The sequence below is a fragment of the Stegodyphus dumicola genome, chromosome 11 (assembly GCF_044657685.1).
Source record: "Stegodyphus dumicola isolate Sdum_Otavi_A_Nest chromosome 11, ASM4465768v1".
Taxonomy (NCBI): Eukaryota; Metazoa; Arthropoda; class Arachnida; order Araneae; family Eresidae; genus Stegodyphus; species Stegodyphus dumicola.
The window spans coordinates 120,047,619-120,191,797 of record NC_140778.1 but is presented as its reverse complement, the minus strand read 5'-3'; the positions used below and the strand labels follow the sequence as shown (position 1 = coordinate 120,191,797).

The window sequence follows — 144,179 nt, the reverse complement described above, 5'->3', positions numbered from 1 at the left end:
TCTAGCGTGCCCAAAGGGGAATCACTGAATCACCAGGACCAGACAACTGTAACTTTGTTTCAATGCAATATATCCTTCGGTTAGCTCATTCAAAATAGAAAGGTTGGTGCACATCTGTGTTTCATTTCCTTTTTTTCTTTGGCGTCTTTTTTTTTCGGGGGGGGGAGAAGAGGTATAGTTATCAACTAAGATATTGTTGAAGTGCTTTTCTGTAGGTCAGGGAAAATTTTATCAGTTATCTCTTTGATTTTTCTCTAGGTGACGCTAAATCTGCTACGTTAATAAGAATCTAGTCTTTTTTTTAATTCGCAGGTAAAATTTTTACTCCATTACGCTTTTCCCACCAATGCTCGCTTCAGCGCTCTTTTCGAAGATCTATTCATTGAGTTCGCTGCGGGCACACCCACAGAATGAAAACGTTAAATGCTATCTTTATAAAATTTTACCTGTGTATTCGTGGCCTGATCAAACGTCTAGGCCGTTCCTTTTCGAAATTCCGACTTTAAGAGGTAGCCCGCCAGAAAGGTTTAAGGGGTGTTGGAACCCCAAAATCCTTACAAAATTGTCATTTCGGATTTTTCCATTTTCAAATTCTTTACACTTTTATCTTTTTAAAAATACCATTCTTTAATCTCTATGAGAATCAGAACTTTAAAAAATCTAGTTTTAATTTGTCATCGACTGCTTTGATCAGTGAGGATTTTTACATAAAAACGGGTTTTTCTCCAAACGTAATTTTTTTATACTCGATGTACCTTTTCTCAGGAACTACTGCTCGCAGGTATCAAAAATTTTAATGGTTTATTTATTAGGTTTCCTAATATTTACTGAAATGAGCTTTTTGTGATAAACTTAAAAAAAAAAAAGAAAAAATTTGTGTGCGAAAAGTGCTAAATTTTACTATGCCTAACAAAATATTCTGTAAATTACTCTAAAATTCAAACTGTTGCAAAAGCTCATTTCAGTATAATCAGATAAATATACTTCAATTACACAAAAAATCTCAAGCGTTTATCTACAGCAGATTTTGAGAAAAGGTACATCAAAAATGGCCAATTTAACATTGTAGGTACAGGGGTTGCTGATACCCCTTAAACATTTAGTGTGTATTTTAGTACAATGAAAACTTTTTCTGATCTTATAATATTAATTAATTTCCTAGACATAATGCTACCTTTCATGCGAAAGCTGTTCCCAAATAGAGATTACGATCATTGCTCATGGCTACAGCTTCCGTCGAGCTTTCTTAAAGTACCTCGCAGTTTTAGTTTGTATGCTCGCTATAAATTTTGAATTATAGTAACTTTTACAATACTGAATGACAAGGAGTTCCTGCTACGGGTTACCATTAGCTTACATATGGCATGATGGGCTATGAAAGCGTTATAGAAAGTTAATAGCAAATCCCTAGATCAATCTGCATAAAATCAAGATCTCATAAGAGTTGAGATGAGAAGAATTTAGCATGGAATACCAAACAAAAGCAGCTGCATCCATTATCTGACAACCGACACTGAGAAAATACATCTTAACTTGTACTTGATAAGGTAACCTATGCAAACAAAAACGTGAAGGTCACTCACTGTTTTTAAAAGAGAACTCACACTTAAATTCCTAATGACTCGATTTCCGTGTCTATGTTTTTTCCAAATGATTATCGTAAAATGAATTTCATTTAGGAAGTTATTGACTTGTAAAATATTCTCCATACTATATGTCTGCGACAAATTATGTAATATTGAAATATGTTATACTGGCAGTACAAGAAATTTTATGTCATAAACAATTTTTATAAGAAACACCATCTATTATTATCATGTGAAATATGATTAATATTTAAAACAAAGTAAGTCATTCAAATCTCATTATGAACAGAATAAAATAATATCAGATTCAGAATATTTTGTGCAAAATTCGCGTATACCACAAGGAGATCAGACATTTCAGATTTACTTAAAATATAGTGAACATTTGATTCTGTGAAATTTAGCAAAATATCATTAATATATAGTTTGTACAATGTCGGAGGTATACTTGAAGCATTTCATATAAATTTTGTAGTTTTTGAATAGCAAGGTTCTTTTTCATCTGCTTACCAATCATACATTTTAAAAAGCTTATTTATATATTTAAATTTTTAATCTCTACCAAACCATACACTACTGTACTGTTTTGGTATAGTATTGTATTTTCCACCATATAGTACGTTATTTTACCTCTAGCATAGCAATAAGAATTTTTCACTGATGATAATTACATTGCTAATTAGCTATATTCAGCGAAATGTTATGTCAAGAATAAATATTGTTGCGTGCGTCCAGTCTCGCGATACAAGTTTAATGTACACAGGTCCGATGATAGGATGATAAAATTTATTTTATTAAAAATATTTCAGAGTTCTGGAATTTTCTACAAAAATACTCTTCTGGTGTTCACAGTATCACATAGTAAAATCAATAGTTACACTTAAACTACTAGCGTTAAACACTACGCAATGCAAAACGTATCTAAAGAGAAAGCTAACTCGGAGATACTACTCGGAAATCACGCTCAGCTAACAACTAACAATAACAACTCAGAGCAGGTGCTCTATCAAGCTGGGCGAAATCTATCTAAAATTAGATAGAATTCGCCCAGCTGCCAAGGTATTGCCAGCCCTTTCTGTTGCTCGAAGACATATGAGGGTCCAATCATGGTAACAGCTAATATAGTGATTAGTTACATTTATTCGATTTCAATACCTATTGCAGTGATAGACCGGAACCAAATGTCGCCAAACAGTCACCAAATTTATCGGCTTTTGGCGACGTCTTGCAAATTTTCGCGACAGAAATTAGTCACTAAAGCCGCTGCCAGTATGGCGATATCTCACCAAATTACCGAGATACCAATTTAGTCAATGTTAAAGGGACTAGACCATGTATTCTTAGTTTTCCGGCGTAGCCTGTCACACTTGATTTTTTTATGTTCCATTATCCAGTAATTTCACATACAGTTGCACTAAAACGATATATTTGTGCACAGAATTCGTAACACTGATCCCTTCCCAATGACTGCACATCCCGGGCAGTACAATTCCTGGATAGGAAGCCATACTTACAACTAAGGCAAATCAATGCAATACTTAAACAATCATCTCAATAAATAACATGAAACAAATCAAATACTAAATCAATAAATAAATGCATAAATTTACAAATTTACGTACAAATAAGACCATGGTCTTATTATAATATTTATATTATATACACTATCGGGATTACGTACTATGCCCGTAGTAAGCTTACAATTCGGTGAGTGATTTAAGTATCCGAACAACGATGTTCAGCCTGTTTAGAACTGTGTATGGACCATCTCAAGGTGTCTGTAGTTTGGGAGAGAGTCATTTCCGTCCAATTGGACTACGAAACACTTCGAAACAGAGTCAAAACACTCGAAACTATAAGAAAAGGCAAGATTAGACAGCCTATCAACATCCTTGTAGAGCTGCTGGAGTGTTTCTGTGGCCTTCCATTGACGGCATTTTTATTGAAATCAATTGTAGTCTTTTAAACATTTCTCCTCATAGGTCAGCTCCAACGCGCCGAATAGAGCTTCAAAATCTAGCCTTAGGTTTTGGGGAAGAGTTTGAAGTATATCCGCTGCTTCTGTCCTCAGAAAAACGGCGAGGCCTTTGCTTAGCTTGTTATTGTTAGTTCGACTCACTGCAAATTGAGCTTATTTCACAATTTTTATTCATAGTCGAGAAAAACCAGCACAATTTATCCAGCATAAACTAAGCTACATTATCTTACTCCACTAACAATAACATCCAGCCACATGGTTATCTATCTTGTAGTCAATGTTACAGTTACATATGAAAATTTAGAAGACACACAAACGATACAACAGAAATCTGAAAATTAACACGTTTGGCCTAAAAAAATGAATATACACTATTACAGTTATTAGCAGTGAACAAACAATTATTCCATTTTTCTTTCTTAATTTAAATTAATTTTCATCAATTCCTGATCTATCAGCAACCCACTGAAATGCAACTTTCAGATACAGTATATTGACTGGTGCAGCCATCTAGTGGCATTTGCCCAAGTGAATATTTATGTGACAACATTACTATCCTACCAGTAACCAAGTTACGACGCAAGGAAAATGTGGTAGGACAACCATTACTACATAAATTTGGATTTATTAGTATTGATACTACTATTTCAGAGCATGGAGTATAAATACAAAATCCCTGTAATGTTTACATAGTTCTTCATACTGTTCTTAATTATTAGTCAGCATGTGCAACAACCCTATGCAAACATAAAAATATATCAGACTGTATCTAGTATGAATTAAGACATATAGCAGTCATACTTACTAGCTGAAATTACATTATTGCATTAAGGGCTTGTTAAAGAATATTTTTTTCACAACTGAAAGACCATTAACAAAACCAAATTATTTAGATACAGATAAATCCAATTTCATACCAGTATATTGTTACAACATATAATGCTTTTGTCTTAAACTTATATACATACTTTTCTAAACAAAAACATATCTGAAGTCATTACTTTTATATATTCACATTCTAATACAGTCAAAAGTCGTTAATTCGGACACCCATAATCCGGAATGATCTATAATCCGGACCTCAAAGCTACATGCGTCGCGTTGGCGCATGCGCGTAAGACCTTTACGGCTGCGAATATGCTTGTGCGCATGCGCATAATGCGTTTAAGCATGCGCAGTTAATGTATAACGGACGGTAGACGGTATAAGCTAAGCTAAAATTATCTAATTCAGTTAATGTTGCAGATTGCGTTGTTCCTTAACCTTCGAATTGGATCCGGCTTATTATTTTTTGCAGACTGTTAGAGCAATTTTATAAAAGCAAGATTGAACTTTCGATTGTGTCAAATAGAATTTCCGATATATATTTACTAATATGTAAAGGATCTACAAAGCGAAAGTATGTTTCGAAGTCCATTAAACAAAAAGTGGAATTGCCGCAAAAAAATGGATAAAGGCATATCCTTCGTTTCTCTAACCATTCCGAAATCTATTTATCAATTTCACGCTGTTCTGCGGCAGGGGAGGGGAAACGCCGCGGCACGCAATGAATTGGAAGTTGATCTTTCAGCACTATCCTTATCTCCAGGGCAGATGTTTTTATTTAATTTGGCTTATAATTCCTTACTAAATGTAGTATTTCATCTCGATGTACTCCGTCTTTGATATGATTTAAATAAAATTCCTCATTATAATTCGCTTCCGATAGTGAAGAAAGTGACACAGAGGTTATTGAAAACGAAAAAATTTCGATTGACAAATTAGTCGGTATTCTCAACACAGAAATTATAGGACTTGAACAGCGGAACTTTGTAACTGAAGAAGAAATTATGTCCGTTTATAGAATTAAAGAGAAAGTATTATCACATAAAACGAAGCAACTTAAACAACTTACATTGAAAGAAATGTTTAATAAAGTAAACAAATAAATATTAAGCTTTTTTTTTTGTAAATTTTGATACCCTTTAGATCATAATTGTTCTTTATTTCATAAATTACGGTTTCATATTTTTAATTTTATAATTTCTGCATGCCATCTTACCAGATTTAAGCTGATGATCTATAATTCGGAAAAATCGATGATCCGGAATCGCCGAAGTCCCGACGAGTCCGGATTAACGACTTTTGACTGTACCATTAAGAAAAGAAAATTCTGCATAAAACAGCATATCTTATACCATACTCTCTGAACATACATATTTAACATATAATATTCTTGGGAATTTAGTACTTTTCTGAAAAACATACAGTATTATTGCATTAAATTACAGATGGATAGAACTTAAGATTTGTTCTTAAAACTCATATACGATTCCAAATTTTAACTACTACCAATATGAGTAGAATAGTACCTTTTATTTATATACAGCACAGATGTGCATTACACTATATTCCAATGAAATACTCTACCCAAAAACAACAATTATACTTTTAAGATAGCTTATAAAAAGGTAATGCAGATGTTATGCCTATGCAAAACCCACTGCATTGCAAAGCACAAAAATGCCAACTCTCTGATACATGAATATAAAATATGAAACAAAATTCTAAAACAGTTATAAAAAAGAATGAAAGTTATATCTAAATATATTCATGAGCAGTAGTACATTCCTCAATACCTACACCACTACCACTTTATGACACATTACAGAAAATACTTAAATTAGAAATCATAATATCAGAAATACAACATGATTGTGAATGAGAAAAATAAGAAATGAAATTAGCACTAAATGGGAAAGTAGATCATAAATCATAATATTTGATATTTACGGTAACAAAAAAAAATGTTTGAGCTGTAATTCAGTTTTAAGTTCGAAACCTAATAGGAAGTTTTATTTCCCTACCACAGCCACTATTCGTTGTTTGTTTATTATCATTAGTTATGACCTCAAGGATTTGTGAATTTGAGCTTTCAGTTTTTTGTCACCTACTGACATTGCAGGCGTATTATCGTAGTTGATGCTTGTACTCAGCAAGTAGGCAGGCTTAAATCTGTCAGTTGAGATATTGACTTGCTTTCCTTTAATTGATACATCAAAATATTTCTCATGTCTCTGCAATACAAGAAATGGTCCATCGTAGGCTGGTTCTAGGGTTTTTCTAACTTTGTCTATCCGCCCGAACACATGAGAACAGGAGCTGAGGTCTTCTTTATGAGCAAAGATAGTCTGCTTTGTTTTGGTTTGAACTTTGATTGGTTTCAAACTGTCCATGTATCCCTGGAGCCTGCTTGCAAAGATATCAGGTTCAATCCTTCAAGTAGGTGCATCAAAGAACTCACCAGGAAGTCGAATGTTTGTCCCATAAACCATTTGCGCTATGGAATGGTTTGTATCCTTCCTTATTGCTGATCTCAGTCCCAGAAGTCTGTCGGTAGGACAACAGTTCATTTTACACTAATAGCTGCTTTTAGTGTTCTGTGAAAACGCTTTATTTTCCCAGTACATTGAGCATGATAGGGCGTTGTATGCATAAGTTTAGCACTACAAATGGCATCAAAGTTTTTAAACAATTTGGGAGGTAAACTGGCGGCCTTGGTCAGTTACAATAGAGCATGGCACTCCAAATCTGCTCACCCTATGTTCATAAAAGGCTTTACTCACAGTCTCTGCAGTTATATCTTCCAAAGGAACTACCTCTACCCAACAGGAGAATCTGTCAATGCATGTTAAACAGTAAATTTTACCATTAGATGATGGCAGACGCCTAATCAAATCAATATGGATGACACTAAATCTGGCGTCTGGTTCTTGATATGTACCAAACGTTGATTTTGTATTTCTTGTTACTTTAACGTTCTGGCACTGCAGACAAGCTCGAGCCTAATCACTTGTTTGTTTATTTATCATGGGCCATACAAATCTGGCAGCAATCTGTTTTACAGTAGATTTTATGCCAGGATGTGACAAGCTATGGATTTGGTTGAAAATCATTCTCCGAAACTTACGAGAAATATATGGACGAATTTTATTGTGTGACACATCACACCGTAAAGTTTTTCCAGATGAAAGGACATATGGCTTAAAATGCAAAGAGGTATTATTGGAACACAATTCTTTAAATTCATTATCAATACACAGTTCTTGAGCTATTTGCTCATAATCAATAATGGAAACTATTTCGATTCTTGATAAAGAATGGGCAACAATGTTATCTTTGCCATCAATATGTCGAATATCAGTTGAAAATTCAGACATATATACTGAAGTTGGCGTTGTTGCCTTGGCGATGCTTTCTCATTCTTTTGTTTTTGTGCATATACCAGGGGCTGGAGATCAGTAAATACGATGAACTCACGTCCTTCCAAAAAATGTTTAACCCATCAACGAGCCCGCCTCTCGGAACGAAATGCTTCGAAAACGGTCGCGTTGTCAGACAACAAACCCCTCCAAAAAAAATCGCTTTCGTTTTCTGAAATCTCTCTAAGATGGCCCAGCCTAAGGCAGTATGTTTGCTTCCCCTTAGTGTGATGGATAAGCCATAAAATTGCCTCCCCGCTATTGAATGCCAAGAAGTAGTTGTTCCGTTTAGTTTCGTCTCCCTCCTCTTTCTTTGTACTAGTAGCCTGTAGACTTGTTTCTTTTAACATGTGACTGCCGAATTTTCCGAAATCTTTTTAGAATTTTAGCTTCCAAGCTTGTGAACATTCAATTATTCGACATGTTTTATTGGGCAGTATTTTAAGAAAGATCATTATTTATTTTGTTACACAATTTTTTTACTATTTACTTATCTATTTTATTTAGTTTTAGTAAACCAATTTATTTTGGGAAATTAAATTTTAATCCATTCTTTTACCGACTCAGTTTTCATCCCATTATAAGTCCATACATATTTACGATGAGAGTACAATATTTATCAGAATTTTTTGGAAAATTTCGCATATTCATTTATATTTTAGCGTTGAATTTTTTCCACAAGTTGTTCGTTTACTGTCGAGCTCATCTTCGTCTTTTCGGCGTGGCATTGGCAAGCATAATCTTCCTAATATTTTTCGGGATTTTATAGCAGTTTCTAGAATTTTGGCGGTTTTCTACAAATATTCTGGTAAGTTTAGCTATTATACAGTTGCTACTAATGTAGAATTTAAAGCCAAAAATGTATTCCTTCGTTGATTTGAGAGATCGCATTTCGAATTTAAACGGAAGTTTAAATGAATTTGATACAATCTTACCACAGACTAGAAAGAATTATTTCTCTGTGTTGGATGGATTTTTCTCACTTTTCTGCATTTGATACATTAAATGCATAAAGCAGACACTCACAAATAGAATTTAAATAAATTTATTTAAATAAATTTCTATTTTCATTTAAAATTTGTCATTATTAGCACCTCTCGCAGTTTTATGCAATCATAGGATTTTCCGAATTCTATTAGGTCGTTAACATAATTTCAAGGCCTAATAGAAAAGTGATAATATGGAAAGACTATGTCTTGAGTACCAATAGCCAAGTATTTGTAATTAAATAAAATAATATTGAATACCAGCCGCTTTTTTATTTATTTTTAGTCATATAACAAAAGATAAACAAGAATACTATTACATCTAAGAATTATTTAGTAAATTATTTTGCTAATGTTTTATGAATGAGGAAACACGGTAAAAATGTTTTAATGATTGAATTCACCGTTAAAAATCAAACAAACCCCAAAATTCCTTTTTCCCATAACTACGTAAAATGTTTTGATTAAATATGATTTGAATGAGTTTTCCAATTCTGTTTTGAGTGATATAAATATTATTAAATTAGGATATAAATACTAGGATATAAATTATTATTAGTAATAATTTTTGTATTATAACTTAGCAGAATATCGTTTATCGTTAAAAATTATATCTAAAAGAATTAAATTTTGAAAAAGAATAAAAAATATAATTAACTGTTCCATTTTCTCCTCTATGCATCTATTTATATAAAAAAGGAATCTGGCTAGGGAATTTACGACTTGTATATGAACTAAAAATTGGTATCTTGACAAAACTTGTCAGAGCATAAAAAGCTTATATTCTGTGATATTAGTGTATTAATCATACTTCTGTATCCGTAAATGCAGTTTATAATTACCAGCATAAGTATCATAATGGATTTTATTAAAACGACGAAAACTGAATGCATGATCCTAGCATTATCAAAGTACGGCTTTTTATCCCGTTAAGAATTGCTTGGTTCGTAACCAACACGAGTTTTATTTTTGAAATGTTATTCCAAATAAAACAGGAAGCGTTAAACTATATGCATTTTAAACAGTTTTACTTTTTTTTGGAAGGGAACCTGACCTCCGCAGGCTAACTGACACTAAGGTCTCGAAAGACTATTTCTAGTCAATAGAGTTTTTTCATTCTAGAAATACTCATTATCTAGAGCTATCTTTTTTTCTAGCCATTGTAAACTACAGATATAGTGGGAAAAAATTCTCATTTTACATAATTTTCGGATAATTACATTTTACGTTAAATAATTTTGGATTTTGATTAACGCAATCGATGAATATGGCAGAATAATAGTTTGTTGTAAACATTGTAAATTTCAACGTTTTTTAAGTAAAGTTTTCAAGTAAACCAAACCAAAGATTATTAAATTAGTCTTATAATGTTTACTGTTTTGTTTTCAGTGTTCTGAATTTGCATTTTAAAAAACATAATTTAAATAATCTTTCTTTACGCTAGTCGCTTTTAAAATGTTTACCTATGTAAACACTTACTAATGTTTAATGTAGCAACTTTGTATGTACTTAACGAAAGACTTAGAGGAATTTATAAAGAAAACTAGTTCACATGGAAAAAATCACGAAATCTTCCCTACAGCCAACGTATTGACCAGAAACCAAAACCAGGTCAAAATACTTATGATCATCTCTTTTATCCACATAGCCATTGGTAAACGTTTCAAACTTATACTTGTTCTTATTGCAGTTATAAACAGAAATGTGAACACTCAGATACTGCCGCTTTTTAAAGTTAGTACAGTCTGCGGCTGATTCTATATCTGCCGAGTTGTTTTAGAAAAAAACTTGAAAGATAATAAATTATGTTACCTGCTGAGTCATCGAAATATTATATATTTGTTTATTGAAACTGAAAATTTTATAATTTTCTATAAAACTGCAATGGAATTATTGCATTGAGTAATCTTCAGTGTGATGTAATTAGTGTCCTAAATATAAAAGTATGCAAAAATCCAATTGGAAATTACAGCAAATCAGTCCCTAGAAATATGCTATGCCTGTATTAATCTAGTAGCAATCAATTATTCATGAACATTATAGTATGCATGCCATATAACAATTTGTCAGCAGTACAGGAAATAATTTCGATATGCGTGCCTTTTCTTTTAACATAGTTTTTCTCTCGTTACTTTTAAGATAAACATATAACTTGAAATAGTTTTTCTTCCTCCAGCTTTCACTTATTTATTTCTTAAAATATCTCCACTAAAATCAGAGTGATATTATTAAAGATTTTTCTTTATTATATAAATATAAAATTTATCCTTTATTATATAAATAATTGAAATGCTTAAATTTGACATTCTAATAAACATTTTATAGTAACTCTCTGAAAAATTTAACTTCTTTTAAAAATGTATGAAAATGAATTAAATCGTGTATTTGTTTCAGTCTTAATGATAATAGAATTTTAGAATCATCACTTATACATCCGTATTGATTATGAGAAATTATCTCATTCTTCTTTGAGCTGGAAATTGCTCAATGAAGCTTGTTCCAGCTAGAATTTTAACTCGGGGTGTAAGTGATAGTAGATCGGACTATCAGTCGGAATGCCTGTGGTTCGTATTCCGCTGATAGGATAACGGATTTTTCGTGTTTTTTTTTTTTTTTTTTTTTTTTTTTTTTTTTTCCCTCATAAAAACGCTATGTCTCTTCAATGGCACCCCAACGAAAACATGTCAGACGATAATTCGTTAACACATGAATTATTCCGACAGTGCCTCGTGCTTCTTCTCTCTCGCCCTTTAAATGAAAACAAATAATAAGGATGTCATTCTCACAATCTTGTTATAAATGGAAGTCCTTCCAGCTAGAATTTGGAAGACCTCCTTATTAGAAGCACAAAGAGGGCACTGCTGAATTTTCGCATTTCTTGCTTCGAAAAAAGTCCAATGTATCTGCATGGTATCTTTCTATTTGTGCAGCATTCGAAATTATTCCGCTTTCGCGAATTTTTCAAATTTACTTTTTCTTGTATCGTTATTCCATTTGTCGTATATTGATAGGTGAAACAATGCAGATTTCTGTCTATTTTCTTCGTATCGGCAGGAAAATATACTGTCACACTTAAAATTGGTTTTAATGCTGAAAATGATTTGATTGTTTGGTTCTATTTTTCCTTTTTCTTCCATATACTTATTTATTTATTACATTTTAATCTAATAGTCTCCCAAAAACTAAAGCGATAAAAAAGTTCTTTGATTCCAAGATAAAAGAAACTTTCATTATGCTTTGAATTTCTTCAGCAATCTTTCACCAGTAGGATTTATTTTCTTCTTTCACCTACTGATACTATGTGATTCTATATCTGTATGTGTATGTGTGTGAGTGTGTCTAATGGTTTAATTAGTGTCAATTTAATGGTTTAATTAGAATTTAATTAATGTCATCAATGATATATATATATAATCAATGATATATATATACATTCATATTTTAGCATATGTATATATTAGAATGCATAAATATATATATATATTTCATTTTATAATTTCATTACACAAAATTTTATACCTTAGGGAGTATATCTTTTATAGTAGATTTTGGGAATGCTTGAATTTTGAGTGATAAGGAAAGTGAAGATTTCTACTACTTTACCCCGTTCAGTGCTTTCTCTTTTACTAAGGAATTAACATCATAGGAGGGCTGTTTTTGCCCAAATGTTCGGCTTTTGTGGGAACGGTTAGGGGAAACCGGAAAAGCAAGAAATAATTTTTCATTCATGAATTGACATCTTCAAGAAGCATTGACTCTGAGTGAGTAAAAGACAAACATCTGGAAAGATGTATTTAAGCATAAAATGGTTTTCGAATCCAAATAATATTATTTTAGAGAAATTTTTGTGGATGCAATATATAATATCGAGATAAAAGTATAAAAGTAAGTAAAAGAGGGCGATGTAGGGTGATTTCATTGTTCGACTATTCGATACACTATTCGACTATGTTAGAGAAAGGCCTCAAACATAGTACTGTCGGCCCTGTGTTTAGATTTGCTAAATTTACTAAAGCACACGATATCTATATACCAAGATAAAGGTATTCTACTTCCGACGAGCTTTCTAAGAAACACTTACACGCATTTAGTTTACATGTTGAGAAAAATCATATAAATTCCATGCAGTTGATCTATTTCGTCGCTGAAAATAGAAGCCAAGAAGAATCGAGTGTTCTCTGGCTTCAGGCACCTAGATTTCTCACTTTGAATTTGGAACTAGGAATATAATTACAAATGTCTCTACTAGGGAAGATCAAAATTCATTATTTTTTCACACATGTAAAATCTGGATAAATACGTTTTCTCGTTTATAAATTACAGAAGATTTTTCAATAATTCCTGATATTTTAAAGGAAACTTTTGATGTATTTGTTTCCTGTAACAAGTCTAAATAATCATTCATTAAAGCCACACTAATTTTAACGATCTGAAAATTAACAAATGAGTTGAACTCTTTCATAATTATAATAAAAAACTTAATTTGGGTTTAAGATTACCTCAGAAGTGATTTTTTTTTTATTTATTTCTTAATTTAGATGCCTTACAATCCAACAGTTATTTCCCCTATTCAACTACGGCCATATTAGTGGCCAGTAAATACTGGTAGTTCGATTTACACCCTGACGAACGAATACGATGGCTGAATGGTATTTTTCCATGTTTTTCCCTATATATAACATGAATCTGAGAGTTTTCTCGTTAAAACGTCCTCTACGAAGGCATATCTTTCCTTAAAAGCAGATAGTCCTCGTGTGTTTTGCTGTATTCAGGTAATCCTTACCTTCAAACTACGGCACCTGTCACACTAAATCAAGATTAAAGGTTTCTAAACAAGATTTTTAATCGGCCTGCGGTGGCCAAGCGCTAAAACCGCTGAGTACTGGTAATCCTACATAAGTTCAAATCCTGGTGAACACGCTTGTTCGGTGAAAGTTTTCTACGTTCAATGTGAAGGAAATCTAGTTTTCCTTAGAAAGTCCTCCCTGATAGTTCCGTCCTCTTGCGCAGATGCCAATTCCATTAAATTTTCTGCATTAAACACAATTGTAATTCTTTCTTTTTAAAGAAATCTCAGGGGAAATAATTGTAAATATCAGATTCAGTGCGATTATGAATTATTATTTTAAAGTAGTTAACATTTTGAGTGGGAAAAGCATCTTTAATACGCTCATAAACAACCCCTCCTCTAAACTGGCATCAAACTGTGTCGATTTCTAAAACAATCTATATAAATACGTTTCCAAAAAATTCTGCTAAAATATTAAAAGTTGTATTTGTAGAGCATTTATTAGTTAGATTTGTGACTGCGTACTCAACTTTTGTAACCTATAAGGTATTTTCTCCCGCCTTCTTAGCATACCTTCGTGGTGTAATGGTCAGCACGCACGGCGTGTATTCGAGAGGTTGGTGGTTCGAGTGCCGGCGAAGGCATTGCTTCTATTTCACATGTCCTGCTTCGAAATAACCTAATGTTTCTATAGTGGCACCCAAACCAAAAAAGATGGTGGATGATGATTCTCCGCCGCAAGGATTTGGCGATTCGGTCCCCTAATCCCCAGTCGCCCTTTAAAAGGGGGAGTATATACGGTATTTTCTCCCGCCCTTTTAGCATGCCTTCGTGGTCTCAGTACGCTCGGCGCGCATTCGAGAAGTCCGTGGTTCGCGTCCCGGGTAAGGCATTGCTCATTTTTCATGTCTCTTGCTGTTAAAAAAAAATGTAATGTCTCTAAAAACCTTCCATTCATCAGAATAGTAATAAAGTCATGAAGCATAGTGGGTAGGGGGGAAAAAGGAATTTTAAAGAAAAGATTATTTTTACAAAATGACTCAAAATTTCTTGAGACAGTATAAGTAGTTATATAACTCAAATAATTAAATATTTGACCTCTTAATTTTACCAGTATTTCTGTATAGAAATAAAACATTATTAAATATCTTTAATGAGTATCATAGATAGTGGAGCACATCGAGTGAGCTTCACAATATTTTCAAAAGCAGCCACTTTGACAAATGAACAGAACTGTCGGGAATCGCTTATGAATGTCACACGTTTCATAATGCCAAGAATGTTATAAAAATAACGGTTATGCTATATCAACAACTTACCGATCTTTCCAAAGTGCTTAGAGCTGTTCCAAAAATTGTATTCAGTTCATTCACGGTGTTTAATCAAAAGCTCGTCGTCGATTTTTGAACTGCTTATCGATAAGCTATTGAATTCAGATTTTGGATTCAGAACGGATGATAATAATTTGATTTAGAGTTTTTAAAATTTAATGTCGAAGAAATTTTTTGCGCATATTTCCATTTATGAATAAACTAAAAATCTTAAATTTTTAAGTTTGCATCATTTTACAGAGAGGAAAATAGCTTTTGAAATAAAATTTGCATGAAATTTGTAACCTAATTTCTGATTTGGGGGCGAATTTTGTTTTAAATTTATATATTTTTTCGATTATTTGAGGTAAAAGGATACTTGCAAGTAAAAGACTGAACCAAAAGTAATAATAATAATAATAATAATAATTTATCGCATAGATTAATGGTAATAACAGATTACTTAATAGCTTCTTTGCTAAATTCCTGTACAGTTTTATAAGAAGAATCATAGGCTCTTAAATTACGAAATCAAATAATTGAATCGCATTGTCAGATGTATAATATTTATAAATTTATCAAGACAGCCTCACGTTTTTATTATTCGTGATATTAATTTGTAGAAGAATTTTTTAAAGAGAATTATTTAATCTCGTATTCCCATTAAATTACACGATACATTATTTTTAAAACAAAGGGCGTTAGCCGAGAAGGTCTATTAACTTCATTTTTTCATTTTCCGTTGAAAACTATGTCAGTTCACTTTTCAAACTGTTGCTACCACATATTACAGCCCTGTATTATATTTAAAGAAATTAAATAATGGTTTTGGTTTATTAGATTACGGCAGAGCACTCGAGGCCTATCTGCCTTGAAATTAAATAATGAATAATCTGCATAACTATATGTATGTTTCTCGCATTGTGATAAAACAACGGTACCTAGACCCATCCAATTTTGAATAACGTACATTTCCACCCGAATATGGGCATCTCGAAGCCGAGATTTGGAATTTGTTTTATTATATGTTTCCTATTTCGTAAAACTTCAATGAATTTTTTATTAAGAAACTCAACGATTTTAAAGAGAGCAAAGGCAACACTGTATGAAAATAATAATATAAAAAATTATCTTCAACGGGCGAGACTGTGTATTGGAAATTCTAAAGATATGCTCATTTAAAATTTATTTTGCGGTATTGATGTTTAACTGAAGTTTTATGGTTTAAGTGCGAAGAACATGATATTTAAAAATAAAGGTAACCCACAAACCGTTAAAAAAACGCCCTTTGGGCGTAATGTAAAATCTGAAAGATTTGCATTCTCAGATTTTTATGTTTGCATTTATTACTTTTATTTTTCTCGTTTTAATTCATTAATGCTCTTATAGGTAAACGTTCATTTTGTAAAAAATTCTATTTTTTATTCAATAACTGCTCTAAAAAGGAAATTCTTACATCCCTTTATATATGCATCCACTTTGTAACTGGTAATAAATTTGTTTCTTTAGAGTCAGTGTAAGGCCTTTATCCCAAAACATCAAGAAGATTTCTCCCCACGCTAATGACAGCCATTACCCATTGTCGTCAGGATTGCATGGACCCTTGTCCCCTTAGGCATTGGGGGTTGGAAGACATACAAAAATGCGGGCTAGTCCTTTTTGGCGTGTTTTTTCGATAATACAAAAACACGGGACTGTCCGTTTTCGAGGATACATTTAAACTAACAATAATCCGTAACGAACCGTTAAGAGACCTGCATAAAAGAACGAGAAAATCCGGGTGAAACCGTTAATGGGTTAAAATGCTTAACAGAAAGATATATCGCTAGCAGTCCTCTGTCATAGGTACTAGAAGCTTTCTGTGCAGCATTGAATTTCTTGGAGTAGAATGTAGTTGGTTTTCATACTTTATCTTCCAACTGTTGCCGTACTTATCCCATAGCAAAGTCTGATCCATCTGTGCAAAAAGATAAGGACAAGCCAGGTTTTGAAAAACACAAAAGAGCAGCATTGACTAAATCAGATTTACACTTCTCAAATTGGCAAATTCCTTCGTCCAAAATCTTTCTTTTTAGCGCATTTCAACATTTCGTGTAGGACTGCTTGAGTTTCTGCATTATTCTTCAAGTAGTGGCGATAAAAGTTGATCATACCCAGGAATGTACGGGGCTCATGTATTGTTATGGGTAATTTATAATTGCGAATTGCTTCAACATTTTCTTGCAGTGGAAGATAACCTTCTGTGGTTATGAGGTAACCTAAATATTCTACTTGAGCAACTTCCATTTCTGATTTTACTATATTAATACAAAGTCCACACTGCTGCAATCGGTTAAAAACTAATTTTAAGTGCAACTTATGCTCTTCCTCTGATGCAGAGGCGATTAAGATATCATCCAGGTACGGGAATACAAAATCCAATCCACGTAATATCTCTGTAATGAAGCGTTGAAAAGTAGATGGAGCATTACGGAGTCCAAAGCTCATCACATTAAACTCATAGAGATCGAAAGGTGTTGTTATAGCAGTCTTGGGTTTATCTTCTTCGGCAATGGGAATCTGGTAATATGCCTTTGCTAGGTCAATTTTAGAAAAAATGGTTTTATCGTTTAAAATATAATTGAAATCTTCAATTCTCGGAATGGGATACCTATCTGGTACAGTTTGTGCATTGGGACGTCTATAGTCACCACATGTCCTCAACGTACCGTCTTTCTTACTAACCAAATGGAGGGGAGTAGCCCACTGAGATTTCAATGTCCGAATGATGTTATGATCCAGCATGAACTGAAATTCTTGTTTTGCTAACTTCAGTTTTTCATGATCTATCTGCCTAGCCTTGAGTACACAGGTTGACCTGTAGTAATTATATAATCCTTAAGAGTGTGTTTTATGACTTTAGTAAACAAAGTTGGTTTTGTTAAATCGGGATATTTGCACAACAATTCGAAATATTTTGATGGTTTACTAACAGTACTTAAAGTATCGTTTTAAATGACTGTAACTTGTCCATTGACAGAAAGGTTGGTTACACCCTCAATTAATTTTTCGTTATGCATATCAATCAACAATTGAAATTTATTTAAAAAATCGGCTCCAATTATCACTTTGGAAACTTTAGCCACAACAAATGGTCATTGAAATGGTCGGCGGAGACCTAAATATAATTAAAGCATTTTTATACCATATGTGGGTATCTCCGTACCATTTGCTGCATATAGTTTGTAGTCGCAATCTTTAGAGTCAGTTTCAGAAGGGGGTACAACTGACACATCAGCACCACTATCGATGATGAACTGGCAACCCTTTTTTTTGTCTTATACAAATAGACGGAATTTGCGGTAATTCGATTCCTCTGCAGCACATCTATTGCTGGGAGCGGTTTTCCGACTCGTTCCAACTGCAGGGAGGAATACATTTTTCAGAGAAATACTTTTTAGGAAAACGAAAATGATAAAAACACAACTTGCCTTTCCGATAGTATCTCTTACGGGATTTGCTGCGGCTTCTTTTACTGAAATGACTGTAGCCACGATTAGGACTACGGGACTGTCTTTACTCACACTGCATACTTGCCATTTGTAATTCAAGTGAAAATATTTTTGCAATTAACTCATCCATGCCAGCTGGCTTAGCGTGGCTAGTGGCCAATTCTGGAGATGGTAAAGTCATTTCCATAATTTTATCTGCCATTGCTGCCAATTTCTTCAGAGATTCCTCACTAACAGTAAGGATGTTCTTAACAGCATCTGGCATCTTATCCAACCATAACGTACGCATCACTTTGTCCGATATGTCGTTTGACCCAAGTTAACGCATTTTTCCTAACAACTGGCTTCGCATCATATCGTCTAATTCCAGCCCAGTAATTAAACGGCTTATTCTTTTATTCTCACTTCTTTGAAATTATTCAAGGGTCTTTCTTTTGCAGTTGTGTATTTCTGCTTAGAATCATCTTTGATGATATCCCCTATTTTTTCAATGAATCGAGGTCCAAACTTTGCGAACAAGTAATTGAATTTCGTACCCTCTGCTTTAACACCACAAATCTGGAACTGAGAGCTTCTACCTGGTAAAACCACAATACCATATGAATTTTTAGATATCAAAGAGGGCTTTTGAATATGGTGTTTCAAATATAAATAAATGAATAAATAAATAGAAAAATTATTTAGCAAGAAAATAGTTTGTAGTTTTTTCAAAGCACAGTGGGAAAAGGCGTTATTTAATTTAAGAACCAATTTTTCTTTAAATCGTTCAATTGTATCTTTTTCATTCGATCCTCAACCAAAACGCGAGTATGCTTTTAGATATTAAATGCTAATTTAATGTTGAGTTCTGATTAAATTTATAGTGCATAATTGGTACATTTTTCATGTCTCTGTTATAATTATATTGTGCAGAAATTTCTTTTATCTTAATGTCAGTTTTATCTTAACAACAATTCGATTTATAACAAATAATTGAAAAATTAAAACATTAAATTAAACAAAACTTTATACGTTAGTTGGTAAAAGAAATCGGTAAGTATTTATATTATCACCTGTAAATTTTGCGAAATTCAATTTTAATTAAATACAAATTATAAGGAATCTCACTGCCATTTTCATTTAAATTCGTATTTAAGTGAGTTATTATTTGAGTAGCAATCTGTCATTTCATTCTATGCTCATTCTCCAGATAAGATTTCAGCCATTTATTCATTTATATTCCTGTTCCTTTTTTCTACAGGCTTATCAGTCATGGGTAAGAAATCATACAAACGAGTTGAAGCTACCAGGCCTAAAGTATACACCGAATCAGCTGTTCTTTATAAGCAATGCAAATGTAAGATCTTTTATCCTTCATGACAGCAGCTAAAAATTCTTTAACAATGAATAAATTCTTTAACAATGAATAAATATAATTTGACTGAGAAGTATGTATGTACTGTATAATATGCTTAAATACTCATGAAAGGGAAAGTTTTGACAGCATTTTAAAATTTGATCTTTGCAGATCGCAATTTAAAGGTTGGAAATTAAATCGAAATCTTCCTAATCCTATTACAGTGACCGTCGCCTGGGATAACTACTGACCTGACTTTGTTGTAAAAGTCTTACAGTGTTAATGGTCACCCTGGCAGAAGGGTTTTATATATATAAATATAAATATTATATGGGCATACAATGTCTGTGTATAAGCATATATATTTTAATTAGAAGCATTGTCTTGTATTACATGAAATACTTAGGTACAATGATGACAGTTATGTGCAAATTTAAGTATTATATGATTTCATATTTACAATACTGTTACTGAGATAATTACAGTAAACTTGTAATTCAGTTACACAGTGACTGAAATTTCTATGTTATTTATAACTGCTTTACAACATTGTTTCTAACAAGTACATGCAATATGGATAATAATAAGCTTGCATTACAATAGTTTTTGCTCCTGCAGTCCAGTTACTATTCTACGAGATGAGCTATTTTCTAATGCTGATTTTCAATGGTTGTAATACTCTCTGGCTTATTATGGGCAGGGCGATAATTGACTCAATTTTCTTATAGCTTGGCTAATTTTCTTGGAATAGTTGCAACTGCTATTATAATTGAAGAACACTGCGCTAAAAAAAAAGGGAAAGTTCTATATCTCCCGTTCTACTGGGCCGATTGACGAAATTCAAATTTCTTAAAAAAGTTAAGTAGAATTGTAGATTCTACGTAATAGCGAAGATCAAATACCCACTTAAAGTTTCGGGAAACTGCTGGCATGTTTTCTTCGCTGGAACTACTTCATGGAAATCTTCCATATAACTAGTTTTGTATAATTACCGTCCAGATTTTTGCAGAGTACTTGATCTTTATTACATCTCTTTTCAGTAAATTTACTTTATATATGCTATGCGATTCCAAAAATAAGCTTCCAATAGGATGAATATTTGCACATTCTACTGAATTTCCTAGACCTGAAGATTTTCTTTTACTTCAAAATTTGTATCTTACGTCTGCATAACTTGCATTTATTCCATTCGTCTTCCTATTACTGATAGGAAATATTAAAGTTACGTGAGAAATTTGGAATACCGAAGTTCATATGAATGTTGAATAATTAGAATAAATCTGGCATTCTGTCATAATTGAACAATACTCTGAATAATAAAATTTTAAGAAAACATCAGTTTCATTCATGTGAATAAAATAAACACATTTTCCAAAAACACATCCAGGAAATCTATCACAAGTGTCAACATAAATGATCTACAAATATATTTTTAAGTATTTAAATAACTCATAAGTTGAAGATAAACCAAGAGAAAAAATATCGAGAATTCATTGGAATATATCAACAGCAAAGATAAAATAGTTTCCAATAGCAAAGAGAAAACAGTTTCGAAGTGTTTAAAAGAGTACCGAGAGCACACTCTCTCAAAGCATTTGCAAATAAGCAACGACATCACAGATTCATAAATTTTATGGAATATGACATTATTTAAAAAGTTTCGTTCTGATATAGGAACATACTCATTAAATTATTAAATGTGGGTATTCTGTACGTATTTTTAAAGAAATAAATGTATACATTTTTAAGGAAATTTTGCATTCTATTTGGTAATAATATTGATAAGTTAGAAAATTTTTCTGTATTGAACACATGTGTCTACGAAATTCTTTGCAAAAGGCAGATAGTTAATAATCATTTTGATACATCATTAGAAATGAAGTGTTATAGATGAAAAACAATTTAAAATTAACCAAGAGTACAACGGAGTCTATGTATAAATTATTTTGCTAACCAGTTATGAACGTTTAAGTAGGATATATCCAGAATCTTCAAAATTAGTAATGAAACGTTCAGTTTAACGTTGAGATTTTACTAAAGAAGTCTCTGTAATAGTAAAATGCTCGTTCAAATTGTGGTAACAGAAGGAAAATATTTTCTTTTTTTATAATATTCGCATGATATGTAATAAAAATGAAAGCATGGCCCCGGTTTAGCAATGGAATGCAAGGTGTTAAGTAAGAAAAGGTTGTAAACTGAGTTTTTGTCACATACGAAAGGCACTGAGAAAACGAAAATTAGAAATATATTAGCACTGGACTAGGAAACAAATTTTCAAAAATAATCAAGTGGTATGAAAATTAATCAAACAGTACAACATGTACAAATTTTTCTTTGCAATAACTTATGAATGTTTCCGTTTCAGTAGAATGAAATCGGAAAGTACAAAGTTGGTAATGAAACACTCATTTCAGCCTTCGAGATTTTATCAAAAAGTGCAATAAACACATGTGTGTGTTGTTAAAATTCTACTTGAAAAATGAGCATTTAAGGAGAAAAGTTAAAGTTAAAATATAACACTTGTTCATCAATACAATGTATTGCTTATGTACGGTTAGTTTTTCATTTAGAAATTGATAAAGAAGAAACTTTTGAGTCAAAGAGAAACATATTTACAAAACAATGTTTCTTAGTTTCCTAATAATTTAAATCAAGGTGCTGATGCTTCTCATGAATGTCAGATATTTTCTTAGACATGTTTCTAATGAAATTAGTATATAAACTTCTTTTAAGAAAGGAATAGACTTCATGAGAAAAATCTATGATAGTGCAAGTCAGTGATTCTTGGTAACTTCGAGAAAATATTCTGTATGAGCTGAGTTAACAGTCTTTATTTCCATAGTATACTAAGATAAAAAATTCCATTTCTTTTCTTAATTTTCTGATTCAGCGTGGTAGTGTTATTGAAGTTAAATCTTCTAAACGTGGGAAACGTTATTAAATCAAACAATATAACTATTTAATAAAAATTATTCCAAAATCTTTACAAGGCAATGTAAAAGATAAATAAGGAAATATTTGAAAATTCAATGATTTGCAGTGGCCGTAACGTTAAAAATTGGTAATACTCAAAGTTTTCAAAAGGTTTGTGGAACCACGATAACACTATAGTCATCCGTAAATAACTTCCATCGAAACTGAAAACTTTATGCACAACATTTACTTGGAATGCAGGAAAACAAACATTAGAGGATTCAAAATGAAGATACTTTCCGGAATGAAATGTACAGTATTTCAGGAAGTATTCACTTAACTTCTAACTTCGTTGTAATGAGTATATGTGAGACACGAAATGCATTCGGATGCGAAAAAAATATCAAACATTTAACTATCCGGCAATGAATCAAATTTCATTGGAAATGTAATGGCATGAAAAGCAGAAAAATATATCTGAGTAGAAAACCTTGATGATAATATCTGAATATGTTTGTTTTTTTAAGGCGAAAAATGTTCACTGCAGTTTCCGTTAGGGCTCAAATGAAGCAGTTTGCTTTTCTGAGTTGGAAAAATTTCACTTTAATTTAAGACGAAACATCGCCACTGTTAGTTCGTCTGTGGTAAAACCCATGTTAATTTTAAAATGTAAGGGAGAAACAGTTACACTTTAATTTTAAAAAGTCGAAAAAAATTCATTTACATTTTTTTAGGTCGATAAAGTTTCACTTTAATTTTTTTAGGAAGAAAAACATTTTTTATTGGTTACGGTATACTTCATTCTCGCTCTAACCTTTTTTTCTTTTGCGTTGTAATATTTCTGAACCTGAATCTTCAGAAAATGAAATCATTCTGATTTATCAAATTCCTTCTAAGTGTAGAATATAGTCTTCAAAAAGAATATTTTAGTATAAATAAATGCATTATAAACTAAAATATGATTAAAAATACTTCATTATTTTTCAGGCCCTATTCCTGAAACTGGTTAAGGTTTTTATTCCTGACTTATCCCATTCATTTTCAGAAAAATATTCATTCCTTGTTCATGTTTTCCCTACTTAGACATTTTTTCCCCTTCTTATATGTTATATTTCACTATTGCTCTTTGGCTTGGTAGGAAGTTTTTTTCATGGATATTGCATACCTCTCCTATACGTCTGCGACTGTTCTAATAAATTACATTACCAACTAGTGTAAATAGTATCTCTAGATATATAGGTATTCTCTTGAATGTTTGCTTAATATGTAAATTTGTGAAGCATTTCTATTTGAATACTTGCATTTGAATTTTTCTTTTTAAAATTAATTCCTACTAAAATGTATTAAAGGTTCATTTAAGTTACCAATGTTGAACCATAATATGGAGTTCATGTCAATATTATATGTTTTGTATGGTATTTATGCAAAAATGTTTCTCATATCTGTGAAAAATTAAATAACGGATTTACTTAAAGAGCTGTAAGAACTCTAAGTAAAGTAATGTCAGTTTGAAATGTCTATCTTCAGTTAAATTGAATATATTGAAGTTACGTTGTATTATTATTCGGAAATTCATGTCAATATTCCTGGTTATGTAGGATTTTATTTGCTATGTATCATAACTTAAAAATCATTCTCAAAAAGCTGTAAGAGTTCAGTGTTTGTCAATTTGAAATGCATATCTTAAGTTAGAAGGAATATATTAAAAAGCTTTGAGACTTGTAAAAATAATGATCATACTCTTTGAAAAAAGTATTCCGAGCTGAGAAATTTTTATATTTTAAGTAGGGAAAAAGATGACAAAGTTTCACTTCCGTGACTGAACATTAATTCCATGTCCAGACATCGTTTCGTTTTAGATGTTTTACACAAATATGGCTCTATAGTGAATTTAAAATATTACATTACAATGTGGATATTCTTCTCTTTAGTTAAAAATTCTGTAGCATGTTAAAAATAAGGCTATATTAAATTCAAATATAAAAGTGTTTATGAAGGTCTGCGGTAAATGGTGGGATCACATTAAAAATCCGGGTGAAGTTTTCACGTGATAGAAATCAAAATTTAACGTATGTTCGGTGATTTAAATACAATGTGTACAAGAAAATCTAAGATATTTTTGTAAAATATTTAAATCAATCTGTGTTAGTAATATATCTGAAACCTCCTGCTCAATAAAAAAGAATGTTCTGAATATATTCATGTAAATTTCTGTAGTGTAAAACAAAAAGAAATGAAATACTGTTGGTACGTATTAAACTTGGGTAGACAATAATAAGAAATTTCATATTGTTTCGTATGTATTTGAACTAACCTGGCTAGAGATGTCCATATATTAGCTCAAGTAGATTTTATGTTGTGAAAATTTACTATTTCTGAATTAGAAGGTTTAATTCAAAGTCAGTAGACCTTTAAAAAATCCGTATAAGTCTGTATTTATATTTAGGAAACAAAAAAGAATCAGAAATATTAACAGGGATATGTTTGAAAAACATGATAAAGGTTAAATGTAAGGCAAAATGTTTAAATGGAAATAGACAGTTAAAAATTTACATTTTTTGACACATTTTGTGAATCTTTTGAACAAGAATGGGATGTGTAAAAGAGAATTCGCGACGTTTTAGTATAGTGTTTCAAAAAGTTAGTATAATACGTTAGAAGAGAAAGTTTTGTATATCTTAAGTATTAGTAGCGTAAAAAAATAAGAAGAAAAATAATATGCTAAGTAAGCTATATGGAAGGAACATCGTACTTATTGGTTTAAATTTGCAGAAAATATTATCTATGAAAGCCTCTAGAGGGAAATTATATGCGTGTAAGTTCCAGCTTAAATTTCATAGGCAGAGAAATATATATGTAACTTTACGCTTCGATAAATGGTGGTGTAACATCAATAAGTATTTAAAACATTAAGAAAAACTTTAAGAAGAAAATAAAAGAAAGAAAAAAGGAATGAGAGAAGAAAATTCTTCAAAGAATTAAAAAAATACTTTTATATAAAAGAAAAATTAAAAATTACTTTTTGAAGTAAAATATAAGAAAAAAGACCGAGTTCGTAAAAAAGTAAGAAAAAATAGTATGAAAATAAGTACAGCTTTTGTAAAACAAATAAAGTGAAGAACGTAAAACACGGAAAGGAAAGATTAAACTGAAGAGGAAAAAACCTTTTGTAAAATAAAAAGAGAAAAAAAATTAAAATTGTGAAAACATATTACTTTTATAAAATCTATTACTTTTGCAAGTTAAACGCAGGGGAAAAGAATGTAAAACTTAAAAATGGGGGGGGGGGAAAGAAAATCTTATGTTTGTATATAAAAAATATGGTGTGAAAATTAGTACATTTAATTTAACGGCGAGAAGAAAAGAAAAATACGTAAATTATGTTTGTAAGATAAAGAAATGAGAAATTTTAAATATCTTAACCTAAAATAGAAACAAAATAAACTTAAAGTTATGAATTCATTCATTATCGAGGATATACAAAGATTTGAGCAAGTTGGAACATAATTCCCTGGTTTCAGCTCTTCAAAGATGAACAAAGAGTATAGATACGATCGGATAGATAAGATCAAATAATATGATTCATGAGATAAAAGCACGGCTTTGTGTAATCGTCCAGGTTTCCCATGCCACAGATGGACAAATAATTGAAATTTACATATAAATAGATGAAACTTTTCATTAAATATATTAATTATTAAGTCAAAAAGTATAATCAATTAAAAATAATGGTTAATAACTTGTTCAGGATCCACGAAAACCAATCAAAAAGCGCTATGGATAAGACTACTACTCTCTAGCAGTCGTTGCTGAACTAAATAGAATGTTCTAGAAATTCTAACATGTATCTGCATGCTGCAATCAGGTTGCGAATTAAGTATGACATCCGAGCAGCGCGGAGTTCTACGTCAATGGATAAGTGCGGACATGAAAACACAAACAGGATAAAACTTGCGGCTGACGTGCAATAGCAAGATGGTGAGAATGCGTGATGACGTCACGAACAGGATGAAACGCGTCCAGGGTTAAGAGGCGTGGTTGATGACGTAGCAACCCCGCGTGCTCCTCCGTAAATCCCCCCCGTTGTACGCCACACAGTCCCAGCGCCTCAGCGTCTCATAGCCCCAAACCGGCCTTTATTATACCTACTTGCGGCAATGTACATTTTTTCCCCTCTTCGTATTTTTTCGGATTTCATTCTTTACCTGATTGGTCATGATCATTACTCTGCTGGCTCGTTGAGAGTAGGAAGAGACAATTTTTATTAAATTTAATCAGTTTTAAATCATCTGCATAAAAAATATGAAATTTGTGAACAAATCCGCATTGTCTACTTTTTTGGTTATGATTAAGTAGAACTTGGTCTTCTTAAGCAACAACGAGTTAGAAAGGATCTACTCAGTTTTTTTCGATAACTGTGTCTGTCTGATATGAACTGAAAGGTTCACAGGAATAATGCTCACAGGAATAATGCTTACAGGTATAAATGCTCACAGGAAAAAAGCCCACACAGAAAAAAGCTCACATGGAAAAATGCTCACTTAGAAATATGCTCACACGGAAAAAAGCTCACATAGATATATGCTCACATGGAAATAAGCCCACTGATAAACAAAATATGTAGAAATATCCTTACATTAATCAATCAATAATTAATCGATCTGGACATCGTACACCTACTTAATTTTTAAAAGAAAAATTATTTAATCATTTGAAAAAATTATTGGACAAATGCTCAAATTAACCTTTTCAGAGGCGGTATATAAAAGAATGAAAACTATAGTAAAATTTTGCATGTACTATAGTATTTTATACCACTGCACCTGTACGACATTTTTATTCTTCTAACTGCCAATAGTTAATTTTTGTTTTTCTTTACTCTATTTTTGCCTACTTTTGATGTGTATCTATGGGAACTGATGTTTGAATATAGTTATGTAAGTTTGAAAACCAAAAAAAATCTAGAAGACCACAGTTTCCAATCGAAATGTGGAATCATTATGAAGCAGCCTCCGAAAAATCTCCTAAAACAATAAATTGTTACAAAAGCTTTCATAAGGTACTAAATTCATTATTTAATTATAGCCATCCCAGCATGTGGTTTTTAATTGACGGACTGGAAAAAAGATTTAGCCTGTCAACGTTTAATATTAGCTATTGTAAATACAGGGTGTACTGAAGTTAAAAATATATATATATATATATAAAAACTTACATTAATAATCGCGAATCATGTAAGAGACTATGATGAAATCGATGATAAAATTAGATATTTACAGGTATTAGCTAATATTCAGTAATTTTATGTATTTATAACTTTTTGAAATATATATTTATGATTTATATATAATAAGGTATCTTACGTAATTTAAACAAAATAATTATATTTTTTAACAATTTTAAATTGTAATAATTTTTCACTGTATATTCTGTTTCATTTTAATTCCTTCCTCCTCTCCTTTTCCTAATTCAAAACAGTGCATTTGTTAATCTTATTTAGCAACTGAATCTACACATAAGTTATACAGTTTTTGATATATATATATATATATACCATAGATGTTTTAGTAATTTAAATAATTTTTCTTTGAAAAATTCAAGTAAGTATACGATGTTCAAATCAATTAATTTATTGATTGATTAATGTAAGGATATTTCTACGTATTTTATTTATCAGTGGGCTTATTTCCATGTGAGCATATATCTATGAGAGCTTTTTTCTAACCGTGTTTCCGTGTGAGCATATTCCTAAATGAGCATTTTTCCATATGAGCTTTTATTTGTGTGGGCATATTTCTGTGTGGGCTTTTTTTCCTGTGACCATTTATACCTGTGAGCATTATTTCTGTGGGCCTTTTTGCTGTGGGCATTTTTCCGGTCACCAAATTGAAACCGTAAACTACTGTAAAAATAGTTCTTTCCCTCTTAGCTTGCATTTCGAACTAACTACTTTTCAAGTACAGGATTATGAAAATGTAAAAGAGTTTGTAGCTCGAATGGGGGGGGGAAGTTGAATCAATCGAAATAGCGATTCCAGGTCTGTAATGCAATAGAAATAGAGGAGAACCATTCCTTATTATGATCCGACGGCAAACCCAACCCAAACACATTTCTGTCTCAGCCATTCTTTTCCAAGACACAAAGGTGCTCTGGCATAAAGATACAGAAATGTCCGGCAGTCTTATGACGTTCAGTTTATATCATGAAGAATGAGGCCTTTATTAAGATGACAAGACGCCCATATCAGTATCTTAGTCACCGACGCCCATATCAGTATTTTAGTCACCGACTCGGCAAAAAAGTGACTGCATTATTATAAAATCGTCTGGGTGGCAGGAGAAAACATTTTCCCGCTTTCATGCTAATAAAGATAAAAACTGCAAGAATTACATCCAACAATTAGGAGTTTGCGAAGAGCTAACAACAATGGGATTAAAATGATACGTTTAATTACATCTACCGTTAATTTATCTTTTTATTTTTGTTTTCTAGGATGTCATTAGTTTTCATCTTCCAACCAGTTAATTTTTCATTTTATTTTTATTTTATGACATAAATCCTACAATTTTTATTAATCTTTCGTCTTTTATTAAACCGTCGGTGCCACGCGATAAAGCAGACACGACAGTCATCAGCGCCTCGGGTATTTATTCGAATTCCTAACAGTCCCATCCGCTTCTGAGTAGAAGTATGTAATCTTACTGACGCAGGGATGGTAAAATCATTGTTATATCAATACAGTGCTACCCTTAGCACTTGTTCTTGTAAGATATATATTTTTTATGTAATCAAACTTAAGTGTTCAATGTTAAAAACTTTTCATTATGCACGTTATTACTGGGTAATATGATACCCAACATAATCAGTGAACAAGAATTACGGAATTAATTTTGTTTTATAAGGGAAGATAAATGTAGAGAAAACACCAAACCAAAAGCTTTGTGCTTGCCGATAAATTGCATGTGACTGTTATATTGAACGTGCACAATTTCCGCGATGTTGTAGATACAGGTTAATCGTTTCTTTATTTATATGGAATCTTTTCTTTGACCCATTAAGTAGAAAACATTTTCAAATTTTTGTCGCTAATGAAGAGAGGTCTTTCAGAAAATGGCCCATCTTCCAGCAAAGAATGGTGATTTCTTTATATCTTAAAATTAAGCAAAGAAATTACATCAGGAAATTTTCATAGGAGTTACGAGAAAGGTCATCCACTCTTGAAATCTCAGTTTCTTGGAAAATAAAATTATTAACAAATTTACTTATCGAAGATAGATGTAACAGTAAAATAATTATCTTTTCATATTCAATAACTAAAGAGATTAAAAATTGTAAATTTAACGAGATTTGACGACACAGCGCTATTTGGAAACTTACAAAATTTTCAAAATACAGTTTAGAAAAACTCGAGAAAACGAACATCCCCAAGCTGATCGTTTCACACAACGAAAATGTAAATTAATTAATGAGAGATAATAAGCCACAGATATGTTATTATGTACTTTGGCTGTCGACACAATAAGTATTTGGCACTGTCTATGCTGACAATAGCTTAAAATGTAAAAATTGAGTAAAACTGATGGAAATATTTTCACATTTGTTTCAATGTTGCATTTAGCAAAAATGGACTTGACCTTAGTCCAAAACTAACCCGCGTCATTCTCAGCACTTCTGATTCCATATTCGTATCATCTTTAATCCACAGAACTCTTGCAGCATTTCTGTCTGCCTGTGCTAATGCAATCTTCAAGAATGTACTTTCAATATCAGCTGTCAAGGAGACCCTTTCTCAATCTGAATTGGACCGGGGTTCAGACAGTAGTTAAGGGAAACGGAGTTTATTACACTAGAAGATGCATCAAAAACAATTCTCATTTTTGTAGTTAATTTATCTTCACGAATTACTGCTTGGTGAGGCATATAATAAACTTAATGTTTACTTTCAGGCAAACTGGAATCAACCTTTTCGGCTATTCCTTCTGCAATATGCTTCGAAATAATTTCATTATACTGATTAAGAAAGGAATAAATTAGTTAAATTTATTAACTAATTTTTGAAAATGTCCTATGGCAATGGCATAGTTATTGGATAAAAATTTAACATTTTCATTCCACGGAAGACTGACCTCATAACGACCATTAACCATATTTATAGAGCTTTCGAATTCCCTTGAAACCTCATCATCTTTAAAATTTTCATTGCACGCGATTTCCAAATTTTCGAAATCAAATATTTTCTTTAAAATATCTGTTTCTTCTACGTTTTCATTTCTAACAATAGTTTTCATTATTCTAACTCCGCTAGAAATCGATATAATTGAGGCTTCAGATCTGTTGAACACATACCGAAGTTTCGTTTTCACTCCCACTAATGATTTTGGCATTCGTTTTATTTTTCCAGTAACAATAGTCCAAAAACAAAAATTTAATTCATCTGCCATTTGTATTTCCATCTGCTTGCAATAATCACACCTTTAAGTTCTAACATGATTTCACAGGAATTAAGCCTGAAAGTTTTCTTACATGTGAACGTACAATAATTTCGTTTTTATCAAATCGTTCTCTTAATAGTTCAACAGATAAATCGTAATTATTTTGCATTAATGTCAATCCTTGTATACATTTTAATGCTGAATTCTTTAAGAACGATTTTAAATAGTTAAATTTATAAATTTTTGACAACTGTTTATTCTCAACCTTCAAATTGTCCCCAAAATCCTTGACAGTTTTCATATTTGCCGTCAAACAATCCTATTTTTAGTTTCGGCAGTTTGACATTAGGATAATTAATCATTAATCCTTCTTCAGAAATTCTAGAGGATTCATTGTGTGCATCAGTTTTACTTTCGCTTTCACGTTTACACTTAAGGTATCTTTCTAGTTTCGATTTTGGAACTCGTAATTTTTTCGCGATATTCCTGGCTTGCTAGAACATCAGCTTTAAGCATTTCTAAATGCCTTATGCTTTTAGAATCTAGCTGAAAGATCTGATTAGCTTTTTCTTCTAACTGCTATTTTAAATCAACCAAATCGTCGTAATGCATATTGTCCCCTTTTAATGTGTCATTTATTTTAGTTAAAAGTCCGAAAGTCTTTTACTCTTTGACGTCTCTATTTCACTAGGCTGTGCCATTTTCGATTACTACAACTCTCATTAGTTCGACTCCATAAAACAAATCGGATATAAATAATAGCTTTTACCTAGTTCTCGATCTTCTGAGCTTATAAAGAGAGTAACTGAAAATTACTTAGCTTTTAATCCTTTAATAACACATTGTAACGAGGGACAATTCACTTGACAAGACACATCTTACACATCTAGCTACATTCTAAAAACAAAGTAAATAAAACAGTTTTAAATTCAAGAGCTCACTATTGCCCCCTATTCGCTAAGTTCGCAACAAATTTTGTGTCAAACTGGATAAAAAGAGGGCGGAGACATTCGAAATGCTTTGGAAAGCCTACGGTGACGGACCGATGAAAATAAGCCAAATTTTCATGTGGCACCTTGAAGGTCGAGAGTCCATCAACGACGAAGACCGCTTAAAATGCTCGTCGACATCACGAACCGACGAGTTGCTCAAACGTTTGCGCAACAGGGTTCGACGCGTCCGAAATAAAATTTGCAACAAGTGGATCTTGCTGCGTGACAATGCGTCAACTCACACCGCGCTCATTATCTCCGAGTTGCTGTCCAAAATGGGTGTGGTAACGTTGCCTCAGCCGCCGTAGAGCCACAATCTGTCACCAGCGGACTTCGTTTTGTTCCCAAATATCAAAAGAACCCTGAAAAAAAGTCGGCATGGGACGCTGGTGGCAGTAAAAGCAGCCGTGACGACTCCTGAAGGAAATTCCTGTTGACGACTTCCAAGGCGCCTTCAATTATTGGGTGAAGCTTTGACAACGGTACATCGAAGCAGAGGGATTATACTTTGAAAATTTCTAAACTGATATTGAAAAAATAATTTAAAAAAAATCGTTCCGGGACTTTTTGGGACAAACCCTGTATACATGTATAAAATGTAACAAGATTAAAGCGTAGAGATCTTGATTAAATTAACTTCAAAGGCCAGACTGTTATGCATCTAGACATGAAACTTTGCTAGAATATTTTTGACGATTTTTGCTGTTACAAAGGAAAAATTCTTAAAGCGCAGAAAATCATGAAGAAAAAAAAAATTGCCTCCACATTTTTTTCTTGTTTAATTTTTGTTCCATCTACAGGAATTTAGCAGTTAACTTTAACTCTTTTCTTTAAATGTATAGAATTAATTGTACTGTTTTCTCTTTATATCCGTTTAAGGTTCACTTAAATTCTCCAAACTCGACTTTACTGAAAACTTAAAGAAAAGTTTTCAACTTATTGGAAATTATTGGAAATAAAGCGGGCATTTTAAGAAATGTCTCTCATCCGCTGCGAGAAGACCGAGAAAGGCTTTTGCACTCAACGCATTTGCGGGAATTCGAACCCAAGTCAAACTATCAGTGTCCAGCCTCTAGTGAACCACAGTGTAAATTAGATATCAGGTTATGTTAATTAAAGAAAGAAAAGCCCACGGGGAGAGCTATCTGTATTCGTGATGGGCTTTCTAAGAGAAACTGGTTCGTATTCGTATATATTCGTATAAAACCAACCATGCAGCCAGCTTGTTTTCGTGCTTTCGAGCACAGGTTCAGCGGGCTTACCCACTCGGCGGCTGTGGAGCCTACTGTAAATAGAAAGTTGAAAATACACAAATATAATTATATATGGGAATGCAACGCTCTGTGTGAAGATTTTACAGCCTTTTAAAACTTCATCTGAAGGTTCGTCTTTGGCCGTGAATTTCGTCAGAAATTTCGCTACTGACGAAGGAAAACTCCATATTTAACCCTTTGAAAATATTTTCGCATTTAATTCTTTTGCTATTATGTTTATTTTGTGAGTGTATTCATACAGCCTTTTTTGAGGAAAAACTGAGATTTCAAGATTAGAAAAATTTCCTCCTTAATTTCTTCTCAACAAATGAGCTCATATTCTATTGCTTGCTTCTATAGCTGATGTGCGTACTTTATAAAGTATTTATAAAGTACAATTTGCTCAAAATCTAACATAATTCAGTTTTTCAAAAGAAACACTTTATGGTTCTGCAACTTTCTACAAAAGTACTCGTACAATAACTACTGAATATGATCAGTATGACAGAGTACAATCAGTAATTACCACTTCAAATTACTGAGATTGATAAATGCAACACAATATACAATGCTTCAAATGAGTAAACTCGCACTGTGTTCTCTCTGTACTCTCAACATTCTGAGCTTAACTCAACTGTAAAATAAGCTGAGAACTGATGCTGTTTCGTGTCTTATAAAGCTTTCATCTGATGCCGAGAAAATTCCAATACCTTAAATTTCTCGAAACTTCTGAAAGGCACATGTAGTTACAGTTACATTTACATGGGGAAGAACTTGTTACAGTTAAGCAAGGATCCGACCAAAATGTCTCCAAGTTCGGCGAGGTTTGGAAATTTCTTGTTATATTTATCTATAAAAATTAGTTGCCAAAACCTCCACCAGCTTGGCGCTATTTCACTAATTTGGCGATACAGCCATTTACAGTCATGTCCATAAATTAAGGATAATGCAAAATCAGGCAAAGGAAGAGTTAGAAGCAAAACAAATTTGACTTATTTGTAAAGCTTATTTATCAAACAAAAGGTAAAGAGCAAAAAAAGATGCTATATGTTTGATATTATTAAAAAAATTAGCGATTTTTTCTCCCTGGATCAAATTACAAAAAGCACTTATTTACAAAAAACCAATATTACATGGTTGGTATAATTGTTAATATATTGTATGTCTCCCAGACCATGCAATACAGTCCGTACAACGCCTAGGCATGCTGATTATCAAATTATCGATCTGATCTTGGGGGATATTACACCACTCAAAAAGCAATGCTCTCCGAAGTTCCGGTAGACATGTAGGAGGAGGTTGACGGGCTACAACTCGTCGGCCAAGCATTTCCCACACGTGCTCTACTGGATCCAAGTCCGGTGAGAATGTTGGCCAGTCCATACGGGTGATATCCTCCGATTGAAGGCATGTTCGCTTACGATGTTTGCACGGTGAGGACGGGCGTTGTCATCCATAAACACAAATTGTGCGCCCATAGCGCCCCGAAACAAACGTACATGCTGTTCCAGACTGACGTTCCGATAGATTTGGCTTGTCATGGTTACAATTTGAACATGCAGGTCAGTTCTGGAACCCAGAATAATTCCACCCCAAACGAGCACTCCTGCACCACCGTAACGGTGTCCTTCACTGATGTTTTCTTGTCGGTATCGGGTACCAGGAGCTATCCATATGAAAGTCCGGCGAGAATCAGACTGCAAGCTAAACCTGGACTCGTCGGAAAACATCACACAAGCCCACTGCTGCGGTGTTCACAATGCATGCTCTCTACTCCAGGCTAACCGCAGGCTACAGTGATTTGCGGTAAGTGGAACGCATCTGACAGGTCTACGAGTATATAGACCAATCTGCCCTAAGCGTCTGTACACGGTCTGCTTTGAAATTGTCGTAACAGTGGCTGAAGAGAGCTGACGAGACAGGTCTGAGGCTGTGCTCCGCCTGTTTCTTTTGGCAGTAACTGCCAAATACCGGTCCTCATTCGGCGTTGTAACTCTGGAACGACCTGTGCTGTAACGTCTACTCACATTACTATCATCTTGGAATCGTTGCCAAAGCCTGGAGATGACACTCTGGGCAATTCCAAATTCGTCTGATACTTCCAGTTGGGTACACCCACTTTCCAGACGGCCGATAATTCTACCACATAAAAAATCATCCAAATGCGTCCTTTGTGTCATAGCTATTCAGTTAGTGTACTAAAATGCTTATAAAGCGCCTGCGAACAATTTTACTTCTTTGCCTGTATTCCTTATATATTACTCTCTTACACTCTCGTCATTTTGACGTACCATCGGTGTCATCTGGTTACTTCCTGAAATTTGCATATGATTCTTGAAGATGTGTGTAGCGATTTTACAGGTGATATATTTATTTTAGAGTTCGATTTCCGCGTGCCTCCGAATTATCCTTAATTTATGGACATGAGTGTACTTCAATCTGAAATGAACCTTATTTTTCCGGTAAAACTTCATATTTTTTAGACCTTTCGTGTTATATTATACAAGAGGTACTATAATTCATATGTATTTTCACTAATTTTTTTTTACATATATGCAAAATCTGTAAAAATATTTTCATTGCGTCACTATTTGCATAAGAAGAAAGATAACGACTTTTAATAATGTTAATTATGTTAAAATCTTTTAGATGCTATGTGGCGAATCTTATATTTCATCAGTCGGAACTCATAGCCCACTAATGTATAGGTAAGTGAAACTTGTAACATTTTTATTAATATATTTATTTGAAACGGAATATTGACTGATAGATAGATATTAATTTTGAAGTCAAAAACAAAAAATCAGCGTTATATTTGCAAATTTTCACAGAATTAGCTTCGAGAGCGTTACCGAGCCAGCAGCCTCAGCTGCCAAAGTGCAAATGAAGAGATAAAATATAGTGATAAACTAAGTAAGATAAGAATGGCTGGACCTGAGTTAAGCTACTGGCGCCATCTATTGATGAAACAAGAAAACTATAGCATAATTTCCTCAAAGACTGAAAGTAAAGATGGATTGGAATTAGGGTCGTTAACTAGAACAGAAAAATTTTTTGTATGTGAAAGGCTTCTAGAAAATCTAATTCACCAATGGAAGATGATTTTTCAATAATTTTGGCTGCAGAAAAATGGAAAGCATGATTTTCGGACCAACAATGCTGGGGAACAGAGGACTTCTGTGTTTCCTTTTTCTTAACATGTTCCTTAAAGCAAAATTTTAAGGCTCTCTCTTAGTTTGATTGATGTAAATTAAACCACACGGGCAAGGAATCCTGTAAATACCCCAGGATTTCAAATCCGAAATGGGGTCTTTAAGTATGAAACTCGGAATTTTATTGATAGGATAAACCTCCCGAAAGTTAAAAAACTTTAATTAACGATTTAGTAAAAAGTAATTAATTTAATTAACGATTAAGCAAAATCATTAAAATTATAAGATTCCTCCAATTTTAGGGAACTGGAATGTAGCACTTCCAGATGCAAATTCTAACATCTTGGAGGACCTAATTTACTTCATTTTTAATATATTATATTCTCTAATATTAAATTTGTTCTATGAATTGTAACGGTACACGCGGTATCATGTGGAAGTATGAAAGAACTGTCCATAAAAAATAGTCACTTTTGGAGCATTGCAACTTTTCTACATGCTATTTATCTATCTCTGATTTGCTAGTTGGTTGAATTTAGGGAAATTTTTGAATATTCCGAACCTTATTGCACAACCTGTGGATATATTAAAAGTTTGGTCTGCAAAATATGTCATTCTTTATACGACATGTTTCAAATATAATTTATTATTTAGAGTATTTAATGTATGGCTCTAAAAGGAAAAATATTTTTTGGTAAACAACATTATGATTGAAATTGTTTTCGGCATTTATTCATTTAAAATACCTGTTATATTTCAGAGTGATAGGAGCAGTGTCTAACTTAGCAGAATTTGCCACAACATTCAACTGCCCATCAGATTCACCAATGAATCCAAGTAAAAAGTGCCCACTTTGGTAAGGAAGTCAGTTGAGCAAATCCAGAATTTAAGAAGAATTTTTATTAATGCGTTATTATGGTTTATATTTTGATATTTACCTTATTGTCACCAAAGGTGTGACTTATATGTTGCTGTAGTAAAATTTTGAAACTTGTATCAAATTCTTAAGTAACATTTGTCTTTAATAAAAGGTTAAAATTTCTCTCACATTTGACTTTCAGTAATTGTTTACACTATCCTAAACTATAAACTAAAAGATACGGCAGCGTTTATCCGAAGTTCCTTCAAAAAAAAAAAAAACATTCTTTCAAGTAGATACCTCTCATTGTGATTTTTTTATAATTAAAACAATACAGTAGAATGGATTATTTGGTTCACTTGCTAAACTTAAAGTTTTCCTGCTTTTCAGTAGCTCTCAGCGTTATTTTGAGCTTTTTTAAGAGGAAGACTTTTATATGAGACTCTTTGTGTACTTTATGTATGCGTGTACATATGATAATCTGAAGCTGAAGAACATTTAATAAATAAATACTATTAATCTACCTTAACTTAAAATTTAAGCTATTTCTTTGAAAATTAGTATTGTAACAGTTCTTGTATTTAATTTGCTATTTTTAGTAGAATTATGATTAAAATTGTTTTATATCTTCATGCAATGCAGCACGAGACATATTTGAAGAGAAAGCTACGCCGAGAGAGTAAAAATACAGGAGCACGCGCATTTAATAAACAGATATCTCGTAAATGTAGTCTTTTGCTTTACATAAAACTTGAGTTAAAATGTAACTACTGTGAGATATTGCGAGATTGTATGTATATCTCTGAGAAAATTTTGGCATTTTGTTTCATTTCTCGCGATAAGAATTAAATTTTTCTAACATTTTTATCGACATGTGCATTAGACAATCCATTAGAAACTCGTACGAACGCAACACTTTTTGGTGTCAGGAGTGAAGTTTTGAATGCCAATTACAAGAGCGATGGAAAAGAAATTCAGGCAATTGATGACTGCATTTGCTGCATTCCAAGAAAAGAAGGAAGGGGGTCGTTAACTCTGTTAAAGGAGAAAGGAAAGCGAGCCAAGCACAGATGAAAGCGGAACAGGAATCTGTTAAAGCAAAGATGAGAGCCGGTCAAGTATCACTTAAAGACGAGATGAAAGCTGTTAAAGGAAGGATCATCTGTATAATAGAAAACAAATTTCAATCTATGGAAGGCAGGATAGACGTGGTTGAAAATAAAGGTGGAGAAATTGAAGAGAAAGCTTCTTCTGTCAAGGAACAAATAGAAGAGAGAGTTTCTGCCGTGGAACAACAAATTGATGACAGGGTTTCTGCAGTTACCAAGGAAGTTGATATTTTAAAGAAATTCGTAGCGACGGCAGGGAGCAATTCCGATGGTTTTAAATTCTTACCCAAGTCTGTTCGTCCCTCACAGACGCTATCTACGCATGATGGGAAGACATCTTGGCAAGTTTATAAGACGTAGTTTTGAGTAGCGGCTGAAGCGAATGGACGGGAATCCCAAGCTAAGGTCGGTCATTACGCCACATCTCTGAGAGCAGACGCAGCAAATATCCTGCAGACTCTTACCGAAAACTAGAGATTAGACTTTGAAGCTCTATCCGGCGCATAGGAGCTGCGGTTTGGGATGAAATGTTTGAAAGACTGCAGTAGGCTTTAATTAACCCTTTAACGGTTTGACCCGGAATATCTCGTACTTTTACGCAGGATTCTTAGCGGTTTGTCCCGGAATATTGTCATTTAAATATAACCTCGAAACCGGACTGTACCGTGTTTTTGTTAGACTTAAAAAACACGTCAAGTATGGCGAGCCCACAATTTTGTCTTACTTCCCATATGCCTAAGGGGACAGGCATCGCTCCAACCCCGACGACAACAGGTGATAACCCTCAATAGCGCGGGGAGAAATTTTCTTGATGTTTTACGATAACGGCTGTTGTACCTCTCACATACAGCGAGGATAAGTCTGGCAACAGCTGCAGGAAGAAAAACTTGGCAGTGCTGGAATGGCAACAGCGGATGATATTCTATAGATTTTGATTTTGATTTTGAGTCGAGGTCGACTCGAGATTTGAGTCGAGATTTGAGTTGATTTTGAGTGATTTTGCGACTTTTGCGATACTGTTGCGTTATAACATTTTGAGTTTTGGGTGAATGAAATGGAATCCGCTGTCCCGCTGTGGATATTAGTAAAATATATTTTAGAAAATTAGCTGCGTTGAATGGGATGAAACCTTGTGTTTGAATTTGCGGTATTTTTCCTCCTAAAGTTGCGTCGAGTTCAGAATATTATGCCAGGCTTATTCACGCTGGTGCAGATAAGTTAAAATTTTTGTTATTGTTTTTATAGTGTATAACTTGAAAATATATGAATAGAATTCTATTAAATAAGCATCCAAAATTCTGGAATGGTGTTTTAAAATTTTAGATGTAGAGTATTCACTTTGCTATGTCGGAGCCAGTGGCAGTCAGGTGTAAAGTAAAATGGTTTTTGCTCCACGACATAACAAAATGGCGAGCCAGCCAGGATTGCGATCCTGATTCGAATGTGTTGGGATTATTATATTAATATAGTTGAGAAAGTATTGTTTTTGTTATATTATACTATTGTAGAAGTAAATATTAATTTAAGTGTTATTTGGAAACGTTATGCGTTTTATCGTCTACAATGTTGAATTTCGTATTTGTATTCGAATTAGTTTCAATTTTCAATCGAAAGGTTATGCGTTAAATCTTCTGCGGTGATATTCAAAATAATTTTGTTTTGCTGTATTATGAATGTTATGACATATTGTTATTCATTTTTATTATATTGAGTAATATTTTTGGAATTGCTGAGTAAAGACGTTTTTTGAGGATTTGTCGGATTGATGATAAAATTAGAGTTTGAGTTTTAAGTGAGTCTGCATTTAAAGATAAAATGGATGTTGATATGTTGAAGAAAAAGCCTGCAACGGCACGCAGTGCCTTTACTAGGACGGCTAAGATTCTAAAAACCGAACTTTGTAAAGATGTTCAAGCGGATAGAGATGTTTTTTTTTTTTTTTTTTTTTTTTTTTTTTTTTTTTTTTTTAAAGAAACTCAGCAAGTTTCCCATGTACCACATAGTATCACATGGGGCTTACAGAAGTAAGTATGAAACACAATACAAAATAAACAAGAGAAAATTGAAATAAAATCAAGGATGATTACAAAGTTTTACAATGAATTGACAAAAAATGTTAAAAGCACTTCTCTCGGAAATAAATTGGTAAAACTCTGGAGGCCAGTTAATATTAAAATTTTTCAGTCCCAGTTTCAAGACTTTTTCTTTCGCTCTCATATTTAGGACATAGAAGAAGCACATGTTCTACATTCTCCTCGCCGCCGAGGCCACAGTCACAGACAGACTCAGGACTCAACTTAAATCTGTTCAAATAACTTTTAAAATTCACATGTCCAGTAAGAAACTGTGTTAATTTGTAATTTGTAAAGAAATGATGACATAACAATCTCATTTTAATAGAAGGGAAATATCTCCTAGTTAAATTCCCTTTATTTGAATTAATGAATTCGTGATTCCACGACTCCACAATGCTTTCATACATGACCTTCTTATAGAAGGAATTAGGTATATTGACAAAAGTGTCAATTTCCCGCTTAGTCGCAGTCTTAGCAAGGAAATCGGCTCGTTCGTTCCCAACAACACCTGTATGACCACGAACAAATGAAAATGAAACCGAAATATTTTTATCCTTTAGATTCTTCAATTCTTTTTGAATCTCGATAATGATATTATTAGAAGAAGAAATACATTTTAAGATCTCCAAGGATGAAAGGGAATCAGTGCAAATGAGATAGTCTGAAACAGCACTATTTTGTTTAGAGACCCATTTGACGGCGAAGTTTATGCACAAAAGTTCAGCTATGAAAACGGTACATTCATCTCTGATTCTAAATTGAAAGTGCTCAAATTCAAGACCATTTTTGAAGACAACAAATGCGAGACCAACCTTGCCATCAATTTTGCTGCCATCAGTATAGCAAGTTACAGGCGAATCACCCACAATTTTATTGCTAAACTGAATAAAATTAATAGCATTTCTTTCTGAAGGATGAGGGAGATCAGATAGAGGTAAAATACAGTCATGCTGAGAGACAGTAGAAGCAGAAATATTTTCCTTATAAGCAATAGAATGAAGAATGGCAATGTCAATTGGAGGAAAGCCAGAAATTGCATAAACAGACTCATAGCTTACGGTACGATATCCACATATGACCCGCAGAATTATCCGTCTTTGAACGTGTCGTAAATATCTATAATTTATCTTCTTCTTGAGCGATATACCCCAGGCTCTAGAGCCATACATAATAAAAGGTGCAATTCCTTGTTTATAGATGAGCGAATGAACGTTGTAATTAATACCGTATGTGTTACGTGCAATACAACTTAATCCACGCTGTAATCTATCACATTTCTCTGATACATAAGTTAAGTGTTGTTTCCAAGAAAATTTACAGTCAAGAAAAACCCCAAGATATTTCATTTGCTTTACCACAGTCAAAGGGGTGCCATCGAGAGATAACTGAAATGCATCATAACAGATGTTTCGCTTTTCAATAATCATAACCCTGGTTTTATCAGGATTAAAATCTAATTTAAAACCTTTTGACCATTTGGAGGCGAAATTTAAAGTCTCTTGTGCCTGTAAAAAAGTATCAGAAAGGTCCCTACTCTGGAAGCAAAACAAAACATCATCTGCAAAGGCTATAGTATCACAACAAGCAAGATTTTCCAGTTTTAATAGGAGATCATTAATAATAATATTCCAAAACGTAGGTCCTGAAACAGAACCTTGAGGGCAACCCCTTTCAAGGTGACGGATTGCAGAAGCCGAGCCCAATTGCAATTTGGCCACCCGATCATTTAAAAAATCAGCAGCAAGTGAAAAAATATTCATTGGAAGTTCTACTTTTTTTAGCAGATTGAGAATACAAGGCCACCACGCATAGTCGAAGGCGCCTTTAATATCCAAAAAGACCAAAATAGTGTGCAAGTTTTTCTTTTTTCCTCTCTGAACAATTTCATTCAAACGTAAAAGAGCGTCTTCAGAACTTTTTTGAGGTGTAAAACCATACTGATTACCAGAAAGAAGGTCTCCATGACGGAGATACCAGAAAATTATGTTAATAAAAAGTTTTTCCAAGCACTTACCCAAAACAGGAAGTAAGCTTATACATCTAAGGTTATCTAGGTGAGGAATCCTAGACTCATTTCCTTTAGGAATAAGAATTACTTGAGCATGTTTCCAAACACGTGGGAAAATGCCAACATTTAGGCAAACGTTAAAACGTTTATGGAGAAATCGAGGAAACATTAAATGAAACTGATAATGATAAAGATTGTATTGATTAATGATAAAGATGTATTGAAAGACAAAATTTTGAAGTTGCAGATGATAATTGGAGTTGAGATCTTGCGATTCAGAAACACTAAATTCAACGATTAAGGGAAAAGCTGCTGAAGATGATCTGGAAACAGAGGTCATAGGCTGCGAAGAATATTCAGATGAGTTTATCACGCTTAATCGTCGGGTGAAAGAGAATATAGATAATGCGGTTAACCGTAGTGTCAATACGAGTTCTAACACGGATAGTAGCATAAGTGCTTCTAATGAAAAACGGTACAAGTTGCCGAAAATTCATATTAAAAAAACGATGCACAATTATTAAGTTACCTTACATTCTGAGGTCAATTTAAAAAGATCCATGAGGATAAAGAGCTTAATGACGTTGACAAATTCCATTATTTAGCTCAATCAATGTTACCCGGAATTCGAGCTTGTGAGTTGATAGATAGTTATTGTTTAACGGCTGAAAATTACCCGAAGGCCATTTCTGCGTTTGTGGAGCGTTTTGGAAACAAGGAAATTTTAACTGAGATATATCTGAGGGAATTGTTAAAATTAATTATCCAAAATGTACGCTCACAAGGGAAGGATCGGTTGCCGCTAGTGTCACTGTTTGACAAAATCGAATCCCATCTCAGATCTCTAGAGTCTTTAGGCTTAGCCCTGGATACTAATGTTTCCTGGTTATATCCTATGGTCGAGTCTTGTCTGTCTGCTGAGATGCTTCGAGTATGGCAGAGAAGCGTTTTGTTCAGTAAAGAAGGATCACGTCTCACAAATCTCCTGGAATTTTTGCGTAAAGAGGTCGAAGGAGAGCAGAGAGTTAAACTAGCCAGGTCTGGATTTGAAATTTCTTCTACTTCGTGCAATGCATATTCTAAAGATGTAAAAGTTAAGACCAAAAAACCAATCGCTAGCGCAGCAAGCCTAGTCGCTGTCAAAGAACAAAAATGTGTTTTTTGCGGAAAATCTCACGAAAGCAAAGAATGTTTTACAGCTCGATCGATGAGCTTAAAGGAAAGATTAGACAAATTAAGAGAATTAAAATGCTGTCTCCGCTATCTTAAACCAGGGCATTTTGCAAAGAAGTGTCCACAGTTTATTCAGTGCTATTTGTGTAGGCGATCTCACCCTATAATTTTATGCCCGGAGGTATCAGAAAAAATGCTGACAATAAGAAAAAACGAAACGAGTCAGTAATGGTACAAAGTACAATGTCCTCTCCCTTATGTATGAATGAAGTACCTCTTATGACGTTAATGGTTGAAATAGTTGTAGGTAATGTAAAGAAGGTGGTCAGGTGCCTCTTGGATTGTGGATCCCAACGATCTTACGTTTTACTATCCACATTTGAAGCTTTAAATCTGAATAGCCCTTCCTCTGAGACTTTAACTCACGCGTTATTTGGCGGAACAAGGACTGAGTCAAAAATTCACAAGAGATATTCTATAGGTGTAAGCCCGGTTGGGAAAAACGAAGTATACCAATTTAGTTTTCTGGATCAAAATACCATTTGTGGAGGCATACCACGCATACGTAAGGGACCGTTATTGAAAAAATTAAAAAGTAAAATTAATTTATGGGCAAATACTTACTGAAGTAATTCAGCTTGAGGGTGGTTTGACAGCCATAAATACTAAACTGGGATGGACGCTGTGCGAGGAATCGAAAAGAACGATTATCCAAAGTTTTGAGGGTACCCCTGCTAAAAATGCCCCGTAGAAACACATAATTTTTTTTACGGGGAATTGGCCTACGGGTACCCGCAGAGCTGTACGGGTACCCGTAGGCCAAATCACCGTAAAAACCACAGACAGAAACCCGTACAACTGTACGGGTACCCGTAGGCCAAATTCCCGTAAAAACCCATAAAAAGACCCATAGGCCGAATACCCGTAAAAACCCATAGAAAGTAACCTGCACAGCTGTATAGGTACCTGTAGGCCAAATACCGTAAAAAACATGTAAACAGAAACCTGTACGACTGTACTGATACGAGTAGGCCAAATCTCTGTAGAAACCTGTAGAACTGTAGGCACTATAAACAAAATCTCAGTAAAAACCCATAGCCAAAAATCAAAACTTTATATGCATATCCATTGGCCAAATTTCCATTACAAAAATGGATATTCCATAGGTCTATGTCTTGTAAAAACCAGTAAACAAAAGCATGTACACCTATACAGGCACCCATACGCCAGATCCTGTAAAAACCACTACACAAAAATCCACAGACCGATAAAGGTAACTCTTGGAAAAATCGCTGCACAAAACCCATAAACAGAACCAATAGCATCATACCATAGTAGAGTATCCATACATAGAATCGTACATAGAACGGGTATCCATATACAGAATCCCTATAAAAAACAATACACAAAAATAGAACTGTAAATCAAATTTTCATAAAAACATACACCAGCAGAAGTACATAATTAGCACTGATGAAATGTACAGAACTAAATTGCGGAGAAAGCATGTAAAGTAATTTTAAATAAATCTCAATGCAAATAAATAAAAATTTTAAAATATCTAGAAGCTTACGAGCCCGTCCTTCTTAATGCACGTCAATATCTATAAACATATTACAAAATATTTGTATAAATTCTCTTTACAAAATTTTAAACTACCTTTATATAATTCTGAAAATAAAATGAATAGAAAGATAATAACCAAAGTCATGATTCACAACCATCGAATGATATATGTACATATATATATGTAAGAAAAATAAGGAATACGCAAAAGATTAAATTAGCATCGTAAAATTAATTTTCCTTCTCTATTCTAAAAACAGTAATCTTTCTGCACTGCACCATTTCGAGATTAATTCATGTGATATGTCTCTTACATAATTTGATGTTGTAAAAGAAACTAAAACTCAAACAGCCAATAGTAATTTTACAGCAGTATTAACTATCAAATACGAGTAAAAATGCATCGAGAACCAAAATTAACTCGGTCTGAATTAAGATTTCGCTCTTAACATAACGCATTTGCTTTTTACGCTTTGTATTAGCTGGATTGCAGTCTGTCTGCTCCTTGTTTCTTACTACACATTTATCAAAAATGTTAATTTTTGGAATAGGCATAAATAATGTGCCAACTTGTTTGTGGCTGCAACATATTTGCTGAAAGAAAAGTTGAATTAAATCTACCTCGACTGCCAAATTTCTTATTCATTGTGGATTGGAGTTTCAACACCTCTAAGCCATCAAAATTCTTGCTGTTCATTACGGATTCAGCTTCTTGTATTCGATTACAGAATCTATTACATATATATATAATATCATTTCATTTGATGTATGTGAATCATTACTTTAACTGTATATATATTATTTATTTCATTATAAATATATACATATAGTACTGTACCTCACTGCATATATTTGTATTTCAGTTCTTTAATTGGGAAATTAAACAATTGTATTTAATCACATCCGCTTGTTTAACAATTTGATAAGTAATGAGAAATGTATTGCCAAAGGATGGTACTTTTTAGCATCTGCTTAAATTTTAAGTTACCTACAATGCACTAAACCAAATTAAAAAACAAAACTAGAAGAAACCCAAATTTTCAGGAAGAGAAACATTATTTAACAAGCAAGCAAAAAGAATACGGGACTTGCAAATTAGAAACTTAACATACTCAAATTTAGCATACTTGCTATACCTTTAAAGCTCGCTTACCAATGATAGTAACACCCTGCAGCTTATTATGACATGCATACACATAGATGATTTGCGTGGAAGAAAGGATGAATCCAAGAATATAATGTAGTGAAGAAATAATAATATACAAACACTGTGTCGACCTCTTGTTACAATACTTTGAACGTTACCTGTATCTCTCAAAAGATAAATGAAACATGAAGATAACATATAATAAACTTAATAATACCCAAAATACAATAAATTATATTGTAACAAAATGAATTTAAAAAAATTTACAAGTTTCAACAAATACCAATTCTCAACGCACAGTTCGGGAATTAAGAAAATATCTCATAGAGTATAATGTTTTATTCCGTATCTCACTTTTAGTGCTATATAATCTTCCACAGATTTTATATATATAAAATCTATAACATAATGGGTATTTATAATATATGTAGTTCTTGATGTAAAAAAGATCAACTTTCGTACTGTAAAAATTCCATCTATATGAATAAGTATGAATATACTCATATACACATAATTATACTAAATAACTAATTTAATGAAACTAAATTCCTATAGAAAAATGGGGAAAGTGTAGAATCGCCCACTGCTTGGCGTGTTTTTAAGAATTGCACATACTCAGTATCCATGTACACATCGACCTATTTTCACTTACAAAAACATCCCAGAATTGCACAAAAATGCCATTGTGCACTCCTTTGACTTTATTCATGTACACATCGACCTATTTTCACTTAAAAAGTCAAAAGAAAATTGACAAAAATCCAATTCCTTTTACTTTTGTACAAAGTGCCAAATAAATAAGTGGGCGAATCTGCACTTTACCCGAAAAAATATATAAAAATACCATTTACCTACATATATTAATAATTTATTATTACACAAGGTTTTTCATATATCATCTCAAAGGAACATTAATTAAAGCGATGCGTTATTGGAATAAATTTGAGTCAATGTTTTAGGTGCAAGTTATTTAGATTTCTATTGTAGAAAGAATACTTGAAATAATGTATAGAAATATTATTTTGAACCATAAAAATTCTCAATAGTAAAATTTAAAGTACTGAAAAGGTAGTTATTGTTTTTGACAGTAGATTATATAATATAAAAATACCTCATGCTGAGCATTTTCTGAAATTACAATGCCAAATGAAATTGATATAGTGCAGTATTTAGCAATAATAACTTTTTGTAAACAAATGTAGCTATATTCGCTTAATTGTAATGACAGTAATTTTAACTGCATTTGTATAAGGCTGTACAGAAGATTTATTTATATGGGTTTTCATTCGCAGAGAACAACCGGATTCCCTGTGGATGTGCTTCCGAAAATAATGTTTAAATAATACTCTAACTATATTTGAAAGCAATGCTGTAACAGTGCCCTTATAAGATTCGTGATCCGAAAAGCTTTGGTTTTAAATGTCTCGTAAAAACTTTCAATTACTTCTGAAAAATTCATACCCACGTAAAAATTACCACACCGAAGTCAATTGATTATACAGCAAAGCGTTCCTAAAACAATCAACTCCACAATTCGAGATAATGCCAGTTTCCTGTAGCCTGACAAAACTATGAATGATTTTTTAAGTCCTGTTATTTAATTATCGTCCTGGGCCCACCAGCGGCCGAGTGGTAAAGTCGCTGAACACTGGTAGTTCGGTCCGAGGTTGGAATCCCGCGAACGGGCTGGCTGCATGGGCGTTTTCGTGGTTTTCCCCATGTGTAACGTGTATACGAGCCAGTTTCCCTTAGAAAGTCCTCCACGAAAGGCGTCCCTCCCCTTAGGCAGATAGCCCTCGTGTGCTTTGCCATAATTAAATACACTTAATTATCGTCCTGACAAATGTGCCATTATCAGTGATGGTCATTTAAGAAAATAACCACTATATGAGGTTTCAACTTAATGTAATTTTTTCAAATAAATAATTCACTTTTTATACTCCCAAGACTAGTACATTTAATATTACATAAATCTTATTCACAAATCTATTTCTATTTCAAAAGCAATTTATGAAAAACACATTTGAAATTTTCTTCATCAAACTAATAATAATGAAAATTAAAGAATGCATAAAAATGATTATATGTGTTTTAACAAAATAGCACAAAATATTTAATGTAAAAATGTGGTTCTAGTCTCATACTTGTAAAGAAAAATAGACCAAAAAGAAAAAACAATGTAAGCTACTATGATCATCTAAATTTTCACATAGTTTTAGTACTGGAAAAAAGATTCCTTAAGCTTGCATGTCTTGTCTACCCCATTTAATAAGTAATAAACACATTAAATTCTTCAATGTTTATTTCATTAATAAAACTTACCTTTTTTGTTCGCGAAATATAATTAGTACATTTTTTAAAACATAAAAAAACATTCTTTTTGCTCGGCCACATCACATTAGTTGAAAAATTGAAAATTGAAAACTGCAAGATCATTTTTAAGTAAGGTATGCTGAAATTTATTAGTACATAATATTCAAATGATAAAGCATCTACATGAACAAGCTTTAAAAAAGTATTTCTAAACTGTAATCAAAAAAATAAATTTTCCAAAATACAGTTTCAGTAGAATGCAAAAACTACATTTCTGCATCTGCACACTAAAACAAATTATCAAGTCTGAAATTATCACTTTTCAGTCTTTTAGCACATTGTTTTTCAGGATAAAAGTAAAGATGGAAAATCAATTTCACGCTCAGAAACTCCATTTCACAACTAGTCAGTTATCAGCAACGTTCTCTCAAACATTACACACGATTACACGTGCATGGCTTAAGTGGTATATTCATAGTCAGTGCTGGTATTTTATTATTTATTACTAATTTCTAAACAGTAAAACATAGTAAAATTTGTAATACAGTAAATGCTAGTAAATAATATATTGCATTACTACAACCACGAAGAAAATAACACCACCATCGAACAACAATAACTAGAGCGGCGCCATATTGCTTGTTTGGGAAACTTCTGAGAGTGGGGGAGGGAGGGGGAATTTTTTTCCTCACGTCAGCGTTAAAACAGGGAGAAAAGTTTTGCGATTGTGAATGAACTTGTTCGCGTTAAAGAGATGTTGGTTGTTACCGATGTTTATTTGTAATATCAGAAATGTAAGTGCTTATGTGTGTGTATTCAGAGAACCAACTCGTAGCAAAAACCACCTCCCTAAGACGACCGCCTCTGAAAGAAACCAGTATTTCTGAAAACATAAGTATACTTTAGGACTGAATATTCCCTCTGTAAGGCGACCATTCACAAAGAAAATTCTGCAAGTGTGTCTGGTCGCCTTAGAGAGATTCATTCCGTAGATGCAATCTCCCTAAGACGACCACCTCTAAAAGATAAACGTATCTCTGAGAACGTGAGTATCTATTGGTATTGAGCATCACCTCTCTAAGGCGACCACTTGCAAAGATGAATTTTTATTTGCGGCTGGTCGCCTTGGAGATACCTCGCTGTGTGTGGTGTATATGATTACTGTTATTGTTTCCGAAAAAAAATTAAATCAAATAAATAAACATATTTAGTAAAAACCCTCCCTAAAACGACCACCTACGTTTCCAGGTTACTCTGGTGGTCTTAAAGAGATCATATTTTCATTCTGTTAATTTTATTGTTTACAAGAAGTATATTAACGTCAGATAAAGAAATAGCATAAACCCATATAAACCAACAGAAGATTTATTATTATATTGATACCAGTAAGAAAACCAGTAAAAGTCAATATAAACCTATACAAACCAGTACAAAGTTCTGCCATTGAATGTTGGTTGTATGGGTGTGAATTGATACCAGTAAGAAAAACCCACAGAGATCAATAGAAACCAGTAAATGTCAATAGAGACCATCAAAAATTCTATAGGTACCAGTAGAAAGTTTTACTGGTTTCTATGGGTTATTTTGAAACCAGTAAAAAAACCCCACAGAGACCAACAGAAACCAGTAAATGTCAATAAAAACCCATAAAAAGTTTTACTGGTTTCTATGGGGCATTTTTAGTAGGGACCCTATCTATGTTAGTAGCTAATCTTCTTATTCAAGACATGGAACCTTCCTTTATGTGGAAGTTAGAAATTATCGGCATTGCAGATGATGCGCAAAGGATTTCCAGGGTCGCAGAAGATCAAGCAGCGAAAGAGCAGTTTCTTAGGGGCCTTCGCAGAACCGCAGATGGTAGATATTGCGTGAGTTTACCTTGGGTTCTAAAATTCCATCCTGATATTCCCTCTAACTGGCATATTGCAGAAAAGAGGCTCTTTGCTACTACGAGAAAATTGAGAAAATTAAATAAATTTGATGAGTATAGTACAGTATTTAACGAATGGCTAGCGGAAGATGTCATAGAAATTGTCGCAAAATCAGTAAAGAATGACGGAAGGCATTATTTACCGCATTATCCAGTAATAAAATTAGGTAGCCTCACTACCAAGATTAGGCCTGTATTCGATACGTCGAGCAAAGTCGTTGGTTCGCTTTCGCTAAATGATTACTTGATAAAAGGTCCAAACCTTGTAGAATAAATCTCAGCCATTCTAATGCGGTTTAGGGAAAAGGCAATTGGTGTAACATCCGATATTAGGCGGGCCTTTTTTACAGATTGAGGTAGAGCGTGAGGATCAAAATTACTTAAAGTTTTTGTGGTGGGTAAATAATAGAATTGAAGTGTTTCGTCACAAGAGTGTTGTTTTTGGGTTAACTAGTAACCCCTATTTATTGGCAGCTGTGATTTCATTTCATTTGTCCCACGTTTCACCTGAATTCAAAGCTGTTGCGAATAAACTTGCCAAATCATTTTATGTTGACAATTGTGTTACGTCAGTTGATGATAACGAAGAGCTAAAGGTTTTTATAAGCCATTCGATTACTATTATGGCAGAAGTTAAAATGGATCTTCGAACGTGGACTTTTAATCAATATGGTGATCAAGAGCTAGCAGCTGAAGATAGTGATCTAGTCTCCGCAGTTCTAGGCTTGCAGTGGGACCGACGAGATGACAGCCTTACAATATCCGTCAAAAGTGAAATCTTTAAAAGAAACTTATCAAAAAGGAGACTATTATCTCTAATCCATGCTTTTTCTGACCCGCTAGGTTTCTTTGTGCCCGTCATATTACCTGCGAAATTAATTCTTCAAGAGGCTTGGGCAACAAAATCGATCTGGGATAAGCCATTACCAGATGAACTTCAAACAAGATTTGAGAGATGGTACGAAAGGTTGTTTAGTCTTTTCAGCCTTAAATTACCTCGTCGCATGAGTCATGGAATTAAGGTTTCATGGACTCTACACATCTTTTGCGATGCCAGTCAAGCCGCTTATGCAACTGTCATTTACTTACGAAGTAAGGAAGAAGACAAAGTTTTCGTGAAATTCGTCATAGCAAAGTCACGCGTATCGCCCTTAAAGAAAATAACTATTCCGCGTTTGGAGTTGCTAGCCTGTGTTCTAGGTGCACGCTTCCCAAGGTATGCTGTTGAAACCCTGTGCTTAGTCGATGTGCCGATATATTACTGCACAGACGCTACTGTGGCTCTTAGCTGGATACAACGAGAGGAAAACTGGGGAGTATTTGTGTAAATAGAGTAAAGGAGATTCGGAAACTCTCGAAGCAGGAATGTTGGAGACATATCTCTGGGAAATTGAATCCGGCAGATGTGGCATCTCGTGGCTGTACGCCTGAACATTTTCGGCAATGCAATCGATGGGAGGGCCCCGAATTTCTGAAAAGCTCTTCGAAAGAATGGCCAGACTTTGAGTCTACTAAAGATGAAAATTCTGTTGCAGCAGAAATTAAGAAGGGAGTAATTGTCAATTTGAGTATAAAATTAGAAGATTCTGAGTGGTACAAACGTTTTTCGAGTTTTTCTAAAATAGTTCGAGTATTCTGCTAGGTTATACGCTTTACTAATAAACTCCTAAAGAAGTCCTCGTATTCTGCGGATACCTTAACAGTAGAAGAAAAAACTAACGCCGAAACATTTTTGTGGAGTTTAGAGCAAAGGAAGCACTTTCTAGAGAAAGGAGATTCTATCCATGGATTATTGGTAGTGCGAGACAAAGACGGAGTCCTCAGAGTTAAAACTAAAATCATTGAACGTGATGATGAATTCTGCTTCCTTTATCCTCTGTTGCTTCCTGTCCAAGCATTATTTAACTGAATGCCTCATAAGAGAGTATCATGAAAAGAACTGTCATGCGGGAGTGCAGATATTAACTGCTAAGTTAAGATAGCGATACTGGATCATTTCGTCGAAACGTAATATAAGATCTTGCGTAAGTCGATGTGTAGTATGTAGGAGATTTACCGCTAAGGCTTTATCTACCCCTCCGATCCAGTTACCCCTTGACAGAATAAGAGATTCGGCAGTCTTTGAAACAACTGGAGTCGATCTTTGTGGACCTTTACTTCTGAGACCAAAGAGTAAAGCTTGGATCGTCTTGTTCACCTGCGCCGTATACCGGGCAATTCACTTGGAGCCTATCACCTCTCTGAGTACCGAAACGTTTCTACAGGCTCTGAGACGGTTCATTGCCAGACGAGGTCGTCCTGCGACAGTGTATTCAGATAACGGAACCAATTTTACCGGAGCAGACAATGCTCTGAGATGCCTGGATTGGAGAAAAATCATAGAAAACGAGTGGTTTCCAATAATATGGAAATTCACCCCCTACGGCTGCGTGGTGGGGGGATGGTTGAAGCGCTTAGTTCGTTCCACCAAGACTCTTCTCGTGCGAATTCTAGGGAGATCGTCGGTGAATTTCGAGGAGTTACTGACCGTCCTGTGTCATGTTGAATCCACATTAGACAACCGTCCTTTAACGTACATCTATGATGATTCGGAAGAGCTTGTACCTCTGACACCTTCCCTGTTTTTGTAAGACATAAAACAAGTGGGGGTACCGGATCTGGATTACATCGATTCCCAGAAACTGAATGCGCGTGTAAATTACTGCAATACGTTGAGACAAGAACTGAGAAGTTGCTTCCGCAAAGAATATCTGGAACTGGTGCAGAAGCCAAGCGCTTCATATCAAAACCTAAAGGTGGGGGACGTAGTCCTCATAGAACTAGACAATAAAAAAACGTGTAATGTGGCCAATGGGCAAAATTGTAAAAAAATTCAGTAGTAGAGATGGCGCTACCAGAGTGGTACAGTACAGGTAAAATCAAGCAGTGGATATTTTGTAAGACCAATCAAAACACTGTATCCACTGGAAGTTTCAACTACTAGTGATCCTGTGCTAACTCTGGCAACTGGAAACAGATTTGATACGGTAGACTCTTAAAACCAAGGACATGCTCTTAGACATAATGTACAATATAGACGTTTTGGACTTATAATCCTCTTTTCTTTAGCAATGACATTAATTAAAAGTTTATTCTTTATTGATCTCGTTTTAGTATGATCTGTCATATATATTGTATGTTAACCGAGTTTCTTTTATATGTTTTCTGAACTAATACATAATACTGTTTTGTTTTCTTCGTAATGTTAGAAACTTTTGTGCAATGTCTGATTTTGAGAAAATCAGGGTGGGAGGATATTGTACCTCTCACTTACAGCGAGGATAAGTTTGGCAACATCTGAAGGAAGAAAAACTTGGCAATGCTGGAATGGCAACAGCGAATGATATTCTATAGATTTTAATTTTGATTTTGCGTCGAGGTTTTTTGCGTCTTTTGCGATACTGTTGCGTTATAACATTTTGAGTTTTAGGTGAATGAAATGGAATCCGCTGTCCCGCTGCGGATATTAGTAAAATATATTTTAGAAAATTAGCTGCGTTGGAAGGGATGAAACCTTGTGTTTGATTTTGAGGTATTTTTCCTCCTAAAGTTGCGTCGAGTTCAGAATATTATGCCAGGCTTATTCACGCTGGTGCAGATAAGTTTAAATTTTTGTTATTGTTTTTATAGTATATAACTTGCAAATGTATGAATAGAATTCTATTAAATAAACATTTAGAATTCTGGAATGGTGTTTTAAAATTTTAGATATAGAGTATTCACATTGCTATGTCGGAGCCAGTAGCAGTCAGGTGTAAAGCAAAATTGTTTTTGCTCCACGACATAACAACGGCCTTACACTGATTTTAAAGAAACAAGAAATTTGTTACCAGTTAGAAACTGAATAGAAAAGGAATTAAGAATTTCTGTTTTAGACTTTTAATTAAGAAATAAAAAATGTGTATTAAATGTGTTTTGTTTGAACATGAATTGTGATTTCGAAACTAAAGAACCCACATAAATATAATATTTTAATCAAAAATATCACAGATTGTCATATGTTTGATTTCTTCCCAACTGTTAACACTTCGAGAGGCCAATTTAATGCAATTAAAATTTAAGAATGCATCCATGCATATATTTTATAAGAAATATTAATTGCATTACCTTTTTTTTAAGAAAAGTTAATTACTTTTTAGCTCTTCTATTTGCTATCTTTGATCGAGGAACATTTGAATATTCTCTGTACCAGCTTCAAAATTGTATAGTGCATAAGCTCATTTTAATTAGTGTTATGCATCAGTATGGTATGTTGCATGTGAATTTGTGTTTACGCGGTTGAGTGTTTTGTGGTTGTACTTAATGTAAAGGAGATTCCTGAGATATACATATCTATTTGTAACTAACAAAGATAATACTTTTTTGTTTTATGGAATATGATTTTATGTTTTATTATATGCTGTCGATGATATTGAAGTGATCATTCAGAACTAACAGTCTCAAAATTTTATATATTATTCATTGTGATTAATATTATGTATATCATTATTATTTGCTGTTGGTGATATTGAAATACAAAGTATTTAGAACTAATAGTCTGAAAATTTTATATATGATTCATTGAGATGAATGCCAAGCATATCATTATTATGTGCTGTCGGTGATATTAACGCGCTCGCATTCAACATTAACTGTCTCAAAATTTTATATACGATTCATTGTGCATTATTAGATTTGAACTCACTACTATATGTTTTGAGTTCTACTTATCCTTAAAAAAATTAAGACACATGTCTATAAATAATAAAAATAAAGAGAGCAATATTTATATTGCTCTCTTTATAAACTCTGCTATAAGTTGGCTTTGGTCTACTTCTTACAAGGTCCATGAGTGGAGGCACATGAGTAAAGGCACGACGGAGTCTTCTCATTGCAGGAGAGGCTTAGAAATGGGGCGAAACTAAAGTTTGATATTATTAGCTCCTTTTCGCGGAAAAGTGAGCTTGAAAATTCAGAGTTTGCAAACCTTTAAGCTCATTGTTATGGAAAATACTGAATAAAAAATCCTCAATGAATAATGAGTTTAGCTCTTTCAACGCTAACCTTTTAGTAACATATAATGTAAAAGACGTGGTCAATAAATAATGACGCAGGAATACGGCTCCGATTTCAAGACTTGTATCCTATGCCAAAGAGGTTAGAAGAAGAGTATATCCATTATGCTTTTAAGTCTTTGTAAATTTATAATAATGTAACATATGTAATTGGCCTTCCTTGTTATAGATAACATTCAAATATTGGGACGACAAATAGGATTAAATTTAGCAGATTTATTTTTAAATTTTGTAATATACCGCTGACTCGGGTATGTGCTCTTTTCTCAGTTTTCTAACTTCACATCAGAACTAGCAAACTGCACTATCTCTCCTTTGTAGGGGTTAAAGTGTTTATCACATACTGAAACATTTATAATGATTTTTGCGCCATTGTCTCGCTGAAAACAGTTTAGGAACTTGAGCTTAAAGGCATGTATATCATCATTTAAGCTTCAGAATCAAAGTATATTAAATATTGACCAGAGTGAAAGGAGTATTTTTTAATGTGACAAAAGGGAAAACAAAAATGTTTTTATTTAGTAAAAAAAATCTTTTAATTTATTGACATTATTTTAGCCATACCGTAGCAACATTATTATATAATACAAAAAAAAAAAATCTTAAGAATAGCAAAAGCACATATAGACACGGCTGAGAGGATGCTTTCAATAGTAATGTACATTTGGCTGAGAAAGAAAATACGGCTTATACAGTGTTAAGTCCTTACTAACTCCCGCCTACTAAGTGCATATCAATATATTCTGACCTCCTTGATTTGTTCTATTACGATAATTTCTATCTGAATGGAAAAAAAAATTGAATGCTTCCTCCAACTGAAAATAATATTAAGAATATTTAATATATATTATTTTAACTTCATATACGAATAATGTGTATTTCGAATGCCATTAGTTAAATTAATGGCGTTTTGAACACTAGAATGCCATGAAATAACTGATAACTAAATGATACATATTTAAGTGCCTTTAAATTTTAAAATATGGACTATGCATGCATATATACGATTAATAAATATCTTATAGAAAGAAGGAAGTATCTATTAACTAACATTAAAAAAAAATTTCTGATAGACGGATAAATTTTCGGTGTAGCTTATATTATAGCTGGAGTCTTATAGTATTAAGAAAAGACAATCGTTTCCTAAAGGAATGTAATTATTTTTTATATTAATAATGAATAGTAATAAAATGTATGTCGAAGAATGAACAGGATATGTTATCGTTCTTGACAAGTAAAAATTTTTAAAAATTTTCATTATACCTTGATACTTAAGTATTTAAGCAGGCCATCCCATGCAATTGCAGTACTTACCTACTCACATGAATGAATTCCACAATGGGAATGGTTTAAATTAGAGTAAATAGTTCTAATAAGTACAATTCAAAATAGCGTTACCTAGATGCAAGCAGGATTTAAAATCGTGATCAAAGAGTTTACATATGAAAAAAAAAGTGGGGTAACTTGAAATTTCATGCTTTCTTTCTAAATAAAAATATTTTTATTAAAAAAAAGGTATTATTTCTGACCACTACAGGTTAATCGTTTTTACATTTTGCATATAACAAGACAATATTTGTTTCTGGTACATTTCTGCTGCTTATAAACATCGCAAAGTGTAGCGCCATCTTGCGGTTAGTAGGAATTCCAAGGAGGCCACAGAAAACAAAAAAGAATACCATCCCACTGGCCGGCCTTGAGCATAAGTTGGCCTTGCTTTGACTCCTAGGGCGGCGTAGGAGCTTCTCGATCAGCAGTACGCAAAAGATTACCTTAGACTTGATATTATATCGAACTATTGCTGAATGAAACAATGCCCGTTCCAAAAAATGAAGCGCTAAGGCACATCAGATGAAAAGCACTGGAAGTGGAAAAATCTCAGAAGAGAAATCGGAGGCATGGGAAAAAGAAAAAGAGGGTTATCAAAAGGTCAAAAGCCAAAGAGAGAATCAGGCAAATATCTCAGAGCATGACGAGAGTAGGAAAGAATAACACAAGTTATCCAGTTATCAAAATTCAAGACACAAATACAAGTCAAGATACACTACACAAAATATAACCTAGAAGAATATACAAATACAAGGTGCAATACCAAAAAAATAATATGCAAGTATAAACAGCAAAATTATAAATGCAGAGAAGAAATTCATACAAATGCTGAATCAAGAAGAAATGAAATCTGAATAGTGATAAAAGTAAAGGCAACCATCACCAAAGAGCTTAAGTAACAAAAGTTTTGGTCGCCATCGATAATAGTGTATGCAGCAAGATGTCTAGTGTTTCTGTCTTCATAGAGAAGCTCATAATTGAAAACTTGTGCATAGTTGACGAAGTGACATGAGTGCCCTTAGTAAAATATTTCTCGTTTGTTCTTTTGATGAATTCAGAAAAAGTTTCAACTTTTAAATCTTTGTGCAGAAGTTCATTTCTCAATAGGTTATCGGTATCAGTAATAATTAGGGAGAATTTGTTTTGAACCAATTGAAGCTGGTAAAGTTGGTTCTTCGTAGCAGTGTTTCGTAAAGAAGCAGCATAATAAAGTATAGGTCTGATGCACGTGGTGTAACTACGCTTCTTAGTTTTCACGATAACAGGGAGAAATCTGCTCCTGATACCGATAGCTTTGCTTTTGAAGCTTGTGATGTGGTTTGACCATGTAAGTGTATAATTCAAAATGTTGCCCAAATAATTGGCATATAATTAACGATGGGAACAGGCTCTGGTAGTACAAAATGTGTTTCTTACTTCATCGAGTACATGGTTTAAACACACAGATTTTAAAAAAGTCTTTGGTAATGTAGTGAGCAGGTTTCAGTAACATTAAATAGGATTCTTCACCACAAATATTTCCGTAAAATTGTCTGGCGATGTCAACAGCATCGAATCTCAGAGCAATAGCATTCACAGTTTCTGTCTTATGAACAAGTTCTTCACAGTCTATGCGCTGGGGATATTTAAGTTCTTGTTGGTTAAGAAGCTTTTCAAGTGACATATCTAGAATGTTTTGGAGACGTGCTCTTCCCATAGGAATGTCGAAGGACTGGGGCAGATTTTCCTCCTTAACAGGTTCGTCGGATATGCTTTCGTAGGCTTCACAAAAGTTCATGTTTTGATAAACGACGTTGGTGACAATGTCGCTGATACGGATAAAGTGGGTCATCAGTTCTTCCCACTGCGTATTTGTAATGCTGAGGCTACTTTTTTCATCTCCTTGAGCAGAAAGTTGTTTCAGAGTGAAGTGGGAATCCTTATACGTGACCACAAAGTTCTTGGGCAACTCCAGATTTAGTGTCAGCAGGTTTTGTTCCTCCACTGTCATGTTGGTTGCGAGAACATTCAAACACCATGGCTCAAAGTTCACTCCACGTCTTGTCCGATAGTAAGCTTTACCATATTTGGCATACTTTCGGATGTGCACAGTCACTTTTCCCTTGTAAATGCTGGATCCCACAAAGACATTATTTCCAATGTGAGAGAGCTCCTCTGGAATAGATTCTTCGGTGAAGAGGTCTTTGCGCTGAAAAAAATAAAATCAGTTAGTATATAATACATAAAAAATGGGGTCACATACAATATCAACTTTGACATATAAACTACTTTTCGCAAACACGTACTTTTTTCTCGAAATGGGATGTTTCTTCAGCTTTTCTTTTGGCACAAGAGCTAGGCGATTCTCTTGGAACATCTTGGGTGCGGTCTTCATGGCTCAACACTTTATCATTCAAAGGCATACGTTCTCTCTCAAATAGGTTTTCCATCTGAAAAAAAGTAAAGACAAATTAAGCACATATTGCAAATTCAACTATTTTTAAAGATTAAAAAATCTAAAAACAGTATATTTCAAAAAGTTACTTACCTCCGGTGCGTTTTGGTTTCGTGCCTGATCCATTCGAAGTAGTGAAGAATAATAGACGGTGGTCGAAATAAAAGCAGGTACGTACACTCTAGGCAACAGGCAGGAAAGAAATGTGGAACGTTGCTCGGGATATCCTTATATCGGGTAGGAACTCTTTATTTCATCTAAATGATGATTGGTTAAGAGACGGTGAGGTCATATTTCAAAGAATCTGATTGGTCGACAGAAAAGGATCCATACACCTTAGCGGAGGTATACAAAGGTGTGATATGGCAGACGCCATTTTGTAAGACAACATGTCCCAACAAGAAATGGATGATGTCATTCCAAACACGTGGTTAAGAGTTCTTTGCCATAAACATAAAATTGTTCGTTGCCACAAAAAATAAAAACTTTGAAAACAAAATTGTTGCCACAGAATAAAAACGAAAGTTTGATGATGTCATTCCATCACGTGATACAAGATGGCGCTGGTATCGTCACTTCCGGTTGTCACGTGATCCAAGATGGCGGAGACCACGCCCCTTTTCTGTGACGTCACTTCCGTCTGCCGAGTACGGCCGCTTACTACTGAAGTATAACCAAGTACAATTTATGCACAGGGTTAAATTTGCAGTCTCTTATTGGAAGGCGACGTGACTTCAGAAAAAGAGCCAAAAATGGATACTTTTGGCCCCTGGAACTGGAGCTCAACACCTTACCTATTGTCGTTCATATGGCACATTTAAGTTTTGCCAAATTTTACAGCTGAAATGGGCTGAGCCTACATCGCACTAGAACTACATATCATAGCACAGTGACTCTCTGATCTTTTGGTCAATTAATAGTTCGGACAAGAGTTCTTTCAAAATAAAATCTTATAAAACCATTCGTTCAAAAGACAGGCAAGAAAGTGCGCTTATTAAATGGTCCACGACAATGCCATTTCAATCATCGTCAGGAATTCGGTGTTGTGCTGTAAAGCAAATCGACAGCATCGACAATTAACCGGTGTTCGTGAGGCATAGGGTCCTCCCTTTCATATAAATGCAAATCATTGTAGCAACGCTGCTTGGATAAGTTTGTCTAGTAAGGCAGTAAAACAAAGGTCGTTCAAGATCCATTGCGAATTCCATTGAGCAAAAGAAATCCTTTCCATGGGTAATTATTCGTTTGCAGTAACATACGCGCTGCTCATGACACGCGTGTAATTGGCTCGAGTTCAAGATCCTCAAAACGGTCATTCATTGAAGCCAGAAACGAGTAGCAATTCCTGATGTATTGGTACAAGGTGTATCTTCTGCATAACGAAGCACCCTCTCACGTCAATTTCAGGGGCCTATGCCTTTCATCCTAGATTTATAGCATGCCTCTCGAAGACACCCGCTTCACGTTAATTTTGTGACGAAAACGTCTGGTGGTTCGGAATACGCCTTTTGGAATAAGGCTCCAGTACTAGGCGCAAAGCCCCTTGTTTCACATACTCAGAAGCTTTATATATGCTAGTTGTCTATCTGTTAGCTTCACATTTGTGAAACATAGTATCTTACTACGTCTGCAGGCGGTTGCTGAATGAGGGGTTTTCTGCGCGGACACTTTACCGATTCCCCTTATCTCCTTATTCTGCTATCGATTGTGTTTCAATCTTTGCATCTGAAATCTGATCCCGATTCACTTTTGAGTAATTTCCTGCGCACAAGAACACGCAATGTCAAAATTATTCTCAAAATTCCTACAAATAAAGTGTACAAATCACTTTTAGTGGGGCTGTAAAAGTAACATTGAAAATAGTTTATGCTGTTATTGAAACTGCATTTTCTTGTTTAAGCGTGTTTATTTTATTTTTTAAATATCTAAAGACTTTTGAACATTCTGTATACTGCAACTACTACGGAAACAATCAGTTTCTGAAATTCACAACAGTGAGATTTTCTCTAGCAGTGATTCTGATATGTACAGACATGTTTTCGAGTTGGAAATATCTTAAATTACGCAGTATTATTTAAGGCGGACATAATCACATGAATTAGAAATCTTCTCGCAAAGGAATTGGTCTTTTCCGGAAATTTTAAAATGTTTGATTTTTTAATATCTTTGGTCCAGGTACACAAGTAGTAAATAGAGTATTTATCTAATGGGTTTTCCAAATGATTTGAAGGAACAAAAGCAAAACAAGATGTGAACTTCTTCATGAAAATAATTTATCTTCCAAGATAACTTTGGTTTATGTAACAGCATGACAGACTCATTTTCTTTGAAGCAAATTCAACAGCGGTCCGTAGGTTATGTTTAACAAAACCCAGGAATAAAGAAGATAAAAGCTTAAGATCAAACACGTCAAAAATGCAACATTTACGATTTTATATATTTTAATATGGTTTGAAAACTTGTAGTTGAACAGTTAGTGCATTTTTGGAAGCTGAATATAGAGTATGCATGCTGGAAACTACAACCAAACCTTCTTTATGAGTCGTACTGTAAACTCACGAACACCTGAAAACAGCCGAACAGTTAGGTTTCCAACATGAACACACTAACTGATATCGGTAACAAATTATCTCAAAAAAGGGATTCAGGAGCAGATATATACACTCAGAATATTGCTGACACATCTAATTACTTGCCCATTAATAACTTTAAGAAATTACCTATGTAGAAATTTACAGATATAACCTTCCTACAATATTCTAAGGTTCACGTCTCCGAAAATAGAACTTTAACTGTTAGAGTCAGTAGCGCTTCGTTTATCCCTCAAATCATTACAACCTGTGTTTTGAAAGTCTTTGTCTTTGCCCAGTTTCCGTATATCATTTAAACTTCCGCCATTCCAATAAAGATCCTAAAATTTACTAAGGATTCTTTGCAAGCTATACGTCAATTCTCATACACTTGATTTGAATTTCAAAAACAAATTAAATTACAACTCAAACGCTATTGGTCAAAACTGAACATTTAGTTGACCAATAATGAATGTTATTAACTGAAAAATGACAAGCATTACGTTCCGTAAAGCTCATAACCACTATTCCCTCCAATACTTACAAACTTTGATGAAGATATAACGGCATAAAATGTAAATAATTACTTTGAAAGTAACAAACCTGACAAGGTTAAAGCTATTCTTAATATTAAATTGCCTGACATTGTTCATCAAGTACGAACCTTTCTAGGAATGTTTAACTTCTACTGTCGTTTTTCGAGAAACGCCGCTAGTATTCAAGCTGTTTTACACGACTGCCTAAAAGGAGCAAAGAAAAAAGATAATTGAAAAATAACTTGTACAGATGAAGCCATTAAAAAGTTTGAAAAATATAAACAAGCTATAGCAAATGTTACTCTTTTCTCTCACTCCGATCGAGACTTTTCCTTCTGGTTGTGCACAGGTACTTTGGATTCAGCAGTCGGTTCAGTTTCACAACAATTTGAAAATGGTATATGGAAACCAATCAGATTTTTCCCCCAAGAAACTTAACGTTACACAGCAAAATAACAGTACAAATGATCATGAATTTCTCGCAATTTATCTTTCCAGTAAACATTTCAAACATTTGTTAGAAGGACGAAAATTCATATTGTATTCTGTCCGCGAGCCTTAAATCATTTTACCCCAAACCAGATAGAGCATCTCTAAGACAAATTAGGCAACCCCAGTCCATTTCAGAATTTACAACAAATATTAGGTACGTGTACTATAGGAGAGAATAACGTAGTAGCGAACACATTATACAGAATCAAAGAAATCAATTAATTATGACAAAATTGCCGAAGAACAAGAGCAAGGGGATGAATTTAAGACATTGCAGAAATCTACAAATTTGACTTTTAAACAGTTTTCCCTCCCCATCTGGAAAAGAATTATGGTGTGATACCTCAACACAGCATGTTAGACCTTATATACCTAACATTTATCGTATGAAAATATTTCATAAATTTTACGGATTATCCCACCCTGGAATCAAATCAACAATAAAAAACTCTTAAAAATGTGTTTGGTCAAAAATCAAAACGATGTTCAGCATTGGGGAAAATCTTATATTCCATGCAAAAATCTAAAATATACCGGCATACAGAATCAAAAATTGTCGAATATCAAAAGGAATCAGAACGAATTTCGAGAAGTAGACATAGATCTTGTTGGTCCATTACCACCATCAAATGGTAACACCTACTGTCTAACATGTATAGACAGATACACAAATTAAATGGAAGCTTTTCCGCTCGAAAACACCTTGGCAGAATCTGTAGGGAAAGCTTTCTATAGCAATTGGATAGCAAGATTTGGAATACCCGTTCATCTAATTACTGATCGAGGAACTCAACTTTCATCTGAAATATTTCAGACCCTGTCACGAATTTGCGACATTAAGCTTTCACACACAACGTCTCACCGGCAGTGCAACGACAAGCTCCATATATCAATAAAAGACTGCTTTAAGAGCCCGTAATAAAAAATTTGGAGTGAAAAGTTACCAAAAGTTCTTTTAGACCTACAAACGGCAATTCACAACGATATTAACTGTACTATAGCGGGAATAGCATATTGAGAAAATATTAAGTTTCCTAGAGAATTCTTTGAATAGAAAATAGATCATACATCACCTGGAACTTTCATACATAAATTACAAAAGTATATGGAATTAATTCGGCTGAAGGAAGTACAACAGAAATGTATCTCTAAATTATTTGTACATAAAGATTTAGAATCAACTTCTGACGTTTTAGTTTTTGCATTAACAGAGTTTGGAAGGAACTCGAACCCCCCCATGTGAATATCCGTATTTGATTATCAATGGTTCACCAACATTAATTCAAAGTAATTATTTACATCTTATGCCGTTATATCTTCATCAAAGTTCATGAGTATTGGAGGGGGTAATGGGCATGAGCTTTACGGAACGTAATGCTTGTCATTTTTCAGTTAATAACATTCATTATTGGTCAACTAAATGTTCGGTGTTGACCAATAGCGTTAGAGTTGTAATCTAATTTGTTTTTGAAATTCAAATCAAATGTATGAGAATTGACGTATAGCTTGTGTGCAGGCAAGCCTCCACATTTATTCAGCTTCAAGTCTCTTCACTGCGACCGCTCAATGACAGAGCGAGGTTGACGATTACAACCGGTTTTCGCCCTCTTCTGCTGCGAGACTCCGAAGGTGCAGGTTCTGACCGTCCTCACCGGGGATGATGCGTGTCTGCAATTTGTTCCTTTTCGTGCATTTCTGACGACCATCTCCATATAGTTTCAAGAGAATGCAGTTTTGTAAAAAAATAACAGTAAGCGGATGAAGAATTAACCAAATTCTTCAGGATAAAGAATAAAGAAATAAATGTATCGATAGACAGATTAAAGCCAGCATATATTCTACCGCAATAAATCCCTAAACAAGAGAAACCTACGACTACAACTGTAATTTAAAGATATAAATGAGAGGATTGAAATTAATAGTTTTCGAATTATATTCAAAAGTAAACTCAAATTCTGCAAACAATTCAAAGCCACGGTTGTTGAATTTAATTTCACTGTCTCAAAACTACATTTCCTTCTAGAAGACATAGTAAATTTTTATTTGTAAACAGAATTATACTTCATAAAATAGGTCTATGATGAGATCTTTAATATGCATATCATATTTATCGAAGCGCAGCTAAAACAATTCTGAAATGATTCAAATAGTTCAAACTTATTTTTAGTTTATGCATGATTAATGCACGAATAGATACTAAACATCCTAAAATAGATACTAAACATAATAAAATAGATATTAAACATCCGGTCACATTTAAATATTAATCACTTCATTTCATACTTCAGTTAAACAACACTCAAGTATCGTTATGAATACCCAAAAACGTTTAACGTACGGGCGTCAAAAATAAGCTTTTGAAGCAATCTGTTTCTTAATCTATATTGGCGTAATCATAGTCATGTGCATCAGTCTTCCCATAATCAGTTCCTCTATAGCATTTCACACACACACCAACACGTACTACCTGAGAAAGGATACGTCCGCATTCCCTCTGTCAGTGCTGATCCTGAATGATATCACGATCAAAAGCTGAAACTTTCAGCTCGAAACCTTTCCCCTACAAACAAAGAAACGGAATAAGGAAGTATAAAACATTATGTGCTTTTCTATATTCGTCGTCATGCAGCATAAAACATCAGGTGACTGAAGAAACGGTGGAACTTACCGCTGTTGTTAAACAGATAAATTGCTGAGTGGAGGAGTGTCTCTTTATTACTTATCTCTTCTAAAATGTAATCAATTTTTCGTTATCATTGTTGCTTAACAACGAAATTTTCTTTATAATGGAGGGAGTTCTTTTCAATTTCTTTCACATTCACATGCAAACTCCAATATGAAGTTTATACTTCTGTTAGTAACAACGTCAATAATTGTGGTGGGAACTAAAGCACGTAAGTTTTATCTAATTTAGTATTTAGTTTCAAAGGCAGGTACTTGTTTGTTGTAAGAAATCTGAAGTGACATATTTTAAATAGAGTATTTACGTTATTATATTCTAGTATATTTTTATGAATAGAACTATGGATAATTACTATTTATTAAACATTATGATTTTTTCGGCGAATATAACACTAGGTGTGTCAATAGATTCCCGTCAGCGGACTGGACTAATTCTCTAACATTTTAAACAACAGCCTTTCAAGTTAAATTTTAAAAAATAATTTAAAATTCCAAATTATTAAAAAGAGCATTACTTTACTTTTTTTGTGAAAGTGCACAATTCGAGTATAGTCAGAAATTTCTAGAACTCTGCTGCATTCGGTCTGCGCCGCCGTGTATGAGAATAGATTACCTCATTTAGTTTTATTTCTACGCAAATGCACCTTAAACATGTCGGTAAATCGTAAAAAAAAACATTTACTTTACTCTTCATTATTATTATCTAAATTAATTAACTTTAATTGTTATATTTTAATTCGTGTGCAGGAAATTGTTATACGTGAAGGAAATTTAAGTAACATTAATTAAGGCACTAAGTCTGAACATAAACGATGGAAGAAGAAGTGACACAAAATATGATGACTTAAGAGTAATGCTCTAGAAATCTAGAAATGTTTTGTATAAAAATCTGATGCGGACACCACATGACTTCCATACAGAATATTAAATTACATACATTTTTTTAGCTGCACTTCATTTAAATTTATTTCCTCGAACTACATTAGAGATAGATTTCTCATTCAAATAATTGAGTTCTCAGTTGGCGATAATACAAAACTTCATAAAACCTCAAAATATCTTCATTAAAAATTGTAGAAAACAATAAAACACCGAGCACAGTTAAAAAATTTTTTGCAATTAAAAGTAGAGTTTCGACACTAATAGAAGCAATTCGGCCAGCGATCAAAAAGGCAGATGTTTCTTTGCACAAAACTGACAGCTTACTTTTGATTAAATCCGACAAAAACACATTAAATTGCAGAAACTGACGTGATTTACTATTCTTCCAAGTTTCAAATGTAAACAGATATGGCTGCTATGGTAAACAAAAATTAGGCTTAGCCGCATTTAAACAACTTTTAAATTGTTCATAATTCTACAACTATTGCATGAGGGTTGACTAAAGGCTTAAAAACCTTAACCGGAAGATAAGAATAACATAATTCAATGATTTTTTTAAGTAAAACATGCATAATTTACCAATATATAAGAATTGAAAAAACTTAAGTCACCAAGCAGAGTAACAGAGCGGGTATCTATATAGTATATATACGCCTGTTGCGGCCTATTGGACTAAAAAGGAAGAGGCACAACTACATGTAATAGCAGTTCCTCTATACAAAATTTCGACATTCTCAGGCTACTCGTGTTTATGTTATACGAGAAAGTTTCATATATACGTACATACAGACGTCATGAAAAATATCTATTTTGAATCTATTTTAAATCAATTTTGTAATCCGGTTGGGAAAAAGGAGTCATTTATTCTGTTCTTACGTACAGATGTCACGCAGAAACATCGTTAAATTGCATTCAGTAGCGGTCAAATTAGATATTTTCGTTGTAAGCTGACACCCGGAATTTTTCGTGATTACAATACTTCCTTTACTGTTATAAGCTAGTAAAAGCACACTAATCAACTAGATCATTTGTAAGTATCATAATTTTGTATTTCACTCGTTATTGACTACTCCTTTTAGATATCATGTTTTCAAAAGGAACAAGAAATAGTCAGAAATTATAGATCTACGTTCGAGTAAGACTGACAAGCAGGTTTATTATAAAATTAGAAGACTTACGAATAGTTGTGAGAAAGCGTTTTGTGTTTCTAGCCACAAATGCATTGCAGTGTAAAATTTTGCTTTCTCCTGGCAACTATGAAGCTGATCTTAAATAAACTATTGTAGTGGTAAAAATGACGATGTGTTGACAAGTGGTATGTTTGAACTACTTTCACAGTTTAGCAAAGTTTGTAACCTTTTGTAGTTAAGCATTAAATTGTTTGGATTTATACGTGTTGTATATTTTAAATTTAACCCTCACAGTTAGTGATGTAGAATAAGTTTAAAGTTACCTTATTTCTGTGTCTGTTTGTTTTAAACACAACAATAAGTTATAAATTACAGCAGTGATAATTTACGTCACCAAATCTACGGTAAAACTTACATTGATTAAAATTAAACAAGTTAATAGATAGATACCCAAGATAGGTGTTACAAATTAAATTACACATTTATACATGAATTTCGCTTCTTCATCTCCTAGAGTATAATATAGAAGTTCACAACCTTTTTTGTGCCATGCGTACCTTTCAGCATTGCTAGACGACCATTTCCTCTTCCTTTTCAAAACTTGGAAAATACGTACACATTGATTTAAATTTAGATAATTTTTTAAAGTGTTTTATGAACTAAATAAGAAAAAGAACTGAAGCATATTGAATAAATACCAAAACCTGAGTATAGCATTAAATTCATAAACTCAAACTATATACTTAACAGATAAATAAAAACCTGTCGTTATCCCTCCAGGAAACTAAAATTAGAAAAATATGAGAAAATCAACTTTTTTTCTGAGTGATAAGCGGACGTGAAAATATGTATATAATGAAGGCACGTTGTGAGGAAGGAGATATTCTTTACATTCGTTCTGTTCGATTACCGCTGTAAAGTCTATTAGGCTTTTCAAACCAGGAAACATGAAAAATCAGATATCCTCATCGGGATCCGAACTTCGGACTTTCCTATTGGCAGCTCTTTTGACAGACAGCAGGAAGATCCGGAGTTCGAAACTCGGTGAGAGTATCCTTGATTCTACGTGATTTTCATTTTTCAAGAAATTCTAATATTATTCTAGACTGGCTTCCGACTAAAATGTGATGGATGATAATTCATCTCCATTTGTATTGGCCATGGGGGGTCGATTTGCTTCTCAGCCATCCTTTGGCACATAAAATAAGGAATATAATGAATTTTCTTATCCTCATCGCTTAATAAGGGGCTCACGTCTGGGATGAATTTAAGCGTTTCTATTCCAGGAGCCCAATCATTTGTCTTTCTTTCATTTTTTGGAAATAAGGAATATAATGAATTTTCTTATCCTCATCACTTAATAAGGGGCTCACGTCTGGGATGAATTTAAGCGTTTCTATTCCAGGAGCCCAATCATTTGTCTTTCTTTCATTTTTTTGAAATAAGGAATATAATGAATTTTCTTATCCTCATCGCTTAATAAGGGGCTCACGTCTGGGATGAATTTAAGCGTTTCTATTCCAGGAGCACAATCATTTGTCTTTCTTTCATTTTCTTGTTTTCTTATTATCTGCTTTTCTCTTTTGTAAATCTCTTTTCGAAAGCTGCAGCTCAAAGTGGGATGTTGTTACGTCCATTTTGTATCTAGCTTATCATTAAGAGATACGTACCTACGCTTTTGCCTTGCGTGAAGACATGTAAAGCTGAAAGAAAGCTCCTGATGATTGGGAGACGAGGCACTGTTCCCAACATTTTTGGTTTGGCCTCTTCTTCAGACTAAAATGGGATGCACTAGCTGTAAGCGCTAATGCTTAATTGGCTGGCACTAACTAGTGTCAATTTCGATCGCTTGAATTGTTGCGAATTCCTTCTCCTAACCATCCCGTTCTATGTTAAGTTCCCAATAGAAACACCTGAAGTGAAGTCGTTAAGGAGCTAGCGAAGCAGGCAAAAGAAGACGACCAAGATGGAGTCATCTCAACTCCCTTCTTGACATCATATTTTAAAAGGAACGCTCAGAAACACATGCTTAAAATTTGAGAGGAAAGAAGGCTCTTAGCCACGATAGGTCGCAGGTTATTCTGATTATATCCAAGCGTGGGAACAGAGTTAGGAGGCAGATTCTCTTTATTGATACACTACTTCTCTAAACAGAGTCCGTTTTCTGCCTGATTAGACTGCTTCCGGCTCTGCGCAAGAGCTCTTTGTATATGCAGTGGTGAAGGAACAGTAGAAAACTATGCATTTAACAGCTCAAAAACAGCAGAATACCACCTTAATTAAGATTGCATCCATAAACTGCCAGCTTTAGCTGCAAATACTAGTAGTAATAGATATGAATGTAATAGAACATTTTTTGGCTCAGTCATTTCATACTGTTCTACTGCCTACTAACCTATGTGAAACCGTACGCTATACTTGCTTCAAACACGCTCGTAACGTAAGTTTGCCACAGCAATAATAGTACAGCTGCGTAGTTTCTCTACGTGTTTAGCGTTGTTATCCGTATTCAGCACTGTACATAGTTCTGTACTGATATGTGTATTTTTAATTTGACGATTTCACTAACTGACGACATGTTTAGGTCATATATTCTCCTACATAAGCTAACCCACTAACGTGATCAGCTGCAATCTAACTATGCTCATATCGCGTTGTTATACATTTGTCTTTCCCTGATTTCTGAGCTGATGCGTGTGCTTAAGTTTTTATGAATCATCGTCTGCTGTAATCATGGATCTTTCTACACCCTGTACCACATCAGTTCTACAGAGCTCATTTTACTATCAGAGCCCTAATAACCTCAGACGAGCTGGCATCTAAATTTCGTATACTTAACACCCCGGCGGCCAACTTAAGACGTATCCGGTGGCTTGAGAAAAAGCGATGGAGAAGTTCTTCTTTCGGGATAGCTGACTGTGGGGTTTCAGTGGGCGTATAAGCTCGTTTAGCCCTGGCATAGGAATATGTGCTAGATTGAGGGTAGATTCGCCGATTCCGAATCTGTTATTTCTTTTAAATGGATCCATTATCTGCAGTGTTCTAAAAAATGAGAACTCATCAGAAAAGCCAAAATATTTATAATTGTGAAATAATATTAAAATCAATGCTGATTTACAGTTATCAAGAGGTGTGTTACAAGAAAGGTTACAACAAGTGTTACAAGAAAGTGTTACGTGTTACAAGAAAGGTTACAAGTGTTACAACATCATTCTTAACACATAAATATGTACATTCTTATGCATAAGAATCAAAGACCATTAGATATGATGACCTTCTAGTTGTTTCATCTACTCAATCGTTTACCTTTCTTGGATTAAAATATTCAGACAAGCCGATGTAGTTCTTTCATAGAACGAGACACTTAACTTTTGTTTTGGTTTTACCTCAGAAATCTACCTCCGTTTCGTATCAGAAAAGGAAATGTTTTCTGTTTGTCAGACAGAATGTCGGAGCTGTTAGGTGGATGAGGATGCACAAAGGCCGTCATATATATTCAGAATACCTAGATTTGGAAGTAAATTCGGAATAGGGACTAGATGTCCCGAAACAGTTTCTTTTGCATCAAAACAAAAAGCAGCAAAGAATCATATCATGTTTACCATCCATATTTCATAGAAATGTCTCAACATCATAAACATCAATAGCCATCATACTGTGAGTTTTTCAAATAAAGAAAGAATGCTGGATCATGAACAAACTTCAAAGCTGTGTAGGTGTAATAATCTGGTAGGTGTCAGCGGTGGGATAGACCTTCTCCGTACATCTGATTATTCGCCAAGTTCTTTTCGTTTTACAGTATGTACCCAAGCTGTTGTTACATAAATAAATTTTGGTACTTTGGTTTCAGTTTATTCTGTTTGTTGTTGTCTATCAACGAGATTTAAATAACCTAATAGAGCGGCTGTTTAAACTTTTCATATTTCCATTCACGCTTCTGGAAAATCAAGCATCTGAATTTGCGAAGGAGACAAATCTAAAATCTCAATGAGGACCACTCTTTATACTTGTCTAGTAATGGACAGCACATTTATTTGCATCAGGCCAAAAATACTTTTCAAGTAAACCGTCTTGCCTTTCTTTCTTTCTTTCTTTCCACCGACAGCGAGGCAGCCGGTCCACTGGGTAGTTAGCATATCGGCCAGGTAGCCCCGCTGACGGAAATAACTTGAACAAAAGACACACTTATAAATACATATTGTGCTCAAGACGACTGCTGGGGGCATTTCAAACAAATGCTGGACGAAGACGATAGTGCATGATGGAAGAAGGGTGCATTGAGGGCGTGAAGAACAATTCCAGTTACATATTTACAGAGTAATGGATAGGTGGTTACAAATACTAAAAGTAATAAGAAGTAAAAAACTAGAAAGTAAAACAATGCATAAAATAAAAAAAAGGCAAAACAGTGGAAACAATACATAAAATAAGGCAAAATACATAGTTCAAGGTTCATAATTCAAGGTTTACAGTTCAAGAAGATAAATATATACAGGGAATAAGAAAAGCCGAATAAGCTAACTTAAGATAAAATTAGTTCGCTACAGGTACAGAGCATACAGGGGCTGTGCTGGTGACGAGGATGGTGGCTGAGAATTACTCCAGCCTGTCTGAGATTATGCGTGCAATGTTTATGCAATCGCATATGCGTTTCAATGCATTGCGATTTTTTGAAGTAGCTTCGGCCCATGCATGGATGTGGTTTGCTACTGGTTGCCTAAGATGATATTTAGCGGTCTCTCTGCAAGCGAACAGATAGTGGTCCGGATCTCCTACCATCCCGCATGAGCAATGCTCGTTTTCGCGTCGTCTGAAGCGATGCAGGTAAGTCATGAAGGGACCATGTCCTGTTAGATACTGAGTGAAGTGAGACGAGCCAGATTTTAGAAGCCGGCAGACTTTTGGAAAAAATCTGTAAACTCTTCTGCCGGTGGTTTCTGTCTCCCACAGATGTTGCCAACGTTTGAGTAATTCTCTCTCGAGCTCAGCTTTTAAGAACGAACCCGGGAGAGGCACGTCAAGTGTGCGAACGTGGGGGTCAGTTGCTGCTCTTTTGGCTATTGCATCTGCAATTTCATTACCCAGTATTCCAGTGTGGGCAGGTACCCACTGGAGTTCAGGCCTATAGTATTTAGGTGTTTTAAGTAAGAGTTTTTGTATGGCCCTGACGAGTGGATTTTTACTACATTTGCCTTGGATTGCCTGGAGGCTAGAGGCTGAGTCTGAATATATACTGGAATAGTTATTTTCCAGTGCGTAGACAAGTGCAGCTTTTAATGCAATCAGTTCAGCCTGAAAAACTGAGTTGTGGTGCTTAAGCTTTCTTTCCCAGGTCTTTAAGATCTGGTTCCCAAGTAGAACACAGTATCCGCTACCGGTGCCACATTCTCCTTTGGAACCATCGGTGTAGATTGCAGCGGCGTTGAACCACGTTGGTGACCTGCAGTTAATCGAGATATTGAATTCGGCCGGGTGGCAAGGTGGCTCGGGAATGCTTTGCTCATAGTCAGTATAAACATAAGTCCTATCCCATAAACTTATTGTCTCTTTGAGTCGGAGCACTCGCACTATTACACTCTCGCGATGAGCTAAGAGATGCAGAGGCGGTAGTCCTGAAATCACGTTTAGAGCATTAGTGGGCGAGGTTTTATATCCTCGGGTAATGCTCAGGAGGAATGGTTTTTGTGCTGAGCGTAGCAGATTCTCCATTTTAGTAGTGATCGTTATGCCCCACATGGAGGCTCCATATAGTGCAATACGTTCAGCAACTACAGAGTACCACGTCTTAAGCATCCTCGAAGAAACTCTCCATGTTGGTGCTGCTGTTCTGAGCATGGAATGAAATATCCTGTGAAGTCGTGCCTTGACCTCCTTTAAATGTGGCATCCAAGTCAATGTGTCGTCAATTATAACTCCAAGGTACCTCAAGTTTCTGACTATTTTAATATTTTTCCCATGAAGGTTGATGCACGGGGTTCTTCGATGGCGCTTACCTGGACAGATAAACATACCTTGGGTTTTTGAGTTGGCAATAGTTAACTTATGGTCATTGGCCCATTTGGCCATCTTGTCCATTGCTTGTTGTGCCCTAGTCTCATATGCGTTGCGGCTGTGCCCTTTGGTTACCAGCAAAAAGTCATCGGCATAAGCCAGTATTTCCGTGTGAGGATCTGTGTTAAAGAGAGTCAGCGCTGTGTCCGCTACAAGATTCCAGAGCAGTGGACCCAGACAGGATCCTTGAGGACAGCCTCTATTGATGGAACGTCAGTGCACTCCTGCGTCCGTAGTGGCTTGTAAGCGGCGATCACTTAGGTAGCTGTAAATAAGGTCAAAGAGAATCTTAGGGCTACCCATGTCCTGTAATCTCTTCAGTACATCGGGCCACCACAACGAGTCGAAAGTGCCCTGTATGTCCACAGAGATAATGAGACTATGTTGGTTATTTATTCTGTTATTTGCTATTAATTTTCGTAGGTGCTGCAGCGCGTGACCCACCGATCTGCCAGGAATGAAGCCGTATTGTTTGTCATTTATGCTTTGTCCAGACAGGATATAGTGTTTAAGTCTTTGAAGGACGACTCTTTCTAGTACTTTACCCAAGGCAGGAAGAAGGCAAATAGGCCGGTAAGACGTTGGTACATTAGGGTCTTTTTTCGCTTTGAGGAAGAGCACCACCTCACCAAGTTTCGTGCCGGCTGGGAAATATCTGTTGTGCCAACACGCAGTGATGTAGGCATGCAGTAACTCCGGATGCATACTGTTAATGGCTTGCAGAATGCCATTATCTATCCCATCAGGACCTGGTGCTTTATTGGTGTTTAACGCTTTAACAATGTCGCTTATTTCTTTGGCGTTAGGCAGTGGTTCAAAATCTGTTTTCTTGGTATTGTAATACTGCTCAACGCTGGCTCTGATATTTCTTTGTGCGGGATTATCTGTGTCTGCGTTATCAGGTCTAAAGATATTGTCCAGAATGTGCGCAACTACTTCTGTGCTAGTTGCTGCTCCGTGGCTTATTGTGGCAGTAAGATTAGTAGGTGTAATTGTCCTCCATCATTTCTGCCACTTTGCTGATCTAGTTTCGAATAGGAACCATACGGCAGTCATAACTATTCGATTTATATCGCAGGTGTCCAAAACTATATTACCCGAAGATCCTTTATGACAGAATAGATTGAAATCTTTTCTCATCGCTTGCAAAGCGGCCGAGCGGTAATGTCGCTGAACACTGGTAGTTCGGTCCGAGGTTCGAATCCCGCGAACGGGCTGGCTGCATGGGTGTTTTCGTGGTTTTCCCCATGTGTAACGTGTATACGAGCCAGTTTCCCTTAGAAAGTCCTCCACGAAAGGCATCCCTCCCCTTAGGCAGATAGCCCTAGTGTGCTTTGCCATAATTAAATACACCACACCACACCACCTCATCGCTTGCAGAGATCTGAGGAAATGGTTTAACGTATACTCGTTGGAAAAGCAGTGAAAGCCATTATATATACAACCACCCAGATAGCTAATAATTTCTAGCATCAGCAAAATTTCATAATTAATCTAAATCTTGGTGGACCGTTAAATAATAAGAAACTCTAAGGCAACACAGAACAGCTCAAGGACGGCTTTTGTAAATGCTTTTCAATGTCAGATTTCATAGCCTTCAAAATTCTACAGCCAGCGTTAGAAAGGCAAGGAGAAAAAGTCAGTGAGAAGCCTTATACCATATGTGTCATGAATCTCATCCCGTGCGTAAAGCAAAGGAGCATAGAACGCGCTATAAAAATTTCCAGAATGTATAAGGACCAATCACATTTTTTACCATGAAGAGATGGTCGCGTGATTATTACTACTGAAAAGTGTTGGTGAGATCTTTGTTGCCATTTGTAGAGGCAGCAATTAACCATCAGCATTTGCTTTCGTCAAAATACCAAATTAAAATAATTAAGACAAATTAAAATATGGATTTTTCGGATATTTAACTCGTAACAAAATAATGGGGAAAATTTACTCTGCTCTGTATATTAATAATTTTTAGACGCAAATAGCACTCCATTATCGCAGTTAGTTGATATATTTGGTTTTCTAAAATGTGCCCAAATTTATAATACATTCTTCTCCTACCAAATTATCCTTTTCTGTGTCTGAAAATTTTGTTAGTTTTTAAGATTAAACGCATTAAATTAATTTGTTATTATTCTCCTGATGGAATAGATTTCTGGACTTTAGACCTACAGTAAAATTCGATATGGATCTTTAGGATGGGTGTGTGCGCCTGTACTTTGAATTTTCATTTGGAAAGTATTTTACCAACATCTATAGTTCAGCTAGGAATTTGTTCAAAATCAGCGTTCATCCCTTTAAGGATCCATATTCGTATTCCTTAACTTTCCTTATGCTCTACAATGTTTACTTTTACTTCATGTAATTTCATCTTTCTAGTATGTGACTGTGGACACCATGGTAGTTGCTCGTTCACAGAAGACGGGTCTAAGGTGTGTATTTGTTCAACCGGCGCAGCATTTGTATCGGGGACAGGAAAATGCGAAGGTAAGAGAAAGTGAAAAACATAATTTTATGCACTATAATACATTTTCCCATGCAGACATTGCTAAATAATTTTAATGAAGCTCTTTAACTTCATGTGGACTTTTCTAATTTTAAAGCATGTCACTGTGGAGAGAATGTAAATTGTTCATTTGATAACGGAGCTAAATTGTGCGACTGTCCATATGGATTTGCACAATACAATGGACGATGCCATGGTAAGAAATCTTCTACAGCTTCAATATTATAATATTGCTGCGTAAATATCTTTACAACTGGTTCAATTACTGCGTAAATATCTTTGCTCAAATTCTAAATTTTTTCCAAACAAAATATTTTCGTTCCTATTACAGCTTTGCCTGCAAAAGTATTATAAACAAATTTTAAATCTTTTTTTTTTCACGAAAATTAAGCGTAAGTACTCATAGGTATGTCCTATTAAACAATTTGGTAGAATAACCTATTAAAATGTGAATCTGAAATCAGTCTATGACAGAAATAGTGAACAGGTTTACCATGAGATTAGAGTTAAATGATAACAATAAGCAGCCTAAAGTAAAATTGCGTTAATTTGGGAGCAAGGTTTCTAAAATTCACGATATCTTAAATTGTAATCCGGAGGAAAAATCGGGAAAAGCTAAACGCTAGATATCATTAAAAACTACAAGCACCAAAAATAAGAAAAACGTTACTAATTTATTGATATACTGACGTACTAAAGCAAGAGATTACAGAAAGTATTTGAAGCGCGTATTATTAAAAGCTTTGAAAATTAATCCTTTCATTTAGAGCATTGATTATTCAGAAGTAAATAATCTATTTTTCAACTTATTCTTTTTCTCATGTGTAAAGCGAATGTGAAGCGAATATGAATACGAAGACAGCGTCTTCTGAAACAGAATGATCATGCAATGTGTTTCATGGTTGAAGATTCATTGTTAGATCTAGCGACTTTAGACAAACTCAGTATTTACTTAAGAACTAGGAGAAGTGTTTTGAGAATTGAGGGTAGACTTGCCGTAGTCCTCATCAATCCTTTTCTCTCCTTATTTTGGTTTTGCAACCGTAGGGCATTATTTTCTTTGTTCACCATCAGGACTGGTCTAAAATAAATTTATCATGCCTTTTTTTCTTTGTCTTGTTATATAAAGATTGATAAAGTTGGAATGCCTAATATAACTTGGAACTCGAGAAACAGAATCATTTGGTTTGAGCTTTCTAAGAAACAATAATGATATCTTTTCTGTACAGGTAAATAATCTGTATCGCTCTCGAATAAATGAAATAAAAATGATACTGTTGTTAGCAATAGGAAATGGCTTATTATAATGTATTTCCATTTATTAATCAATATTCATTATTCTTCTAAGTAAGTACATATGGCTTGAATTCACGTGTGCTAACAATTTTACTATCTTTGAAATATGGTATAACATTAGGAATATGAAAATGGTCATTTTTAACCGCGAATTAAATTATTTTTATTTTTCTTAATATTTTGGCATTTATTTACTTTTACTAAATAATAAGCATAATTATGCTTTATATGATTATGCCGTGAATTATTACTTTTTTATTATCATTTTACATACCTAGAATTACGACAAGGGGGTAATTTATTTTTTCTTTTTCGTTTAGTAAAAGGCTAATTCGTCAGAGCAGAGTTTTAATGTCTTTTGTTTGGATTTTCTTTTTCTTTTTATGTTTGATGATATGCAACAGCTAGTTGGAATAACAATAAGACTCTCCAATTCTAAAGTAGTAATGTTTCAAACGGGTTTCATGTTTCTTCTCTGAATCCTTTAGTAAGTCGTCTTGTTTTTAGTCGTCTTGTTCTTAGTCACAACCTTTATTTCTCTTGCAAATGTTTGTGGCTTCTCATCCCATTTTCTACGCTGTAAATGCTTTCCCATTAATCATGTTATTGTCATGTAGAACCGTTGGAAGAAAATAGCTATCAAAAGAGGATTTGGTAAAAGTTTACAATAATTATAGGATGACAATCCGGTCTCAAAATTAGTTCCCAGGAAGAATCTAATACAGAAATTTCTTTATTTCGATCTGCTAGAGATTGTTTTATTAAGACTACAAGTGAATCCGGTTCATTTAATGACGGTTTTGTTGTTCCGTCAAAAGAAACTGTCGCAATATTTCATGTTCTGGTTTCGAGGAAAAACAAGATGTTTTTCATCATTTCCATATTGCATTAATACCAAAAATAAAATTCTCGCAAAATGTATTTGCGAAAATCAAACGTTTATCTTTCAACGAGAATTTAGTCGAGGTCAAGGAAATAATCGTGGTCCAGAAAGATCACAAAGGCTTGAAATGGGCTCTAGTCCAATAAGAAAACGAAGATAATTTATATCTTTAGAAAATGAAGTAAATCAATCAAAAGATGAAGAAATAAGAAATGATGGTAGAGTGCGAAAAAATGAAATTACTTTTACAAATTAACTTGGAAGACTTTTTCGAAATGTTTTGCGAGAAGCATGTGCGCCAACTACTTTTGCTAAGAGAAAAATAACTGATGGTGACGAGCTTATTGAGACTTTTCGTTAATAAAAATATATTGTGTCATATAGAGCAATCCAGAAAAGTGGAGGTAAAATCGAAGAATCTAAACTGGAAATTGTCGCTTGATGAAATTGATATTTTAATTGTTCTACAGCTCTGTATACACTGAGGTATCACTGAACTAAGGATAGTCATGGTTATGTAAAATTTAAAGCTCTGCGCCGCATTTACACTCACATAAGTTTTTATGTGAGTGTTCTGGTTAATTGTATATATAGTATAACAACAATATACTGTGGTTGTTATCAATCAGTTGTTTCAATTGGCAGTATCACAAAATTCTGATTTAGACGCCTTCGATCGTGGATTAATGGTAGGCGCTCGATGCATGGGCCATTCGACTTCCGAAATCGTCAGAAAGGCAGGATTTTCGAGATAAACAGTGTCAAGAGTATACCAAAATACACGGACGGTCACGGGCATTGGGAGCCATAAAACAAGAAAGTACTATTGCTTAGTGCACGCCATCGGGCTGCACGTCTTGCCTAGAAAAGAAAACAGAGAAGGAATTTTAGTGGACAGGGAATGAGTAGCAGGAGCGATGAGTCTCGATGAGGCTAGGAATATGGCCTCATGAAACCGTGAATCCTGCACCGACAGGCTGGAACTGTACAAGGCCATAGTGGTTCATTCATGGTCTGGATTGTTTTGTATAGGTAGTGTTAATGCGATTCAGTACATAGAGTAACTGAGCGATCACCTGCATCCATTAATTTTAAATCCTGTCATTCAGATTGAAATGGAGTATTAGAGCAAAATAGCTGCAATCTCTTGCAAATCCAGGTTGGCTACTGCTTGCTTGGATGAGCATTCCTCCGACTTCTCTGTCATGAATTCGCCACCTAGAAGTCTTGACTTACATCATATTGAGCACCTTTGAGGTGTTTTGGAGAAAGGTATAAAGCACATCACACAACGTTAGAGACCATTCCTGAATTATGGAGAGCTCTAGCCGATGATTGGCAAGCCATTCGCGTCGAACGCTTCAGAAAATTTTATGAATCCATGCCTAGTTGTATGGCAGCCATTATCAAGGCTAAACGAGGCACCACTTGTTATCCCTAATTCAGTTGCACTTCAATATCGTACGTTCGTGGTGCCTTGGCTGTGAAAGGCCTTTCTGTTTTGAGTTTATAGTCCAAATACTGTAGCCCAAAATTCTTTACTGAAACAACACCTGAGGCAGATTCTTGAAAATAATGAATTACTTTTGCTTTGACTTAACGTCATCTAGATTGCAAGTATTATAAAGATCCAGTTGCTCTTGCTTCAGAAGTCATTTATTGGTAACTGCTTATTGTATTGCAAACTTGTTACATTCTTTTCTGCAAAGGCAAGGTAATGGTTTATTCAGTTTAATTCGTAAAATCCGATAAGATAGGCACAAAATTTTGGTTTTTAGCTGACGTGAAAACAAAATACTTTGTTAACAGATATTTTTATTTGAAACAAGAAAGCAGACCAGTTGAAGAAATTGCTAGGAGTATGTGATTTATCGGTTGTTTGAGCCTTTTACAAAACCGAAAGAGATATTCCTATGGGAAAATTTTCTGATTTTGAAGTTAATAAATAATTGAAGGAATTGGCTATGCTCGGCCGCCAAACACTCAAAAAAATATGTGTAGCGTACGGGATTAAACCTGAGGGTTAATTTTGTTAAAAAAAATTGTTCCGCTTAATTCTGTAAAAGAAATTTTACTTAAAAACATTTTGAAGAATTTTAACACTGTATCAAAAATGAATTAAATTAAACATAATGTAACATATTTTATTAAAACAGTTAAAATACATGTTTTTTCTATTAAATACGTTGCTGTCAAAATTATTTCACACCATAATTAGAGGTAAACCGAAAACGCTGTATTGCTAGTATTAAAATCATTTTCTTCAAATATCTTCAGGATTCGCAACGGAATTTCATTTATTGCAGGAATAGAATTTTTTTTTATTTCGCTATCGACAGAACAGCTGATCCACTGGAAACTCAAAATGTGATGAATGAAGCAGAAATTTTAGATGTAGGCATAAGATAAATTAACAACAGGTCATATCAATTGAATACGGAACTCGTGGAGACCTATTAGTTCTATTTCTTTCCCTAAATTCATGAGCAACTGTAATATTGTGGAGGCATTATCAGGGAACTAACCCGCTGAATTTCCCAGAGCTGTTGAAAACCGTGTCAGCTTTATCTTGATACTTCACTACCTTTTGCGCAAGTCTTTTCCGTCTTGCTTCACCTTTTGAGTGTCATATACTTGAGTTTGACATATTTCTTCAATGAAAATTATAGATCTGTATTTGATAATCGGTAATTTTAAAAAGATCTTGTCTCTACAGATCGTCTCATTCTTCAAACATGTACTGTTTTTGAAAAGCGTTCCGACTTTCTTGAAGCAACTTAGGAAACGATGCATGATAATTTGCTTGAAACGTTTCAAAACTGCTTGATAGAAGGAAAAGATAGAAGTATATTTTCAACAATATCACTAATGGTTATATGACGTTTCCGAACCCCAATTTGATTTCTCGATTTGACTTGATCGACGTGTTGTTTATTAGTTAAAAGTGCATGGTCTATCAAACTGCACTTAGTCTTCGATGCAATTTCTACTTATTTTAAGCATATTATAATAATCACCATCTCTTGGCTTTAACAACGTGTTGTCCTCGGAGAGTTTTAGTATTATTTGAAATCCTTTTCTACCAGACAATATGGCAACAGGAAACATTTTTGGAATGCAGTATGCGGTGTAGTGGCCGAAACCGCTACACAAACTTCGGTCGTAAATATAGAGTTGAAATGAACTTCTAACTCAAATTCTAACAATAACATGTAGTACTTTAATTAAAAACAAACATTAAAGGTTGCAATTTATAATGATTTGAGACTTGGTTGCATTCAGTACCGTAATTTTAGAAAATTTTTAAACAGGAATGTGCGAGATCGAGAGTCATTAGGAGTCATAGTTCTAGCGGGCCAAAATGCCTTATAGCCCCAGCAAGTAGGTCCTGGCTCTTCTCAGAAAACCCCCCTCCATTCTCGCTGCCAAACATTTCTCTCCTTATGGTGTCGTTACCTCTTCTGAACTTTGGAGGGGGGATTCCTGGTGCATAAAAAAGGTGCCCTCATTCCGATTTCGGTGAAAGACTTCCTTTCTTCTCTGGACTGTTGGAAAGATCTTCGTGAGTGAAACCAGAATCATTAGGAATAGTAACTCGTTTCACCAGGATTTCTCCCCTGGCTTGAAAGATGTACCACTGCATTCGGAAATTAGCCCCCTGGACAGCCAGACAAAGAGCAGCTATGCGACCTTGTCACAGCTCCTGCCCTCATAGAAGAAATTTGCCAGACTATAGAAAGGAAAATTCTCAGTTTTTTTCGTTGCTTCCAGAACAGAAGTAGTAACCATATAAGGCATAACAGAGAAGCCGGTTACTTTACCTTCACTGATTACTAGATTACACTATTTTGAGACACACAACATGAAAGCAAAAATACAAGAAAAAAGGCTTAAACTACTCCTATGGTCTGCGTAACACAAACTCAGGTTTGGAGACTGAGAATTCCGATTCAAATCCGACTGAGAATTCCGATCCCATTTCAAAACTTCCCCAAATTTTAAAAGAAAATTAAAAAAGAATAAAAGAAACTAATTCTAATCATTTTGAAATAAATTCAAAAACGCATAATATAATGCAAAAACGTTTTACAACAATTATCATTTTCCTCGAATCTATCTGGTTTGGATCATCCAAGCCATAGAGAGTATCAGCCTCTTTCTCGATATCCTACACGATCTCCTCTATCATCAAATTCACAAACTCGGGGTGCTGATAATAGGGTTTCATCAAATTGACATCATAAATGGTATTACTGTTAGCTTACCCGGTATCTCTACCATATAGCTGGTTTCGGAAATCACACTAGATTCTTTTCCTGGCCCCATCCAGTTAACCCTCATTTTGTGAGGCTTAGCCGTGACTAAAACAAGCACTAGATTCTCAACCGGTATGATCGCAACGGTGCTAACTTCTCGTAACACCGTTGCTATCATACCAGGTGTTCCTTTTACTCTGACACTCTTTCATCCTTTCTACAGCTAACTCCTGACACTTTTTATTATATTTACCAAATCTAAAACGTACTCGATAACTGTTGAGTCTTAAGGTTCTTCAAATAGGCAATTTTCGTTCAAGATCGTTTGGGGCATTCTCATAGGGACTAATACCAATGCTCTCATGGCTGACAGTTCTGAGAGAGAAAAAAGCGCACGCCAAACACTCTTCTTAGTCCTTCCCGCTTTCCAAGCACAAAGCCTTCAAAATCCTTTCCAAAGTGGAATGCAACCTTTCAATACTGCTTTGAGGATAATACGTCGAAGGATGTTACACCTTAATCCCGAACTTACTAAACACCTCAGTTGTAAGTTCACTAATTATGATACCATTACACGCCGAACAAGTACTAATTTAGAAGTCAAACATGAAAAATCAGCGTTATATTTTCAAATTTTCACATGACTAGTTTCGATGGTTTTACCGAACCATCATCCCCAGCTGCAAAAGCGCCAAAAAAAAAAATCGAAAATCACAACTTTCTGATTATTACTACCATTGGAATTTACATACTGCTTTCTAGATTTCTCAAATGGTTTCTTAATCCCCGCTCTCTGCTCTAACTCTTCGTATCTCTTTGCAAAGCCTTATACCTGTCGCATTTCTTTGCTAAAATAGAAGCTGTTTTAAATTCTTCCCAATTGTCTAAGTAGTTCTCTCGTATTTCTAGAGGGACACGCCGCTTAATTTGCTTGGTGAACATAAGTTCTTTAAGACTCTGAAAATCCCAAACTTCCATCGAATCCAACCAATTTTCAAAATAAACTCTCAATTCATACTCTAAATTCACCCACAACATTTCGTTCTTTCTAGAATGCTCGTCGTATTTTGTTTTTAGAGCCAAAAAACCTAAGCTTGAATCTATGTAAGAGTAATTTGTTAACATTCTAATATTCATCCCCTTATCCGCTGCTTCTTTTACAATTAACCGAGCTACATCATGAGGTAATAAAGATATTAATTGCGAGACCCAATTAATCTCATCAACCTTCTCTTTTTGAACATGTTTTTCAAATAGCTAAAGAATAATCCAATATCTATATTATTCGACTCAAAACACCGTACCAGGTCTTTCAAATTAATCCTCTTTTCTCTTGGTTGTTCAACTGTCGATACCGCGGAAGCTAAGCTATTAGTCTCAACCACATTCATCAATCTTAACTTCTCCAATTCGAAAGCTCACTCATGTTCCCGCTCTTCTGTCTCTGGTTCACGTTCCCTCTCCAATCTCTCTTATTCACGTTCATGTTCCCGTTCCACTCTCTCTTGTTCCATTTTCCTAACCTTTCCTACTCAACTAATTTTTTATTTTCGTTGCTCTGCCTCAGCCCAAGTCTCGCCGCGTATCCTTTCGCCGTTTCCTCATCATAGTCCTCGGTATTAAGAAGCCTTAGTAAATTTCCTAATAAACTCGCATATTATGAAAAAAATGAAGAAAAATAACCTACCACAAATTACAAATACAGATCTATTTTCCAAAATCGAGTAATTCCCTTATAATTTTGAATACTAATCGCCCTAAAACACTTAATGATCTCTAAATATTTAACATATGCATACATTCAAAAAATAAATCAGAAATGCTAATTAACATGCAAATCATTCCTTCAATATCTCAACTATAAAAATTTTGTCCCATGACTCTCGACTGCTTTAAAAAAATTAAATTTTTCTAAAGCATATCGTTATAATACTTCAAGTAATTTAAACTGTTACAATTTACTCTGAACAAAAGAACAACTTCTCTAAAATCCCCAAAATGGTACTCAACAATTCGAAGCGCCTTCGATGACTCTATTGGTACTAGCTTGTGTGCGGGTATTCCACGGCATTCACGGGAATATTCCACTGCACTGTGGCACCGGATAACACTTCCTTCGGCTTTCCATTCTGACACACGGTCTCTTTACTGAAGAGGTCTCACAACGCGAACTGTCCGTTCACTCAAAATTGGATCGTTCTTGTGTAGAGGAGAAAGTCTCTTGACTACTCACATAAAGTATTTTACAACACGGCCTTTTCCGAAACTTCCATTCAAGGATCCGGAATACACACACAACGGGATGTAGGAAGAGCAACGCACGATGTTAGCTGAAGTGCACAGGCTAGAAATTCATTCCTAAATTTACTTTCACGGACAATCCTTAAACACTGACACTAATAAAAAATATTACTGCTGTGGTGTAGTGACCAAAACCGCTACACAAACCTCTGTCGTATACAGACTTGAAATAAACTTCTAACTCAAGTTCTAACAATAACATGTTTTTAATTAAAAACAGACATTGACAGTTCCGATATACAACGATGTGGGACATGGTTGCGCTCAGGCCCGTAATTTTAGAAAATTATTAAACAGGAATGTGCACGGTCAACAGCATACACGAGGATTCATAGTTCTAGCAGGCTAAAATGTCTCCTACCTCCAGCAGGATGGTCCTGGCTCATCTCAGAAAATAACCATCTTTTCTCGCTGCCAAAACATTTTTCTCCTCACGGTGTCGTTATCTCCAATTTCGGGGACGGGAATTCCTCCACTAAAAAATTGTTCACATTCCGACTCAGGTGAAAGACCTTCCTTTCTTCTCTGGATCGTCGGAGTGATCTTCAAAGATGAAACCAGGATCATAAACAAAGGGATCTCATTGAATCAGGATTTCATCTCTGGTGAGAAAGAGATAATATTGCATTCAAAAATCAGTTTCCCTAGACAATCAGACAAAGAACGCCTATGCGACATTGTCACAAGTGCGTAATGGAATGTGAAATGTGAGCCAGGAAACACAGTAACTGCGAAGACCAGAAAAAAGAATAATAGCTTTAATTACTCATGGGCCTACAAGAAGCAATGTTCTACATGCCTGAGCATTTTTCAAATGAAAGACCAGAAACTGCAGTCCCTGCTTCAGAAACGCATGAAATGCTGGCCATCTTCCTAATTATATGCTAATCACTTCGTCTTCTTTGTGATGTATCTATTTCAGTTGATGATCTTTCATTTGAAAAATATTATATTCTTTATTCCATTATAAAAACGTCTCTCGTTTTCTATATTTTTCATGCTTACACTGATGCTTACACTGTTCCTCCTTTCATACACTGGTGAAATAAATTAAGAGAATTTTGATATTTGATCTACGATCTGCAGAACTACTGGACAGATTTTAATAGAACTTGGTGTGAACATAGGTTGATATAATACAAACAAAATAAACATTCAACTGTTATAATAGACACACATGTTCGTGCGTAACACTCATGGGAGTCTGAAGGTCTGAAACAGCGGTTGCAAAAAACACAAAAGAAATGGGTTAGTAGGGGGTATGATCCCCTCTTACAGCCATACAGGTCTCGCAGCGCGATGTCATACTGGAAATAAGGCAGTTTATCAGTGTCTGTGGCAATGGGTTCCACTCATTCAGAAACGTTGTTTTCAGTTCCTGGATATGATTCTCGGAGGCGGTTACGATTTGAAATTGCCCTCCCCAGAGCGTCCCGAACATGCTGTATAGGGTTGGGGCCTGGAGACCGGATAGATTGGTTGGCCAATCAATCCTGCGAATCCTCACTCTCGAGAAATTCTTCGCCTAGAAGAGCTCTATGTGGCCTCGCGTTATGGTCCTGTAAGATGAACAAGGGGCTCACTACACCCCGGAAAAGGCGAACGTAGGGCTCCAAGACCTCATCCTTATACTTCACACCAGTCGCAAAGCCTTTCTCAAAGACGTAGAGAAGTGTACTGCAATCCAACATGATGCCTGTCCAGACCATTACACCGCCATACTTGTTTGATTTCGCGAACAGAGGGTAGATAGCGGGTCCCTGGCTCTCTCCATATTAAAGTACGGCGAGAATCGGTGTTTTAGGCTAAAACGGGACTCATCGGTAAACAGATTGGTCGCCCATTGCTCCGCACTCCAATCACTAAGCTGCCTGCACCATGCTTATCGGACTCTCCTGTCCGTAGACGTGAGCGAGACGCAAACAGGAGGTCTTCTGGCAAACAACGCTCTCTCATTCAGTCTTTTGGAAACAGTTCCCCTCAATTTTGTCACAGGGTTCCTGTGGCTGTATACAGGTTCCGAGAGAGCTGAGAAGCTGCAGCCCCTCTGGTACGCCTCTCTAAAATAGACAAGTAGCTTCTTCTCTGGTCATCGCGGCTCTTGGATTACCTTGTTCAGGCTTTCTGTCGATGGATCCTGGAACTGTTTCCATAGGCTACATACGACGCTGGGCGTTAAATTAAATTCTCTGCATATCTAGACTTGCGATTGGCCTGACTGTAGCCTCCCAATAATTCGCCACCTTATTCATCTAAATGTTGGTGGTTACTCATTTTTATTATTCCGATGTGAATTTAACCGATTGCTACAGGATAAGAAATTCTCCGAGGTGTGCTGTTGAACGCAGATTGTCTTACCCTCCACGCGCATATAAAGCTTGTTTTTTTGTTGGCTCCGCCTACAAACACGTGTACGCTTACGCATTTCCCGTAGAAGATTTGCATTTTTATCTAGAAGCAGTGGATTTTCCTTCAGTTCAGGTTTTTTCACGCAATTTGATAAAATGCGCCAAGTCTGTTAATTTATTTCACCAGCGTAGTTTCCATTCTACACAACATTTTATGGCGAAAATTGTTACTTTAGCTATATGTTATTACTCATAATGTTCTGTTCCTCCCTGTATAACGAAATATTCTTTGGAATGCCTTTTAATTGCACTGCGTCTAAATGCAATCCGTTTAATTTCTGCATATTACGACAAGTAGTAAAATAAGGTAATTAAGTTTGCATATGTAAATTTATGAAAGTTTTTAAAATCTAACATGAAAGAAAATGCAAATAATACGTCTTGTGTAAAATACAATGAAACAAGTAACTTTTTATTCATACTTTGAATTATTTTTGTTTATATATTTGAAGAGTGTCACTGTGGATCTCAGTCCAAATGCTCGTTTAGAGCTAATGGAGAAAAACTATGCCTCTGTCCTGAAGGGTCATCAGAATTTGATGGAATATGCAAGGGTAAGGAAGAGACATAATATCTTTCTCCAGAGACTAAGCATTTTTATGCATTAAAAGCATTCAACAAATATTACATTTACAGAGTGCGACTGTGGATCCAATTCATTATGTATTTTCGACAGATATGGCGACAAACAATGTTACTGCTTGCCTGGGTTTGCAATGTTTAAAGGGATATGTAAAGGTAAGAAGGAATTTATTATTTAACTTTCAGATGTGTAATTTATACACAGTCCAGTCACATTAATGTGACCACCACGTACTTTCCATGTCAGAGTTAAATAACCAATCACAGAAGGCAGGTGGCAGCACAGTGCAGTTGAGCGTATATAAAGGGTGTGTGAGGGCTTCGGAAAACATTTCAATCGTTGGCGTAATGCAGAAATGAAGCGATTTATCCGACTTCCAAAAGGGCATGATCATTGGCTTTCGGGCCAAGGGTGGAAGCATTTCCGAAACGGCTGAGTTTGTGAACTGTTCGCGTGCCGCCGTGGTAAAAGTGTACCGTGCATGGCAAAATGGGACTGTCCAAAATCAGCGACGTGGCAAATGTGGTGCACCACGGGCCATAGATGACAGAGGCGAACGACGGTTGCGGAGATGCGTTCGGGCAGATAGACGGGCTACCGTTGAGCAACTGACCACCAAAATGAACCAAGGGGCTACCAAAAGTGTCTCCCAAAGTACTATTCAGCGAACATTGCTGCGTCTGGGCCTCCGAAGCAGACGCCTGTTTCGTGCACCTATGCTGACTGCTGTTCATCGACGGCGAAGGCTAGAATTTGCACGCCAGTACAGCAGCTGGACGTCCACTGAGTGGCGACAGGTTGCGTTTTCGGATGAATCGCGTTTTATGCTCCATCGGACAGATGGACGTTGGCGTATAAGGCGTGAAACCTCTGAAAGGAACCACCCTGCAACCATTGCCGGAACGGTCCAAGCTGGAGGCGGGAGCATTATGGTCTGGGGAATGTTTTCCTGGCATTCTCTAGGTTCACTGATCATTGTGGAAGGCACAATGGATCAATACAAGGTCGCATCTGTCCTTGCGGACCATGTTCACCCCTACATGCGCATTGTTTTTCCTCAGGATGATGGCATCTTCCAGCAGGACAATGCGAGGTGCCATACAGCTGCCAGTGTACGTGCGTGGTTCGAAGAGCACCAGGATGAGTTTACCGTCCTCCCCTGGCCAGCAAACTCACCTGACTTAAACCCAATCGAGCATCTGTGGGACCATCTCGATCGAGTTGTTCGCGCCATGGATTCTCAACCGCGTAATCTAGCGCAGCTGGCCACGGCATTAGAGTCGGCATGGCTCAACATCCCAGAGAACACCTTCAGGGACCTATGTGACTCTCTTCCTGCACGTCTCGCAGCAGTCCGCTCTGCGAAAGCTGGTTATTCTGGCTTCTGACAGATGGTAACATTAATGTGACTGGACTGTGTATATTCACTTAAGGTCTTTCGTTAAATCCTCTCTTTTATTGCTCTATTGTTTTTTTAGAATAGCATATTTTCTAACTTATATTTTTTGCATGTGTTGAAAAGGGTGATTGGGAGATTTTATTCTTTACTTTATTATTTTCGAGAGAAAAACCGATTTCCTTATAAAGCGTTAGCAATTTTTACTGTGTTCGAAACTGCATTATCTTAAGAATGATATTTTTTAAGCGGAACCGGAGTAAAGTAACAGAGATCTAAATCCAGACTGTTAGACGAGTAGATCAAACAGCAATTTCAAAAACGCAAGTACGTCTAGATTCGAAATTTATAATTAGGATTACGAAAACGAATATAGCACATTATATCTGGTCTTTTGCTTGAAGCGAGGATTTATCAACTGAGATGAAGTACAGGTCCTTCAGCGCTTGACTTTGCATATCTGAAAGTACAATACGTAAAGAAGGAAGCTTGGAAAGGCGAAAGGAAGAGCTTGACCCTTTGTTACGGCGTGTGAGATCTTGTAAGACAGGAAAGGCGTCTTTAAAAGGCAGATAAAGGCCCGTTCACACGAGTACGCTCGAAACGTAGCTGACGAACGCGCTTTTACGTTACCAGCGTAAAAGCGTCCAAACGAGTACGCTTGCGAAGAGTGCGTTTAACCAATAGAATTATTTTGCGCAAAAATCACGTGACGCTGTAATATAGTGTCAACAGAGCTGTATCTTATTACTTCGCTGTTCTTCTGTATGTTTGCGGCAAGTTGTCCGAATCAGATGATTTTTTTTATAGCTGAAACTTTACTATTATGTGCAATTATTAAGCAGAGGCAAAACCGCAAAAAATTGCAAGAATGGGTCCGAAAGATTTATTTAGAGCGACCTGTTCAAAGAGATTTTTTTTTTTTTTTTACTGTTTTGTTTGCGAAAGGAATATCTGGAATTATTAAATTCCTACTATTAGCTCACACTCTCCCTATATCTTGTTCAAATTTTCAGTACATAAAATGCTTTTTATTCATCCACTCAAGTTCAAATACAATTTTTTAAACTTGCAGTGAATGACACTTAATGTTAATACAGCTTTTTCACACATTAATTTTTTTTTAATTTTTAATTAAAAAATTATGTTTGTATTTTTATTTATTTATTTATTTATTTATGTTTGCATTTTTAAACTTTTCTTGGTGGACCTAAGTAGGAATTGACTTTTTGGGGGGGAGGGGGTATATTACTTGTTTTTTAATTCCTTCAGGATGAGTATCGACCAGTTTGACAGACTTGCAGATTCTATATCGTATGAAAATTAGGATTTATAAAATTGGTTTGGAATACAGTATATAAAGAGAATTAAATTACTTAATTCTCTTTATATACACCATCCACCATATAATAAAACCAACTTCATATTTTTTTAACTCGCTCTCCCTTGGTCTTTTGTTTTTCTTTTTATTTATTTTTGAATTTAGAATGAGGTTCAAACTTTGGACAGTTTATGAGAAATTATGTGAATGATAAAATATGCAATAAAGTAAAAATAAAGAGAGAATTTATAGATGATATATGATAAAGAGATACAGATATATTTTTACATAAGGATTTCTATTTGCATTGTACATTTTTAAACTAAATTAAAAACAATAATAATAATGAATAAAATAAGAAATGAAAACAATAATAATAGGTAAAATAAGAATATAATGATTTATGATTAAATATAAGAAACACGTTTCAAAACGAGAAAAGCTAACTGAATTATACCGTCTACGGGTGAATTCGAACTTGCCACCTTTCCATTTCTCCGCTACCAAAGCAGCGCGCTGACCACTCAGCTATCTGCGATAACAGTGTTTGTGAAAAATAATGTAACAAGTAGAAGTCGCTGCAAAGGTAATTTAATTAAACTTCAATAAATGATTGCTGTATGACACAAGTTGTAACTTTCCTCCAAAATTTCGTAATTCTATTTTATTGAATACTCTTTCACAGTCATCTGCTTTATTTTAGAAGTTATTATATTGCTGAAGTTAGTTTTTGGTGTATTTAATATTGGGATATTTATAGAGCTTTTTATTACACATGATATAGCCAATATTTATAATAATTAAGGAGAATTTTGTAAGGCAGAAACTTTGATTTCGTAGAAACTGTAATTTATTTAGGTTCCTATTACTTACGGTGTTATAAATAGGTGAAGCATATGGATATACTGGTCGGAACATTGCTTTATAAGTATACAGTTTTCCCCTTTAATGAGAATTTTAAATGTATACTAATATGTACGGTTTGAGAAATCTGAAAATGGCGTGAACAATGCTGATTATTTTATTGCTGTATACAGTTATATTTCTAAGCAAAAACTCATCTCTGTGTGGCTCTGACGCCATATTGAAACGAGTAAGCAAGAAGGTTTTCTGATTATGACACGTGATAAGAACTCGGTCGGCTATTGGCTATACGCGCGCGTCGCGGGCGAAAAAGCTGAACAGGAGCGTACTCAGTTTTACGTCTTCTGCGTCCTGCGAATTTACGCCGGCGTCAAAAAAGTTACGTCAACTACGTCGGGAGCGTCCTCGTGTGGACGGGCCTTAAGTGTGTCTGGTGGAAGAGAGATACCACAGGCGCCATGTGACCGTCACGGACTAACCATGGAAGTAGGAAGTAAGACTTTCTTACCTCCATGGGACTAACAGCGAAACAACTGAAAGCGAAATCTATAATTACCAGTACCAGTAGCGAGTATGATTGATTTATCGCTCGAAACCCGATGTTATCAACTCAGTTGATATCGTGCTTAAATGGAGCATGAAAGTGAAAGATCATGTTTAGATGCAGTTTGTGAGAACGGAAGCGTTGAGGCGATTTTCTTTTACACAAAGTTCTCAAGGGATAATTTTAAAAAAATTCATCTGGATATAGGATTATTGTTTTGAACCCATTGTCTACTGCATACGAATAAAACTGTTTAATCCTGTCCTGACCTATAAAGAAAGAGGGCTGTATACCTTAAAAACCGAGATTTTGGTAAAATAACTCCTTGTTTTTACGCGCGATGAAAGTCTTATTTGTTATGTTCCCAAAACTGTTTGAATTTTGTTCTTACGTGTATTTAAACCGGAGTTATGATACTTTATTTGACACCTTGTCCTCGAAAAGCATGCCAGAAGTTCAGAAGACATAAATATTTAAAAGGCCGAAGTGGGTATGTCAGAGTTGTTTGCTTTTATTTTCGGGGCTTGAAACTTTATCTAATTGCATTTTAAAGAACAAAATATATTTTTTTGATGGCAACGAAACAAATTTCTAGCATATTTTCAAGCTGTGTGTTATGAATTCACTAAAGCGTTTTCGCTCGTGTTTTGATTCTGTGTTTACATTGCTGATAAGCGCTTTATTTATTTATTACTGAGTAATATATCCATTAATTTTTATAGGTATAGATAGATATTGGTTACTAAACTGCAAACGAGTATGAAAGGTTTGATGCTAACCGTATCGACAATTCCCTGATTTGGCTTTAAAAAGCAGAGAAAAGTTTTAAAAGCTGCTAGGAAGCAAAAAAAAAAAAAATGTAAATTCTGAAAAAAAAAAAAAAAAAGAGAGGGCATTACTTATAAATCAGGGGAATTTTAAGTTTACAAACTGATCAAAAGTAGGTAATCGAATGTTTCAATTCTTTAAATGCGTTTATCTCGTTTTTCATTTTTCGTGTTTTAATGCTAACATGAAACACAATATCTCTAAAAATTATGATTGAAAACTTATGCAAATTGGTATACATGCTTAAAACACTTTATGTAAGGCGATAGACTATTTACTAATTGATAAATGCATTTTTTATAAAGTTATTATGTATGAAACATGAATTTTAATGAGAAAATATGCTTTTCCTTTGTTATATTACACATACTAGCTTAAACATTTTTAAGTAACTTCCAAGCTTTAAAATAATAGTCTGCCTCCTTGAGAATATCATTATGATGGGTTTGCATTTTTACAAAATATGAAAATGTATTGTACTTTTTTAACACAGTGTTTATAATTTATTGTAAATATTGCTGTTTTTTTGCTTGTTTTCTTTCTTTACTCCAAAAATACAAAATTAATGGTCATTAAATAACTCAGCCTCTTCATTTCTTTCATCATTAATTACTTTAAAGCCAAAATTAAATGAACAAACTTAAAAATTTAAAAAAAAGTGTTTAAGGTATACAGCCCCCTTATTACCTCTTTAGTTCTCGTACACTTAAATAATTTTCAATAGTTCATTTAGAGATTTTGAGGGAATAGTTTTATAGGCTAGGGTGATTCTGTGATATGTTAAGCTTCTCCAAAAGTGCCATTGATGGTACTTGGATTGAGCATTTGCATTTAGTTCTTCTTTTTGGGAAATCTATCTAAGAAGCCTTTTGCTTTTTATTTGCCTAAAACGCTTTAAAGAGTAAAATTTGCTCAACTTCATGCGTTAGCCCAAATTCTATTTGCCATCCATTCAGATACATCTAGAACATTTTACTCTGACATGTTTGGAACTTTGGAATCAGTTCAAGAAGTTGTATAGTCACTTGCCTACCCGATGCGCTCTATCTTACAGAAGATAATCAACCATTCATTTTCAAGTTACTTATGCCATAATCCTAAGCAACTGACTATCTTCTCTCAAATAAAATTCTATATTTTCTTAGCAGTGATTGCGAGTAAACGTGCGTCAAACGTTACGAAACATAAAGTTTAGAAATTTTAATTAATGATTTAAATGACGTAATAACTAACTATAATTTTGTGAACGCTCATAAATACAGAAACATTTATGACAAAAGTGTTGTTATTCTTACTATCTTCTAGTTAGTGCAAGTTAGTGTTACTTTTAGTTACTGTTAGTTTCAACAGTTTACGTTATAGTTTAGACAGGTAAATGATTTTCATCCTCGGCTTGAGGGAATAATTTAGCATCTAAGAAGAATGTTGCCAATTTTCAAGCGTAATTTGAGGTTACTTTTAATTAAGAGCAAACATTGCTGGTACGGCTTCTTTTAAATAAAATATGCTATAAAGACAGTTAAGTCATGAAGGGTAGTAATGAAAATAAATTCAAAAAACAAGCATGGCGACTGCAACGACTAAAATGTGAAATGCAAACTTCTGAAAGAAACTCATTGTTTGGTTCGGGAAAATTTCACTCTTTTGTTATCCTTTGTGATGTAGAAAGAAAACGAAAATATTTTCCGGAGAGAAAACGCATGACTGAAATTAGAATAATAGGCATAAGTTCTTGTAAAGGTATCTTTAAGCAGATTGCATTTGTTTTTATATTTAGAAGTTGTTAAGTATTAATATTTTAAATTGCCTGACTTATTTATCTTAACTTTCTCACTTTCATTGGGGACGACACAAACGAAAATATTTAGAAAAACGAATATCTACTACAGATAATATTCTGAAAACTGTGAACTTCTCTATTGTATAGGGAATGAACTGGTTGATTGATCTAACTCAAATCAAATTACAAAATGTTTCCTTAAAATCAATTAGCTCTAACAGAATTTAAATTCACACTTACTAAAACAATACCCTGAAAAAAAAGAGCAATAAATCTTCTCTGGTGCTTGGGTAAACAGAATGCCATCTCCCGAAACAAAACCATTTCTTTCCGTTCACCAAAGCACATATTCATCATTCACCTCACCAGAAAGCATCAAGTAAGAGACTCAGAATCTCAATAATTTTGAAATAACGAAAAGCATATGGATGGTGAAATCGAGATGAACCCTATGTCACACAGGTGAGTCAGATGTCACATTTCCACGAGAACTGCATACCGTGTAGAAAAGGACCAATTAACTAGAACAGGGAGACGATCGAAAATTAAGCCTTTGAAGAGACGGCTCGACCTGAGCGATGACCCAAAGATGAATTCTTCTCTCACTACCTGAACCAGGTGTGCTGGATGCTAATAACAAATATTTAATGATTTGGTATACTAAGCTCGGCACTATTTTCGAGTTCTATGGAGATTATGCGGAGATGCAGGGTGAAGCGGAAAACTCGGATATAAATCTCGCAGTAAAAATGCTTTTTCGGTAGAAAGAAAACACATCCTTAGGCCACTTGCGCGGGCAAAGCCCTCAGCAGGGTAAATGACCTCGAACCCTTTATTTGAACATTACAGCTTCAAAAACTCAAAACTAACTGCAAAACACTCTCGCACAAGCCTCGAAGTAAACTCAGTTTCTCCACCCACTAAATATCACAGGCTAAAAATTAAACATAAAATGAAGTTTGACCAATCGTAAGAACTTCTCGTTTAATACTTGACTCCCGTCAACAGATAGAAATAAGAGGAAAGGTTCATTTACGAGGCACTTAAGCTTATAGCCTTTATCCCTACATCATCGATTATAATTATCATCAAAAAGAGGGTTCCGCTAAGAGGTAAAACATTTAGGGCCAAAATGTTAAATATAACAAATGATTAACTGCCTTCCACAGTGAAAAAAGGTAAAATCACTGAATGCCTTAATTTAATAATTTTGATATCGAAAAAAAGGGCCAGAATCAATTTTGAAGGGGTTACATCCTGAATTTAGAAAAGCATCGAACTTTCCTTGATCAATGGTCTTGTGGTGTTAACAACACGAAAGAGGAAACACTCGCGAAACAGCTTTCACGTCGCAGATGCTTCAGGTCTGGGAGAGGGGGGGGGGAAGCGGGAAATCGTTAGGCGAGTTAGATTTAAAGAGAAATCGCCAGAAGTTTCTCCTCAGAGGCATTTCTCGCCATTTCTCTTTAAATCCAACTCGCAATTCTAACTCAGAATATTATCTGTAGTAGATATTTGTTTTTAGTGGCATGAGAAATAGTAATAATTAACATAAAATTCTCTTAAAGAGATTAAGTTTGAATGTGAAACTGAAAGAGCAGCAAATTCACTCAGGCGGGGGGGGGGGGACGTGAACTAGTAGAGTGATAACTTCGAGGCTCCTCGTTTCCATTGCAACGCCTCTTTGGAAACGGTAACGCATTATATGCGCTCTCCAGAGTAGATCTGGGTAGTTTACTTGATGACGCAATTCCCGGATGATAGATAGGCAGGCTGTGGAGAACGGGGTTTCCGATCGAAGGAATTTTTTTGCAAAAGTTAACCTAAAGTTGCTGTACAAAGAGACTGAAAGGGTGTATTTAACTATGCAAAGCATACTAGGGCTATCTGCCTAAGGGGAGAGATGCCTTCGTGAAGGACTTTCTAAAAGAATCTGGCTCGTATACACGTTACACATGGGGAAAACCACGAAAACGCCCATGCAGCCAGCCCGTTCGCGGGATTCGAACCTCGGACCGAACTACCAGTGTTCAGCGACTTTACCGCTCGGCCGCTGGTTTGCCGGACTGAAAGAGAGGATTTTGGCTGCGTTATGAATGTCCTCGTTTGTAGCAAACCAAGGAGCTTTGTAAATTTGCAGCAGCATATTATTTTGGAAATTTTGGATATGTTTCCTGTTAATAATTGCTGTTGCACCCCATATGAGACTAGTATAAGTCAGAATTGGCCTTATTTGTGGAGCAAAATCTTGTTTTTATGGAAAAGTTTCTTTTACTAACGAAAAATGGCAGTAATTGGGATTTGACAACCTTCGCATTCAAAATTGTTTTTTGAATGTGAGGTTGCTAAGTTAATTTTGAATCAAGTATCACTCCTAGATACTTATAAGCATGAACCCAGGGAATTGATTTAAATAGAAATAGAGACGCAGGTTAAAGACCTCAGCTGGAACAACGGAGTCCCCCAACCGCGTGACAAACTACGTTCGACCCCAGTTAACAAGCAAAGAAGGAGAGATTTGATCAATGCTGCCCTTACAATAAGAAATTTACAGAGGCCTTTTCGTTCCAAAGAAACTCATTTAATCAACGCTTTCAGCATTTACAAAGAAAAGTGAAGCAAAGACGTTAATTAAATCATTCTTTGCAACCCAGTAAAGGAAACCCCTGCAGTGCATAGAAACTAAAGAGCTCTCTGTTGTCGTAAAGGCTATTCACATTCAGTTAGGGTACACTAAGAACTCCTGCTTTCGATCAGATGTTCCAAACAAAAAAGCGCCCCCTATCTCTGTTAGAAAGCCTATCCATCGAAAAACAAATAGAACTAAAGATTTTAACTGCTACAATATAAATTTCCACTACATTTTTATAACAATTTCAATTAGATAAAATCCCTAAATATTGATTAATTAAATTAAATAAGTACGATTAAAGTTTGCGACACAGCAGTTTATTATTGAGAAGTATTAAAATTTTAGGAGTAAATAAAGTACGACGGGAACTTTTAGCTAGGGTGAATAATCGAATTAATATCATGTTATCACAAATGGATGCAAAGTATTTAATTTTGATTATTAAGTTTGTTCCATATAGCTTTCAGTTTTCTAAAAAAGTAGTAATTATATTAAAATATGTGTCATCTCGCAATCTATTTGAATCTGTTGAATCTGGCTGTAATAATGGAGACCGTCAATATATCCAATTTACGCCAGATTTTTCTTATTGCTCTGAAATATTCTAGTATATTAATATTATATTAGAATGTGTGTCCTCTCGCAATCTATTTTAATCTGGGTGTAATAGTGAAGAACGAGTATGTGTCCAATTTAGACCAGACTTTTCTTATTGCTTTAAAACCTTCCTAACCAGTGCTTATTTAGAGTGATATTTGTATAATAAATTGTATTTAAATTTGTGTGAATTTTTCATATCTTTGCTCTGTTACATATCATTTACAGAATGCGATTGTGGTCCAAATTCTAAGTGTTCCTTCGATGATAAAGAAAAGAAGAAATGCATGTGTGAGGATGGGTTTCTAGAATTCGATGGACAATGTAAAGGTGAAGAATATAACTGTTCTTCCTTTTTTATTTGTTGATTCAATTAGGTCATCTGCTGACTTGGCTTCAAATTCTTTTGACAGAATGCCTGTGTGGTGAAGGATACGTATGTTCTTTCGACAGATTTGGAAATAAAAACTGTGAATGTGAAGATCGTTTTCTTGAATTCAATGGAACATGCAAACGTAATAAAAAACTATTTAAACTACTTTTTTATATTTTCAATAAAATGATTAGCATTCTTAATGGATATGAAACGTATTTTACCTTCCCTTGACCTTACAGTATGCGATTGTGGACGAAATGGAATATGTACGTTCAATTCGCAAGGAAGACCGAAGTGTACGTGTCGTTTAGGTTTCAAAGAATATGATTTTGGTTGTAGAGGTAGGTTAATTTTCTACCTTCTCAAATTTTCTAAATGTTAACGGCAGAAACGGCATAGAAGTGGCTGGCTGAATTTTGAGGTAGATTCCAACCATGACTGCTTCATTGCTGAAAATCTTGAACTTAGCTATTTGAGAAAATAATCAGCAGATTCATTTTGCATCATGAAAATAGTCTGCAAAAACATATGTATAATCCTTGAGTTATTTAAATAACAGAGTGCATGTTTGGATACATAGGCTATCTTTGCACTTGTTTCATTAAGTATTGGAAGAAATGGCTTTTTCAAGTTATAATTAGGTGTCCAATAGAATATGAAATAAGCCACTTGAATTGCCTCAATATTACTATGTTTTCATAATAGACATAATGATTTTACTTATCATTCTTTTGTTATGCCATGCTCTACATTAGCCACATGAATTAGCTTCATGCTGAGTGCTAGGAACATTATATTACGCTTATCTTTAAATATGCTCTAAATCCCAGAGTGCACATTTCAGAAGACTTCCATAAGAATGAGTCCGGAAATCAGAGGATAGCAATGGAGATAGACAGTAGATAATTTTAATTTGATCGTGAAATCTGTGTATTTTGGATTTTTAATAATTGAGTAGTAGTAAGTAGGACTTTAAATCCTAATAACATCCCATACGCTGTCGATGGGACATAGATAGGATGTTCTTAGGACATAATGGGATGTGTTTAGGAGGTTAGTGGGATATCCCGGGATGTCCTGAGGATGTAGTAAATAGTAGTTCAGATCCTAATAACATTCCGTACGCTATCGATGGGATTTTGTTAGGATGCCCTGAGGATGTACTGGGATGTCACATTAAGCACTCGGGAGGATGTGTTTAGGAGGTTCTCGGGATATTCTGGGATGTCCTGAGGATGTGCGCATATCCCGCGAGCAACATCCTCGGGATATCCCAAGGATGATTTTGTGCTATGTGGGTCATAAACATTCATTTCTTATTCAAAGATTTAACTCTCTTTAGTGCAGAGCGAATCCCCATAAGCATCTTATCTATGAGGAGCTGAACGAAAATGGAGGTAAAATGAAAGCTGTTTCAGGAATCAGATCAGTTTCTCAGAACGGGAAGAAAATAAAGGGAATTTAAGTGAATTCTTTCCATAGCACTAGAAATAAATACTAAATGCTTCCCTTTGCACATGCAAATTATATCTTAACAACACAATTGCTATAAATCATTTTACGTAAATCCAAGCTTAGATTAAGATTTGAAGAAAGAGCTTCATTAACCTTATATATGCATAACATTTTAAATTCTAGTATAAGGATATATGACACTAAATCCCTCTGCAAATTGCGCGGATATATCTTCTGCTTCGGTACTAATGTCTGGAGCTAATGATTTAACAAAACTTCCCAAAGATAAAATGAGTTGAAACTCAAACAGATAATGTATTTTTAAGTTTTTGAATAGCCGGACTAGAGTGAAACGAATATAGGTGATCCATATTTCCCTCCAGTTTGGAAACTTTAAGGCACAATAAATGCAACAAATCTAATGAAGTGTTGTATAGCAGAACATCCAGACACCCTTTAAGTTTACACTTGTATAAGGTTTCTATCCAAGTATGTGCTTGAAACCCTATCACATAATTGTACTCGAGAGGTTAGATGGCAATCATAGCTCTAAGTGATAAAAGAAAATAATTGCTGATAAATGCAAAGTTTAAGTGTTAGTCGGATGCGAGCCACCAAAAGCCATTTCATGCGCAATCACAAACAGAAGCATAAACATTTATGTCAGATATGAAAATTCATGTGTGACAAAAGAAGTTCAATGAGACTGTTTGTTTGCACGATTAAAATGATGAGAGAGGCAAGAACCGTCAGCGGAGATCAATGTTAGTCGTACCGATAAGTATTGCGTTGAATACATAAAAAGTACACTGCGTAAAAAATAAATGGAACAGTTCTGTACCACCCGTTCTACTGGGTCTGATTGACGAAATTCAACTAACGTTTTCCATTTTTCGAAAGCACGACTTAGGATATGTATTAGATTTATATATAGCATTGTTCTAAACATTCTCTAATCGTAAAAAGCAAATTTAAAGTTAATTAAAATATAAATTTATAAAATATAAATTTATAAAATTGTTTAGAATTAATTTTTTTGGAATATTATACATTTATTCATGGATTTAGATGCTTTCACTTAATTTACATATGCTCTCAGAATTTAAATGATATTGTAGATTAGTTCGCAGCCATAATTAATCATTTATTTGCATGCAATTAAAATTTCATAATTTAAAATTTAAATTTTATTTAACTTTAAATTTGCTTTTTACGAATAGAGAATGTTTGTTAAATTCAAATTTCATTCCTTGCAGCAATGGCTAATGAGTATTATTTAAATTTAATTTAGCTTTACTATTTATTCATATGAAACAATTGTTCTAATATAGGTCTTTGAAACAAACTCGGACATTTTCTGAAATGGCACGCCAGTTTGTTTTCAATATTTCGATTCTACTACTCAAATTATGCCAAACTGCCAAGTATGTAAAAATCTCTTGAGTACTTTAAATCATTAGTTCTCAAAATTTTAGCTCCTGCACGTTAATTGAATTTGGTATATTTTCAGTAATATCACTTTTTTATTAAACCTATTTAATTCTTCCTTTCACATTTCGAAATTTAGGTTCATTCCAAATAAGATTTGCCCATTTTTTGTGATTTAATTTTAAAATTTGTATTTTTAAGTAATTCTTATAAATTTTTGAAAAAATATTTTGAATTATAACCTATAAAATTTTTACCATCGTCTTAAAGTAAAGATATTTCTAAGCCTACCTGCAAAAAATTAGAGTGTCTTATTTAAAATTTCCTAAGATATACGTGGACTTACATTTTGGCACGTTTTGAAATTTGGTTGATTTATTATAAGTGATAATAATGGAAATGTGGCTTACGTACTTCGTTAAAATTATTTCAAAGAATGAATGATGGACCTTTCGTGCATCAATCAAAAAAATGAGGGTAAGTTGATTACTATGAATTAAGAATTCCACCAAGTTAATTATTTTTGGCGCAAAGTGAAAAATGCGCCAAGATAAATTTCTCCGTAAATTTCTCACCAAAAATTACAAAATTTAATATTTAGGCATAATTTGAATCGTAGAATTGAAATTTTGAAAACATTTGCATGTCATTTCAGAAATCCTCCGATGTTATGTAAAAATGCCTGTATTAGAACAATGACTTTATATAAATCTAATATATATCTTAAATCGCTCTTTCAAGACGTGAGAAACGCAATTTGAATTTCGTCAATCGGGCCAGTAGAACGGGAGGTATATGTATGGAGGTGACGTCTTATCATTAAACAGAAATCGCATCCACTGTTCAAAGTATCAGGTTTTATTCCTGGTTCACAGAAGAAAAGATAAACGAGATGAGTATATACAGATGGACTAAATATGTTTAGGAGAGGAATAAGGTTCCAGTATGAGAAGTAAAAGATACAGCTGACCACCTACATGTGGTCACTTTAGATAAGTCCATTTCCGATCGCCTACGCGCGACAAGTAAGCGTCTAGTTGTAGCTCCTGCGCGAGCGTTTCGTTAAACTGCTTCTGTCGGACTTCCCGAACCAAGTGAAAATGTGTTTACCTGGAGAGTTTCTACCGTAGATATAGATAGCGACATCTGGTGCTTCGTTGACGCACGATTCCAACATATAATTGTCTTTTTTTTTCCCGCAGTGTACATTGAAATGATTGGAAAGAACTTTTATGTTTTGATATGCATCCTACGCATGGGGTACCGTACACAGTTATTAAGCTATAAATATTAAAAATCGTAATTAATCTATCCTGCACTGCAGATTTCATAGATTCATAATACTATACACCATTTCCTCGGTGCAATCCTTATCATAAACATTAAGACCCAGGCGTTATTTCATTGACAGAGGATTTATTGTTTGTAAAGTATTTTTGCAAAACTGAATGTTTATTCTTCTGCAATCTCTTTAAATTGTATATCGTAATATACAGTAATTTTCATTGCTTTCTTGTCACTGGACATTAATTTAGGACATTAAAATTTCCCATTTTTGTGAAGTACATAATGTAAATGGTCAGTGCAGTGCAAAAAATTATAAATTTAATTACTCAGTGCCCTTTGGGTGAATGCTGCTCTGCATAGATAGCGTTATTTGGTATCCGTAGTTTAGTTTCGGAATTGCGGAAAGATTTAACAATCGAAGATGGGGGCAGCACTGTTATGAAGTTATATAGTATTATAATATAAGTATATAATATATTATTATAATATAATGTATCCTTGATGCCATTTATATGCATATGTGATTATCTGGATGTATTTAGAACTCACGGATTTCGATTTATAAATTTCAGATTGCTACTGTGGATACGATATTAAAACTGGTGAATCGATTAATTGCTCATTTGATATGTATGGATATAAAAGATGCGAGTGCCCAGATGGTTATGTAGACATTAATGGCCATTGTGAAGGTATGTATATTTATAATATTATATTGGTACAAGTAATTAATATCTACCTGTTGCACTTTCTTCGAAGTCATTTGTTACTCAAATTGTATTTAATTGCATAATTAATTATGGCGTTTACTTAATGGCATTTATGTTATTAACACCAGTCGCCGATAGTTAAAATTATATTTATTTATAAACACTGTAGTAATCCTTTGTGTATAATAGTACATTATAATACATAATTTGAGACAGCAAACTTCAAAGAATTTCATAGCAGGAAGCTGGAAACTGGAAACTTTATCATAAGCATTTATTATTTAAGTCGTGTTACATTCTGCTTAAGAATGCTGTCGAGCAAGTAAAGTAATTTATATCAAACTGATTATGACAAAACACCAATGAAGTTAAAAAGAATAAAATAAAAATGAAATCAGAAAGCTTTCAAGTTTTATATCATGCCCGAACGGGCGCTTTTTCATGTATATCACATGTTTCAAAAGCATTTGGGCTAACGTCACATTGCGTTTTAGAAACAGCCCATTGTTAGACTTTTCGATTCACAGTCTCATGGGTTGAGGACAAAATTGTTTTTATTTCCTACAGTGTTGCTACTCTTCGCTTTGGAATTGTTCAGTTTTTTTAATTAAAAATTCGTTAAAGTTTTACAAACTATGAAATAAACAAGAAAATAAATTCCAAATTCAGGCTATCATTTGTCCATGTTCGGGTAGAGGACTATGTTAATCAAGATTTTTATTATACGCCAGAGAACAGGGGCTCCGTTGCCTTACAGTCTAGCAGACTGCCTTACACCGATAAAAGCCTCTGCCCCCGGAAGCTATCTACTACCCGCTCCACCACAACCAGGGTGGGTGGCAAGTCAGACGGCAATTACTGAGTCTTAAAACAAAGAGATACGTGGGCAAACAAGGCCAGTGTACAACAGAAGTTTCAATACATAGTCTGGATTTAGAATTTTTCTTCCAATACATACGTCATACATTTATCACAGCTAATTTACAATCAGTCCTATGCGACATACTTCAGCCATTAATATTGATTTCAGACATGCAATTTTACACAGTTCTATAAAAATTCCTGTGACCAGGGTTACAGTTACTGTTTTCAGAAAATAAATAGTCTAAATAAACATACATTTTAGATATACAATTATAAGACATTTCTTATTGAGACAGTTATGTACAATTTAACATTAGAATCTTAGGGATACAAAGGAAAACATTGGTATACCAGTCAATTTTAAGCCAAATCTTTTTTTTTTTTTAAAGAACTTCCTAAATGGCTATATAGGACGTAGAGATTTAATTCTAAAAATCTCTAAATGCATCTTACCGTAAGATAGCAGAATTAAGTTAGATTTACAACAGACCTTAAGCAAAGTTCCTATTAATCATTACTATTAACTTGAATACTGTTGTTGCAATTTAAACCAAGAGTACCAATTAGTTGTATGAGAACTATACACCACAGTATTTGTGATATTTTAGTACATACTTTTACTATTCTATTAAATTTATATTCAACTCAGACTCTTCAAATACAAAACAAAATTTTTTATATATATATATACATGCAAGAGAGTATATGACACAGTTAATAATGGAATATGCAATGAATAGAATACAAAAATCAACCTATAAATACTTAGATACAGTTATTACAACTATACAATTGCTATACATAGCAGTAATACTACCTTCTCTTTTAAAACACTAATAAATACAGACTATGCAACACAGTATTTATGATACTATATTACATACAATTACCATTCTATTAAATATATATTCAATACAGATTATTCTTTCGCAAACTAGATGCATGCAATAGACAGTGACAAAAAACAGTGAATAGTGGAATGAATAGTAATTTCAATACCAACCCTAACTAGATTGTAATATTAACTTCATTATCCTGCAAATACTTAGTTACCATTATTACAATTTTTACAAATACTGTACGCAGTGATACTACCTCCTCTTTTACAATATTGATACATATTAGACTATGCTACACTGTATTATGATGCTATAGAACAAACAATTACCATTCCACTAAATTTATATTCAGCACAGAGAAATATAATAGTAATTTAAAAATAAAAAAAAAACCTAACTTAGTAGTAACATTAACTTCATTAACCTACAAATACTTAGATACAGTTATTAAAACTATTCAAATGCTATACAGATCAGTAATACCACCTTCTCTATTACAGTACAAATACATATAAGACTATACAACTTTGCATTTTTAATTCTATAGTGCATACAGTTACTTTGCTATTATTTTCGGCCAAAATTCCTCAGGTACCAAGCAGATGCATACATGAGAATTCAATGAACAGTTGTTAAGGCATTGAACAGTAAATATAGTACATAAACCCGATCTAGTCAGTATCATAAGCCTCATTTAACTACAAGTGCTTATATTCAAAAGTTATTGCAAATATTCAGATGTTGTACATAGTAGTGGTACTTCCTACATTTTGAAATGCGGATACATACAATACGATACAGCACAATATAGATGATACCATAATTGTTGGAACTACAATTCTATTAAATTTAATTCAACATAGTTGGTTGGTACCCACTTGCATTCAGGATTGTAAAGCTGCTTTGTTAAGAGAATGTTGCTGTGGATTAGTGCATTTCAGAAATTGCAATGAAGCTCTAGTTGAAATCAAGTGAAAATGGAACGTCCACGTACTTTCCCTTCACTTAGTATTTTCATGAGGTGGACAATAAAACTGTTCTCTTTGAGGAGGCAATTCATGACAAAGCTTCTAATTTACCACTTGTGGAGTTAATTTCCTTCGTATAATCCAACTTTTCCAGGGAGCTCGCAGATGTGATCATTGAATCCAACACTTATTTTATGCTGGGAGAGCATGAGCTTGGGTAAGTTAGAGGAATACTAACTCTACTCAATAGGACTACAGTTAGAGGAATACTACTACCTTGAAGTTCTACCTCCACTCATGGAAGAGGTATGCTCTTGACAGAATGTTATTATACCCTTGAGTTTCTAAGATCAAAGAATTTCTTGGGGAGGAGCTCCGCCCATTTCGAACGAAATTGTTCCTGTGGTTTCTTTAGATGTAAACTGGCTGTCATTGCGCAGCTAAAGAGGTAGTGATGTCCATGTCCGTAAGACTGAATCTTTTAGGATAGGACGGAAAAGGGCCGTGTCCTGAGTAGAATTGCGTTAAGTAATTTGTTAGGCCTCGCTGAAGCAATGAAACCTTTGGGAAAAAAGTATGGACCCTTCGTCCTGTGGTTCCTGAATTCCAACGTTGCTGCCATACCTCCATAAGTTCCTTTAGCGTCATCTTTTTAAGGTAAAAAGTACGGTAATTTTTCCGGCCGCTCCTCTCTGTAGATGCTATTTGCTGCTTGGTTTGCTCCTTTGTCTGCCTCTTCGTTGCCGAAAATTCCGACGTGAGCTGGAACCCATAACAAAGCCGGCATATTCCCTTCCGAGAGTGCCAGGAGCGCTAATTGGATTTCTTGTACGATCCGATTTCTGTTTAGATAATTCTAAATGGCATGTAGACTAAAAGTTGAGTCATTGAGTATTTTGAGCTTTCCAAGGTTGTTCTGTTTTGAGTAAGCGACTGCAGTCCTTAGAGCTACAAGCTCGGCCTGGAAAACAATGTCATTGCTATCAAGCCTTCTATTCCATAGGAACAGTACATTGCCTCCCTGCACTAAGCAAAAAGCGCTGCCAGTACCATTAGGTGTTTTGGAACCGTCAGTGTATATCGCTTTTCCATTATGGAGAGGAGGGACATGTGTTAAGCTGGATCGATTTGGAGAGATTGAGGCTGGCAGGGTGATCAATTGTATGATATATTCTATTTTCAAAGTTAGTGGCTATATACGTGTTTGTCCATAACGTGCAGTTTTGGCCTAATCTTAAGACTCTGGAAATCGCAGCTTCTCTTTGTACCGTGAGGTCTAGGGCAGGAGTCCCCGCTAGTACTTGGAGGGCAGCGGTTGAAATGGTTTTGTAGCCTCTGCAGATGAGTAGTAGGTGCTGTCGTTGGATTGTATTCAGGAGGCCTCTCATGTTTTGATTTAGTTGCTTTCCCCAAACTGTTAATCAAGATTGATGACTCTAGGTACCGTTGTTTTTATCCAAGATTTTAAACGGCTAAATTCCAATAAGCATTTAATTTTTATTTTTAACTTAACGGTGTCCAGAATCCGCATCAACATTTATATGCTTGTATGCTTCTTTAATGTAAATGCACATCCAATTGGACATTGGAAATCCGGTATTTGAATCTCATCCAAATGTGCAGATTGTTGTTCAAGTTTATGCTTTGGATAGAAGGGCGAATAAGCGATGAAACTCAAGCTTATAGCTTAAGAGATCGTTATGCTCCAAACACTTATTATATTCCTGCTTATATAAAACCAGAAGTAATAATTAAAAACAAATATATTCCACACCCTATCTAAAACCAAATAAAATTACAAAAGCAACTAAAACAGTACACTGATGAGCACTAAACATTATTATTGGTGAAATCAAGGATTTATATTATGGTTGCTGGAAAGAGAAATGGAACATTTCGGGAAAAAGGAAAGATTATTTCTTGAAATTTGAAGTTTCTAAAACTATGAGAATGATATGCGATTTTGATTACAATAAATAATACTGGGCACGGCGCTTCCCGGCGAACCTGAAAAGATTTAATTTACAAAATAGTAGTCTTAGATTTTTTTGTAGTGCTGAAAACAATGCATGACATTTCGTCGAAAACTGCGCATTAATGCGACAAGTCAGGGAAACACATGGTAGCATAAAGGAATTCTAAAAGAGTTTAGATTTGCAAAGAGTTTAATGAACTGTATAAATGGCCACAGGACAATACTGGAAATTTTGGTTTGATGGTTTTGACTGTATTTCTGTTTTAATCTTTTAACTGTATTTTTGTTTGTCTGTGTTGGGTAAGCTGCTTTAACCAAGAGGTCAATCATTATCGGCCAGGTGGGTTGCAGCACACTGGTATATTACATTACATTACAATACGCGCCGTGTGTGCTATTGTTACACGAAGAAGGCATGCAGAAACAAAGGAAAAATATCTTACAGTTTCACTTAAGTCATTTGAAAAAAAAATTATTCTTTTTAACTACTCTGCAAAATGTATCTAATTTCTATAAAATAACGATATCTCTTCAGGAAGGGATTCCATTTATTTTGAAACTTTAAAAAAAGAAAGATTCTTCTTCTAGCGAAGAATAAGGTTTTGAGAGTTCTAAAGTCAACAAAGAATACCAGTTTAAGAAATTGCTGAATTATGCACCATTCGATGATTCGCACCTTCCATAGGAGTTTTAATTGATCATCATTTAATTTTTTTTAATATAATGCTATGAAATCTTTATAATATATTACGAAAATAAAATCAATATAATAGCTAAAAATATGTTTCTATCAAATCTCTAATTTATAGAAGCAGACAAAAATATAATTATCTGGCACCTCCAAGCAATATAAAACTTTAAACAATATTAATATTGAATTTATAGTATAAGTGCAGCAATAAACTGATATCTGTAATAATATTCTCATTAATAAAATCCCACCTGTTAAAGAAATTTAAATAAAATACTAATCAAAATTAAACACCTGCAAATTTCAGTTATTACATACAAATCATTAGTAATTTGTTAGTTTAGGCAGCTTAGTAAAGCTATTCTTTATTACAGTGAATTTAAGCATAAAAGTAAAGATATTTATAAAACCATAAACAGTGGTAAAATTCAATTTTGACACATAAATTATCAGCACGTTTACAATAAATACATAAACAACGATCTGCAGATGCTTGTCACTTAAGTTCGCTCACCTTACCCTTGCTGTGATGAATCTCAAATGAATTTGAACATTAAGAGGTCATTCCGAGAGTTACTAGCAGTGATTAAATCTTGTTATGGCTTAGGTCTATGACAACGTAAGATTATAAAACGGACATTTTATAACTGGACGTTAACTGATATTCGCAGAAAAAATAAATCGATTTTCCTCTTATCCCTCCACCACGCTAGATGTTTCCATGCTGAAACATCGCTCTTTTAATATTTAAAACCTAAATTATGCTCAAGCACCAGTTATTATTCTTTTGTAAAATAATGGAATGATCATGTTAAAAAGAAAAAAAAATGAAGAAAGGAGGTAAAAACTCGAATATTAGAATTATTCTATTTTGAAAAAGTATATTAAATGTGGTAATATTCATTTTAGAATATTATGAAGTTATAAACCCTTGTGTTTATGAAATTCATGTGTTCTTTGGAAACATTTAATTCTGTTTTTACTCATACTTTCAGCTTCTCGTTATTTGTTTCGATGCATGGAAGCGATTTGTGTCAGATATGATCCAGATCGAGGAATTGCATGCAAGTGCGTATGGTTCTTATTATGCATTATGATTCCTAACTTTGTTTATAAACTTTTCAAAGAAAAAACTGAGATTGAAAGTTATTATAATATTATAAGAAAATCTATACTATATTTTATATTCCAGTGCCTATGTTTTCGATCTGTCCTAAAACCTGCTCCTTTTTGTGAGAATAAAGAGCATTTAAGACGAGGAATTTGAATGCTTTTAGTGATACAGATTTTCACAGTGGCGCTTGAAGCCGTATTCTATCATGCAGCTCTCCCAGTTAATATTTCGGTATTAGCAATTAGCAATTTTTTAGATGACGTTAAATCGCGCCATTAAATTTGAGCTAGCTTAGCTAGGCCAAATTTGTATAGTCTCCAACTACGATATTTCAATTATGTAAATTCCGCTTCATGTTAACTCGTGTTCCTTCCATCCCTACATTTCACTTCCCCGTTGCGTTCATTGCCAGGGTCTTGGACATAATAGTCGAAGCTGTCAAAATCCTCCCTGCTGTTCCATCTGCCCAAAACAACATTCCCGTAGAGAGTGTACCTCAAACGTAAAACTCTGTGTAAATTGTGTGCGAAGTAACCAAGAAACTGGTTCTTCGTTACCAACTGATCACGGTGCTTATGAAAGAACATGCCAGACGTAAAGCAGTCAGCTCAACAAATTATTGTACCCGGACAAAGCCACAACCTCACATGTTGCCATCATCCATTATTAATAATTCTTCAGTTGATATTAACATGCAAGAGCGCAATTTAAAGAATAACGCTTCAACTCAAGATTATAACGTGGACAGTGATGTACAAAATAATCTACCCACAACCTTGCTAAAAACTCGATTCCATTTTCTTCAATTCGTTTTCTCCAAATCAACTTACAAAGAGCAAAAACGGCTTCTGATCATCTAGCAGAATTCTTAACTCATAACCATAAAGACTTTGTTTTAATCCAAGAACCCTATTGTATCGAAGGGAAAGTAAGTAGCATTCCAACGTCTTGGAATGTCTTTCAATATTCTCCTCAGTCGTCCAATCAACATCCCAGAGCAGCTATCATCAGTTTTAATCATAGCTGGCACCCAATTCTAATTACAGCCAAAAGAGACCTAGTTACAATCAGTCTTAATAGTTCCAACTCTCAACTTCTTATTTCAAGTATTTATGCATCTCCCTCCGAGGATATTTCTCCTTTGCTTCATGATTTAGAATCCATCTTGTTTTCCTTCCGAAGTCCACACATAATTTGTGGAGATTTCAATTCACACAACCAGCTTTGGGGCTACAACTCCACAAGTCCAAGAGGAAGGTCCCTTGAGGAATTCTTCAATTCACATAATCTTGTCATTCATAACCAAGCCTCGGATTTACCTTCTTTCGAAACAATGTATGTTAGAGGATGGCCAGATCTCGTAGTTACTTCCCATCACCTAATTAATTCGATTTCAAATCGCAAAATTGAAGAAGACCACTCCCACTCAGATCATAAATATATTACTTTTGAAATCAAAGAGAACTCAGAATCAGTTTTAATGAAACGTTTTAAAATTACTAAAAAGAAAGAAAAGAACTTTATTAAGCAAATTCAACAATCCGCATTTCCAATGACTTCTTCCTTCCAACTAAGTGCAACAAAAGAAGATCTAAATAAAGCTAAGGAAGATTTTATAAAAAAAAAAATCAAGAAATATGTGAAAATACCTTTCCAATACGATCTACAAAACCTTACTTTCATATAAATTGGTGGACTAAAGAGTTACGCGCTCAAAAGCACAAGGCGAGAGCATTGAAACGGAAAATGAAATCGATTACTGACGATGAATTAAGACACCAAGCCTGGCTCAAATTCAAAAAAGAAAATGCAAACTACAAAAAGATGATTCTCGAATCTAAATTAAAAAGCTGGCACAAATATTGTTCAAACAATAAAGAAATTTATGGCACCTTATACAAGATCGCCAGTAGTAAAATATTTAAACCGTCACAAATCCAGCTTCCCTCAAATTTGCTTTCAAGTTCTGGTGAAATTCAGGATGCCACTCTCTCAACCCTAAATGAGATTCTTGACTCTGTCTTTCTAAAAGATGATCCAGCTGAAGATTCGCCTACTCAAACCAGAATCCGTAACTGCGATGACATTCCACAAACAGACAACGATATTCCGTTCTCAAAACAAGAAATAAAGCAAATAATTAAAAACCTAACTTTAAAAAAGGCACCAGGCTCAGATGGCATCGATAACCACATTATAAAATTAATCCATCAAGCCCATCCTGACATAATCTGTAGTTTTTGCAATCGATGTATAGAACTCTCTACCTTTCCTGATTGCCTGAAAATTGGTAATATAATACTCTTCAATAAGAAGAATAAAAGCTCCGATGAACCTAAATCTTATCGTCCGATAAATCTTCTCCCAGCCCTGGGAAAAGTTTTTGAAAGATGTCTTATTGGTCGTCTAAAATTTCATGTTTACAGCAAAAACTTACTAAGCAATAACCAGTTTGGATTTCGAAGCCTACTTTCATCAAGTCATGAAATTAATGCAGCTCTTGAACAAGTCAGAAACAATAAAATCAACCAACTTCATTCTGCAATAATATGTCTCGACTTAAAATCAGCTTTTGATTCTTTATGGTGGCCAGCAGTTTTCCAAGCGCTGCGTTCCTTTAAGTGCCCTAAAAATTTATTTCTAATTATTCAAGATTACTTCAGAAACAGAAAAAGTATGATTCTTTACAACAACACTGAAATTGTGCGTAATCAAGTCCGAGGATGTCCTCAGGGGTCTTTCATGAGTGCAGATCTCTGGAATATCAGCTTCAACAACATCATTGCCTATCCATGACCGGATTACTCAAAAATTGTAGCTTTTGCAGATGATGTAGCTTTTATTACAAGTGGCCGTACCAGAGACATTTTACAGAATAATTGCAACGAAACACTCCAGTTATTTAACCAACTTTGCAAAATTCAAAACTACAAATTTCACATAGTAAGTCCCAAATCTTAGTGATCCATAAACCAGGACAAAATATAACTAAAGCTTTAGCACTAAAAATTGACAATCAAAAGATAAAATCTGTGAACACAATCAAGTACCTCGGTTTAACAATCGACAAGAAATTCTCCTGGATTCCTCATCTACAAAATATTAAACTTCGTACAACATCAATAGCTAACTGCCTACGACGTATGCATGGATATAACTGGGGCTTAAATCCCCATATAACACGTATTCTTCTAAAAACAGTCATCTCAAAAATGGTAAATTACGGAGCCGGAATTTGGGCACAACCAATGACAGTAAGAAAGATGAAATGTTTAAATTCAATTCAAAGGCCTTTTACTCTTTGCATTACTCGGGCGTATCGCACAACTTCAAATATAGCACTTGATACTCTAGCTGGTACTCTTCCGTTATCAATCAGTGCAGAAATGGAATGCACCTATAGGAAAGTTCTCCAACTTAACCAAGCCGCAGAATTCAACAACCAAACCTTTTGGCCATCCAACTATGAAAAGAAAATTAACCCCAATCTTATCCATCCAGCGCTTCGCTTCAGCAAAATAATATTCACCACGTCTGAAGAAAATTCAAGTTCATCTCCAATTGCTTATACTGATGGATCAAAAATTGAAGGAAAAGTTGGTTCCGCAGTCTTTTCTCAAATTACCACCTCAAATATCATCAAATGGAAAGGCCATCTCCATAATAATAATAGTATTTTCCAAGCGGAATTGTCAGCTATAAAAGCAGCGATTGAAATAGCCATTCTCAAAAATCTCAACGAATTTAGCATAAAATCTGACTCCCAAGTAGCTATTCTAGCTATTAAAAATCCCTTACCTTCCTCTCCATTGATATCCGACATAAATTCTCTTCTTGGAAAAATCCCAAACTACAAAATTCAAATTTCATGGATCAAAGGACATAGTGGCCATTTTGGTAATGATCAGGCAGATGAACTAGCCAAAGAAGCAGCTATTAATCAAGATGGTACTGAAATCATCATTCCGTGGCCTCGCTCGAATTTCAAGTACCAACTAAAACAACTTGCTTCAAAATCTTGGTAAGATTTGTGGAACAATGCTCCACAGGGAAGACGCACATATAACTTGATGCCCAATGTAAGCTTAGCATTTCTGAACTCGAATCCTTCCCTAAATTACTTTATAACAGGACATGGACCATTCCCCACATATTTTTACGCAAGAAATTTGGCGAATTCTGACATCTGCATATGTGGGAAACAGGGAACTCCTGATCACTACGTTTTCTCATGCCCCTTAACTGAGGATATTCACATAAAATTCCCAAGAACTGACCTCCTGGCATTCCAAAGATTTTTAATTAAAGATAAACATCAATATCCAAAGTTTCAGAAAATTATGCAACGACTCTCTTCCTACGGCCTAGATCTCTGCCAAGTGTAAATCCACATACAGTTTAAACTTAGTGAACTTTTACATGCTGTAATTATGGACAAAATGGATCTGCTCGTGAACTGAACTTTATAAACTGCAATAAACCAATATATCTGAAATAACCCATGGACACCTACCTCTTTAGTATTATTATAGCAATTCATTTAACATTGTGTTGCCAGTACTAATTATAATTATCTCATTATGTTTATTTGTTTATTAATTATGTTTATCTCCTATTTTTGTTGCACCAAATCAGATGTTCAATTTATCTTGTGCATCTCAAATTGTATTCCTACTATTTTGTAATCTACTTATGCCCTACACCATTATTTTTAATAAATACTGGATGCGGGGCGTACTGTGGAATTGCACGATGTACCATAATAGGCAAACTTTAGACCTTTTGAAAAGCTTCAGTTTATGCAAATTCTTATAAAACTTGCAATTACCCCCCTTTTTTTTCTCTCAAAGAGTTAGTATGGGAAGGCATTACCAGTTGACCTATGGTACATCGCTGGTGTCCCCTATACTTTTACCTTTACCTTTACCTATATTACTATCCGCAAGTGGCGGAGGTGAATGTATGCACAACTTCTGCCCTCTGTTTAAGTACAAGTTTAATAGAAGTACTTAGTTCTCTTACGAACTAGTGTTTAAGTCATCGTAACATGCGTAAAATAAACAATTTCTTTACGCAAAGTGATTTCACCTGAGCCGACGATAAAGCCGGTTTAGAATTTACAGAAGAAGGGGACTGCCGATTTTAAGATCAGTAGTGACTGCACCGGGAGAAAAAAAGGCTACCGCCGACCTTTATGATTGACATTCATAACGCTAATCACTTTCATTAAGGTTAAAAACTTAAAGAATCTAATACAGGGCCTATTTTGCCCAAATTCGTTTTGCAATATCCAGCAAAATCTCATCCATCTAAATGGGATTGTTTCCTCGTTGAAAGTTCTGACAGCATATTTTTAATAACCTAAAAAGGTTTAGTAATTGTTAATAATTATATGAATAATATCTACAATATATTTGAAGCAAGGCATTAAAGAAGAGTTTCAGAGCGTTTTATGTACATCTTATATCTAGTACATTTTACAGACTTAATTAATCATACCCGTCTGAAAAAAAATGGCTTTATTTTAATGTTACGTATTTCGCGCTCTCAAACCTATTCCCTTATAGCTTTTAATTGCTAATGAAATCAAATATTTGACATCAGTTGCCATTGACCAATAATTTTCTGCCGAGCTCACTAAAATGCTTTTAAAAAGTTTTCATCTTGCCATCCAAAAAGACATTCAGCTGTTAGAATTAACATAACGTTCTCATCTAAAGTTATTTTCAAATACTGCTCTCCTTTTTTTTTTTCGGAAGTAAATCGGAATTAAGATATGTACTTCACGTAATGTTTCTACAGTTATAGTTCCAGTTAATCTATTCAGTTACTATTTCTGCCCTTTCCAGTCATCAAACTAAATTTCTGAGTCAGATGCAGTAGCGCTGAACTCCGAATTTGGACCTTCCTCATCCTGTTTCTTGTTATACTCCTGAAGAGGTGGAATGACCATGAATCCTTGCCCAGAGTTCGACGATCTTTGAAGCGGCCAGCTATGCCTCTGGTTCAAGCGGAGATTGATGGTACTGCGGTATCATCAATCTCCGCTTGCTGTGGTCCTTTCGTCTGCCTATTGGTTCATCCGCAGAGCTATATTCGGCATATATATGGTTTTCCTCTCTCTCTCTTCAATGTAATCGTTCCTGATTTTTACTGGTTTCCTAGTGGAGTTCGAAAAGGCAGCGACACCACGAGCCCAAGGACTTTTAAAAAGAAGTTCATATGGTTTGGCTTAATTAAAAAAGTTAAATAAGTACTTTAGGAGCTACTTTGTAAGTTCAGGAAAGTTACATTTAGGCTTCTTTAGCTAAGGTGCGGATGATTTAAGACTGGTTTAAGTAAATAACTTAGTAAGTGGAATACTACTTTAAATGAGAAGAGAAAAGTATTGATTAATTAAAAGAATAATTGAATATTTTATTTAAAATTTTTGAAGTAATGCTCTCAATTAAAATTTAGAATTCATCTCAGATTTGTGCATGTTTGCATCACTGTTATTATCGGGACATCTATTTTTTCTAATTTGCCTTTGCAAACATAACTGTAGTTCTGAGTAAGAGCAGGGAGTTTGCTTAAAACTATGCCCGTGCAAGTGTAGAAGATACGACACAAATGGAAAGGATTTAATTACCCTTTATTCTTCACAGTTTACAGCCTTTCCCGCACTTCGGGATACAAATACCTGCACTTATGGTCTGAACCGTAAAAATAAGAACTAAAACTACTTACTTAAATAAGAACTAAACCTCAGATATTTTACAGAGACTAATAACGCGAAGTTTAGCCTTTTATACTTTACGTATATGTAGTGAGCAGAATGCGGAAAAATACAATACGTCTTCAAGGTATCAAAGAGAACTAAGTTTTGGCTTTAAAGGCAACTAAGAACTGACTAAAAAGCGCACGGTAGCGAGGAAGGTAGCGAGAAGTCTTTCTCTTTCTCTTGGCTAACAGCCGCAACTTAAGACACACTCATGTCCATCAATTAAGGATAATGCAAAATCAGGCAAAGGAAGAGTTAGAAGCAAAACAAATTTGACTTATTTGTAAAGCTTATTTATCAAACAAAAGGTAAATAGCAAAAAAAGATGCTATATGTTTGATATTATTAAAAAAATTAGCGATTTTTTCTCCCTGGAGCAAATTACAAAAAAAAACCTATTTACAAAAAACCAATATTACATGGTTGGTATGATTGTTAATACATTGTATGTCTCCCAGACGATGCAATACAGTCCGTACAACGCCTAGGCATGCTGAGTATCAAATTATCGATCTGATCTTGGAGGATATTACACCACTCAAAAAGCAATGCTCTCCGAAGTTCCGGTAGACATGTAGGAGGATGTTGACGAACTGCAACTCGACGGCCAAGCATGTCCCACACGTGCTCTACTGGATTCAAGTCCGGTGAGAATGCTGGCCAGTTCATACGGGTGATATCCTCCGATTGAAGGCATTCGCTTACGATGTTTGCACGGTGAGGACGGGAGTTGTCATCTATAAACACAAATTGTGTGCCCATGGAGCCCTGAAAAAAAAAACGTACATGTTGTTCCAGAATGATGTCCCGATAGATTTGGCTTGTCATGGTTCCATTTTGAACATGCAGGTCAGTTCTGGAACCCAGAATAATTCCACCCCAAACAAGCACTCCTGCACCACCGTAACGGTGTCGTTCAATGATGTTTTCTTGGTGGTAACGGGTACCTGGAACTCTCCATATGAAAGTCCGCCGAGAATCAGACTGCAAGCTAAACCTGGACTCGTCGGAAAGCATCACACAAGCCCACTGTTGCGGTGTCCACAATGCATGCTCTCTACCTCAGGCTAACCGCAGTCGAAAGTGAGTTGCAGTAAGTGGAACGCATCTGACAGGTCTACGAGCATATAGACCAATCTGCCGTAAGCGTCTGCACACGGTCTGCCTTGAAATTGTCGTACCATTGGCTGAAGAGAGTCAAATAATGACCATCATCTTGGAATCGTTGCCAAAGCCTGGAGATAACAATTCCAAGTTCGTCTGATACTTCCAGTTGGGTACACCCACATTCCAGACGGCCGATAATTCTACCACGTAAAAAATCATCCAAATGCGTACTTTGTGTCCTGACTATTCGTTTATTGCAGTGAAATGCTTATAAAGTGCCTGCGAACAATTTTACTTCTTTGTCTGTATTCCTTATATATTACTCTCTTACACTCTCGTCATTGTGACGTACAATCGGTGTCATCTGGTTACTTCCTGAAATTTGCATATGATTCTTGAAGATGTGTGTAGTGATTTTACAGGTGATATATTTATTTTAGAGTTCGATTTCCGCGTGACTCCGAATTATCCTTAATTTATGGACATGAGTGTACTTAACAGTTTGCAAGCTCAGTTTGCATAACCAAACCTATTTGCGTTATTCTGGTTGGAAATGGAAAATAAGAGAGAATAGTAAAGTTTTAAAATAAAATAAACGCTAGTAAAACTTAAAATCTTTTTTTTTTGTTTTTTTATGCTAATTAATCAGTGCAATAGTTTTCTTTTGATGCTAATAGAACAGAGCGGTGAGGTTAGTTGCATGCTAGAAGACCAAATGCAATTGTAATAGTCTCTTAACTGTGTTATTTCTTTGTCTGTGTATTATATATTAATAGATATCTACCTGATACCTCAAATAATGCCCGGTGATTGATTAGCTTAACCCGGATTAATTGTGTCATTATGTTGCTTAAAAAAACGAATATGTAATTTAAGTGAATTATAGTATAATAGTGAATAAATTAGACTTATTTTACCGATTAATTTTATTGAATGAATAATAGTAGTAGAAATATAATATGGTTTGATGTGAGTAAATCTACGCATTTTCATTGATATTTTATACCTCTTTAAATAAACTCTTAGTGTGATTTCAAATTAAGTAGTGTTGGCCTGAATTTTATGGTTTTGTGCTCCCATGACTCTTAAAGCAAGAGTTGTTCAACACCTACACAACGCAATTGAAGTTTTCAAAAATTCGCATATTCGGTACTCTTGGAAGTGAGTGGATTTATTGTGAAGAGGTAAGGTTATATCCTCTGAATGATTCTTTGCAGGTTTTATCCTCCAGATTACATTTCGTACCAACTAATTCGGGGTACCATAATTTTTCTCTTAAGGGATTTTGTTGAGCAGACACCAACCGTTAATTATTCAACCCTGTGTGGCTGTGAGATACGGTAGACAACATTTCTAACGCCATTTTCAATTTGCACTAAGAGATCTGTTAGTAAATAAATTAAAGAATTTCGAAGTGGATTTTTTTCGGTCTTCAATGATATTCAATAGTATTCTTTTATGTTTTAATAGCGTCCTCACTTTATAATTTTGTTATCTTGTATGGCAGAAGAACTTTCACTGAAGCAATTAATAAGCCAATTTTTAGTATAAATATCCATAATTAATTCTCACTGAGCTTTTTTTCTATAAAATCATAATTTGATAATCTTACAAAACATTTATTAAACTACAAATACTTTTTTATTTTTAAATATTGCAAATATTATTACGAGTTGGCTACATGCCATTATTTAAGCCTCTCAGTGTTTTCCATACAGAATTCTCTAAGGTTCTATCAATAGGATTTGCTATTTGTAAAATACATAATTACATTTGTGAACATTTTTAACAAAAATCTGCATAGATCTGCTCATTCCTTAATCTCTTAACGCCAGATATTTTTTTTTTTTTTACACTGATACTTTATTTTTACAAGTACAAACAAGATTTACAAGATTTACAAAGATTTACAAGTACAAACATTTTGCTCTTCAGTTTGTGAGCAGCTCATGACTGTAATGCTTGAATTTAACATCAAATATCTCCGTATAATTTTGTCCTATGGAAATAAAACATTTTTATTTTCTTGTACGAAGTAAAGAAAGTATTGTAATCGCAAAAAAATTCGCTTGTCATATTTCAAGGAAAATATCCATTTTGACCGCTATCGAAAGCAATTTAAAGATGTTTCTGAGTGATATCTGTATACAAGGAAAGAACAAAGAGCTCGTTTTCCCTAAAACGAACTGTAAAATGGATTCAAAAGAGTCTTAGAAAGTTGAAATCTTGTATATAGGATTGCTATAACATGCTATTGTGCACCTCCATTTTTATTTTTAATTGGCAGCACCAAAAGTACATATATATATAATACCCGCTCTGTTACTCAGTTCGGTGTTCCGGTTATGCCTTTAGTTAATCTGCATGCAATAGTTGCAGAATTATCAAAATTTTAAAAGTTGTTCAAGTGCGGGTAGTCCCAATGCAACAGCCATATTTATTTACATTTTAAATTTACAGAATACTGAATTCAGTTTCTGAACCTTCAGTGACTTTTTGCCGAGTAGGACGAAAAGGAAACCTTCAGTTTCGTGCACTGAAAAATCTGCCTTCTTGCCCGCTGGCCGAATTTCTTGTTTTTGCTTATAAACTCTAATTTTAACTGTCAATTTTGTTTTTTAATTGTTTTAATTTAATGCGTGGTGTTTTATGCTTTTCTATATTTTCCGATTTTTAAAGAAGATATTTTGAATTTTGATGTATTTTTCCCTTGCCGGGAAGTGAGAACTGAATTAATTGAATGAGAAATATGTCTCCAATTAAATTCGAGGAAATACGTTTAAATGAAATGCAGCAAAATATGTGTATAATTTACTAGGCCGTACAAGGAAGTCCACAACAGATTTTTTTTTTTTTTTCAATTTATACAATGAGTATATCTTTCTCTTATATTTACACATTAGAAGTTAGAAGGAACTTACATTGCATCTAAAATTCCCTTAAAACTATTTTATTATATTATATACAAGTGTTTTCAGTAATTTTTCTCAAAAATGCACGTTAGCGATTTTTTTAAAAAAAAATTCATACTATAATGGTATAGACTGCTAGTATTTTAAAAGATAAAGGAACACAACGGCTGCCTTTAAAGTGAAATATTAATTCGTAGATGAAGGGAAATTATCTGAAGGCAAATCAGTTTAAACAAACTTGATTTCTTTAAATTTAAAAACGACAAAACAGAAGTATATGCTGCATTTAAGACACTTTTGCAGTTGGAAGTATATATTTCTATGTCCAACGGTTGATTAAAAAAAGAGCTAGCTATCTTTAGAGTTTGATATTTTTCTTGATGTTCTGAGAAAATCTTTTGACCTTTTTCGAAGAATTCTAATCCTGTGCACAGCTTTGAGCCAAATGAAATACATTTGTTAGACGAAATTCGCTTATCTTAACCTTCGTAACTTTTCCGTTGACGTTCTGTGAACGGAATTTTAACGGTTAATTTTCCGTTAACGTTCGTAAAAGTTTATTGATGAAACTTCACTTTTGTGTTCACTTTGTTTATTTTAAAATATTTTACATGTTTTACTTTAATATGTATTTATATTTGATTTCCATTACTTGTTTTATTACTATTGTTCATATTTTGTTTATATTGCATATATATATTTCGTTCCTTATATGTTTATATATAAGGTTATCTTATATGTTATACCTATAAGGTATAAGCATATAAGAAACCTTCATATATTCACATATATTAAACTTCGTATCTTTTCCGTTGACGTTCTGTGAACGGAATTTTAGCGGTTAATTTTCTGTTAACATTCGTAAAAGTTTATTGATGAAACTTCACTTTGTTCACTTTGTTTATTTTAAAATATTTTACATGTTTCACTTTAATATGTATTTATGTTAGATTTACATTACTTGTTTTATTACTATTGTTCATATTTTGTTTATATTGCATATATATATATTTCGTTCCTTATATGTAATAATAATGTGTAATGTATATGTAATAATAATAATATGTAATAATATATAAGATTATCTTATATGTTATACCTATAAGATATAAACATATAAGGAACCTTTATATATTCAAATATATTAAACTTCGTAACTTTTCCGTTGACGTTCTGTGAACGGAATTTTAACGGTTAATTTTCTGTTAACGTTCGTAAAAGTTTATTGATGAAACTTCACTTTATTCACTTTGTTTATTTTAAAATATTTTATATGTTTTACTTTAATATGTATTTATATTTGATTTGCATTACTTGTTTTATTACTAGTATTCCTATTTTGTTTATATTGCATATATATATTTCCTTCCTTATATGTTTATATTTATATATATATATGTTATATATATATATATATATATATATATATACACACAAATAGATATATATATAAACAGTATTAGAAAGATAGAAAGGAAGACAGTTAATTTATCCCCAATTCATAATTTCAAATGCTGGAACTGTAAATCAGCAAACGAGAATGAGAAGTTTCGTTCAACATTTGATTGATGTGAATGTTGAACCAATTTTCTGACTTCAACGATAAGTGACGTAATATTAACCAATTTCAAGAATAAATTATACAAATGTTTTACCAAAACGTTTCAGTTTTTAAAAGCTCACTGCATATTCATCTCCAACATAACAATGTAGAACACAAGGCAAGTTCGGGGCAATCGCAAGTGGCAGTAAAGAAATAAAACGAAAAAGAACACGAAATTAACTATCAGGTTTCGTGAACTAAACCATTCATCCATTTAACGGATCTTAAAAATATGCTATAATGCTTAGATCATCTAATAATGAAGGTATTTTCCAGATGCAATGATTACAAAGATTGGAAATTCGAAGACGAACACAAGAAACGTAATCCTGAAGATAATCCCATCAGATGTGAACGTGAAGTACTAAAAATAGGTACGTAATAAATAATCAACAGAAATAATATTTTAAAAGCACATTTCTTTCTCTAGAAAATACCTGCCTATTTCCTTGAACTATTTGCCTAATTATTTTATGCTTATATAGCCACCTGCCTGTCTGTCTCCGTATCTATCAATCTATCTGTACATTTGCATACGCATAGACTAAACACATACACACAGACTAAGACATATACACGTAAAAAAAGACTGAACATAGACTAAGCATATACAGATAGCCTAAGGTTATTCAAAAGACTTCACAGATGTATCACAGACAATTATCTTCAGGCTAATAATTTCAGTTTAAGAAATAAACCAGTCTTGTTATGGAAAATTCTTATGTATTTTTTTGTTGTGTATATTTATTGCGTGTTATTTTACTGTGCATAATGTATTCTTAGTTATTACATTATTTTACTGTGATTAATGAATTTGTATTGAGCTTTTTTTAAATTAATGTATAATATTTAATATTGTTAAACTTTACGGCAAAGCTCCTTTAAGTTTGGCAGAATTGTGTTACACTTAAAAGGGCGCGGATGTATTTCCGTTTCTCACGCGTAGGCTTCTTTGGAGGTTAGAGGTCACTGTCCAGCTGCATTTTCCTCTTTTCGTGGGGGTTGAAAACACGTGTTTTTCTCGTTCAGAATAGTTCTAAGGGGCGGAGATTTTGACAGAGTAATAGGTTGGAAACATTCTGTTGCGTGGGAAAGAAAGGGTCTGTCATCTTGTAGAAAGTTCTGAATTTCTGAGAAATTCAGCGGCTATTTATTACCTTTCTTTTAATTGGCGAACTGGAGTCCATGTTTCCTTAAGATTGGTTAAATTTTTAATTTTAGTGTTGTTTGAGCCAATAGTGATTTTGAGGCGTTTCGTGGTGAGTGTATACCGAGGTTTCTTAAGCCGTTGCACGGGAGGCAGGAGATATCTTTTGGACTGAAAAAAAAGATTTTTTTAGAGAAGACTTTTAGCAGATTTTTTTTTTCGGAGCCTTAGCGGATTTGCTACTTTGACGGCGGACCCTACGGGGCCGGTCGCGGTCAGTGAGGTGCTGGGATAGAGCGGAGGAAAACGCGGCGGTTCTTTGGGGGTCGACCGCGGTATACAGTTAAGTTTTTATCTCCGAGAATCTGGGTACGGAGGGTCCGAGACAGTGCGGGTGCTCGACATGTTGACGGCGGCAATTCTTGCGGCCTATAATTTTCAATTTCGTCGCTGATGTTTCTTTCCCATTTGTGGAACAGTCTGAACTGCTCGTTCGTGCTGGAGTTTCTATTTTGCTTTAGAAAAGATGGAAATATGGAAGGTCGTCATCACCTGAGGTCTGCCTTGGTCTTTTGTCTCCAGTTTCGACAATCGGGAAGTTGATTGAGTTAAAATGCTGCTTGACGGTGCTTACAGCGGGAACTGTGAAAAAGTCCGGTTCCTGAAAAGGATGAAGATTTGGCAGTTATTGTTTCGGCGATTTGTGACTGGATCCGGGCAGCTTCCTGTGTCCGCGGATTTCGTGAGTGACTTTTTATTTTCATTGGTGTTTTATCTTGTTAAATAATCTTTTTAAATTTGGAAATGTTTAATACTAAAGCAAGAGCTGTCATGTTAAGTAGATAAAAATTGAATATTTTTACCAAATTTTTAGCTGAGAAAGTAATTTTTTTTTATTTAATGTTTAATAGTCAGAAGTTAATTGAACTAATTGGAGGAAGTGAATCTTTGTTCTAATGTTTAAGTGCTATGCTCAATATGATTTATTCTAAAGTAGCCTCTTATATGAGTTTAATCTTCTTCAGTGTTCCTGTTTAAAATGATTAAGAACTGTGACGTGTTTCACTATGATTTTGTGTTAATGGAATAATGTTCAAATTGAGATTGTTATGAAAAGAAAAAAAAACTATGAGTAACTTTAAAAGATTTTGTAGGCGTAGTCTGGCCAGCTATCTTAAATTATAATGTGTGGGAATTTTCAATAAATGTGTTTATTATCTTTAATATTGTATGTTTCTTTTGTGTATTAATTGTGATCTACTGTAGGTCACCCATATGATCCTTACGGAAACATGGCTATTTTTATTCGAACCTGGGTACTCATATTGCGGTAGTAGAAAAAAAATAAGTTTTAAGTGTCGGTGACTATACGATCGGTTTACTGAATTAATTTTGATTTGAAGAGTAGACTTCTTAATTGGGAGATTGTATCTTTCCCCGGTGTTTTGAAGAGTTCTGTGTGGTATTTGAAATGTCAAAGGTTTAAGGCTATCTATAGATTCAGTATTGAAATTTATGTGTTTTCAGGTTGGATATCTAAATTAGTTTTCATTTAGTGAGAGATAGCGTGTTAAAGATATTATAGTGGAAGTGCATTTTCGAATTTTGTTTTTTTCAAATAATCGTGATTCTACCAAAACACCGGGGAGGATATCTTTCTTTGTTGTCTTTTAGATTTAAAAGTTTTGATTATGTATGTACAAAGTTTAGTAGTTTTTTTTTTTTTTTTTTTTCTTTTGTCGCGGCATCAAGCAGTCAGTTTAAGTAAAAAGTTAAATGTGAAAGTTTTCTTGCAATAGAGTGGCTCTCCCTATGAAATTTTAATTTTTATAATGTTTTTATGAATTATAAAGCTTCCTTGTGCGTTATGGTAGTAGCAGAGCTGCATGCTATGTTGGTGGGTTCAACTTTCAAGCACGAAGAATATATAGATGGCTATAAATGTAAAGTGTCTGTGCAGCACGGGGGTGAATTTAAAATATTGTGAAGTTTAAAGCTGCATCGAGAGGTGTTACTGTTGACAGAAGAGGAATAGGAGATCCGTGGATCCGTATCTCGGAGTATTCTCTGTACAAATATTGATGGAGCTGGGCAAATTCTTAATGTCATCTGTAAGCCCAAAGCCTCTGCCAACAACAGGAAAATCCGTTTCTGTTTTTCTCATGATGAATTCGTGAATTTAATCTAAAATTTTCTCAAGACAAGAATATTAATTACAGCAGCAACAGAACTATATTAAAAATATGTTGTTTCAAAAATACAATCTTAAATAACTTTATTCATGTAGACCCAGGTATTCCATTTTAAAGGATATTTCAGAGATGACATATTGACTTTGCAGTTTCACAACAGCATTTTGTTTAATATAGTAGAATGCTTTTTAACCGAAAACGGCGGGCCATTGCCGGTTCCGGATCAAAGATTTTTCTGGATAGTTAGATACGAGGGCTATTCACAAAGTAACTTACGTTTCGGTGCTGCGCGTCGAGAGATAGTGCTAGTATCTCCAACTTGGTGGTCGGAGTATCTACTGAATCCTAACGCATCCGGTTGTAATCATTGACGGCACGTATTGCTTCTGCTTTGTTCACTGTGTATGTTTAAATTATGGGCTGCAATAGAAAATCCCGCCAATTGTGACGTGCGATCAATGATTAGATTTTTGTGCGCAAAAAACTGACACCAATTGAAATTTATCGGGAACTTTATATGGTGTATGGAAACGAAGTAATGAGTGAAGCCGAAGTGAGACAATGGTGCACCATGTTTAAAAATTGCAGCATAAATTTTAACGAGGAAGCTCCAAGTGGTCGGATAAGCATTGTTAAGCCTGAACTCGTAGAAAAAAAAAACGATGAAAAGGTTCATGAAATCCACCACTTCCCAAGTTCGGAGCTCTCCCTAGAGTTTCCTCAAATTTCACGAGCTTTAGGGATGTGACACAGATCATTTAGTGATCAGATTAGTGATGTGACAAAAGATCTAGGCTATCAAAGGTTTTGTGAAAGATGAGTACCTAAACTCTTGTCAGAAGACCACAAAAAGCAGCGCATGGCAGCAACTTTGACATTTCTTGAGATGTACCACGAACAGTGAATAGCTTCTCCATCGTGTCGTAACAGGAGACGAGACTTAGGTAATGTTCGTCATTTGTGAGACACTTGTGTGTGCCTGGCTTGCAATACAGCTCTTCGACGAGGACAAGGAACTGCATACAGGCGTCCGTGCACTGTTAAAATCTCAGACGGCAACATTCTATGACGATGAAATTAACAAGCTCGTGTACCATTATGATGAGAGTCTTAATTTGTACGGAGATTATGTAGAAAAATAGCTGACAAATGTGCCTTTTAAATGTAAGTAATACAAAATGTTTACTTTCATTTGCTTTTTTATTCTAAAACGTAAGTTACTTTCTGAATAGCCTACATATATATATATATATATAACTTTTTTATTATGGTGATCCACGGATTCAAAATGGATTCTGAATCAGTCCAGATTCGTGCACTAACCTAGCTCTTCGCATTAGGTAGTAAAGAACATTTATGTTACAAAAATATACTTTTATTTACAGAGCAAAAACGCGCAGCAACATTCTGAACGAAAGCTCATTCTCCTCATCACATACTTTTTCTACACTCAGGTTGCGTATTGACATTTATCAAAGGAGCTTGACAAATATATATATATATATATATATATTATAGAACTTAATTTCTCATGTATGATAATGCCCTCTGCAGAAATTGCAGCATATCAGTCTGACGGTCATGCTTTTTTTTGGATAAATTGATCATAAATAAATATTATCGAACATCGCACAGGTTATCCATTTCATCGTCTTACAAAACTCAAACATTTGCTTCTTTTTTTGACTCTAAGATTCAACATTTTCTATTTGAAACTGACCTAAAACACAGACCTACAGAAATCTTTCTTTCCGTTTCCACTTGCTTTCAAGATCTGTTTAATTGTTAGTGCGGGATTCAGCTTGAACCAGCTATTTGCCACACACAAGGATGTTGAACAGCATCATCCTACGCAGGAGAAAAATCCTTTTGTGTTCCCTAGTCTCTTATAAGAAAGGCAATAAAGGCAATCCCATAAAAGTACGCTTTTAAACAAGCAGTGGTTCCGTTTGCAATGATAGATAAAAGAGCATGAAAAGGCATTCCTACTTCTTTCTATTCAAGTGTGCTTTGTTTGATCCAATTACAACCAACCCTGAATACAGTGTAACGAATAAGGCCATAAATATCCTCTTTTCTTTTCCACCGTATTCTGGGAGCTGGAAAACTCGAAGTGACCAGTTTCGGGGTAACGATAGACGACACATTTAACCCCGACGAGTGCATCTCGTTGCTAACCCTTGACGACGCTTTTCAATTCGATGAATCTGTCGTGGAGGAAATGGTGAATTGATTATTTTAAAATTAAAATATTTGAACATAATTTTGTATTTCGGAAAAAACAAAATTAAACAGTATTTTAAAATCACTATATTTACTACCAGTTGAATGTTTCAAATTTCTTATTTTTATTGTACGTAGTTTCGACTAGGAGGGAGTTAATTGGTTATATATAACTGAGAGCTACGGGGTTTTCACAGCTGAAGCTGTCAATTTCAGATAGAGAGGTCGTGGGAGACACATTCGCTAATAAACGCTATAGAAGTAGGTCGCTACATCCGTAGCGCTCAAGATATGCAATATGCAAAGATATGCTAAAGGGATATGATAACTGCCATTGTAATTGCTATATTGCTAATTTACTACAATTGCCTTTATGGAAGACTACAGCCCGAATGGTGCATAAGTGAGTTCCAAATTTTTTTTTTTTATTTTTATTTTCTTATTCAGAATTACCAGAAAGGGACAAATACAGAGTAGTAAAGATCACTTGGTCGAACACCACTCTACTAAAGTGATAAACTATGACCTATCGAATATGTGCCCCTTACAAGGTTCTTACCGTAGTAATAAAAGTTTGCTGTGCATAAAATGAAGCTTCATATCGTGTAATGACATAGATGGGTATTTCTTAAGAAACTGTATGAACGCCTGAAATCCTTCATCAGTTATCTTCTATGTAACTTTATTGCTCTGCGTGTCGCCTTCATCCTATCATCTTTCTTCTTTCCCAGTACATGCTCAATTTTTTCATGTTACCTTTCTTGGGAGAGTGTAACGGAAACAGAAATATCTACATCCACCCATACCTGCACCTCATCTTCACTAACACTAATCTTCTCTGAATATTTAACTAATCCAAAATTTTGGTAACGGATGCCGAACCTGGTGAAAACCAAGCAAATATTCATTTTCAAAACCAAGCGAACATGATCATTGGCCACAATTTACTCCAACAGTGAGATAAAGCAATGTTTTTTAGAAGCAAGAGACAAAGTAATTCTGACAAGAATTATTTCAAGACGAAGTAATTTCCAAAGTACATCTTGTATCTTTTACTACGGAGTTCATCCAGATCATGGATACTATCCTCAAAATTCGCACCACGCATGAAACAAAATCGGCAATTCATTTTTAATTTCTAAATAATTCCTTGGTCTATTGGTTGGATAAGGCTTATTATTTTGGGCAGAGGAACCATAAAAATGTTTTTCATACTTACAGGTTTAATTACTTAACTGATTACATACATTTTCACCGTGGATCTAAACTTCAAATTAAAATTTAAACTGCCAAAGGTTTTTTTTAATATTGCTAGTTAATTGGGTGCCTGTTAAGAGAATGTTTGTGGCAGTAAACATATTAATAGATTCTACTTGAAGTGTTTCATTTGCTTCAAAATGAAATTGATGCAAGACTGTGATGAACTTTACGCATGTTTTTGATACTGATTTCAAATTATTTATTAAGCTTTTAAAATATAATATAAAATGGTTTGTTTAGGAATTACTTATACTGTGAAAACAAGATATGGATAAGACTGATAATTATAATACAGGATTTGATTGCAATGCAGTCATGTTGATCTGTTTAAGGCTTATTTAAAAATGTCTATTAAAGCGAATGTCATATTTTGATTTAAGTATCCTTAGATCTTTAAATAATGTACGAGTATAGAGTCTCAATAAGTTTTACTTATTTCATTGCTCCCTTTTTTATTAATTAGTTTTTTAATCACATAAAAAAGCTATCAGACTTTAAACACGACTGTGCCGTCCTCTGCGTGCGCCGTCCTAATTGAACTGCTTCGCTTTTCATTCGAGTTTGTTAACACTCGGTAAACGGTTAGGATCTCAAACTGAATCTGTCTCTTATTGACTAACAAACTAAACTATTTAATAGCAATAGATGTATTTCTTAGGAATATTACTTTTTTTTTCATTTTAATCTGGTTCCTTTAAATAAAAATGCATTTAACTGACGACATATCTAACGAAAACATTCAATATTTCTATTTAGATTATGTATAGTTTCACGTTTCTAATGCTTAGGAAATATATAATGTTCCCATGCTAATCTAAATATAAAATGTTTCGCTATTCATCTAAGCATCTTTATTGATATTCTATACTGATAAACCATATTAAACTTTAAAAGCCCCCTTCAGGACAGCAGTTAAAATTTGAAAAAAAAACCTTTTCAGACATTTTTATTTTATTTATTTATTTATTTATTTATTTTTGATATTGTTGTAGGAGGTGTAGTACCACTAAAGGCTAAAAACACTTGCCATAACAAAAAGTTCATATATTAAACTTAATACACTTTTATGCAAAGGACATTGTTTCAAGTAATATGCAGATTTTTTAATAGAGGCTACCGCATCCAACGTTAGTAGTGGCCAGTGCCTGGAAACAAATAAAATCTGCCATTAGGGGGAAAAGTTTATAATTTTGATTTATATATTTTTAACTTACTCGAATATATATGATTTATGCTTATGTTATTCCTGTAGTCACTGAAGTGAAACGAGAAGTTTCTGCATCAGCTGTATTTCTTGTTATTCTATTGGGTGTTATCCTCGGCGCATTCTTAGTTCTAGCTTACAATGCGTTCAAGTAAGTATTTCTTAAAAACTTGAGAACAGTCTTATAAATATCCATGACAGCTTAGAAAGAAATAAAATATGTTCATAGTATTTCAGAAATAATGCTTGTTTTTGTATTAATCAGAAGTTTTGGAGATTATAAACAATGAATACTTTAATTGTTGCAGTGTGTCTTAATGTATAGGTGGTACTAGGAATTGCCCATATTATGAGATCAGAATAAACAAAAATTATGATTCCTATTTTTCCAAGTTTGTATTAACTGATTAAGGAAAAGCACACAAGGGCTATCTGCCTAAGGAAAGGTCGTATTTATAGAAAACTTTCTAAGGGGAGCTGGCTTATTGCACGTTGTATATGGTTAGTTTGACTTTTTGTTTGGTTTATTATGGCAAGGAACACTAGAGCTATCTGCCTAAGGGATGATTTCGTGAAGGAATTTGGAAGGAAAACTGGCTCGTAGATATGTTCCACATGGGAAAAACAGCGAAAACGTACGTGCAGAAAGTCCTTTCGTCTGGAATCGAACCCAGGTCGGAACTGAAAACATTCAGTGATTTTACGCTCGGCCGCAGATGGTTCCTCATACAGTATATGAAAGCAAATCATGGAAATAAAGTAAGCCAATACGTTCGCCGGGATTTGAACCCAGCTCGAACTGCTAAGGTCCAGCGGTCTTTCACGCTCAACTAATAAAACGTTGCATATGGTACGAAAATATGGGCTAACAAGCGCATTTTCGCTGGAACGTTTAAACTCAGAATGGGCATGATTTCTCCATTCAGCTCGTCTTCACTTGTGATCTATTGTAGTATCAAAAATATAAAGTTCTTTTTTAATATTTTAACACAATTAATGTTCCATTCCATGCCATAGTGTTATGAACATTATGTACTGAATTGCTGTGATCCGGGAAAAGATGTTATTAGTGATCCATACTTTGAGGTTTCCGCATAACATCCTACTCTCAACAAGTGTATTAATTATTATGTATATTAATGAGTTTTCAGAATGAAAAAAAATTGATATTCCTGCGCGCTTTCTCTTAAGATACTAATCTTTTGCCACAATCTAAATTTTATTTATAGCAATCTAGTAAAAATAAAAGGCCCGTTTTTTTGGAAAACGTTTCGCCGGTATGTTTTCACGTATTACATTATATGCATTAATTTTTTTTACTTTTTAAACTAAATGCTGACAAGAATATCTGCTCTTATTATTCTGATATATCTTAAGGTGATTGTTGAATATTAAAATGAGTCGTAAATAAAATTCATAAATTAGATGTATCATATGCAAACATGTCATGTAAAGCCATATATGAATCACTCGTTAAACATATCCTGTGCCACTACATATTTCTAAATTTCTAAAAAGCTAAAACAACAAACTAGTCAATAAAATACTATGTAATACTACATACCTGTAAACTTCTAAACTGCATACCTATAAATTTTAAGCAATTAAAACAACATAACACTAAACAACTAACCCAAAAATTTCTTTTCTATTCATACCAGAGCACTGTAATACTCAGCATGAGATATTTTCAGTTTGCGATGTTTTAACGTCAAGCAAAAATGTCTTGTAATTCAAAACACAGAAATGTTGAAAATGGCTTATGGAAGTTTCTATAAATTTTCTCGGGCAAAATAATTTTTGAGTATTGGGATAACAATTCAAAATTTAATCATAGCACTGTATCACTATAAGAGTCCCTGAGATAGAGTGCCGCAAATTAAAAACATAAATGCCATGGGTAAAATTAATGGCCTCAAAGATATTTGAAAAGATGAGTTTTAGCTGATTACGCTGAGATGAAAATGATTTTCTCATATTTAAATGCAAAAACAATTAAAGATATTATTGAGGTAATCCAATCTGGAATCGTTTGCTATACATGATGTGTGGTTGGATTTCAAACTGGAATTCCTAATTCTGTAAAATGCGCAAATTCCTTATAAAGATGAAAAAATATATTAGATTAAACAGCAATTTTGAGTTTTTGACAGAATTTTTATATCAGCTTCAATGATTTACATAATTACACTTTTTTTTTCCAATGGCGGCCACTAGTCATCATAGAGATTGGTCACTACTAAGGCCAGAATAAGTGGTCACTTTAATATGAAGGCACTTAATACGTGGGCCACTTTTGCCTCTTATGAGAGGCCGGATAGTTACAACCATGCCTTCCGAGATTCGAACTCGGGACGTTTGGTATCGCAGTGAGTTACCCTAACCACCATACCGTCTGCGCGGCCTTATATAATTACATTGTAGGGGGTATTTTAATTTTCTAATAGTTACTTTTAATTTTGAACCCCTTAAACCCATTCAGCCGGTATAGTGGTTAGTGACCCTGACTGCCATAGCGATAGGCCTGTCTTTCGAATCCCGGAGAAGGCATGATTGTAATTGTCCGCCCCCTTCATAGGAAGCGAGGGTACATCCATAATGAAATGGCCAACGCTTCCGGACTTTATAATGGCGTCAGGTTAATGACTATTAAATAAAGCGCCCGGCCATTAAAAAAAAATTAACCCCTTTTCTTTATCATCCAGTTTACCACCTGCAATTTTCTGCCAGAATCAATTTTCAGTATCGCGTTTTATGTAAATGTAGTAGAACTAGTATTTATTGGAAGTCTCGGTCACTTGCGTAGAAGAGCTCAAAAGTTCTCATTAGAGCGTGCGCTGCCTTGTACATATGTCGTTGCTTTAAGCTAATACTTACCACGTTCGGCCGTATTGCTCTGTTCCTCTTAGTATTCGCTGGTGAGGTTAGTAAATAAAGACAAACTCGGTTAGTTATTTTGCTACGCGATTTTCTATCCTCTCCTCCTGAACTCACTGTGCTGCACTCATTCTACTTGAAACGACCTTATTATGGCACACAAACTTCTGACACTCGGAACGTTTCATGCTTATCTCAGCATACAGCGAGAGTAGTTATTTCTGTACAGCTTCGAGTAAGTTTTAGTTAGTTAAATTTAGTTTAGTTTCTCATTTTATATCTTAAGTTCAAGCCAAAGTGGATGCTTCCTGTAAGCTCGAGAGATGTGTGAGAGAGATATTTCTTGAGTTAAAATAAAAGGGTATTTACCTCTTCGTTGGCCTTTGTTTTTGAAGTTTTAAGAAGTATGCGCAGAGTCACTACACACTTCTCCAAGTATTCTAGTTACGAAAGACACTCAATTAACGCAGTCAACGAAACATCCAGCTAAATCGTTACACCAGCATGGCTTACATGTCCGTTTTTATACTACAGTCCTTCTGCTTGAGTAATAAATATCCTTTATTTCTATAATACGTGAAGAGGTCATTGAGAGTATAAAGCTTTTTGACCACATTTGCAGATTAAGATGTTTTGGCATAACTAGACATGTTTGTTAGAAAAAATAATAAATGCCTGATATTTTCTCATAACTGCTCTGTGTTTTTATGCAAATTATTTTCTCAATCCGATATCCAGTTGGAGCTCTCGATGTCTTTTTTTAAGAAATTGACTGGAATATACTTTATTACAGTTAGATGAGGAAATTATATCACTTAATTAGGCATTTATTATTTAATCATGCAGTAGGAACAAGAGCGGAGGCAACTGTTATGTGATACCAGATTTATTAAATAAAGTATCTATATTACGAATACTATTTTATAATCACAAAAGATAGATAAAATTTCCCATGCAGCTTGAAAAGAAAGCTTTCTGTTCACTTCTTAATGACGGCTGGAAATTATTTTCCCATATATTATGATGTGCCGTTAAGACATAATTTCTGTACGACTTCTAATATAAGAAAAAGTATTAAATGCTAATTATACTGTGACAAATGGCACATCGTAATTTCACACTGTGGCGGCCTACCAACGGCCGAGCGGTAAAATCGTTGGACATTGGTAGTTTCTATCTGTGTTCAATTTTCAGACATACGGACTGGGTGCATGGGCGTTCTCGTGGTTCCCCATTTGTAACGTGCATACGAACCAGTTTCCCTTAGTAAGGCCTCCCCGAAGGCATCTTCCCTTAAGCAAATAGTCCAAGTAGGCTTTGCCTCAATAAATTAAACCAAAATCACTCTTTGGCCTTGGCAGTGACTTATGAACGTTCATTAGTTATTATATAGTCTTGAGTTTGGAATTCATGCTACATTTAAAATATACTTACGAGCTATGGGAATGACACTGCAATTCAAATACCTGATGCTGATAAGAAGAAGACGTTATAAGTTTTAAATAAAGGCGAATGTTCTAATGTTAAACTAATGTTCGATTGTAAGTCTCTACATCAAAATAATTGAAGCACCGACTAAACTAGTGTTCCGTACAAGATTCAGCAAAAGGAAAAAAGATTGAATAACAGAATATGTTCATTACAGTTGCTGTAAAGATTTGCTACATTTAACGCATTAAATAAAAAAAAAATTATATGTAAAAATATCAACGTAGAAAAAATTGAAGCTTTTAATTTTTATAAATCATTGTTAGCTTCTATAATTGTTCTTTCCCCCCAAAGGTACTTAGCTAAAACCTTTTTTTTTTTCCATACAGAGGAAAGGTCATTACTAGTGTGTATTCTAGGCATTTTGCACATCATTAGTATTTTCTATTAAGGAAATGCGCAATTCTTATTTCATGTTTTTTAGCATGGAATAGATATTTCAGGCAGACATTGGAGCGTCCGGTCAATCTTCTTCCTTCTTTCTTTATTAAACAAAAGAAAACGAAAAGAGCCTTTGTACAAATTTCTTTCACTTGATGCTGTTTAAAGAGAGGCTATATCACACAATGGAGGAGAAACATTATTCTGAGAATTTCGCCGTTGCCTGAGTGAATAAGATAGTTGAAAACTGGTAGTTCAACACAGATTCAAATTGCTGCAAAGAGGCTGACCATAAAAAACCGCCGAATAGTTGCATAAAAACTGTGTTCAGGAGGTTTCGTGGTTTTATTCATTTATAATGTAAATACGAGCCAGTTTCCTTTAGAAAGTCTTCAACAAAATCATCTCTTCCTTTACGTAGACAACTTATAACATCTCGTAGACGTAGATATCATAAACTAAAGAGATCTTGAAAACTGTGCGACGAAGTATCCTTATTTCTTAAGCATAAAATGTCCAAAGAAGATTCTTTACACTTTTTTACCAAAGAGTAAAGAACCCTTTATTCACGCAATATAAGTTTATGTATAGGCCCACTTGGGCGTATATGAGCCAACACTTCTAAATTAACTCAAAGAGGTAAGGATGGCCTTAAAATATAATAAGTTTAGCCTAACGGCTCACAGGATAATTTAACGCGCGGGAAGGTTCTGACTCCTAAAAGTCGGCATAAACAAGCTTAATGGCTAGAAGCATTCAACGACACAGAAATCTAATCGCTAGTAATTCAAGATAGCAACATAGCCTTAAAATAGGCACAACACACTCTTCATAAGCCTTCCTTTAGACACTACTTCTTTGTACCTCATTTAAATACACACGGGCTAGCTTAGTAACATATTTCGGCCAGAAAACGTGGTTGAAAATAAGGATTAAAGTTACTTTAGAGTAAAAATTAACTGTTAGATAAATTAAATAAATCTTCGCAAACTCTGGGGTGCTTTGCCATAATTCAGTAACTCAATATACCTTTGTTAACCTAGAAAACTGTGTAACCTTAAAAACCAGTGTAATTCCATTTAGATTATTACGAAAGGTGAACTATGCAAAAGTTTTCGAGATTATGGTTAACTCGAATGACTAACATTGCAAGGCCAACACTTGCAATATTTGATATTATGCAATATTTGATATTTTATCTTATTTATTTTATTTATTTGATCACTTTGTAACTGCAATATTTGATATTATTTACACATTTTTACTCCAAAAATAAATTCAGCAGAAAGATTCTTAAAATTTAATAAAGTAACTAATAAAAAGTAAATTAAAACTCAACCGATTTTTGTTAGGCAAGAGAATGTGATATAGCTGGATTATTTGATTACGACCAAGCACAAAAGCGCTCTCTCTCTAAGGGATAGAAGTTGAGGGTTTATAAAGGAAACTGTCTCGTGTTTAATTTATAAATGGAGAAAACCACGAAACTGCTCATGCACCTAGCCCGTTCAGGGGGATTTCCATCCGGGTCGAATTATTAATATTTAGCATTACTTTTTATTAAGCCACTGATGGACAGTTATGAAAAATGAATAAGATTACACGATTAACGGATATGAAATCGAATTTATTCTTTATACTTAAATATTTATACTTTTCTTAGCAGAGGTGTACGGTGGGATTGCACGTTTATCATAAGTAAACTCTAGATCCTTTGGAAAGCTCAGTTACTCCTTTCCTGAACCTTTCTTTGTAAACTGTTATAAAGCTTACACTTTTTTTAAGAGTTACTTAGTATGGAAAGGCATTACCAGTTGACCCATGGTACATCGCTGGTGTCTGCCATACTCTTATCTGTACCTCTATCTCTACGTTTCATAACATGAGTAACATTCAGGTTAACGCTAACTTAATTAAATAATAATAAACAGTGCTTTGTATATCAAAATGCACGGAATTTCATCATTAGGAATTAATGCTAAATATAGGCTTTTGTTTAATCAATTCTAAATTCAGTCAATGGCCATCTTTGATATATACAGAATACCTGAAAAATATTTTAGACAAACTAATCCACTGGTGTTAAGTAAGACTAAAACGTAGAGCTTTACCTTCAAACTTTTAATATTTTTATTCTAATCTGAGATACTGTTGTTTATTACGGAAATCATCAATGCTAATCTCAAATATAATGCTAATATCTTTTCTGTAAAAAGGATGTTAAATGTTTGTATTAAACGTCAGCTACTCTAGCTTTTATTTTGTGGTTTGATTTATATTTTAGGTTAAATATTACATAGTGTATATTATTATTTTCTTGCACTTTAATTTCAGTCTTGATCTTAATTGTTATTAAGGCTTATTGTCTTGCACATCACTTTCTATCTTAATTCAAACTATGGCTACTAGATATCTAATAGAAATATAACGGTACTTTGTTACGGAGCATATTACTGAATTTTTTCATTGCAGGAAACAAGAAGAGGAGGTGAAAATAGAATTTATCGAAAAAGGAAAGTACTGAAGAAAAGGAAAGTATCCTATCTAAAGTACACATTGTTTTTGAATACTTTCAGAAATGAACATACTTCATGTTGGAACATTGTAAAATATATACGGAGATTTTTATTGCAATTATATATTTTTGCAAAAATAAAAAAAAAAAAATTAAAAAAAAAAATTCTAAGGAAGTGTTGTCATGCTCAATTTAGTAAATTTGTATCCATTACATATTCACAAATTGTGTTAAATAAATAAATTTATCAATAATCTGTGAAATACTGAAAACATTTATCATAAACTAATTTACGTTTATCATGTATACAAAGAGAAATGGCTTAATCAAATGCCTAAATTCCAAACAAAATCGTGGATTTAAAACACGCTTTCTAATCAAACAAGCATAATACGTAAGCTATAGAATAGCTTTATTCCAGTTCTGTACAATACGATATGTCTCTTATTATTTGTTCAATAGTATTAAATTTATTTTCCAAATTACTCATTTTGCCATTTTATCTCAAGTCTCCTGAAATTACGCTACAATAGTTAAAGCCAAATTATAAATTTAAAAACAAATTGAGAGTTAGATGAAATTTTTATAATTAATGATCTGTCTATTAACAATTAATGATATATATCTTTTTTACAGAATGGGTGTGAGGATTAGTTCTATACGAAACATGTTAAGTATTAGGATAAATTATCGAAGTAAAAAGTGCATGTATAAGTCGTTTAAAAATTTTTGAATACTAAAATCTTTTTAAAAATAAAAGTATAAATTTTATGAAAAATTAATAATATTTTTTATTTCATGCTTAAACATAAGTAAAATATAAAGGACTAGGAGTTAAAGATAATACAAAAATATGCGTATAAAATCCTTTGAACTTGCATTCTTTTAAGTAAATTCACTAAACAGCACAAAATAAACTTTAGTAATCACTACATATTTGGTCATACGTGGTGTTGTCAGTTATGAGGAATTTAAACGAAATTAGTTGAACAGAAAATCAGTAAATGCAATCGTGTACATCTATTTCGTATGGCATTATTTGTTTTCTTTTCATGAAGTTTTACTAATATTCTAATACATATCTTATATTAGGGCAGTGGTCGCAAACCGTAGCTTACGAGACAAATGTGGCTCTTATCTTTAAAGCTTTAAATCTTTAAAGTGCAACACAAAGGCCTTCAAATTTAGCATGAAAACATATCCGCCAATGATATTCCTAGCAAATATTTTTTACCAATTCCGGCGTTTTGATTATACTGATAATACATACTGTCGTAGTAATTGTCATATACCAAATTTTAACTAATGAAATACTTTGAATTAATGTACCATTCAATGGAAATTTTAACTTGAATGATAAACCAAATAACGTGAAAGGAAATTTCATTTTTAAAAAATCAGAATTTTTTGCTTCTAGACTTTTCAAATTTGAATTGTTTTCCAGTGTTTGAAACAAAATTCTTCTGGCAATTGAATTTAGTCAGCATAAAATACATAGACGATATTTGAGTTGAAAATATTCTGATAAAACTTCAAATTGGAAAGGTCTAAAAACTAAAAATCCAAATGTTCTGACACGAAATTTCATTTTTATGTTATTTGGTCTATCAAGTTAAAATTGTCATTGTACAGATTCTGGAAATGGTTTTACTGCTGTATTAATAATTTTACTGATTTCAGTACAATTATACCGATAGAAATAACACTGGTATCCTCGTCCGATTGTGGTCCAGCCTCGATGCGACGCACACGTTTTATAACGGTCTCTCCGGCTCTATTTGATTAATGATATGCGCATACTTAGTCTCCGACGGTTCCGAAATTTATTGCATCACATTTATGTACCTGATTGCTCCTGCGTGCTTTTAACTGCTTATCTATTTTCAGACTTATTATACTAGAGACGTATTAGGTAGAAGCTAACACCTAATCGAAAATCTTATAAATAATGTTAGCCTAGGATAGCGCTTGTGAGTCCAACATTGCGGGCCACTGCCTGAGTCGAGGTTCTTTCACCTCCTGCGATGCTTGCACAATTCATAGACGAGTTGAATGAGTGTTGTTAGTTTTGTGAGCCAGTCAGGAGGGAGGCTTGCTGTGGAATGTTTCATGCAAGAGGCTTCCTCAGTTTTATTTAAAAAGCATAATATGTACACAAGCATAATATGTAATGCGCGTTTACATCCAGTTTCCCATGGGTATAAAAACATATTTCCTGTTTCCTTGCGTCCCGGGATATCGTTGTTTTCTTGCCTAACTGCTGTTCGCTGCTCTTCCGTCATTTCGCTATTTCTGTCCTTATTCCTTCCTTCTGGTAACAACATGGCTTCAAAGAAGGAGCAAAGAAAAACAGAAGATGAAAAATCATTCAACATGAAATCCACCGTGAATTTCATATTGAATGGACTGCGAATTTTGCGTTTTTTTGAAACTCAAATTTCCTACCAATCTGTCTTATTTGTCGGGAAAAATTGGCTAACAAGAATTCCAATGTGGAGAGACACTTCACAACTAAACATGTGTCATTTAGTAATAAATATCCTGTCGGTGATGCAAGGAAGAAAGTCGTTGAGGAACTTCGGACGAGTCATTACTTACTGGATGCAACGTTCTAATAATGGTAATATTGCAAAATTTGTGATTAGTTAAGAGATTGCTAAAAGAGGGAACCATATATAAACGGCGAATAAAAAAAAAGTTGTTTTGCAAATGTATCTAGCTTTTTCGAGATTTCAAGAACAAAGCGGATATTCTAAAAATTTAGTCTGCTAAAACAGTTAAAGGTAGAAGTCAAAATGTCTTCGAATATAACCAACCGGCAAGTCGAAGATCTTAAATTGGTTAAAGCTTGCAATTTTATTTTATCAATAAATAGTATCTTTTTTAAGTGTAATATCAAGTTTTATTCCACATATCTATATATTAGTTTAACTAACTTAATAATTGAAGTATTAAATCAATTTTAGGGAGTGTTGTAAAGAACTGTGTTTAGAACTGAGAAAGGTACGTTAAGACGGTTTGGACATATAGAGAGGACGGACGGAAGAAGATACGCGGAACGAGAATATAAGACAAGTGTGGGTGGAAGAGTTGGAAGAAGGTCGACCTCAACGAACGTACAGTTGATCAGATTGAGAAATTTGTTTTTTTTTTTTTTTTTTTTTTTTTAAGTTTTTCTAATTTAATCGATCGCATAGTTATATGTTATATTATACATTCAAATTTCTGTTTGATTCAGAGATAATATCTTATTAACGCTGAAAATCGTAAAAATCATAGCATGTGATTTGAAAATCTGTCGCTTTTAGCCCTTAAAAATTTTTATTTTTGAGGATTTCGTAATTTAATATTCCTCAACGTTTTGTGGTATTTAAGATAGCGCAATTAATTTCCACATGATTTAAGTAACCATTAGGGGTTTACAACAAAGGAAGTTTAAACCTTTTGATTTAAGAAGTCATCAGTTTTAGCAAACAGAAAAAAGTCACAAATTACAATTGTTCGGTGTCTGAAAGAGTATTGCTTGGCAGCATTGTTTCACGCCAAGCAGAGTTTGGATTTAGTGTAACCCTAAAGTTGTTTCGTTTTTGCTTTATTAGTATGAATGATTTCTGACTTGATGTAAGAGCATATGGTTGCTCGCTCTTTAGCTAAGTTACATAGGTAACTATAAGCACATGCGTGTGCTAGTATTCAATAATGCTGTTTTTGTTAAAATAAAATTGTTATTGTTAATATTACAGTCCACTTACTGAAGTTAAGTATCATTAAATAAGTTCGAGCTATCTTCGGCAAGAACAGTTTGGTCTCACGTTAGCCGGAGAAGAAAATGGCTACTAATATTGTTTCATTGAATCGCCAACGCGGCGTAGTGAAAACGAAACTCGGAGCTTTGATAAAATTCCTTGATGAGTATAAAATGGAGGAGAATAAACTCAACCATGATGTTATTATGAAGACTAAATTGGATTCTTTGTTGGAATTAAAATCTCGGGTTAAACAACTCATAGTGGAATATACCAATTTGCCAGAGGAAATTGACTTGAAAGATAATCTAAGCATTACACAAGAATTGGAAGAAAGCATCGAAGAGTTCGAAGTAAGATTTAGAATTTTTCTTTCTAATTGTGAAACAAATAATAAAGATAAATTTGAAACCAAAACTGTTTCTAAATCAAATTTTAAACTGCCTGATTTACCTCTTCCTCAATTTTATGGTTAATATGAAGATTTTAAAAATTTTAAAGTGCAATTTATGTCTATGATTGGTAATAATAATAATTTAAATGATACTGAGAAACTGTTTTATTTGAAAGCATCACTTAAAGGTGAAGCAAAAATGTTAGAATCATGTCAGGATACATTTGAGTCGCTATTTTCTGCACTTGAAAGCAGATATGAAAACAAAAGAGCAGTAGTTGATGCCTTTATTAATAATTTGTTGAACTTTGAAAAAATAAATGACTCACCCTCTCAGTTGAGATCACTGGTAGATAATGTTAAAAGATGTTTGAGATCTTTAAGTGTATTAGAATTTGATAGAAATAATTTATCTGATGTTTTGATATTAAATATTTTATTGTATAAATTAGATAGAGAATCTAGAAAAGCATTTGAACTAAACGTAAACTCAAATGAAATTCCAAAACTTGATGAATTTTTAGAATTTCTCGAAGAAAGAATTCGCATTCTTGAAGAAATAAACATAGTTTTCCTAAGCAGAGCTATGCTACTAAAGTATCAAATCAATTAAGTCGCTCTAGAAATTCAAAATCCTTGGTAACTAAAACAAACCCTTTTCGAAAGTGTATTATGTGTAAAGAACCACACCCAATTTATCATTGTTCGAAATTTAAGAGTATTTCTGTTTCTGAGCGGTATGATTTTGTTAAAGAATATAAATTATGTATTAAATGCCTTTCTCCATCACACGTACTATCGCAGTGTAAGGCTAAACTCAGTTGTTATTTCTGTAAGAAAGACACACATCATTCGCTGTTACATAAAATTGACGAAAAACAAAATGAATCATCGAAAGAAAATGAATTGACCTTGAACATTTCGTCAGTGAATGGGAAAGAGGACTGCCCCTCTCCCCCCCTACATCTTTGATGGAAGCTGCAAATAAATCTAAATTTGTGTTAATAAATACCGCAATTGTTTATCTTCGCGATGTTTACGATGAACGAATTCCTTTTAGAGCCGTGCTTGATTCAGCTTCGACTTCTAATTTTTGTACTGTAGGTGTTATGAACTCATTAGGAATAAAAAAAGAACGAGCATTTATTCCAGTTAGTGGAATAGGCAACACTACTTTGAATGTTAAATCGCAAATAAAGACGCGTTTATCGAACTTAGAAAAGGAAAATGAATGGGAAATAGAGTTATTAGTTGTTCCCAAAATAACTGACATGACACCATCGAAATCTATTGATATTTCGAAATTAAATATTCCGAAAGGAATAAAGTTAGCTGATGATAAATTTTTCAAGGCAAAGAAGGTAGATTTATTATTAGGTGCGGAATTATTTTTTGAATTTTTAAAAACAGATAAAATACGTTTAGAAGATAATGAGTTACTTCTTCAAAACAGCTGCTTCGGCTTTTTAGTTTCTGGAAGCGTTAGAATTCCACATGTAAAAAAATTATGACTTAAATTATTGTTTTTTGTCAACAGAGATTAATTCGTTAAATAACTTAGTAAAGTCATTCTGGGAAGTTGAAGAAGTAAATGAAACTAAATGTACAGTTAATTCTGAATTAAATTATTGCAACGAACTTTTTAAAAACTCATTTTACCGGCATGCGGATGGAAGATATGTGGTTAAAATGCCGTTCAAGCCAGATATTGGTAAAAACATACAATTAGGGGATTCAAAGGAAATCGCTGAAAAAAGACTGAATCAGTTGTGGAAACGTTTGTCGAGTGATTCTGTAATGAAAGAACTTTATGTTTCATTTTTAAGGGAATATGAATCATTAAATCATATGGAGAGGATAGAAGACTATTCTGAAACTGAAGGAGGATATTTTCTTCCTCATCATGGCGTGCTGAAACCTGATAGTAAAACAACAAAGTTACGCGTTGTGTTCGACGCGAGTGCCAAAACTACTAACGGTTGTTCATTGAACGACATATTATGTAAAGGTGGAATGATTTAAGAGGAACTTTTTTCCATCATGATACGGTTTAGAAAGCATATTTATGCATTTACTGCCGATATTGAGAAGATGTTTCGACAAATTGAAATATTGCCATCGCAGACCAAATATCAGAAAATACTTTGGAAGGAAGATGAAGATAAGCCTATAAAAATATACAGACTCAAAACAGTAACTTATGGCACAGTATGCGCTCCATATTTGGCACAAAGGACTCTTCAACAGTTAGCGAAGGATGAAGAAAATGATTTTCCTGTAGCATCGAAAGTGGTCTTGGAAGATTTCTATGTAGACGACTGTCTTACTGGATCTTCGAATTTGAAGGAATGCATTCAGCTCCAGAAAGATTTGACAGAATTGCTCCAAAGAGGAGGAATGAAGCTACACAAGTGGTGTACTAGTTTTGATTCTCAAAACTCTGATTTACAGAATTTTTCATTTGATCGTAATAGTAATACAACTGTGAAGACGTTAGGTATGTTGTGGAATAATAAGAAGGATACATTGCAATATAAAGTTACTGTTAATGAAAAGCCTGATGTTACGAAAAGAGATGTTTTATCTCAAATAGCGAGATTATATGATCCTTTAGGCCTACTCGGTTCTAT

General features: G+C 34.3%; 1 protein-coding gene and 1 long non-coding RNA gene across 7 annotated transcripts; both read left to right on the top strand.

Annotated features, from left to right (window-relative positions):
• The first annotated feature begins 19,623 nt into the window (after positions 1 to 19,623).
• On the top strand, positions 19,624 to 37,519 carry LOC146994369 (uncharacterized). The gene is made up of 3 exons (XR_015043860.1): positions 19,624 to 19,717; positions 35,957 to 36,015; positions 37,220 to 37,519. It is a non-coding gene; the product is annotated as an uncharacterized LOC146994369 (long non-coding RNA).
• A 28,314-nt stretch (positions 37,520 to 65,833) lies between these two features.
• On the top strand, positions 65,834 to 137,580 carry LOC118199320 (uncharacterized). Of its 6 annotated transcripts, XM_085827165.1 has the most exons (13): positions 65,835 to 65,987; positions 76,215 to 76,322; positions 76,439 to 76,537; positions 87,938 to 88,039; positions 88,122 to 88,223; positions 98,259 to 98,360; positions 98,444 to 98,545; positions 98,646 to 98,747; positions 103,149 to 103,268; positions 109,619 to 109,691; positions 122,399 to 122,496; positions 130,197 to 130,299; positions 137,367 to 137,580. In XM_085827165.1, the coding sequence occupies exons 1-13, from the start codon at positions 65,930 to 65,932 to the stop codon at positions 137,416 to 137,418; spliced, it is 1,221 nt and encodes a 406-aa protein (XP_085683291.1). In that variant the 5' UTR covers positions 65,835 to 65,929; the 3' UTR covers positions 137,419 to 137,580. The 6 variants fall into 6 exon arrangements, with proteins under 6 accessions (XP_085683293.1, XP_085683295.1, XP_085683297.1 ...); XM_085827167.1 differs by lacking the exon at positions 130,197 to 130,299 and having other exon boundaries at positions 65,834 to 65,987; XM_085827166.1 differs by lacking the exon at positions 76,439 to 76,537.
• The last annotated feature ends 6,599 nt before the right edge of the window (positions 137,581 to 144,179 follow it).

Bases quoted from the DNA above. Each gene is read 5' to 3' on its own strand.
- LOC118199320 (XM_085827165.1), top strand. From the start codon at position 65,930: ATGAAGTTTATACTTCTGTTAGTAACAACGTCAATAATTGTGGTGGGA. The intron at 65,988-76,214 runs GTAAGTTTTATC...TCATCTTTCTAG, and splicing joins TGTGGTGGGAACTAAAGCAC to TATGTGACTGTGGACACCAT. The intron at 103,269-109,618 runs GTATGTATATTT...TCATACTTTCAG, and splicing joins CATTAATGGCCATTGTGAAG to CTTCTCGTTATTTGTTTCGA.